This window comes from Euleptes europaea, chromosome 11 (genome assembly GCF_029931775.1).
Source record: "Euleptes europaea isolate rEulEur1 chromosome 11, rEulEur1.hap1, whole genome shotgun sequence".
Lineage (NCBI taxonomy): Eukaryota > Metazoa > Chordata > Lepidosauria > Squamata > Sphaerodactylidae > Euleptes > Euleptes europaea.
The window spans coordinates 75,463,497-75,606,317 of record NC_079322.1 but is presented as its reverse complement, the minus strand read 5'-3'; the positions used below and the strand labels follow the sequence as shown (position 1 = coordinate 75,606,317).

Genomic DNA, 142,821 nt, shown 5'->3' with positions numbered 1-142,821 from the left:
GGCATACAGAAGATCCCTGGTTCAATCCCTGGCATTTCCAGTTAAAAGGATCAGGCAGTAGGTGATGCGAAATATATCTGCCTGAGAGCCTGGAGAGCTGCTGCCAGTCTGAGTAAACAATACCGACTTTGATGGACCAAGGGCCTGATTCAGTAGAACGCAGCTTCATGGGTTCTGGGGTGGAGCTGTGGCTCAGTGGTAGAGCCTCTGCTTGGCATGCAGAAGGTCCCAGGTTCAATCACCAGCCTCTCCTGTTAAAGGGACTAGGGAAGTAGGTGATGTGAAAGACCTCTGCCTGAGACCCTGGAGAGCCACTGCCAGTCTGAGCAGACAATATTGACCTTGATGAACCACGGGTCTGATTCAGAAGAAGGCAGCTTCATGTGTTCAGTATATGAGAGCCAGTGTGGTATAGTGGTTAAGAGCAGTGGTTTGGAGAGGTGGAGTCTGATCTGGAGAACCGGGTTTGATTCCCCACTCCTCCACATGAGCGGCGGAGGCTAATCTGGTGAACTGGATTCGTTTCCGCACTCCTACACACAAAGCCAGCTGGGTGACCTTGGGCAAGTCATGCTCTCTCAGCCCCCACCTACTTCACAGGGTGTCTGTTGTGGGGAGGGGAAGGGAAGGCAATTGTAAGCCGGTTTGAGACTCCCTTAAGTGGTAGAGAAAGTCGGCGTACAAAAACCAACTCTTCTTCTTCTTCATTGTCGATATCATTCCAGGCCTGGGTTTGGGGGCTCATCCTTTGGACAAAGGCTTGAACTCCTTCTGCCCCCATATTTCTAACAAGAATTAGAATACTTTCTACTGAATCAAAGAATCTGATCCATCGTTGATTCCTGGGTCGTTTTGCTCCCTGTACCACACTCTGGATTGTCCCTAACAACAGCAACTGTATCCGAGCTCCGTTCCTTCACAATACACCCTATTGTGCTTTTTTGGCTGTGGAAGAATCAGATCAGCCGGTAACTTGGGTGACAGCGCTGTTCCTAGGGCTCCTTTCTGATTTTCTCATGCCCTGCTTCAATGTCCCTTTCCATTAGCATCCCATTAAGATGCATACCTGCAGCAACCATCCCATCCTCCCAAATTTAGGACCAGGGAGGTGGTGTGTTAACTCTTGGGGTGCTGGAGAGCTCACCAGATGCATAGGAAGACATCCATCCCTACCACCTCCTCTGAAATTGGCTGCAGAGGGGAGCCAGGAGTGGCAGGACGGCTAAACAGCCCAGCGGAAACCGCAAGGCAGAGGAAACACAGTGCTTCATCAGAAAACATAACAGCAGTTTTGGAAACCAAGCAAGCATTTGGTGGCATTAGCAGAGTGGGAAGACGATGGATTGGACCACGCCAAGAGAGAGGACCTCTCTGGGAGATCTCAGGTACATTTTTAATGTGCAGAACTGTGCGCAACTTGTGGTCCGTCTATCATGTACTGAAGCCTACCCTGATGGCAAAAAAGAGAGTTTGATAGGTCGGTGCACCTTTCTTGTTCATTTATCTGAAATATTTCCCTCCTACACTTAGGCCATTTATGCAGGGTCAATGTTGATGCTCGCTCAACGCTGTTTTTTAAAAATGCGACCTTTAAAATGCTTGTTCACGGTCCCAACGTGAAAAACTCAAAAAAAGCTGCAGGGCACTTCAGCCTGGAACCTGCTGCTAATTATCAAGCATGAATGGCCTTAGTTTAAGCATCGTTCACCAGGCAGTGTCTAGATCATGATGGGTAGCCATAGCCATGTTAGTCGTCTGTCTGTAGCCATAGAAAAGAGCGACAGTCCAGTAGCGCCTTAAGGATTAACAAAACTTCTGGTAGGGTGTGAGCTTTTGTGAGGCACAGCTTGCTTCTTCAGATTGAAGAAACGAGCTGTGACTGACGAAAGCTCATATCCTGCCGGAAACTTTTTTGTTAGTCTTTAAGGTGCTACTGGACTCTCGCTCTTTTCTATGGCTACAGGGAGCGAATATCAGTAAAAGAATGAAACCACACGATTGAGATCTAAGAAGATAAGGAATCTGCCATTCCGGCTGCTGCTCAACAGAAGTGGCCTTATTCTCAGTCCCGCAGAGAGGCTGGCTGCTAGGGTTGCCAGCCTCCAGGTGGGACCTGGAGAAGTCTTGGAATTGTGACTGACTGATCTCTAGACTGCAGATAGCACATGGAGAAAATGTGAGCTTTAGAGGGTAGACTCTATAGCATTATACCCCGCAGAGGTCCTGCCCCTCCTCAAACCCCGCAGTCCGCAAGCTCCACTCCTAAGTCTCCAGGAATTCCCCAGCCCAGAGCTGGCAATCCTAGTCGATAGAGGTAAGGGAGCGCTTGGCCAAGCAGGCTGGCAGAAGGAGCCCGCTTCTCTCTCCCTCTCCTGCAGTTTGCAAGCTGCGAGTTGTCCCTCTGATCTGGCAGGGTTCCTGGTTTAATCTTTGAGCTGAGCACTTAATAGGCTGAGCGCTTTGGCAATTGGACTCTATGGCATTGAAGTCTGTCCCCTCCCCAAACCCCGCACTCCTCAGGCTCAAACCCAAAAACCTCCTGCTGGTGGAGAAGAGGGACCTGGCAACCCTATTTGTAGACAACAGAGATCAGTTGCCCTGGAGAATAGGGCTGCACGGGACGGTGGGTTCTATGGCATTATACCTGCTGAGGTCCCTCCCCTCCCCAAACCCCTCCCTCCCCAGGCCCCCAAATTTCCAGGAATTTCCCAACACGGATTTGGCAACACTAATTACTGTTGCAGGTTGTCAACTGAGACACCAGGCAACCAAGGAAGTCCTCCATATGGCATCTCCCTGATGAACTGCCTGGCACATCCTTGCTAAGTACTTTTCCTCTAAGTGCACAGTGAACGGTGCCCAGGATTGACTCAGCGTATTTCCACAGACAAGAGCAGAACCGAAGATCCGTTGGACGGAGGTGGGTGGGGGGAGCTTCTGAACTGTATGTGTCAGTTATCAGGACTATAAAAAGATGGTTTAGATCTGTTCAGGGTGGTTGTTGTTTTTAAGCTTGCAATGAGACTACATCATGCAAATTAAGCAAATTGATTTTCACAAATGCGCCCTAATTTATTCCAACTAGCCTTGCTGTTCTTTGGAGATTTTATGGGAAGGAACCAGGCTGATAGAAGAGAATGTGTACAATGAAACTCAACCAAGAGGGCAGGATAGGGATGCCAACTTCCAGGAGAGGCCTGGAGATCTCTTGGATTTACAGCTAGTCTCCAGTCATCAGAGGTAAGTTCCTGGAGTTATGCCGGAGACTTCCAGCTGCCACCTGGAGGTTGGCAACCCTACCTGAAGGTTCCCAACCCCCGCCCCCGAGTTCCCCTGGAGAAAATGGCTGCCCTGAAGGGTAGACCCTATGGCAAAATACTTGCTGAATTCCCTTCCCTCCCCCCATCCCACCCCAAAATCTTCGAGTTTTCCAACCTGGAGTTGGCAGCCCAGGCTAGGATAGCGCTGCCTACTGTGATCTGTGCAGTTAAGGTTGGCTTGTGGATAGGGTTGCCAACCTCCGGGTAATAGCTGGAGATCTCTTGTTATTACAACTGATCTCCAGCCCACAGAGATCAGTTCCCCTGGAGAAAATGGGCGCTTTGGCCATTGGACTCTATGGCATTGAAGTCCCTCCCCTCTCCAAACCCCACACTCCTCAGACCCCACCCCCAAAATCTCCAGGTATTTCCCAACCCTGAGCTGGCAACCCTAGCTTGGAGAGTGGGATGGGGGGAGAGGGAAGGGAACTCAGCAAGTCCCTCCCCTCCCCAAACCCCACCCTCCTCAGGCTCCACCCCAAAAACCTCCCGCTGGGGGCGAAGAGGGACCTGGCAACCCAACTTTCAGATCAGTGTACCTCACTTGATTTCTCTGGGTTTGATTACTTGTCACTTGACGAATATCGGTTGCAGGTGGTTCCAGTGGAAAGTGTTGAGTTTGAGCTGATGTGTGGCCTAGCCTATGAAAACTTCGGATGCACTGTATGTGTTATCTTGCAAAATGCCACAAGACTCTACTTCCTCAAACCAAGACAGAGATCGATGTGGGATTTTTGTCTCGTACGTGGATCTGGGCCAGTCCAACTTCCCCCACCTGCCCGCCCATTTATTTATTTATTTCACTCTGCCTTTTTCTGCATAGCCACCCCTTTACCGATCCACAGTGGCTTTAAACCAGTGGTTCCCAACCTTTTTTTGACCAGGGACCACTAGGACTTTTTTGTTCGGTGCAGGGACCCCAAGGTTCAAAATAAAAATTCTGAGAATTTGAAAATAAACTTTAATCATAACTGTTAGTTAAACATTAAACTTAGAATAATATTTGAATATATATTTTTATAATAGAGAACTTTTAATTGAAAATATTAATTTATTATGGGTTTATAACTTTGTTTCACAGACCTTAATTTAGTTCTCGCGGACCCCTGGGGGTCCATGGACCCCTGGTTGGGAACCAGTGCTTTAAACAGAGCGACGCCCGATTCCCAGCAATCGAATCTCCAAGGCAGGACGGCACACTTTCCCTTTAAAGGGACTCTTTTCAGCTCTTAGGCTCACGCCAGCACTGCGTTAGCGTCGGTTGGCAAGAGATGGGAACAACCCAGCCAGGAATGCGTCGCTCCCAAGAAATTGCCCCGCGATGGCTGCTTCTCTGCCCCCAATCCTCGGCTGCCCTGCAGAGCCGAAAACTCGAGACGTGGTTCGGAGGCAAAGGAAAGGCGTTGAATGTGGGATTTCCGGGACCTCAGACTGGGAGACGTTTCGAGTGAGACAAAATTCCAGGGTGAGTACGGATGCTCCAAACCGATATTCTTCTTCGGGGCTGATCTTTCCGTCCCTGATCTAGGTTGGCTGTTCCTAGATCAGGGACGGAAAGATCAGCCCCGAAGAAGAATATCGGTTTGGAGCATCCGTACTCACCCTGGAATTTTGTCTCACTCGAAACGTCTCCCAGAGGCCTGACGTACATAAATTTGCCAGGTGAAGCTTACCCCAACTTCTTATCGACCCACCAGGAAAAGATTGTCCTTCCTACAAGGTTTTTTTGGGGGGCGGGGGGAGGGCAGAGAGTGCCCTAGGGATAGGGTTGCCAGCCTCCAGGTGATGGAGGAAAAAAGACACCTCTGTACAAATATCCAGGGGATAAGAAAATCAGTACTGATTTTCTTAGCCTCCAGGTGATGGCTGGAGATCTCCCACTATTACAACTGATCTCTGGGTGACAGAGATCAGTTCCCCTGGGGAAAATGGCCACTTTGGAAGGTGGGCTCTATGGCATTGTACCCCACTGAAGTCCCTCCCCAAACCTCGCCCTCCTCAGTCTCCGCCCCCAAAATCTCCAGGTATTTCCCAACCCAGAACTGGCAACCCTATCAAGAGCCAATAAAAATGCAGCACAATGCCAAGGAAATGAATGTAGCCACTATAGCTTGGGAAAGGCCAGACTTTCCCTAAAAGATGGCAAGGGGACACATTGTATAAATGTAAGGCTGCCAACCTCCAGGTGGTGGCAGGAAGGTAAGTTGGTCACCCTAACGTGGGCCTTGCTGCACATGGCTGAGAGGTAGGGTTGCCAACCTCCAGGTACTAGCTGGAGATCTCCTGCTATTACAACTGATCTCCAGCCGATAGAGATCAGTTCACCTGGAGAAAATGGCCGCTTTGGCCATTGCACTCTATGGCATTAAGTCCCTCCCCTCTCCAAACCCCGCCCTCCTCAGGCTCTGCCCCCAAAACTTCCCGCCGGTGGCAAAGAGGGACCTGGCATCCCTACTGAGAGGACAGCCACATGTTGAGGCTCAAGAGGCAGAGCCTTGGAACTTAAGGGTGTGGTCTGATCCAGCAGGGCTTTAGTTATGTTCTTATGATGCATACCTATTCTCTCCAGGATCAGAGGAGCCTGCCTATTCTATGAGGTGCCATGGAACACAGGCAGGATGGTGCTTCTGCAGTCGTCTTGTCTGTGGGCTTCCTAGAGGCACCTGGTTGGCCACTGTGTGAACAGACTGCTGGACTTGATGGTCTGATCCAGCAGGGCTTGTCTTATGTTCTTAAGCTGCATCTCCCCGGATCCTCTCTTGGAAACAAGAATTAAAAGTCCAGGATCCCTGTCCTCTTTTGTATGTGGCTACTGCAAGGCAGCAAGAGGCTATCTATCTCCATGGCCTCCTGCCATGCGGTGCCCCTCCTGGCTGCTGATGGGCAATGCTACCGTCCTGTCCACTCAGCCGGTGGGGGACAAAAGGCCCAGTGGAGGATCTGTTTGGGGTTGCATCTGCCGCCTCCTCCTCTGGGGCCTCCTCGGAGCTTGAAGGGCCCAGGCACAATCTTTGGGTTCCTAGCATTTACTGCTTCCAAGCAAACCAGCCGCTGTGGAGCAATGCTACAGTCTTGAGGGAGGGGGTCCAAAGGATCACTGGAGATCTTTGCAGTTGCTTCCTCCTTCTCCTCTGGGGCCACCTCATAGCTTGAAGGGCCCTGGCACAATCTCCCGGTTCCTGTGGCATGCCTCGCGTGGATTTAATTTACTGCTTCCAAACAATCCAGCTGCTGTGGGGCTGTGCTACAGTCGTGGAGGGCCAAAGGATCAGTGGAGGATCTTGATGGGTTTGCTGCTGTCTCCTCCTCCTCTGGGGCCACCTCGTAGCTTGAAGGGCCCAGGCACAATCTCCCGGTTCCTGCGGCACGCCTCGTGTGGACGTGATTTATTGCTTCCAAGCAATCCTCCCATCCTGAGAGACAGGCAGCTCCGGCACACGTGTTGTCTCAGGGTGCAATTTAACACCACTGACCCAGAAGCCGGAGCTGTGTCCAGATAGGGAGCAAACTGATCCCCAGAGCGCACAGTGCCAGTCGGACGCCCCGGGGCAGCTGGCTTCCACTGTTCCTCTGACATCGTCCAGGATTAACTTTGGCTGCCGGTGTTGCCTCTGCTGCTCCGGATCGTCTTCAGCAGCCGTTTTGACAGGCAGCTCCTGGACCGGCCCCCCTCTCTGCAGTACGGCTCCAAAATAAAAATATCTGCAGTCTTCTGCTCTCTGCTAAACTCACACCAGGGACCTGCCCGGGACACCCGTTGGCCAATGCCTTCTGAGAGCCTCTGGACCAGACGCCTCGTCTTCATGTCTTTATAAAGTTTGGACTGCCCCGGTTCCCGAAGAGAGAGCCCCCCCAGGACCCCCCCTCAACCCCGCTCCCCCTTAATCCCGAGATCGGCCCTGGTGGTGAACTCTGCCATCTCTGTCTCAAGGTCAGTGAGAGGGAAGAGCATGCTACCGAGGGTGGGTGAGCATCTTGCCTTGGGGGGTGACTTCAGTTGCTCTCCCCCCCCCATATCTCTTTACAACTTGGCTGCGCCGCTGCTTTGGAGTGGGACGTGCAGGTTGCGTGGCTGGCCAGCATTGCCTCTGCATCGAGCTGGCACAAGAAGGCACATTTCTTCTAGAAGAGCCCGAGGATTTCAACTTGGAGCCCCCCCACACACACACACACAAATGCATTAATCCTCAGGGCGAGCGTCTACCAGTAGCGCAACTCTGAAGTGTCTCTGGTGCATCATGTGCAGGTGTACCGCAGCAAACTAGAGGAAAGGCAGGAGACTTTCATCTCTGCCACGACTCACGTCTATGCCTCCTTGCATGTTTGGGGCAACTCGGAAGGGTCCTGCCCCAGAGAAAAGGAGCCCCCTGTGCTATCATGTTGCCCGGGGCCGCAGATAGAGCACTGGCTAAGCTAAAATTGGAAAGGACGTCTGCTTTGCAGCTGATTTGGCCATCCACCCCTTCCTTGCCTGCCTGCCTCCCTCCAGCTTCAGCAGCACTGCCTCCTGCTATTTAAGTGCTATGCACCGTTAACTGTCTCCGTTCCTCGGGAACAACAGCTCGGCTTCCTTGAAAAAGGCTCAATCGAAGAAGCAAAGTTTAGCCGAGAGCGTTTTCTTTAAAAGGCACGCTGGGGAGGGAGAGAAAAAGAGGTCAGTTGTAGGGGTGCCTAGAAAATGCAGGGCGGGTGGGACAATCCTGCCAGAAGGGACGCACCATGAAATGGCAGCATTGATTTCCATGGGGGAGAATTGAGCGGTCTTGGCCGTGTCCCACTGTACTCTCACCCGCTGTGCTTGGCTCTCTTCTATCGAAATCCACGGGAGGTTGGTTTCACAGGGGTGAAGCTGTTGTTCCAGACCCATAAGCCGGGACCAGTGGACTCGCTGGCAGCCCCAGAACTAATTATTTGAGGGTGGACTCAGTAGTCTTATACACTGCTGAGGTCCCCAAATTCTACCCTCCCCAGGCTCCACCCCCAAAATCTCCAGGCATTGCCTTATCTGGAGTTGGCAACCATAATAGAGGCCTACTTAAGTGTATTGCTGTGCTGGCAAGACATAAGGACTCACCTGTGGACTTTTCTCTTGCAGGGGTCTCCTTTAAACTTGGCTGATACACTAAGGTTGCCAACCGCCAGGTACTAGCTGGAGATCTCTTGCTATTACAACTGATCTCCAGCCGGTAGAGATCACCTGGAAAACATGGCCGCTTTGGCAATTAGTTTGTATAGCATTGAAGTCCCTCCCCACTCCAAACTTTGTCCTCCTCAGGCTCCGCCCCAAGATCTCCAATAATTTCCCAACCCGGAGCTGGCAACCCTATCGGGGGCACTGGAGCAGAGCTAACACCTTATTTATTTATTTACTTTAATTATATCCCACCTTTCTCCCCAATGGAGACTCAAAGCAGCTACATCGTTCTCCTCTGCTCTGTTTTATCCTCACAACAACCCTGTGAGGTTGGTTGGGCTAAGAGTGTGTGACTGGCCCAAGGTCACCCAACGAGCTTCCATGGCAGAGTGGGGATTCGAACCTGGGTCTCCCAGCGCCTAGTCTGACACTTTAGCCACTACACCACACTGGCTCTTACCTAAAGTTCTCACCTTAAGTCCTCAACCCGCTAAGCGGAAAATGCTGGATTCCCGTGATTCCTGCCCCTTTCCTTGGAGATCCTGAGAAAGGTGCTGAAGCCCTGAAACCAGATCATGCTTTGAGGCATGGCGCCTGCAATTTCCCACCCTTCCAGCAACAGGCCTGTTCCCTTTAAAATCCCCTCTGGCTAATGTTGCAGAGAGCATGTTAACTCGACATAGGCAGGATTAGAAACCGCCTCATTGCTGCCGATCCATATTTAATCACATCTCAGTGTGACGCTTTGCAAGAGAGAGCTCCCGGCTCCATGTTCTCATCTTAAGAAGGTTTAAGGATCATTGGGAGGGAAGAGGTTAACGTCTCATGGGATGCCACTCTCATGGGATGCCTCTTCTGAAATGCTGTGATGTCAGAGTATTCTGTCATAACCAGGGCATCCGGTGCTGTGCGACCTTCAACTCCACTGCCATTTAGATCTGCCCACTACGGTGGGCACGCGTTCTCAGGTGTGCATTTTGACAGCATTTGGCAACTGCACAACTGGGATGGGGGGCAGGCAGGGGGGTGGATTCGGTTCTGAAAAACCCACCCCAGTCTGTCACCTGATTTGTCCTTGTGCCCCACTAAAGTTTTAAAAGTTTATACAGGGAATGGCTGCACACATGAACATGCCTTATACTGAGGGTGCTTTCCCACATGCCGAATAATGCACTTTCAATCCACTTTCAATGCACTTTGAAGCTGGATTATACTGTGGCCGTTTATGCAGGGTCAATTTTGATGCTCGCTCAAAGCTGTTTTTTAAACTGCGACCTTTAAAATGTCTATCCATGGTCCCCATGCAAAAGGAGAAATTCCACCCCCCCTCCACTTGCCTGCTCCTTCATTCCTGTTTGCATAGCCATTAGCGTATGTGCTAGTGGGGAATTGTGCTAGTGGGGAATTGTGGTAAGTGGTGGGGGGTTTCCCCACTATAGTGGGAAATAGGGTTGCGAGCTCCAGGTTGGGAAATACCTGGAGATTTGGGGGTGCAGCCTGAGTAGGGCGGGGTTCGGAGAGGGGAGGGACTTCAATGCCATAGAGTCCAATTGCCAAAGCGGCCCTTTCCTCCAGGGGAACTGATCTCTGTCACCTGGAGATCAGTTGTAATAGCAGGAGATCTCCAGCTAGTACCTGGTGGTTGCAAACCCTACCAACAACCTGAAGGGGGGAAAAAAAATCCTGTCCAGAGGCTTAAGATGTGGGAATGGGCAGGTGAAGCATTTTGTAGGGAAGTAGATAACACCACCTGGTAAATAATGTCCTGTTTAGCCCCTGTTAAAGGGGCAGGACATTTTTCTCTCTCTCCAGGATGTTGGCAACCCAAACCCTGTGGCAAATGTGTCCAAAGGGAAGATAACAAGCAAGCCCGGGTGTGGTGGTGTAAAGCTGTGGATTAAGAACCCAGAGCAGATAAGAGGGGTTATTTTTGCAGGAAGAATGCAGTTATGGGTTACAAGATATCAGCAAGAGCCAGCAATGAGCTGTACTGGGTGTGTGGCACTTACCTGTTATTGCAGGTAAAATGCTCTCTCTGGCTCTCTGTCATTAGCACCATATCCATAGGTTGCCAGCTCTTTTTTTCTGGCCCTGCTCCTGTGCCTTTAACAGCAGCCTAACCGCTAGAAATCAAACTGGTGAAAATGAGCATTTGTCCTTCAGCCAAGGAAAAGTCTCACTTGCCAAATTTTTACATGTTAAAACCGCTGATTTAAAAAAAAAAACCGAGGCTAGAAAAAAAGGTTGGCAACCCTATGTAGCACTTCAAGGGGCAGTTTCAGGAGGATAGCCGTGCTGGTCTGCACTAGAACAGCCAGATTTGAGCCCAGTTAGGGTTGCCAGCTGTGGGTGGGGAAACACCTGGAGATTTTGGGAGGGGGGGTAAAGCCTAGGGAGGGCGGGGTTTGGGGAAGGGAGGGACTTCAGCAGGGTACAGTGCAATGAAGTCCACCCTCCAAAGCAGCCATTTTCTCCAGGTGAACTGGTCTCTATTGCCTGGAGATCAACTGTAATAGCAGGAGATCTCCAGACCCCACGTGGAGGTTAACATCTCTAAATCCGGTAGCACCTTAGAGCTTTTTCAGGGTACGAATTTTCGAGTCTCAAATGTCCCTTTGTCAGATACATCCAATGAATAGGGTTGTTCAAAAAAAAATATTCGGTAAATTTCGGGTTTGGTTTTATTGGGGTCCCCCTTTTTTGTTTTTGTAAAGCCATACCAGAAAATATTGGTATTCGGCTTATTTCTGGGTTTATCAAAAAATTCAGATTCATTATTAGTCTATCGGGATTATTTTCAAAGCTCCTGTGGGAGCATTTTTGGAGGTAGAGTCACCAAATTTGCAGCGTGGCTGCAAGGGACTCTCCTTAGATGGTCATCAAAGTTTGGTGAACTTTGGGACAGGGGTGCAATTTTATGGGACTGCAAAGGGGTCTGAACTGACCCTAGAAGCTAAAATGACTAAACTGAGGCTATTGTATTTTGGTCACGTCATGAGATGACAAGAGTCACTGGAAAAGACAGTCATGCTAGGAAAAGTTGAGGGCAGCAGGAAAAGAGGAAGACCCAACAAGAGGTGGATTGACTCAATAAAGGAAGCCACAGCCTTCAATTTGCAAGATCTGAGCAAGGCTGTCAAAGTTAGGACATTTTGAAGGACTTTCATTCATAGGGTCGCCATGAGTCGGAAGCGACTTGACGGCACTTAACACACACACACAAAGGGGTCACCCCCATCCTCCAGGCACTTGTGAGCCGAGCTGTCCATCAGTTTTCAGGTTCAGAAGTTCAGCACTACTGAGGACTGGCAGAATGAGACTATTGACAGGCTGGCGCCTCAAAATCTGGGGGCTCCCTTCGCATCTGGGGTGCATAGCATGAAGTCCATGCAAATTAGCTTCCAAACTGAGGGAAATGACTTAAACTGGTGACAAATGACATCCTGTGAACAGTCCTTTATTATGGCCATCATAAAACTGATTTCAAGAGATGGTCACAGTGCCCCATCATAGGGAAACGAAGCCTCTACTTGGGGAGACCTTTAGTTTGACAGCAGGTTTTCGGGGAGGGAGTGATATCGGAGCCAGCCGAAGTCATGACCAAGGCAGCTCTTGTGAAGCAGATTGCTCATCCGCATGGGTTTTCAGTCTTCTTCAAAAGCCCAATGAGCCGCTGAAGAAGTTGGCGTTTTTTAGTTGGAGAGTATATCCCTCCGGACGGGACTGGGTGAGCCCCATCTTTTAAAATGACCCTTCCAGACTAGTATGGTCAGACCAAGTTGGCTCCGATTACATGACCCCAACCACCAAAGGACAACCAGTTTTAAAAAAGGATAGCAACCCTAGTCATTCCAGTTTTTGGATGTCCGGTTAAGGGATACTCAACCCGTATTCTGTATCATGCATTTATTAAGGGCACAAAGATGATGCCCATGACATGGGTTCGGAGCACAACATAATTCAAGTGATTCCCATTATTATAACCTACAGCCAAGGCTCTGACATATTTCTTCCTCCTCTCTCCCTTTGCAGAGCTTGATCCCGTGGAGGCGGTTCCTGCGGTGGTAACCCTGCAAAATGGGCATTAAAACTACTCTGCCTGCTTATGAACTGGGCCTGTATGCTCTTGTGGTGTTGTGTGCCATCGTTTATAGCGGCCATGACATCTTTGAAACCTCTCGAGGTAACTAAATTAGAAGGGAGTGGGGCTTTGAGTGGGTCAGGACCAGGATCGAGACAGAGATCTCCCCCCCCCCTCAAAAAAAGCATAGTCTTACCAATGTAGTCTTCTGCAGAGAAAGCTCTCTAGATTTTACAGTGTTTTAAATAAGCAACAGTTTGGGCTGATTCTTTCAGAAAGTAGTGTTGTTGTGGAACGTCTGCTTTCAAGATATTCCCTTGTATTAGTCTAGTGTGTTAATCTGAAGTCTTTCCCTGAAGTCACATGTTCAAGTAGGCATTCCAGTTAGTTGAGAGTGCTTGCACAAACCTGCTGGAGTTGCTCCTTAGATTAGGGCGGTTTGAACTGGTCCTCATTCTTTTGGTCTCTGTTTTGGAATCCAGAAACATTACAAGTAGCCATTTTGCTTTGCAGTAGAACAGCTAGATTTGAGCCCAGTAGCACCCTAGAGTCCAACAAGATTTGGGGGGCGGGCGGTCTGAGCTTTCAAGAGTCAACGCTCCCTTCAAATCTGACTCTTAGCTGCTACTGGACTCGAATCGAGTTTGAGCTGAGTCCACCAGATGTCCACATCCCCCCTAGGGTTGCCAACCTCTAGGTACTAGCGTGAGATCTCCTGCTATTACAACTGATCTCCAGCTGACACAGGTCCATTCCCCTGGTGAAAATGGCCGCTTTGGCAGTTTGGACTCTATGGCATTGAAGTCCCTCCCCTCCCCAAACCCCACCCTCCTCAGGCTCTGCCCCCCAAAATCTCCCGCCAGTGGTGAAGAGGGACCTGGCAACCCTAGTCCCCCCAGGGATGATTTAGGGCTGCCACACTAATGTGGACGTTTCTTCCCTTGCTGGGCTCTGAGTTCAGGTTCTATTTGTTCCTGGGCTGAAACGAAGATTCCTTGGACTCTGATGATCATTTCAGGAGGGTAGCCGTTTTTGTCTGCAGTAGAAGAGCTAGAAGAGAGTTTTGAGTGTAGAAAAAGTATACCTGAAAATCTTGTTGATCTCTAAAGTGCTACTGGGCTCACATCTAGCTCTTGGACTCTCCTGGGTTCTGGGTCCCATCCATAGGCTTTCAGGCTGCTTAACAGTGTAGCCAGATTCTCTTAGCAATGTTTGTTTTAACCTCTCTTTTTTTTCTTTCAACCACCTGGCTCTCAGGCTCACCTAACACAGACTTGGATCCTGCATTAAATATCCGCTGATGGAAGGGATTCTCAGCAGGTGGACAGGATTCCCTCACTTCCTTTTTCCTGTTGCAGCCCAAAATGTTGCCTGGGGGGGGGGGGGGTTAGGAGGAGCCAGAAGTTTGTAGCAGGCAATGGTATCAATGAAAAGTCCCCCTTCCATTAATCAAAACTTCTGCAGGATCCAACCCAAATTCTGCCTTCTGTCAGTTTACTCACCCTGATGCTACTTCTTATGTGAACTCATAGGTAGATGACTCTTACATCTTTTCCCTGCTAACCATCTATGTTGTTTCCATGTTGTTGCCGAAGCTTCCTGAACGCGACACGCCTTCTTCTTTTTCAGAGAGCATGAACCGAAAGACCTTCCGAGAGAACGTAAGACCAGGATGGCATTACTTTGGCAGGAAGATGGTGAGTAAGACGAAGGCCCGCCACTCTTTTGGCAGATCATTTTAAGGGCACAGATAATGCTAAAACTTAGAAATATACACTGCTTCACTTATTCAGACTTGATGACATCTTTATGACTGGGATACCTTGATCAGTGCAACATAGTAGGTAAGATAGGTGGAGTATACTATATATATATCTATATATAGAGAGAGATTTATATATAGATATAGCATATTTTAATTCTTGATTTTTATATATACTCTTATATGATGATTTTATCTTAAATATTTTTTACATATATACTTTTTAGGCAAGAAATTGAACATCTCCCCATTCAAGAGGGGTTTTATAAAAGAAATTAAAATTTTACATTTATTGAAGCCTAAATTTGAAAAGGAACACAGATAGAGCTAGCCATGAAACGAATATTTGCAAAATTTCAACTTTTGCGAATATTTCTTCTTGCCTGCTGAGTTTTCAGGAGGGAGGCAAACCCAGGAGGTGAGGATTTGGGCAACTGCAATTCTCAGGTCATGTCGAATGCTAGGGACGCTCCATCAAATGCAAGCGGATACAGATGCATGCCATTAATTCCACTGCAAATTAGAGGTGCCACGAATTTTGTAGCAAATGTGTTCGTGGGGGAAATCCTGTATTCGACAGCCTCGAATACAGGATCTTTCCCCTTCATTTACATTGGGATTGAGCAGCTGACCAGCGGCCCAGTAGCTGTGGAGGTGGAATCTGCCCTTCTGCCTTGCGGCGTTTTTTTCATCTGCAAAACAAGTGAAATCCGCTCCTGCCCAGGGTCATGGATGATCAGGTCTGTTAATTAAATGAAAGAGGGGCCATGACTCCCAACAGTTTGGGCAGAAATCTGCAGGCCCGAACTGTCGATGATGTGAACTTAGCACCAAATGGTTAAAAAAGAAACTTCAGAAACACAGGGTTTATTTATTATCGCTGGCTGACTGGTTTGTTCATTCAATATTTAAATGATTAGCTGAATGCAATGAAAGCAGCCATTTTCTCCAGGGTCACCGTCCTCCGGGTGAGGGCTAGAGATCTCCCGGAATGACAACTGATCTCCAGACTACATAGATCGCTTGTTTATTTGTTTGTTTAAAACATTTATTCCTCTTCCCCTAAAGAAAATGCTTTAAGAGGGGAGTGGACATATTCATGGAGGAAAGGGGTATTCATGGCTATTAGTTAGAATGGATACTAGTCAGGCTGCATACCTATTCTCTCTAGTATCAGAGGAGCATGCCTATTATCTTAGGTGCCGTGGAACATAGGCAGGATGGTGCTGCTGCAGTCGTCTTGTTTGTGGCTTCCTAGAGACACCTGGTTGGCCACTGTGTGAACAGACTGCTGGACTTGATGGGCCTTGGTCCGATCCAGCAGGGCCTTTCTTATGTTCTTAAAATGGCTGCTGTGGAAGGTGGGCTGCATGGGAATGGGGGTCCTTCCTACTGGGGTCCTTCCCTTCCCTAAACCCTATCCTCTCAGGCTCTCCCCGCCCCAATCTCCAGGTATTTCTGAACCTGGACGTGGCAACCCCATCTCTATAGTCTGGAGATCTGTTGTAATTCTGGGAAATCTCCAGGCTTCACCCAGAGTTTAGCAACCCTAGTCTGAAGCCATCTTCTGGACCAAAGAGATTTTTATATGTTTGCTCATATTGTGGTGAGCAATAAATCAAACCTTCCATAAGACGTGGTTCTTTTCTGACAGGACACAGCTGATTTCGAATGGGCCATGTGGTTCACTTCATTCAGGAACTTCATCATATTCGCCCTGTCGGGTCACGTCCTCTTTGCCAAGATCTGCTCCATGACAGCTCCTCAGGTAAGCCGCTTCACCTTAGTGGCAGACGGGCCTCAACCAGAAGCACTGAGCAGGTGCACAGCACCCCCTGCTGACTGATTTAAAAAATATAAAGAGTTATATCTCAAAATGTTGCATAATAGCTACATATGAAGTATACATGAATCATACCATTTATGACATCGAAACAGCAGGATTAAAAAAAATATATGAGAGGACATGGGAAGAAGATGATAAAAGTGCAAACTGAGGGCCTAAATATATATTACATTTTCTCTAGTCCTCCCTGGGTCTGTATGCAATTAAATGTTGGATTGAGATCATGGTTTATGAGGAGAGGGGGCCTTAAGAAGAAGTCCGCTGCCCCCTTTCAGCTGGCCTGCTTCCACCCCGCCAACCATCTGAGCCAGCGTGGTGTAGTAGTTAAGAGCAGTGGACTCTAATGTGGGGAACCGGGTTGGTTTCCCCACCCCTACACATGAAGCCAGCTGGGTGACCTTGGGATAGTCACCGAACTTTCTCAGCCCCACCTACCTTGCAAAGTGCCTGCTGTGGGGATGGGAAGGCAAGGCAATTGTAAGCTGGTTTGATTCTTCCTTAAGCGGTAGCGGAAGTCGGCATATAAAAACCAACTCTTCTTCTCTTCTTCTTAATTGGTGGGCAATTTCAAGCCATTACCAGGTATCTGGCAACCCTACTTCCAACTCTTAAATAAATAAATCTCTGCCCACTCTCTCCACCCCTGGCATAATTTTACAAACCCCGATCGTGTCCCGTCCCCCTACAAAGTGGTCTTCTCTCTAAACTAGAAATGAAGCTTTTCTTCTTTAATTAGTCCTCTTGTCAAAGAATGGAATGCCTCGTGGGTTTATTGGTAGAGGCGTGCGGATTAATAAAATGTCCCTTTGTGTCCTCACAGCACCGGTCCGTGGTTTACATGGCGTATGGAGTACTGGCTGTGTTGGGCACGATGGGAGGCACCTACCTGATGATCGTCCTTTCTCACTGTCTGGTGCTGTACACCGTTGCCCTGGCTAAACAGAAGTGGTTGTGCTTCGTCGCAGGGCTCTGTAGCCTGGCCTCCTTCAAGGTGGAGCCGTTCAGCACTTGGCAGGTATGCGTATAGCAGCCTGTACATCCCGAGCCAGCGTGGTGTAGTGGTTAAGAGCGGTGGTTTGGAGCGGTGGACTTTAATCTGGAGAACCGGGTTTGATTCCCCACTTCTCCACATGAGCGGTGGACACTATAATCTGGTGAGCCGGGTTGGTTTCCCCACTCCTCCACATGAAGCCTGCTGGGTGACCTTGGGCTAGTCACAGCTCTCTTAGAGCTCTCTCAGCCCCACCTACCTCACAGGATGTCTGTTGCGGGGAGAGGAAGGGAAGGTGATTGTAAGCCGGTTTGATTCTCCCTTAAGTGGTAGAGAAAGTCGGCATATAAAAAACAACTCCTCCTCCTCCTCCTTCTCTACCTCCTCCTCTGTACAGGGCTAAACCAGGTGTTTATTTTCTTTTATTTACTTCATATATACCAGGGGTGTCAAACATAAGGCCCACAGGCCGGATCCAATCCCTTGAGAGCTCTTATACGGCTTGCGAGCCAGCCGAGCCAGCCCCCCCCCCCCACTCTCGATGTGGGCTAGCGAGGCATGGGACTGCCCGACCAAGTGACATTTATGTCATATCCAGCCCTCGTAACAATTGAGTTTGAAACCCCTGATTTATACCCTGGGAGGTAGGTTAGACTGCGAATGTGTGACTGGCCCGAGCTCACCACAGCAAGCTTCCACAGCAGATAAGAGATGCTCTAGAACGGCCAAGCTGCAGGTAAAAATTCATCAGGTTGAGTCTTCCTAAACATGCATCCTTTCTACCCATCGTCCAAGGAGCACAGAGAGCAAAGTTGGTTGTTGGGTGCCAAATGATCAGGTTTTATTCTGGGTTGGGATGGTATTTTATGAATTGTAATTTAATGTTTTGTAAGTATTTTTATCTCTATTTATAGGTGGTTTTATTGAATGTTGTGAGCTGCCCTGAGCCCTGTGACCTAGGGGAGGGGCGGGTACCAGTCTAAAATAAATAAAATAAAAAATAAAGTTGTCCACTCCATCTAGCAGACTTCAGACACAGCTGAGGTCGGATCCAGAAGAGTGGGAACGCGTAGTAAAAAATCAGGCATTTGCAAGGTAAATGGCGCAGGAGGAGGATCCATGTTTAAACAGTAAAGTTTAAATCAGGAATATTTGAAGGAAACCCTCTCCAGGGCAGCTGAAGAGGTGTCCTTAGCCGCAGACAAGGATCTGAAACAAACTCTTTTCCTCAGTATACGTGGTAACTATTCTCTTTTGTCTAGAATGGGTTTGTAACAGGAACTTTTGATCTTCAAGATGTCCTCTTTTACGGAGGAACCGGCTTCAGCATTATGCGCTGCATGAGCTTTGCGCTGGAGAACTGTGACAGGAAAGAAGGGAACTTCTCCATCTTTGCCCTGCTGAAATACAATTTCTACCTCCCCTTCTTCTTCTTCGGACCTGTCATGACCTTTGACCGATTCCATGACCAGGTGGGTGCATGCCTCTGTTGACAAGCATGGGAAGTGATAGAAATGTATTATCTTTGGTGTTTGAACACATGAAGCTGCCTTCTACTGAATCAGACCCTTGGTCCCTCAAAGTCAGGGACTTTGTCTACTCAAACCAGTAGCGGCTCTCCAGGGTTTCAGGCAGAGGTCTTTCACATCACCTACTTGCCTGGTCCCTTTAACTGGAGAGGCTGGAGATTGAACCTGGGACCTTCTGCATGCCAAGCAGAGGCTCTACCACTGAGCCACAGCCCCTCTCCATGGCTCTCCAGGGTCTCAGGCAGAGGTCTTTCACATCACCTACCTGCCTGGTCCCTTTTACTGGAGATGCCCGGGATTGAACCTGGGACCTTCTGCAAGCCAAGCAGGTGCTCTACTAACTGAGCCACAGCCCCTCCCCTAAGTTCTCCAGGGTCTCAGGCAAAGGTCTTTCACATCACCTACTTGCCTAACTGGAGGTGCCGGGGATTGAACCTGGGACCTTCTACATGCCAAACATGCTCTGCCATTGAGCCACAGCCCCTCCCAGTTGGGGCAGGGAATCCCCTGCCTCCAGCTTCCACTGCTGCTGCCACTCCAAGTAGTGGCAAAAGAAGGGGGCAAGGCAGTGTCGCTTGCACCTGTACATCATTTCTGTGGAAAACCCGGAAGCGACAGAGGGTAGCTCTAGGAATCACCGGACACTCTATGGTTTTACCATAGACTTTCCTGCAATTCCTAGAGCTACCCCATGTCACTTCTGGGTTTTCACAGGAAGTGACATAGTGGTGCATGCGATGTTGCAGGCCCCGTATGTCCCCGCCCTCAAACCACTCACTGGCTGCCAGGCACAGCCTATTGCATTTCTGCCTGGCATGCTGCAGTTAAAGGTACAGGTACGATTGCCAACCTCTACATGGTGGCTGGAGATCTGCTATTACAACTGATCTCCAGGTGACAGAAATCAGTCACCCCTGGAGAAAATGACCTCTTGACAACTGACTGTATGACATTGAAGTCCCTCCCCACTCTAAACCCCGCCCTCCTCAGGCTCCACCCCAGAAATCTCCAGGTATTTCCCAATCCAGAGCTGGCAACCCTAGGTACAGGGGCTCCCCTACCAGATTTTTTTTAAGTTGGCATTTTTAATTAGTATTCCCTTTAGAGTTCACAGTTGTTAAACAGATTTTTTTCTAAGATGAACTTGTAGACTAATTCAGATTATCTAGTTTGTATAATGTTTAGAACACCACAAATAAGATATTAGAAATGAGTGAAAATCAAAGTATTTAGAAATGATTAACATAATGGGCTGAAAAGAATTAAATATAGAAACGACAGGAGAAATATAGAGGATTATATATTTAACGTACTGTCTCTTCAAAAAATATAAAATGTAAAGTTGTAACCTGGATTTTTCAAAGATCGCGCAGAGGATGGTAGTAGGGTTGCCAGGTCCCTCTTCGCCACCAGCAGAAGGTTTTTGGGGGAGAGCCTGAGGAGGACGGGGCTTGGGGAGGGGAGGGACTTCAATGCCATAGAGTCCAAAGCGGCCATTCTAGGTGAACTGATCTCTGTTGGCTGGAGATCAGTTGTAATAGCAGGAGATCTCCAGCTAGTACCTGGAGGTTGGCAACCCTATAAACAGCCCCCCCATTCTTCAATGACTCAGCTCTGCCATTATAGTATTTGGCAGAACGGCCGTGTTTTGCACGCAGCATTTCAACGACAACACCCTATAGGTGAGGCCCTGTTTCCAGGGGGACAAAAAATAAACTTGAAGAGCTTGCCAAACACAGAAGCCTTCTAGTCCAAATGGGATTTTAATCCAGCTAGGCTCAGCTGTTCCCTTTTGCTAGTGCTGGGCCATTGACTTTCTGGCTGGCTGCCGTACCCCATTTACCCCAGAGAAATCCTCTTCAGAACCACTCAGCAATAAACCATGCTATGGATGGTGGTCTTTGCTTAGGAAGTAACACAGATTCTGAGAGGTGGGGAAATCTAGGGGACAGCTTGGTGTGGGGAGAGAGAGGCTTAACCGCATCTCTGTTTCCAAAGCTCTCCATAAGCAGTATTACAGAGGACGCCTCACCCTACTCTGGGTGGTAAGCGTCAGTCGTGCCCTTCTCACCGCAATTCAAGGTGTTGTTTTGACATGTAAAGCCTTGGGGTTGCTAACTGGTGGGGTTGCCAACCTCCAGGTATTAGCTGGAGATCTCCTGAGCCTGAGGAGGGCGGGGTTTGGGGAGGGGAAGAGAGGGGAGGGACTTCAATTGGGGAGGGGAGAGTCCAATTGCCAAAGTGGCCATTTTCTCCAGGGGAACTGATCTCTATTGCCTGGAGATCAGCTGTAATAGCAGGAGATCTCCAGCTAGTACCTGGAGGTTGGCAACCTTACCATGCCTCTTCCCCATCCTTTTCTTGGCAACAGGTACACATCAGCGACCTGCAGCGTAAACAGAATGAGATGTGGTACATCCGACTCCATGCGCTCGTCCACCTTGCGGCCATCGCGGCTGTGGACGTCTTTTTCCATTATTTCTATATCCTGACCATTCCTTCGGACATGAAGTTTGTGAACCGCCTCTCAGACTGGGCGTTGGGTAAGCAATTTTCTCTGGACACGGGCATGCTTGATTTGTTTCCTGGGGGGCCTCTCCCGGAGGTTTTATTTACTCTGAGATTGCTTTCATAAGAGAAGCTTGCGCACAGTTCAAGCCATTCACTCTGGAGAACGACTTGCAGTCCTATATATCTGAACAATGGGCAGTGTTTGGTGGAGAGGCTAGGGCTGCCAACTTCCAGGTGGTGGCTGGAGATCTCCTGCTATGACAACTGCTCTCCAGGTGACAGAGATCAGTTCCTGTTACCTCTCAGTAGGACAGAAGAACCTATGGGTCTGGAACCCTTTGGGGTGGGATTTGAAACTGTGTTGGAAGAACTGAGGAAGAATTGGGCTGTGTGCCTTGAAACGATCGTTTTCTCCTTCAATTAACCAACTGCTGCAAAGAAAAGAAGTACATCTTTAAGGACATTTCAATTGACTTTATTTCAATTCTTACCTTACATAGGAATTGTTGTGAATTTGGTTTTTGGGCAAACTTTATATGAAAAAGAAATAAATACATATGCTTTTGGGGAATATATATTGTTGGTGGGTATATTACCACGTACTGTAAATATATAGCCAGAATATTTTGGCATTGCTCACAGCTATTCCTATACTGAATTTCTCATCTTATGATAAATGTATAGAGGTGTCTGATTTGTTTTCCAACTTCTAGGTGGTGGCTGGAGATCTCCTGCTATGACAACTGCTCTCCAGGTGACAGAGATCAGTTCCCCTGGAGAAAATGGCTGCTGGGGCAATTGGAATCTATGGCATTGAAATCCCGCCCCTCTCCAAACCCCACCCTTCTCAGGCTCCACCCCCAGAATATCCAGGTGTTTCCCAACCCAGAGCTGGCAACCCTATGAGAGGCCCATAGGAGTGCTAATCCTGGCATGGGAAATTCCTACAGATTTGAGGTCTATTCCTGTGGAGGGGGGAACTTGGGGGGGGGATTTCACCTAGAATCCATAGTATTCCATAGAATTTGCTCCTCTGAAGCTGCCATTTTCTCTAGAGGAACTGATCTCAGTCATCTAGAGATCAATTATAATTCTGGGAGATCTCACGTGAAGCTGCCTTATACTGAATCAGGTGATGGGTCCATCCAAGTCAGTACTGTCTACTCAGACTGGCAGTTGCTGTCCAGGGTCTCAGGCAGAGGTCTTTCACATCACCTACTTGCCCAGTCCCTTTAACTGGAGATGCCAAGGACTGAACCTGGGACCTTCTGCATGCCAAGCAGATGCTCTACCACTGAGCCACAGCCCTTCACATCAAGCTGCCTCCTATTCAATCAGACCCTCAGTCCATCAATGTCAGTATTTTCTACTCAGACTGGCAGCGGCTCTCCAGGATCTCAAGGAGAGGTCTTTCACATCACCTCCTGCCTGGTCCTTTTTAACTGGAGAGGCTGGGGATTGAACGTCTGTAGTCTGGAGAACAGTTGTGATTCTGGGAGATCTCCAGCCCCCACGTGAAGATTGGCAACCCTTGTTCCATCATGGCTGCTACCAGAAGAGATGGAAATGTTAGAAAGCAGTTAATGCCAAGCTTTCCTTCAAGCCAGTAAAGGACAGGTGTCCCTCAAAGGCTGGTGCCTCAGGCAATTGCGTAGGTATGCCTAAAGGTGGAGCCGAACCTGCTTGCCCCTGTCTCTTAGGAACCTAACCTGGATTGACATTATAAATAAGATATTACGAATAAGAGACAGTTAAATAATATAGAAATTTGATGTGGAAACGATGAATTGGTGAGATTTTTTTCTAAGATGAACTTGTAGACTAATTCAGATTATCTAGTTTGTATAATGTTTAGAACACCACAAATAAGATATTAGAAATGAGTGAAAGTCAAAGTATTTAGAAATGATTAACATAATGGGCTGAAAAGAATTAAATATAGAAACGACAGGAGAAATATAGAGGATTATATATTTAACGTACTGTCTCTTCAAAAAATATAAAATGTAAAGTTGTAACCTGGATTTTTCAAAGATCGCGCAGAGGGTGGTAGTAGGGTTGCCAGGTCCCTCTTCGCCACTGGCAGGAGGTTTTTGGGGCGGATGCTGAGGAAGGCGGGGTTTGGGGAAGGGAGGGACTTCAATGCCATAGGGTCCAATTGCCAAAGCGGCCATTTTCTCCTGGTGAACTGATCTCTATCAGCTGGAGATGTTGTAATAGCAGGAGATCTCAGCTAGTACCTGGGGGTTCAACCCAAATCACACAGAAACTCAATTATATAATAAACCAATTCTGTAATCCAAAATACAATTCTTCCACATAGTCAACATACATTCACTGGAAAATACATTCATGTCCTAGAGTATCACACAAAAATATGTTTACGAAGGTGAGTATACATAGAGGTAAGTCCATATACGGTCAACCCAACTTTCTAATAATACAATCTTGTCTTATTACAGGAACGAAATTCCTTGATTAATCAACAGATGTCAGGTTGAATGTATGTTGACTATATGGAAGAATTGTATTTTGGATTATAGAATTGACTTATTTATATAATTGTGTTTCTGTGTGATTTGGGTTGAACTGTTAGGTACACAGAAGTATCTATTTTGATAGCACCTGGGGGTTGGCAACCCTAGGTGGCAGTTAGATATTTAGTCAAGCATGTGAGTGTAATTGTATGCCTAGTAGCAATCTTAGCATGCTAGATTAATTTTATGTCCGGTAGCAACCTCAGTTTGGCTTAGTATATCTATTTGTCTTTCCAATTTTTGTACTCTTTTTGTATTTTGCTTGTAATTTTGTATGTTCTGAATTATAATATATTTTCCGTATAGTTTTTAAATATTTATTACTATGTATTAAAATAAACATATAAAACCAAACAAAAAAAAGCAAACCCCTGGATTGACACATCTCCTAAAACAAAGCCTTTGCTTTCCTGCCCGCCTCCCTCCTTTCCCATCCGACAGCCGGCCTGGCCTACTCCAACCTGGTGTACGACTGGGTGAAAGCGGCCGTGATGTTCGGGGTGGTCAACACCATCGCTCGGCTGGATCACCTGGACCCCCCTCAGCCTCCCAAATGCATCACCATGCTCTACGTCTTTGCGGAAACGTGAGTGCCCGCCCCAAACGCTGACGGGCTGCAAGTAGGGTTGCCAACCTCCAGGTAGTACATATATATAAAGAGAAAAAATATCGCTAAACACCTGAATTTAATGAATTATATAATTTTCCAAAAAGGTGATTTATAATTTTAAATATCAATTTATTCGATACCGACTAATGAAAAAAAAACTTACGATAATAGTTTTTAGTTAATGTTCATCTTTGTCTTGCAGGCATTTTGACAGAGGAATTAACGACTGGCTATGCAAGTAAGGATGCCCTTCAATCATAGAATCACAGAGTTGGAAGGGACCACCAGGGTCATCTAGTCCAACCCCCTGCACAATGCAGGCAATTTACAACTACCCTCCCCCACAACCCCAGTGACCCCCACTACATGCCCAGAAGATGGCCAAGATGCCCTCCCTCTCATGAGCTGCCTAAGGTCAAAGAATCAGCATTGCTGTCAGATGGCCATCTAACCTCTTCTTAAAAACCTCCAGGGAAGGAGAGCTCACCGCCTCCCAAGGAATGTTGCTTCCATTTTCTTGGAGTCTCTGGGAGATGTCTAGGTCTTGGAACAAAGCACTGCTTGTGAGAAGGGAAACGTTATACGTTATTGGGCCTGGACAGTGTCTTATAGTGCCAGGCCACGCCAGTGGGAGACCAGGTAGGGCAAGGAATATGGAGCGGGGTTGCTGTTATTGATGTTGTGACATCACTTCCAGAAAAACACAGAAGTGGCATCATGCCTTTCTAGGAATTGCCAGAAACTCTATGGGAAAAACCACTGAGTTCCCAGCAATTCCCAGAATGTCATGATGTCACCAATGGCCATTTTTTTAAATGGCCACTGGAGTGACTCCATTCTTGGAGTCCACTATAGTGTGGTGACTCCACTGTTTTTTACAACTGTGGGAAAACATCCCCATGCTTCACCCAAAAATGTATTTTGTGAGCATCATTATAGAACACATGAAAATCTTCATTTTGTGAGTGTTCAGTGGGATGCTTGCAAAACTCAAGTGCATGGAAGTGTATATGCACAACCACATATATACAAACACAAGTCCTTTCCCCACCTCTCCCCCACCCCAAGCCACAAATGGAACCTTTCTGAAGAGCTGTTGTGGGGATAGTTCTTGTCAACGCCACTTTCTTCTCTTAGGATCTCTGAGAGATTTCCAGCTGAGGCTGGCCTTTCCTGTAAATTACTTGTTCCTATCATGATTTCTTGCCATGTTTGATGGGAATCGTAGTTTTCATGGCCTGCTGATTTGAATCAGGAGTCCTGGATAACTACGATTACCATCAACCCAAGAGAACCAATAAATTCTGAGCATGCATCAACAGGGGTCATCTGCCTCCAAATGATGATAAATGACACCAATGGCACAGATGCAAATACGATCAAAATATTTCTTGTCTGAAATTAAGAACGAGTCAGCAGTTTGAAAACATGGGGTGCTCAATTCAAGAGAAAACAGGAACAACGAATGGGATCAGTTTGATTTTTGAGCATCTTGCTTGCGAGGATCGCAGCCTCTCTGCTTTCCTTTGCTTTTGTGTGGCTCCCAGGTATGTCTATGATTACATTGGCGGGAACCACGACAACATCCCGAAGGAGCTGCTAGCGACCATCTCCACCTTTGCCGTCACCACCCTGTGGCTGGGTCCCTGTGAGATTGTTTACATCTGGTCCGTCTGCAACTGCTTTGGCCTCAATTTCGAGCTCTGGGTACAGAAGTTCTTTCAGCGGGAGACGTTTGCTGAGATAGAGGTGAGATGTGGGTCCACGATACACTTTCACCCTTACGGGATCTTCCCGGCTTCACCAATGGTTCCATTCAGCAACAACTCTCACCGGGTGTAGCGTGGTTCAGAGCGGTGGTTTAGGGCGGTGGACTCTGATCTGGAGAACCAGGTTCGATTCCCCACTCCTCCACATGAGCGGCGGAGGATAATCTGGTGGACCGGGTTGGCTTCCCCGCTCCTCCACATGAAGCCAGCTGGGTGACCTTGGGCTAGTCACAGCTCTCTTGGCCCACCTACCTCAAAGGGTGTCTGTTGTGGGGGGGGGGAGGGAAGGTGATTGTAAGCCGGTTTGATTCTTCCTTAAGTGGTAGAGAAAGTCGGCATATAACAACCAACTCTTCTTCTTCTACATAACATGATGCTGGATCAGTAGGGTTGCCAACCTCCAGGTACTGGCAAAGATCCAAACAGCACTCACAAAGTACTAGAAATAAGATATTAATTTATAAAGGTGCAAATAAGTGCAAAAAGTGAGCATATATACAAAATGAAATACAATAAGATACACATACAAAATTTCAATATCAATCCAGCATAATATAAAATTCAGTAGAAAATATGGATGTCCTGTAAGTCAGGTAAGTCAATATGTACTGTCCGTAATAGACTTTTTTTGTGTGCTTATTGGCAGCTGGAAGGCTGCCAATACGTTTTGGAGACCTATGTAGAAGTCCTTCTGGTCCCGTTTGAAATTATATTTATTCCAAGAACTTCTTTGGATACATGTAGCTGATGAAGCCATATGCGAAACGTGATCTTGATCTAGACGACACGTCCCTGACATCTTCCTATTGTGGCTTTTGCCTCAGACATCTGCCTTCCAGCTGCCAATAAGCACCAAAAAAAAAGTCTATTACGGACAGTACATATTGACTTACCTGACTTACAGGACATCCATATTTTCTACCGAATTTTATATTATGCTGGATTGATATTGAAATTTTGTATGTGTATCTTATTGTATTTCATTTTGTATATGTGCTCACTTTTTGCACTTATTTGCACCTTTATAAATTAATATCTTATTTCTAGCACTTTGTGAGTGCTGTTTGGATCTTTGCCATTATCCGTACAGCACTGAGCCTTTATTTTCCCCAACCTCCAGGTACTAGCTGGAGATCTCCTGCTATTACAACTGATCTCCAGCCGATAGAGATCAGTTCCCCTGGAGAGAATGGCCGCTTGGGCAATTGGACTCTATGGCATTGAAGTCCCTCCCCTCCCCAAACTCCTCCCTCCTCAGGCTCCGCCCCTAAAACCTCCCACCAGTGGTGAAGCGGGACCTGGCAACCCTATGGATCCGGCAATCTCTCTCAGAACCCTATGAAGAATTAAACCCCCCCCCCCCCGCTCTCCCCACATGCCATGACAGTTGGCAAGTTACCCTGGCAACTGGCGGGGGCAGAGGAGACTTACTGGGGGCAGAGAAGGCCCACGCCAGCCTCTCAGCGTGATTGTTGGCTGGCGATGTGGGTACACGCTGGTATTTGGGCAAAAACTATACGGTAGAAGCCATTTTTAAAAAATATATATTTTTTTTTATTTTCATCATTTAATATATCAACATAGGAACAGCATCCAATACTAAATAATAATAATAAAAATTTAAAAAAACTAATATCACTAATTTAACAGTAAAATGACTTCCCCCTCTCCCTCTTCCACCTAAAAATAAATTGTATAAATATTGTCGAAGGCTTTTGTCGCGGTTCGGGCCGTTAAGTGCCTACACTCTTAGAATGTACCATTTACTGAGAAATGGAGTTATCTTATTCAGCGAGACACCACTAGACCGGAATCAACGGTTCCTAGAAACTTGTTATTGCTTCTAGGACATCTCTTGAACACGCCAATAAATTTATAATAATGGACAAGAGTAGAAGTATATATAAAAAACACATTTATTTACATTATACAATATATGCTTTTTGGTTGCAAAGCCTTAAAATATCATATAAGGATAGACATCATTAGTCTTAAACATGTTTATGTAGCAAGTAATCATTCACATTCTCTATGCCTCCATAAAGGAGTATCTTAGTCAGAATATACTCATAAAGTATCCTTAGTGCAATGCACCTTCATTCAGAATATAAGGTTACAGAAATCCTGCCAAAATATGGTTAATTCTTTAGAGAAAGATTTGGTTAGAAACATCCTAACTTAAATCATTCAAAACATCATAACATTTCTGTACAGAAGACACACTATACCTTGCTGTGTCATCTGTGTATGTGCATTGTGCATATCTCACAGAGTACAGAGAGTCTCCTTTCCTTTCTCTGGTCTCTTGCTCTGAGGAGGTTCAGAAGTCCCTCTGTTAAGTAGAGGACGTTCTGACACAATCTCAGAGGTCTAGCTATTATCCCTGTATTCAGGATGCTTCTTAGCATTGGTAAGCCAAATAGGCTTAGTTTGTAAGAATCCATAAATACAATGGACTCTCAGTGTTCCATTACATGGAAAGATCACTGCACTTAGATTCCTATTCAAAGAATAGGAATTCTAAGGGTCTCTATCCTCTTCTAGGAATAGAGCAGTCTCACAAGAAGACTGTAAGTAAGATATGTTGAAATATCCAGATCTTGATATTTCAAGATATCTGAGAACTTCTGTCCACGCAAGGATCAGAGTCTCAATGTTTTACATCTCAAGCCTTTTGAGATGGAGGTGCTATGCCAGACAGCTGCAGTCTGCCAGCCATAGAACTCTAAAATGCAAGCTGTACTGTGGCTCTATTTATACTGTTTCTAGACCCATTAAGAGTGAAGATTGTTCCTTTCCCCTCAGGAACTTTTCTTCCTTAGCCCTTGAAAGGATAATTTTATTTCCCTTTCGTATCCAAAATCAGGAGCTTTAGTGGTTTCTTTTCCTGTCTTCTGATATCTTATTGCCCAAATATGGACATCCTTTCCTTTCAGTCCTCTGTGCCTAAAGTATAAATCCTTATTTCTGAGTTACATGATCAAGTTACATATTTAATTTCTATACCATCCTCTTCGTTAGGACTATACGCATTAAATGAAACTACTTAGAAACCTGTAGCACAACGTTTAACTATATAACTCATGAAACACAATTATAGCTGACATTGTCACTTTACAAACTGTTTTGTTTACATTAGTTTAGCAGGTTTGCATTCTGCTGCATTCTCTGCTGCATTTACAGTAGAGCAAGGAAGCATATTATTCTTATGTTGAGAGAACTACTTTTTAAGCACACTGCCAACTATTAATGCACTCTTAGTAGATTAAGATTCTGACATCTGGCAGCTAAGTCAGAAAGATGATTTTTACGCTGCCCCTTCAAGGGCAAGCCAGAGTAACTTTAGTAGTTAGCTTTGATTAGAGCTAACCTTGAGTTGCCTGTCAGCATGACACAGAGTTGCCTGTCAGCATGACACAGACTTTCATTATACATTACACAAACCTCTGTATGTGTATGATGTGTTTAAGCCCTATATGGAATTAATTCTGCACATGTTCATAAGATACCATGATCATGTCAGAGACTGCTACACTTTCACGGTCAGAGTTCATTTTAGTTCTTGTGGGTTATCTGGGCTGTGTGACCGGGGTCTTGGTATTTTCTTTCCTGACGTTTCGCCCGCAGCTGTGGCGGGCATCTTCAGAGGAGTAACACTGAAGGACAGTGTCTCTCAGTGTCAAGTGTGTAGGAAGAGTAATATATAGTCAGAAAGGGGTTGGGTTTGAGCTGAATCATTGTCCTGCAAAAAGTATCAAAGGTAATTATTGTCCTGTAAGTATCAAGATAATGTGCTAATGAGGGTGTGGTATGTTAATATGGAACCATTGTATCCTGAAGTGATCTGTTAATGTGTGAATCCAAAGCTAATCTGCATGGCTATTGTGGACTATAGTCATTAGCACATTATCTTGATACTTACAGGACAATGATTGCCTTTGATACTTTTTGCAGGACAATGATTCAGCTCAAACCCAACCCCTTTCTGACTATATATTACTCTTCCTACACACTTGACACTGAGAGACACTGTCCTTCAGTGTTACTCCTCTGAAGATGCCTGCCACAGCTGCTGGCGAAACGTCAGGAAAGAAAATACCAAGACCACGGTCACACAGCCCGGACAACCTACAAGAACCAAATTGTATAAACCTTTGCTAATGGAGCTAATCCCGATATTATTTTAACCTGTTCTTATCCTATCCAACATTATTAAATCAATACCTAATATAAAATTTATACAAAGTGTAGATAAGGGATTAGATCAAAGAATATCCTTTAAATGATCCCATTGAAAATTGATTTTCAAGGTAAGTTCTCCAAGCCTCCCATTCTCCCCAAAATTGTACATTATCATTCTGGTTTATCAAAGCTGTAAGCTTCACCATCTCGGTCAATTCCAGCATCTAGAAGCCATTTTTTTACCATATGCCCAAATACTAGATGTCACCAGCAACATGATGATGTGCCGGACGTTACATCAGCACGTTGCCTGCGACAACGCTGAGACACTGGTGTGGGCCACCCCCACTGCCGGTAAGTCCCTCTGCTGGCCAGCTGACCGACAGTGGGCGTGGGGCGTGGGTTGGGAGATCCCCCCCCCACCACACTCCCAGCAGGGAGATAGAAACCCTATGTGCCACTGTTCCAGTCTAAATCTCCCACGTGACTTTCAGACGGTAACCATGTCGGTCTGCAGTAGAAGAGCTAGATTTGAATCCAGGAACACCTTAGAGACCAACAAGATTTGGGGTGGGGAGGGTAGAAGCTTTCGAGAGACCATGTTTCCTTCTTCGGGTTCTGACAAAGGGAGCGCTGAGTCTTGAAAGCTTACGCCGCTATTCTAACTCGTAGCCATGGATAGCCCTCTCCTCCATGAACATGTCCACTCCCCTCTTAAAGCCTTCCAAGTTGGTAGCCATCACCACATAAGAACATAACAAAAGCCCTACTGGATCAGACCCAGGCCCATCAAGTCCAGCAGTCTGTTCACAAAGAGGCCAACCAGGTGCCTCTAGGAAGCCCCCAAACAAGACGACTGCAGCAGCACCATCCTGCCTGTGCTCCTCTGATCCTGGAGAGAATAGGCATGCATCATGACCAGTATCCATAAGAAAATCCCTACTGGATCATACCAAGGACCATCAAGTCCAGCAGTCTGTTCACATAGTGGCCAACCAGGTGCCTCTAAGGAAGCCCACAAACAAGACCACTGCAGCAGCACCATCCTGCCTGTGTCCCACAGTGTAATGCCTTATTAACTTCATTTATGGGGAAAACATATATTCTTTCACATGTATGCATATTCACAAGCTAACATAAGATGCCATGCTCATATATAAGAGCTTAGGCATCAGACACATATATTCTGATACATATGTAAAGACACTATGCATGATGGGTAAAGTAGAAATCTTTGGTCAAGAGATTCACTAGTGTGAGGCCTGGGTCAGGCTGACCCAGCACCACTTCTAGTCAAGTGCTGGTGAGATCTTTCTCTATCTCTCTCCTGGTACAGCCAGGCTCCCTAACAAGACTTAAACCTTGATGTAAGAGATCAGAACTGTCAGCCAAGAATGTTAGTTTTCGGTTCCGCCTGAGGATCAGATGGCCAAGCTAAGTCAACGCCTTCAGGCCACTCCATAGGATATGTTAATTGTTCTGTATACGAATCTAGTTTGCATTGGCTCTAATATTCTACGTAATAGTAGTGCTGTCTGTCTTAATGACTATAAAACCTAATGTCTCCCTTTGTTTGGTGTGGAAGATCTCTGACATTTTAAGAGAGCTTCCTCCGCGTGCGCTCTGCTCTTTTATTGGCCAATAAAAGACTTGTTTGATTGTTAACCTCTCCTTGAATTACTTAACTGAGTGCTAAAAGTAATTAGGGCTTTACAACAGCACCTCATAGAATAGGAATGCTCCTCTGATGCTGGAGAGAACAGGTATGCATCATGACCTGTATCCATAAGAACGTGAGAAAAGCCCTGCTGGATCAGACCAAGTCCTATCAAGCCCAGCAGTCTGCTCACTCAGTGGCCGACCAGGTACCTCCAGGAAGCCCACAAGCAAGGAGACTGCAGCCGCATTATCCACAGCACCTAATATAATGGGCTGCTCCTCTGATCCCGGAGAGGATAGTTATGCATCATGACTAGTATCCATTTTGACTAGTAGCCATGGATAGACCTCTCCTCCATGAACATGTCCACTTACCTCTTAAAGCCTTCCAAAGTGGCAGCCATCGCCACATCCTGAGGCAGGGAGTTCCACAATTTTGTTCATCTCTAAAGTGTTACCGGACTCGAGTCTAGCTGTCCCCATGTCACTTGTTGCCCAACAGAACGAGGCTGGGGCTATCGAAAAGTTTTGAGACTTAGAACGGTTGGAGAAGAAACCTTCCCCTTGCCCTCCCTCGAGCTCCTGTCTGGTGCTTCTTTCCTGTGCAGGCCAAGATGCCGGAGGCGATGTCCCGACGGATCAGAGGCTTCTTTGGAGCAGCCAATTTTTGGGCCATCGTTCTCTACAACATTCTCGCCCTCAACAGCTTGGACTTTGCCCTCGTTGTCACTCAGAGGATTCTCCTAACAGGTAAACTTCCTCACAAGGCTCTTCATTCCTCCGGCCCCTCGGCATGGCTGTGGAGTGTTTCTCCTATAACCATACCCAGCTGGCAGAGAGCCAGTGTGGCGTAGCGGTTAGAGCGCCGGGCTAGAATCTGGGAGACCCGGGTTCGAATCCCCACGTGCCATGGAAATTTGCCGGGCGATCTTGGGCTAGTCGCCCTCTCTCAACCAAACCTACCTCACAGGGTTGTTGCGAGGACAGAATGGAGGAGAGGAGAATGATGCAGGCCTCCTTGGGTCCCCACTGGGGAGAAAAGCAGGGTATAAATTGTATTAAAATTGTTTAAATAAATTGCATTTAAATAAATTAAATTGTAAATTGCATTTTAAAAGGTTTTATTGTTTTTATTATATTTTGGATCATGTAACCCGCTCTGAGCCGGGCCTTCGGGTTGGGGAGGGCGGGGTAAAAATGCAATGCAACAAAATAAAGAAATATAAATGAAGCAAATAAATAAATAATAAATGGAACAAATACGCAAATATTAAATCCACTGAAAAGCTGCGGCTAAATCCTGGACTTGTCACTTGGGATTCGCGTTGCCAACCTCCAGGTAATAGCTGGAGATCTGCTATTACAATTGATCTCCAGCCGACAGAGATCAGTTCCCCTTGAGAAAGTGGCCGCTATGGCCATTGGACTCCATGGCATTGAAGCCCCTCCCCTCTCCAAACTCCGCCCTCCTCAGGCTCCGCCCCAAAAACCTCCCGCCAGTGGCCAAGAGGGACCTGGCAACCCTACGAAACAGCCATGCATAAATGGCCTTACCGTTGACTGTCTCTCCTTCTTTCTCGAACTCAGGTTTCCCCCTCAGCACTTTATCCATCTGGTTGATCACTTACTGCGGCGTGCAGCTGATCAAGGAGCGGGAACGACTGCTGGCCATCCTGGAGGAGAAGGAAGGCAAGGAAAAGGGCGAGTGACGGAGAGAGGGAAGCCAGCCTCCAAAGTGGCAGCTGTCACTCAATGTCCTAACAGGCTGGGCAATGCTAAAGCCCCCGAGTACTCCGTCCCCTGCCACGAAACTGTACTTCAGCCATGTACAAACTCACCTGTTGAATAATACCTGTTTTCCCATTTAAATAAAAATATTTTCTACAACATGTCAGCGCAACCAGTACCAAAGTTTTCACTGCAAAACTCTGTCATGCGCGTCTGTATTTCTGTTTCACACTGCATGTGGCGAAGGGTTGCCAACCTCCAGGTGGGCCCTGGAGATCTCCTGGAATTACAACTGATCGCCAGACTACCAGGGAATTAGGGTCGCCAACCTACAGGTACTTGCTGGAGATCTCCTGCCATTACAGCTGATCTCCAGCCAATAGAGATCAGTTCCTCTGGAGAAAATGGCTGCTTTGGCAATTGGACTCTATGCATTGAAGTCCCTCCCCTCCCCAAACCCCACCCTCCTCAGGCTCCGCCCCAAAACCTCCTGCCAGTGGCGAAGAGGGACCTGGTAACCCTACGGGGAATTGATCTCTGTAGTCTGGAGATCAGTTGTCTATCTATCCACCTTGTCTATCTAGCAGTCAAACTGGAAGCCAATTAGGGTTGATGAAAATCTAAAGCAGGGGTGTCAAACATAAGGTCCGTGGGCTGGATCCGGTCCCTTGAAAGCTTTTATCTCAACCGCGAGCCAGCTGAGGCAGCCACCCCCCCCTTAGGGTTGCCATGTCCCTCTTCGCCACCGGCAGGAGGTTTTTGGGGTGGAGCCTGAGGAGGGCGGGGTTTGGGGGAGGGGCTTCAACAACATAGAGTCCAATTGCCAAAGCGGCCATTTTTTCCAGGAGAACTGATCTCTTACCGGCTGCAGATCAGTTGTAATAGCAGGAGATCTCCCGCTAGTACCTGGAGGTTGGCAACCATACATTTATGTCCTATCCAGCCCTCCTAACAAATGAGTTTGACACCCCTGACCTAAAGGGTTCTTGAAAGCAGGAGATGTAGTTGTGGTAGACTGATTGATAAAACCTTATCTGTTTCCAATGGAAGGAGTGTTCCTGGCCCTAAGGAGACCAAATCCTGCTGATTGCTCACCTGGAGCAGCTAAGAACAACCTGGAAGCTTCACCCAAGCGCATTGTATAACCCATCTTCTTCGCAATGACAGTCATACTGAAGATGTCAACAGTCACTCATTTGCCAGACCTTCTGCGTGACTTGGGTTATGGGTCATTCCCATAAGGACAAATGGGTGATTCGCTACCTACTTGACGGCCCGGTCGGTACAGTTCCATGATGCATGAATGAGAAGCCCTTGACGGCTGAATTCCACCCCTTGTTCCAGGAGAACTGACGCACTCGATACACTCACAAAGAGTCTAAATTTAAAGAGGCAGCTGGGCTTGCTGGAATTTTGCAGAAGGGTCTAAACTTAGATGCCAACGGAGCAAGTGATCCACTGAAGAGGCTAAACAGGAGAGCAGACAAGCGACCTTTCTGTTTCATATGGTTCAGGACTCTCCTTAGGGTTGCCAACCTCCAGGTTCCAAACAAATTGGAGCGTGCTGAAGTAGAAATTATGCAAAAAACCCTAAGGAAAAATTATCAGTACGCAGCCACTGGAATGCTAATTAATTTTACTACTCTTGAGGTACTTTCTTACTTATACAAAACTATATGCCAACATACAAATCAATGATACAGTGAGCTATTTTTCATACGATTACACAGTATATAACAAATGGGTATTAATTGTAAACAATACGGACAGAGTCCCCTGAAATCAATGAGATCCTATGCCGTTCTAGTCCCGTGCCGTTTGCAGATCAAAATCGTAACTCTATTGTAATCCACTATATAGTAATTCGGTTCGCCAGGGATTTTTAAACATTAAATTCAACGCGGCTGCGTGGATCCATTGCGCCGCGAATGCCAAAGAGATGCACTTGCTCCTGTAGTCAGTTGATCATTGCTGGCCAATCGGGCAAGGTTACGCAAATATAAAATCCACTGAAAAGCTGCGCTAAATCCTGGACTGGTTACTTGGGATCCGCGTTGCCAACCTCCAGGTACCAACCCAAAATCAAAGCACTTCCGTGCCAATACCGCAAGGTTTGGAAAACAGCACAGGAACAGTATAGTACAAAATGACAACAATTATATTGTGTTTAAACATGCAAAAACAAGCAAGTGGGAATACACACAAGTAGCACTTATAACAAATATATACAAAATATACAATCAATGTTCGATGCAGTCTCGACATTGATTGTATATTTTGTATATATTTGTTATAAGTGCTACTTGTGTGTATTCCCACTTGCTTGTTTTTGCATGTTTAAACACAATATAATTGTTGTCATTTTGTACTATACTGTTCCTGTGCTGTTTTCCTTAAAAAAAATTTTTTATTGCTTTTATAATTAAACACAAAAATAAACAAAAAAGAAAAAAAAGATTTGTTAACAAAAAAAATACAAAATAAAACATAAAACATACAAAAACATATATAGAGCACTGTTACATCTATTATTAATACATTGTTTACTATCTTTAAAAAGTATATAGTGCCCAAACCTCTACCACCCACCTCTGTGCCCTCCACCTTGGACTTCCGGAGGGGTGTTATGACAGTATATAAAAACGTTTTATTATAATCATTGTTTAAAAAACACATAAATCTATAATTCATTAACTATACCTTTAAAATCCGTTTTTGCCAATTTATCCCAATATGCGGCGGCCTTTGACCATATTTGTTTAAATTCATCCATATCTTTACCATGTAAAGAATCTGTAATTTTGGCCATCCGCATATACATCCAAAGCTTTTCTCTCCACTCTTTGATTGAAGGTTTATTTATTTGCTTCAATTTCTTAGCAATTATAATCCTAGCCGCTGCAAAACTGTATTGGCATATATCAGCGTAATCTATATTCTTATCGGGAATACCCAATAAGCAAAAGGCAGGATATTTTTTTATATAAAAAAAAGATCCTGTGCTGTTTTCCAAACCTCCAGGTACCAGCTGGAGATCTCCTGTTGTTACAACTGATCTCCAGCCGATAGAGATCAGTTCGCCTGGAGAAGGTGGCCGCTTTGGCCACTGGACTCCATGGCATTGAAGCCCCTCCCCTCTCCAAACCCCACCCTCCTCAGGCTCCGTCCCAAACACCTCCCACCAGTGGCGAAGAGGAACCTTGTAACCCTAAACTGGGAGAGCATTGGATCTGTTCAGTTGATCTCTTGTGGAGAAGAAACGTGAAAAAGATGTAATGTACAAATGACTGAAATGCGAGGTGGGGACAAATAGCCTTTTGTATAGCTCAGCAAATCCAGGTCTGGCCGGAGTCTGGATGGTAGAAATCCTGGCCACCTGGAGTTGCCAACCTCCAGGTTTATGCCACCGCTAGCCAACCCCCAACCCAGCATCACAAGTAGGGTTGCCAACCTGCAGGTACTAGCTGGAGATCTCCTGGGATTACAAATGATCTCCAGCCGATAGAGATCCGTTCCCCTGGAGAAAATGCCTGTTTTTTATTCACTGCCGAAGATACATAAAAGGTTTACCCCACCCCCACCCCACTTGGCTGCCCCATCGTAACCGGGAATCAATCTGTCATAAAACCTCCAGGTGGTGGCGGGAGATCTCCCGCTATTACAACTGATCTCCAGGCGACAGAGCTCAGTTCCCCTGGGGGAAATGGCCGCTTTGGCAATTGGACTCTATGGCATCGAAGTCCCTCCCCTCTCCAAACCCCGCCCTCCTCAAGGTCCACCCACAAAATCTCCAGGTAATTCCAACCTGGAGGTGACAACCCTGCTTCCCTTCCTTCTGTATCAGAACACCAGTGGAGTATTTCCGGTCCCATAGGGCATCTGTGACGGCTGCATATGGGATCCTTACACGTTCAACGGCCATCACAACATCACGAAGGACCGGCCCTTCTGAAAGATTAAAGAGTCAGTCAAAATGTTAAGTCCCCTTGGAAAGGGGCAAATTAATACAGATGGGAAAATATAATCCACAGAAGCAGAGAGGATTAAGAGCACAGCTTGGAGGAGCTTCACTAACCCTTTATTCGCAGGAAAAGGCATGCCAAGTACTGATCGGATTATACGAATTGCAGCCGCCTCTCCCCTGCCGTTACACCTGAAAATGGAAATACCTAGAATCAATCCGCTCTGAAAAAAATCCTACTTCTGGGATTGGAACACGACTATATAAATCAAAGGAGGGGGGAATTGCGCATGGTTACATACTTTGCAAAATGCACGCCCTTTCCATGGTCCAGGTTTTCAAATCGCTGTAGAAAGTAACTTCTTGCTTTTGACAGATTCAATCTGTAGGCCATACCTTTGAGAGCCAGCGTGGTGTCGTGATTAAGAGCAGTGGTTTGGAGCGGTGGACTCTGATCTGGAGAACTGGGTTTGATTCCCCACTCCTCCACATGACTGGTTGAGGCTAATCTGGTGAACTGGATTTGTTTCCCCACTCCTCCACATGAAGCCAGCTGGGTGACCTTGGGCTAGTCACACTCTCTCAGACCCACCTACCTCACAGGGTGTCTGTTGTGGGGAGGGGAAGGAAAGGTGATTGTAAGTAGGTTTGATTCTGCCTTCAGTGGTAGAGAAAGTCGGCATATAAAAACCAACTCTTCTTCTTCTTTCTTCTTCTTCTTCTTCTTCCTGTCAATCTTGAATCAGCAGCCACAACATGGCTGTATTTGAACCAATCCACTAAATTGTTCTAGAATTAAACGTAAGTATGCAAAGTGACTGTCAGATGAGCGAGAATGCTCAAACATATCCTAAGGAGAACCAGATTTGGGTTAAGGGCTCACAGTATGAGAGTATGGTTGCCAACCTCCAGGTGGGGCTGGAAGATCTCTTGTAATTACAACTGCCATAAGGGTCATGGCTCCCTTTATTGAGTCAATCCATCTCTTGTTGAGCCTTCCTCTTTTCCTGCTGCCTTCAAGTTTTCCTAGCATTATTGTCTTTTCCAGTGACTCTTGTCTTCTCATAATGTGACCAAAGTCCAACAGCCTGCGCTTAGTTATTTTAGAAGAAAAAGAAGAGTTGGTTTTTATACCCTGCTTTACCAAAAAGAGTTTCAATGCGGCTTACAATCGCCTTCCCTTCTTCTCCCCACAACAGGCACCTTGGGAGGTAGGTGGGGCTGAGGGAGTTCAGAGAGAACTAGCCCAAGGTCACCCAGTAGGCTTTGTGTGTAGGAGTGGAAAAACCAACCCTGTTCTCCAGATCAGAGTTTCCTGCTCATGTGGAGGAGTGGGGAATCAAACCCTGTTCTCCAGATTAGAGTCTGCAGTTCATGTGGAGGAGTGGGGAATCAAACCCGGTTCTTCAGAGTAGAGTCCGCTGCTCTTTACCACTACACCACGCTGACACACCCCACCAAAGTGCTCACAAAACAGTATGTGCCTGGAAGAATAAAAATCACAGAGACTCCATCTCGGCCATGCAAGGATCAGGGGCCTTGGGAACGCAGACTGATTTCCTTCTGTTGCAAGGAACCTCCGATCTGTTTCTTCATTATTCATTCAGCTCCGACTTTGCAATATATTTTTAGCATGTTAAGCCTCGCTCTGGATTTAGAAGGGTACAAAGACGCGTGTTGCCAACAAGCTCCCGCGGTGCTCGAGGCTGATCCAAGGGACAACTTTGTCTGTTTGATTCACACCCAAACAGAAATCTGTTTTCCGCCGGTGCGGTTCCTAAGGCACCCAGTCACAAGTCTTTTTCGGGAAGGGCCCCTCCAGGAAAAGACCGCTTGGTAGTGAATCGGGAAAGCTTCGGCCGAGGAGGATCTAGAATTACCCTTACAGCTGTTACCGAGCTTCCTTGTGTCATTTCCCCCCCACCGTCCCTCCCCGATGGGCCAGTGTGTCATATTAAAAAAGCGATCAGCTTACACACATGCTCCAGAATGGATTCCCTAAGCTTTGTAACCCTGAAGCTATATATAAAAACCCCTCTTGCAGTCGAAAGCGAACCAGAGCCATCTGCGTCCCCAGCCGGAGCTAGATCTTATTCCTGCTCCTTCTGAAAGCGAGAGAATCTTGCACGGGCTCCCGCCAAAGAAGAGCAAGAAGGGACCGGGCGATGTCCACCATGGCTTTGCCTTTCGACCAAGCCGAAGAGTTGCGTCTCTACCAGCAAACCCTCCTCCAGGATGGGATCAAAGATTTGCTCGATCACGGCAAGTTCCTCGACTGCGTCTTGAAAGTCAAGGGGAAGGAATTCCCGTGTCACCGGCTGGTGCTGGCGGCATGCAGCCCTTATTTCAGGGCCTTGTTTCTCTCGGACACGGAAGAAAGCAAGAAGAAGGAAGTCAGCTTGGAGGACATCGACCCCGAAGTCATGGGCAAGATCCTCCACTACATCTACACTTCGGAGCTGGAGCTCACTGAGCAGAACGTCCAGGACATTTTCTCCGTGGCCAACATGTTTCAGATCCCATCCATTTTTACCGTCTGCGTCTCCTTCCTTCAGAAGAGACTTTGCCTCAGCAATTGTCTGGCCATTTTCCGGCTCGGGCTGATGCTGGATTGTGCCCGCCTGGCGGTGTCCGCCAGGGATTTCATCTGCCACCGCTTTGCCTTGCTCTCCCGAGACGAAGAGTTCTACCAGTTCTCCGCGGATGAGCTCATCGCAATCATCTCCAGCGATTCCCTTAATATCGAAAAAGAGGAGTCCGTCTTCGAGGTGGTGATGAAGTGGGCCGAAGCCAACGATCGTGAGAACCGGGTGAAGGCCCTTCCGGTGGTCTTTGAGAGCATCCGCTTCCGTCTCATGGACAAGGATTACCTCAAGAATAAGGTGGAGAAGCACGCCTTAGTCAAGGCTAGCCCTGAACTTCTCAAGAAGATCCAGATGGTGAAGGATGCTCACGAGGGGAAATTCACGGTGGTGAGAAAGACAACTGGGAAGAAAAAGGCGGAGAAAAAAACAGGGGACGTCGTAAATGGAGGTGTGGAGGAAGGGGAGGACAAAGAGGAAGAAGAGGCCCTTCCGGGGATCTTAAATGATACGATGCGTTTCGGGATGTTCCTTCAAGACCTCATTTTCATGATCAGTGACTCAGGGGCGGTGGCCTATGACCCGGTGGGAAATGAGTGCTACTTTGCTTCCATCTCTGCACAGATTCCGAAGAATCACGTCAGTTTGGTCACCCGTGAGAACCAGGTTTTCATAGCAGGTGGACTTTACTACAACGAGGACAATAAAGAGGATCCCATGAACTCCTATTTCTTGCAGGTATTGGGTGAATGTTCTGACCGTGAGCCGGAAACGACATACAGCTTTTGGCTTCTGGGCAGAGAGATAAACAAGCTTCTGCTTGGATCAGAGAGGCAGCCTAATTTTATTTAGGATTGGCTTGGGTATCGGTTATAATGATAATAATAAACTTGTATTTATATATCCCGCCTTCCCCCAGCAATGCCAAATTCAGGTCATTTCTAATTCAAACTGGCTTGATTCCATTTCAGGTTTGTGTGTTGGCTAGGGGTTCCATACCTAGGGTTGCCAACCTCTAGGTACTAGCTGGAGATCTCCTGCTATTACAACTGATCTCCAGTTGATAGAGATCAGTTCCCCTGGAGAAAATGGCCGCTTTGGCCATTGGACTCTATGGCATTGAAGTTCCTCCCCAAATCCTGCCCTCCCCAGGCTCTGTCCCCAAAACCTCCCGCCGGTGGCAAAGAGGGACCTGGCAACCATAGGCTGCCAACTCCAGGTTGGGAAATACCTGGAGATCTTGGACGTGGACCCTGAGGATTGGCTTTGGTGAGGGGAGGGACTTCAGCGGGGCAGAATGCCATAGAGTCCACCTTCCAAAGCAGCCATTTTCTTCAGATGAACTTATCTCTTTCACATGGAGATTAATTGTAATAGCAGATCTCCAGCAACCAACTGGAGGTTGGCCAACCCTGTTGGAAGGCCTACTTGACAACCCAAATATAACCTGCGAGGGTTTCTTTCTCTCTTTTTTGTACACTTCCTTGGTGATAGGGGTTGTGCAGTGAGCTCTTTTTGTTTCTCCGAAGTACGACCACCTGGATTCGGACTGGCTGGGCATGCCTCCTCTGCCGTCCCCACGCTGTCTCTTTGGCCTCGGCGAGGCCGAGAACTCCATCTTCGTGGTAGGAGGGAAAGAGCTGAGAGAGGGAGAGCAGACGTTGGACTCCGTCATGTGCTACGATCGACTGTGAGTGCAAATCAGCCCAGGGTCCCATGGGTAGGGTTGCCAGGTTGTCTTCGCCACCAGCGGGATGTTTTTGGGGTAGAGCCTGAGGAGGGCGGGGTGTGGGGAGGGGAGGGACTTCAAGGCCATAAGGTCCAATGGCTATGGTGGCCATTTTCTCCAGGTGAACTGATCTCTATCAACTGGAAAGCAGTTGTAATAGCAGGAGATCTCCAGCTAGTACCTGGAAGTTGGCAATCCTAGTTGCCAAGTCCATCTTTGCCACAAGCAAGAGATTTTTGGGGCGGAGTCTGAGGAGGGCGGGGTGTGGGGAGGGGAGGGACTTCAAGGCCATAGAGTCCAATTGGCAAAGCAGCCATTTTCTCCAGGGGAAGTGATCTCCGTCGGCTGGAGATCAGTTATAATAGCAGATCTCCAGCTAGTACCTGGAGGTTGGATAAATATAGGTTAGCCTGCTATGTAGTTAGTTAGCAAATCTCAAGATAGCAGAAAACTTACGCATTCAATAATATGCAGTTAAATATCTTCAGTTAGACATGTGTATTTCCAATAATATGCTTGTGATTTAATATGCTTCTGGTTTAAGAGCATACATAAGAATTTGTTGTAATCAGAGAATATTTGGATTAATAATGAATAATAATTATTGGAAATACATATGTCTAACTGAAGATATTTAACTGCATATTATTGAATGCATAAGTTTTCTGCTATCTTGAGATTTGCTAAGTACCTGGAGGTTGGCAGCCCTAATAATGTTACAATGGAATCCAGTGCATAAGGTTGCCAACTCCGGGTCCAGAAATACCTGGAACTTTGAGAGTGGAGCCTCAGCCTGGGGGGGGGGGGTTAAGAAGGGGAGGCACCTCAGGAAGGTATAATGCCATACAATCTACCTTCCAAAGCAGCCACTCTCTCCAAGAGAAGTGGAATAAATGTTTTAAATAAGTAAATAAGCAATCTGTGCAGTCTACATATCAGCTGTAATTCCAGGAGATCTCCAGGCTGCACCTGGAGGTTGGCAACCTTATTTGGGACTGGAACACTGCCCAGTTACTACAAAGGAAAGCAGAAAGGAGATGAGGGCCAGGAAGAAAACTCTCACAAGGTCTATGGATGGGGAAATACCCACTGTTGAATATATGCCTATTGCGTAGGATGCAAAAGATATTTGGGTGGGGGGGAATGGAACCTTCTGGGGGGGAGGTCATGAAAGCCAAGGAAACTGTGGCCTTGCTGTCTCCCAGGCAAAGTAGTGTGTGTGTGTTTGTGTGTGGCTTACGTGTGTTGAGAGTGCCATTCCCGGAGGTTTTTAAGAAGAGGTTAGATGGCCATCTGTCAGCAATGCTGATTCTATAACCTTAAGCAGATGATGAGAGGGAGGGCATCTTGGCCATCTTCTGGGCATGGAGTGGGGGTCACTGGGGGTGTTGGGGGGGAGGTAGTTGTGGATTTCCGGCATTGTGCAGGGGGTTAGACTAGATGACCCTGATGGTCCCTTCCAACTCTATGATTCTATGATTCTGGGAGCCAGTGTGATGTACTGGTTAAGAGTGATGGATTCTAATCTGGAGAACCGGGTTTGATTTCCCATTCCTACACATAAGTGGTGGAATCTAATCTGGTGAGCCGGGTGGGTTTCCCCACTCCTCCACATGAAGCCTGCTGCGTGACCTTGGGCTAGTCACAGTTCTCTCTGGGCCAGCATGGTGTAATGGTTAAGAGCGGTGGTTTGGAGTGGTGGACTCTGATCTGGAGAACCGGGTTTGATTCCCCGCTCCTCCACATGAGCAGCAGACACTAATCGGGTGAGCCGGGTTGGTTTCCCCACTCCTCCACATGAAGCCAGCTGGGTGACCTTGGGCTAGTCACAGTTCTCTTAAGAACTCTCTCAGCCCCACCTACCTCACAGGGTGTCTGTTGTGAGGAGGGGAAGGGAAGGTGATTGTAAGCCAGTTTGATTCTCCGTAAAAGGTAGAGAAAGTCAGCATATAAAAACCAACTTTTCTTCTTCTCCTTCTCCTCCTCTGAATTCTTTCAGCCCCACCTACCCCACAAGGTTCCTGTTGTGGGAGGGGAAGGGAAGGAAATTGTAAGTCACTTTGAGACTCCTTAAAGGTTTAGAAAAGCAGGGTATAAAAACCAACTCTTCTTCCTCCTCCTCTCTGTCCGACAGATCCTTCAAATGGGGCGAAGCAGATTCCCTTCCCTACGCAGTCTATGGCCACAGCGTGGTATCGCACAACAACCTCATCTACGTCATCGGAGGCAAAGGAAATGATAAGTAAGAGAGGCCGCCGGAGCAGCTTGCAATGATTTATTTTTATTCCCCCGCGGGGAACATGCTAAGCGCAGCCCTTCTTTCCCCACCTTCACAAAGATCTTCCCTAAACCCTGAGGAAGGGAGACCAAACTGGCCAGACAGGAAGGCCAACATGGTGGTTACCCATAACCGCCCACCCCTGGCAACCATCTGGGGCACCCAAATCCCAAAATGTACCTGCATTCGCTGTGCATCTATCTCACAGAGGCAGCTGCTGCCTGCACAAGAACGTAAAAGTAACCCTGCCGGATCAGGGCAATAGTCCATCCAGGTCAACAGTCCATCTAGTCCAGCATCCTCTTTCCAACAGTGGATAGTCATACAACTAAGGTTGCCAACCTCCAGGTACTAAAAAGAACACAAGACCTATGCTGTCAGGAACTAAGTAAATGAGAACAACAGCACGTGGCTCAGTCCCAATAAATGCAGCTTCAAACATATATGGTGCAAAAACCTTTGTTCATATTCATGTAATAATCAAAATAAATAAACATCCAACCAAATACAACAAAGCAATATTTCAAAAGGAATTCAAGTACATTCCCAGTTCATAGGAGAGTCCAATTTTCAAATCAAAAAGAGTCAAACCTGACTTCCATGAAGAGTTCAATATGTTTGCAGGGTGGTTTGCCAGTGCCTTCCCCAAATACTGGAAGGAAAATAACACCTATGCTATAACAAAATGGTAGTCGGAAACAATATTGTTATTTTTTCCAACAACCTCCAGGTACTAACTGGAGATCTCCTATTACAAGTGGTTTCCAGCGGATAGAGATCAGTTCCCCTGGAGCAAATGGCCGCTTTGGCAATTGGACTCTATGGCATTGAAGTCCCTCCCCTCCCCAAACCCCGCCCTCCTCAGGCTCCGCCCCCCCCAAATCTCCTGCCAGTGGCAAAGAGGGGCCTGGCAACCCTAGCAGGTTGGCAGAGAATCCCATAAGTAGCTACTTGTTGTGTAACATGGTCCCTCCTTTTGTCTGCACTTGTGGAAGATTGCAAGAAGTGGGGTAGGGTTGCCAACTTTTAAATGGGGCCTGGAAATCTCCTGGAATTACAACTGATCTTCCTGGAGCAAATGGCTGCTTTGGAGGGCGGGCTCTATGGCATTATGTCCCACTGGGGTCCCTCCCTCTCCTAACCTTACCCTCCCCAGGCTCCACCCCTCCCCCAAATCTCCAGGAATTTCCCAGACCAGAGTTGGCAATTGATATTTCTTTATCTGCACCATTTCTATCTCACCTTCCTCCCAAAAGAGTGTTCCAAAGCAGAAAGCAATGAATCTAAGACCTTTTATGCATGCCTGTTTCCCTCACGGTACCCTCTATGACGACTTCAGGTCTTTTTTTTTTATTATGCATGCCCTTTCCGACTGTCAGGGGTCACTTCGCTCTCCACGTGCCGTTTCCACATGTTTTGCCCGCATTTTCAAATTCATGATAAAACAGGTCCCTGAAAACACGGGTAAAATGCGGGGAAATGCAGGGGGAAAGGGGGGCGGCCTCTGATGGTTAGAAACGGCATGCATAATCAACCCAAAGGCCCGAAGTCGTTGGAGGGGACACCGTGAGGGAAACAGCCATGCATAAAAGACCTAAGACAAACTAATGAGCATTGCCTAAAAAATGCACTGAATCGCATAAATCCCGAATGGCAGACAGGAGATCCCCCCCCCCCAGATTTGAATTCTCCCCCACCTCCAACTCTGTTGCAGAAAATGCCTCAACACTTTGAGCGTCTACAACTTCAACAAGTTTGAATGGAAGGAGTTGGCCCCGATGAAGAACGCCCGTTCCCTCTTTGGGGCCACCGTGCACAAGGGCAAAATTTACGTGGCGGCAGGGGTGACCGACTCCGGTTTGACCAACTCGGTGGAAGTTTACGACATCGCAGCCAATCGGTAAGTGTCCCTTTAGGATTCAGTAGAAGGGTCTTTATTGTTCTAGAGGGCATTGTGAGATCTAATGGATCAGATTGGAGGAGGGCGCGTTTTGGTTGAACATTAGGAGAAACTTCCTAATGTTAATAGCATTTGGACAGTGGAGCAACTTACCTGGGGGGAGGGCCGGCCCCTTACTAGGACAGAGCCTGGACAGTCATCTGGGATGTTCTAACTTTGAATTTCATGCACTGAGCAGAAGGCTGGTCTAGATGACCTCAAGGGTCATTCCAAACTCTCAGACTCTGAAATATCTCTTGAGTCCATTCGTCCAGTTAGGCCAGAATACCATGTTAGAAAAGAAGAAGAGTTGGTTTTTATACCCTATTTTTCTCTACGTTAAGGAGTCTCAAAGCAGCTTACAATCACAATCCCTTCCTCTCCCCACAACAGGCACCTTGTGAGGTAGGTGGGGCTGAGAGAGTTCAGAGAGAACTGTGACTGGCTCAAGGTCACCCAGCAGGTTTCATGTAGAGGAATGGGGAATCGAACCCGGTCCTCCAGATTTGAGTTCGCTGCTCTTAACCACTACACCAGTGTTGGATAGTTTTTGAAATATGGATTGGACCACTAGGCTATGCTCTGACGTTACCCTTGGCCTAGAATCATAGAGTTGGAAGGGACCACCAGGGTCATCTAGTCCAACCCCCTGCACAATGCAGGAAATTCCCAACTACCTCCCCCCCTACACCCCCAGTGACCCCTACTCCATGTCCAGAAGATGGCCAAGTTTTAGTGCCTGTTGATACACAGATGCAGACAATGTGTGCTACTCTAATATAGTGGTAGTGATCATACCACTGGCCCACCTGTTGTTCCCATCCTCCAGCTGGGGCCTGGAGATCTCCCGGAATTGCAACTGGTCTACAGAGTCCAGTTCCAGCTTTGGAGGTTGGAATCTATGACATTATACCCAGCTGAGGTCCCTCCCCTTCCCAAACCCTGCCCTCCCCAGACTCCAACCCCAAACTCTCCAGGAATTTCCCAACACAGAGTTAGGGTTGCCAACCTCCAGGTAGTAGCAGGAGATCTCCTACTATTACAACGGATCTCCAGCCGATAGAGATCAGTTCACCTGGAGAAAATGGCTGCTTGGGCAATTGGACTCTATGACATTGAAGTCCCTCCCTTCCCCAAACCCCGCTCTTTTCAGGCTCTGCCCCCAAACCTCCTGCCGGTGACGAAGAGGGACCTGGCAACCCTACACAGAGTTGGTAACCCTAGCACTGGCCAAATGAGAACGCAAGGCCCGCTTCCTTTTAATACCCCAAACGATGTACTTTTACAGTGTGTGAGATTAGAAATTGTTCTCTGCCCCTTCCTGGAGGTGACTTGTTATTTCTGAATGAGTCACTGGTCTGGAAAAGCCTCCTGGTTGGAAAGAGGCAAGCGCAGAGTTCACGCAGAGGTGTAACAGGGGGTCTGTTTCAAAGACAGGTCATTCTTTGGCATCTCTGAGTCAAAAATACTTGAATGATCCAACCCCACCAAGGGAAGAATTGCTCAAATCAGAGGCAGATGATGCAGGCAGTAATTCATGCCAACAGATCGGTCATGTTTGTTGAGTGCAGGCAAAGGAAAGGAAAAGCCCTGTAGCTTCTCAAAGACAACCTGTTTTAGCCTAGCATAAGATTTCCCAAACTGGAGATGACAACTCTACCTGGTGGCTACTGTGCAATTTGGTGCACAGAAATTTCTTCTCTCCTAACACGCCTTGTCTTTTCTGCTGTGGCAGATGGGAATCCTTCACCGAATTCCCCCAGGAACGCAGCTCCGTCAGTCTGGTCAGCCTGAACGGCACCCTCTATCTCATCGGGGGGTTTGCCACCGTCGAGGCGGAGTCGGGAGAACTGGTTCCCACTGAGCTCAATGACGTCTGGAGGTGAGGCACCGTTGACGCTGTGATTCAGCCTCGCTGGCATTTGTGAGATGAAGACAACCGCTGCAAGCATGCAGGGGTTTTCATTTATCCAAAGGGTGCCTATTAGCTGTGGTGGCTGTTGAGAAGACCCAACGGTTCAGCAATGAGCCAGCAATGAGCCTAGTGGTTCAGCAAAATCCCATAGAAAACCAGTGTTACCAGACCCTATTGGGGACCCTGACCTAAAAGGTTCAAAAAGCATGCAAGAAGAAGCCGGTGAATTCCAAGGAAGATAGCAGGAGTGGCCTACTCATTCCTAACCCAGATATTTGATGGTCCTCTTTTTTCCCCCAGGTATGATGAAGAAGGGAAGAAATGGGAAGGCATTCTCCGGGAAATCCAGTATGCCTCCGGGGCCACATTTCTGCCCGTGAAGCTCAACATTATGCGACTAACCAAGATGTGAAATTGCTGAAGCGTCGCTTTGGCTTTTTTCTTACCTTCTCCCCTCCCCTCCTCATTCTTTTTTTTTTTTTTTTTAATCTTCATGTAAGGATTCGATGCTGCTGTGTCACTTTTGGTAAAATAAAACATCAAATACCTGCCGTTTCCCTATTTTCCATACAAAAGGAAACCTACACATGAACACATGAAGCTGCCTTATACTGAATCAGACTCTTGGTCCATCAAAGTCAGCATTGTCTACTCTGACAGGCAGCGGCTCTCCAGGGTCTTTCACTTCACCTGCTTGCCTGGTCCCTTTAACTGTAGATGCCGGGGATTGAACCGGGGACCTTGTGCACGCCAAGCAGATGCTCTACCACTAAGCCACAGCCCCTCCCCAACATGGATGGGCTGCAATTTGTGCAGGAACTGGATATGGCCAAAATGGTTGAACTTTATGTTCCTATCCAGAGATCTACCAACCCTTGTTTCAGTTCTGGTCAGTATAATTTGGAAGATTCAGAACAGTCAGAAAAGTCTGACAGGGTCGCCAACCTCCAGGTACTAGCTGGAGATCTCCTGCTAGTACAACTGATCTCCAGCCGATAGAGATCAATTCCCCTGGAGAAAATGGCTGCTTTGGCCATTGGACTCTATGGCATTGAAGTCTCTCCCCTCCCCTCCCCACACCCCAAAAATCTCCAGTTATTTCCCAACATGGAGCTGGCCACTCTAGTAGGTCTGGAGGCTGAAGACTCATAGAGAATTCTCTGGGACAGACACACGGAGAGCAAAACCGAGAAAGTTCAGTTTTATTTAGGTGTGCGGTTGAAACAGTTCTCCCATTCCTTTAAAAAGAAACAAAAGACCTTTCCAAGAGTACATTAGGGTACCTGTCAAATGAGGGGGGTCTTTCTTCCCCTTCGAGTGTTTCATATTAACTGGAAGAAGCACGACCCATATTTAAAAACAATAGTATTTGGAATGTTTGTGATTAGCAGTGGGAGAGAGATCCTTAGCAATATGGGATGGTTTAAAATCCCCTTTTCTCAGTAATAAAACAAGGGAATACCTACTGTTTATGGATTTCAGAGGGCAGCTGTGTTGGTCTGCAGTAGAACTGTTAGATTCGAGTCCAGGAGCATCAAAGAGAGCAATAAGATTTCCTTTTGAGAGCTTTTGAGAGTCAGATAGGGACCTCCATTTAGTGTTGCCAACCTCCAGTTGGTGGCTGGAGATCCCCTGCTATTACAACTGATCTTCAGCTCATAGAGATCAGTTCTCCTGGAGAAAAGGGCCGCTTTGGTAGTTGGACTCTGTAGCATTGAAGTCCCTCCCCTCCCCAATCCCTGCCCTCCTCAGGCTCCGACCCCAAAATCTCCAGGTATTTCCCAACCCAAAGCTGGCATTCTTACTTATATCTGGCAAAAGGAGCATTGACTGTCAAAAGCATATATCCCGAAAATCTTGTCGGTCTCTAAGGCTACTGGACTCGGATCTAGCTGTTTTACTGTTTATGGGGAAACCCTAAAGAAGTTAAGTAGCCTGTAAGTTCCAGGACCGCCCCGCTCATGGAGATGATCCTGCCATTTCCACCAAATATTGCTTTTCCAAGGGGAGCATAGTGTACGCCACCAAATCAGAGCTCCAGTGGATAACCAGAAGCCCTGCTTGGCAAAAGCCCTACCTGGCCCCACCCAATTCCTAAAAACACTGTTTACCAGAAAGATGTCGGTGAGTGCTACGGTGTCCAATGGTCACCATGTTGGAGACCGGTGGTATATGCAGGAAATGCTTGCTCAGAAGTCACCATTGGTATGCCTCCCGGAAGCATTTTCCACATAGTTGCACTGATGCTCTCCTTCTCTGCAACACTGCCAAGGAGACGGGGTCGGCCTGCTGTGGAAATGCAGACGTCCAGCTGCAGCTGTAGGAAGGGAAGCGATTCTTCGGAAACCTCCGATGATTTCTGAGGCCCCACCTTCATTAACCGGCACAGCCCAGCGGCAAAGAGGAAAGGCCTATTCTTCAAACCCATCTCGGCGCGAACCATCGGGAGGGCCAGCTACGCAAGCCACCCCCTCTCAGCCTCGGCTCCCCCATCTTTAAAGTGAAAACACTGGCTCAACCTCACAGGGCTGTCGTTGCAAGGATCACTGAGATAGAACATGAGAAGCACTCCCCCACCCAATAATCTCATCCTTTTATTACACGAATATTCATACAGCCCTTTTGGATTTTAAGTGCTTACATGTATGCCTGCCAAGCAGGGCTGCCAGCTCTAGGTTGGGAAATACATGGAGATTTTGGGGGTGGGATCTGAGGAGGGCGGGGCTTGGAGGGACTTCAATGCCATAGAGTCCAATTGCCAAAGCGGCCATTTTCTCCAGGGGAACTGATCTCTGTCGCCTGGAGATCAGTTGTAATAGCAGGAGCTCTCCAGCCACCACCTGGAGGTTGTGCAACCCTAAGGAAATAATCTCAGTACACTACACCTGGAGGTTGGCAACCCTATTCCCAGTCCAGGGCCATAGTAGTTGGGCCTAGGATAATGCTGCTAATTCAGGTTCTAGAAATGAGATGGGAGGATGCCTAGCCCATCCCTCTTAAATAAGGTTTCCAGGTCCCTCTTCGCCGTCTGCGGGAGGTTTTTGGGGCAGAGCCTGAGGAGGGTGGGGTTTGGGGGAGAGTCAGTTCGTGCGTTCGATCCTGGCTGAATCCTGGCTGGAAACAGGGAAGAAAGGAGGCTAAAGCGACCGTGTGTTTTTGCCCTTACTGGCAACAAACTTAGGCTGAAGTCTCTGGCATGAGCAACGCGGTGATGTACTTTTCGGCACGCACCAGATGTGATGTCATCCCGCCGCTGCCGACGGCAGGGGGACACATTGGTATTCAGGCAAAATTCTATGGTCGAAGCCGTTTTTACCATACAGTTTTGCCCAAATACCAGGGTGTCCCTGCAGTCATCAGCCATGTGATGACATCACTTCCAGCGCCTGCCAAAAATGACACCACCACGTTGCAGACATCAGAGTAGAGTTGCCAACCTCCAGATGGTGGCTAGAGATCTCCCGCTGTTACAACTGAACGCCAGGGATCGATTCGCCTGGAGACAATGGCTGCTTTGGAAGGAGGAGTCTATGGCATTGTACCCCATTGAAGACCCTCCCCTCCCCAAACCCCACCCTCCTCAGGCTCCACCCCCAAAATCTCCAGGTATTTCCCAACCCAGAGCTGGCAACCCTACATCAGAACCCTACTTATTTCTGTCTCAGGCAGGCCAAGGAAAATTCAGAACGGGAAAGGGGGTAGAATCAGTGAAGGAGAAACAAGAAAGCCTGCAAATTCTCACTTGAACTCATTCCCCTCTCCCTCATATTAGCATTACACAGCAAAAATAAGTTGGGAGTCCCATCTTAAGCCCTGGAATAAGTAGTGCCACTCTCAGAGGAAGAGGGGAAAATAGGCATGCCCTGCTGAAAGAAATGCAGCTGCAAAGATGAAGGTGAACGCTTCCTCTGGATTTGAAGATGTACCAAAGAAATACAACGTCTGCCTCAGTTATTTATGATGTAGTTCTGTTTCCTGCAGGCACCAGGAATAAAACATATACGGATTATACATGATGGTTAAAACGAAAGTCGTAATATATTTCCTAGGATAATTTCTGAAGAGGCTGCTGAAAGAACATGGGTAAGGACAACGGTCCACCTTCCTACTTCTGCCCCAACCACCCCCAGCCCATACAGAATAAAGTGCTTCATTGCAATTTTTGTTCACGCTGAAAGAAAGTCACCGATACTTGCTTTCCATTGCCTTCTTGGTACAGGTGGCCAACGGATGCCAAACGCCAGAGAAGTAATACACGGCCCCTCTGTTGGGCATTAAGAAAATTCATTTGAGGCATGTGAAGGGCTGTGTTTCCCCCCCCTTCTCCTGTTTTCTTCCAAACCATTACATGCTACTGAAATGAGGGGGCAAGAAAAGTGCCACTCTCTTCCCCAATTTTAACAACTTCAGTGTCGTCCCTTGAAGAGTTTGTCGGGTAGGGTCTTAATTGAGAAGGCTCTGATCCAGAGAGACCAAACATCTCAACGCTTCCTCCCAAAGAGTTCGTATTGTGGCTTGTCTCAACATTCCCACCTCGATCCAGAGAGAGACCAAACATCTCAACACTTCCTCCCAGAGTTCGTATTGTGGCTTGTCTCAACTTTCCCACCTCTTCGCGATTATTGCACCATCCTGATTCCCCACCCCCTGGGCCACAACGTCCTCCTTGCACCTTTCGTGTCCATTCACATGTTATGGCTGTTGTTCCAGGGGCCAGCCCTGCTTTAGTACAGATACACAAAAACATACACAGAGAGGCAATGTGGTCTGGATATCCTAGCTGAAAAGGTTTCTCCAGGTTTGGGACACGGGGAGGGCAGGGACAAGGAAACCCCCCCCCCCAATAAGACATCCAGCACAACTTGGACGTTGACCGTGGACTTCTTTGTGCAAACAGGTTCAGGGGCAAAGCCGTCAGTGCTCTGCCGGGACAGAAGCTTCATCCATTTCAAGGGGGTTAAGAGCAGGCGACCCATGCGGGGGTCTTCACCATGAATGGAGCTTGCTTGGCCGCAGCGCACTGAAGGGTTGACGTCACCCCTGGGGAAATTTCGTTAACCAGCAACAGAGTATAGAATAACTTGCAATTATCCTATCGAGGAAGAGTTATTATGATGGGTTAATAAAGTGCAAAAAAAGTTAAAATAATAAATTCTTGCCGTTACAAAAAGGCCAGGTTTTCTTCCCGCGCTCCATAGCTTTCGACAGAGGGGAGCTTAAGCGAGTTCATTTGTGGATGAGTTTGCGTTGTCGGGCAGGAACCCACTGAAGAACAAGGTCTCCGTGCTAGGACCCGAGAAGGATGTAGACCAAGCATAGGACAGGGACCACGCTCGAGGCTCTGGAGGCCCACCCAGAAAGCCTGAGTGACTAAAGGAGGGCTGGAATCGCCACAGAACTGGGGGGATGAGACTTGGGTTTGTGGCTTCTATATACATGTGTATGAAAAGGGAAGAAGGGGACAAAGAGGAGGCCAGAAGTGCTTCGCTGGTGCCATTTCCTAGATCACACATTCAAAACCTCACCTCTACCTATATGCAAGAAGGAAGAGGCCACCCGTAAGGGGAGGGGGCTGTGGCCCAGTGGTAGAGCATCTGCTTGGCATGCAAAAGGTCCTAGGTTCAACCCCCGGCATCTCCAGTTAAAGGGATTAGGCAAGTAGGTGATGTGGAAGACCTCTGCCTGAGACCCTGGAGAGCCATGGAGAGTGGGTAGAGCCTCTGCTTGGCCTGCAGAAGGTCCCAGGTTCAATCCCCCGGAGTCTCCAATTAAAGGGACTAGGCAGGCAGGTAATGTGAAAGACCTCTGCCTGAGACCCTGGAGAGCCGCTGCCGGTCTGAGTAGACAATACTGACTTTGATGGACAGAGGATCTGATTCAGTATAAGGCAGCTTCATGTGTGTTCATATGTTCATAATGCAAGGAGAGAGAAGTCGGAAGTCCCACCGAGTGACTGATGATATTGAGATGAGGACAGGGAGGGGATGAGAAACTCTAGTGGAGAACCCACACATTTGACACCCCACCAATCACGGCTTCACCATCCCTTGATATTGTCACATGAACACATGAAGTTGCCTTATACTGAATTAGACTCTTGGTCCATCAAAGTCAGTACTGTCTCCTGAGATCGGCAGCAGCTATCCAGGGTCTCAGGCAGAGGTCTTTCACATCACCTACTTGCCCAGTCCCTTTAACTGGAGGTGGCGGGGATTGAACCTGGGACCTTCTGCATGCCAAGCAGATGCCCCACCACTAAGCCACAGCCCAGTGTGGTGTAGTGGTTAAGAGCAGCGGACTCTAATCTGGAGAACTGGGTTTGATTCCCCACCCGTCCACATGAGCAGCGGACTCTAATCTAAAGAACCGGTTTGATTCCCCACCTCTACACATGAAGCCGGCTGGGTGATCTTGGGCTAGTCACAGTTCTCTCTGAACTCTCTCAGACCCATCTACCTCACAAGGTGTCTGTTGTGGAGAGGGGAAGGTGATTGTAAGCTGCTTTAAGAGTCCTTAAAGGTAGAGAAAAGTGGGGTATAAAAACCAACTCTTCTTCTTCTTCTCCTTAATGGGAATAGACTGTGTCTCAACCCATTTCCACCCAAGGAAGAAAACAAGGGGCCAGGTGTGGTGCTTCCTAGCTGTGGCCCAGATTCCAAATGAGACACATGCACCCATTCCCCACTATACCACAGGTGAGGAAGTGGTAGAAGAAAGGAGAGATTCTTGTTTGCATCATGACCATCAGCAAAATCTGCCCTAGTGCACCCCTAGATCTCCACAATGAGGGGCCTTTGGTCTACACCCTTCCACGTGCAAACAAAAGAGAAGGTTTCCTTCAGATTATACGCAAAGTGGGAAGCAAGGATGGCTTGCCGACTCTGGCCGAGAAATACAACCCCTTCAGTTTTGCGGACCAAAGGCAGAGCCCAACAACCACCGAAACCCAACTCAATCTTCTCCCCATCCCTCAACAACATTCGTGATGGAGACACCTTCTGGCCATTTCCTGAATTGCAGAACAGTCAATGAGCAAGACCAGCAGAGAGACCTAGTGGTTCAAGTTCACTCTGCTTGCCGGGAAGAGGGGCGGCGGGGGTGGTAAATGAGGCGGAGGGGGGAGGCTTTGAGCATGCATGAGCGGCAAAGGGAGTGCGTGGGAGTGCGGTGTCGCATGGAGCGGGCCGCCGGCGCCCAGATGAGCCGGGTTGGCGCTCTGGGCAGCAGGGAAGCCGACGGAGTTCGGGTCGCTGTTGCTGATCGGATCGCTGTTGCTGACCCGAAAGCATTTCTCCTTGTGGGCCTTGAGCATGTTGGAGAACCGGAAGCGCTGGCCGCAAACGTCGCAAGGGTAGGGCTTCTCTCCCGTGTGCGTCCGACGGTGCCGCTTCATGTTCGGGCGGCTGGTGAAGCTCTTCCCGCAGATCTCGCAGATGTAGGGCTTTTCACCTGGCGGGGGAAAGTGGCAAGGTGGGTCAGAGGTAGGGTTGCCAACCTCCAGGCGGGGGCTGGAGATCTCCCACTATTACAACTGTTCTCCAGGCGACAGAGATCAGTTCCCCTGGAGAAAGTGGCTGCTTTGGAAATTGAATCACAGAATCATAGAGTTGGAAGGGGCCATACAGGCCATCTAGTCCAACCCCCTGCTTAATGCAGCTAGAGCGGTTCCTCAGTGGAACAGGCTTCCTTGGGAGGTGGGGAGCTCTCCTTCCCTGGAGGTTTTTAAAAAGAAGCTAGATGACCATCTGTCAGCAGTGCTGATTCTATAACCTTAGGCAGCTCATGAGTGGGAGGGCATCTTGGCCATCTTCTGGGCATGAAGTATAGGTCACTGGGGGTATGGGGGGGAGGTAGTTCAGATTTTCCTGCATTGTGCAGGGGGTTGGACTAGATGACCCTGGTGGTCCCTTCCAACTCTATGATTCTATGGATCAGCCTAGAGCATCCCTGAAAAGGGTCGGCTAGCCTCTGCTTAAAGACTGCCAGTGAGGGGGAGCTCACCACCACCCTAGGTAGCTGATTCCACCGTCAAACAACTCCTACTGTATAAAAAAAATTCCCCTAATAACCAGCCGGTACCTTTTCTCCCGCAATTTATACCCATTATTGGGAGTCCTATCCTCTGCTGCCAACAGGAACAGGAAAGAGAGCAATCCTGTCCCCCCATCAACCTCCGCTTCTCCGGACTGAACATTCCCAAGTCTCCAGCCTTTCCTCATAGGGCTCGGCCTCCAGGCCCCTGATCATCCTCATCTCTCTCCTCTGCACCCGCTCCATCCTGTCCACATTCTTTCTGAAGTGAGGCCTCCAGATCTGCACACAATACTCCAGGTGTGGCCTGACCAATGCAGTGTACAGAGCAATGGACTGTATGGCGTTGAAGCCCCTCCCCTCTCCAAACCCCGCCTTACTCAGGCTCCACCCCCAAAACCTCCAGGTATTTTTCATCCTGGGGCTGGCAACCTTTAGGGGGACGGAGGCAGCACACGGGGTGCTGTTTCCAAGGGTGCACCGACTCTGCAGTAAATGACAACTATTTATATCGTAGATATAATTATACATGAAGGCTGAATCCTGCAGAGTACTGCAACATTAGAACACGAGAGCCTGCGTTTTTTCACCCGTGGAAGGATGTGCTTCTTCCCATCTTCAATATATAAAAGGAATATAATAATGACAATTAAACGCTGTCCAGTCTCAACCGACTTATGGCGACCCCGTAGGGTTTTCAAGGCAAGACATGAACAGAGGTGGTTCACCATTGCCTGCCTCTGCGTAGCATCCCTGGACTTCCTCGGTGATCTCCCATCCAAGGACTAACCAGGGCTGATCCTGCTTAGCTTCCGAGCTCTGACCAGCTTGGATTAGTCTGGTCTTGTAATTCCACTGCTGTGTTGGACGAGTACATGGGAGACCTGGATTCGAATTCTCAGGAAGAGGAGGAGAACATAAGAAAAGCCCTGCTGGATCAGACCAAGGCCCATCAACTCCAGCAGTCTGTTCACACAGTGGCCAACCAGGTGCCTCCAGGAAGCCCACAAACAAGACGACTGCAGCAGCATCATCCTGACTGTGTTCTACGGCACCTAATATAACAGGCCTGCTCCTCTGATCCTGGAGAGAATAGGTCTGCATCATGACTAGTATTCATTTTGACTAGTAGCCATGGATAGCCCTCTCCTCCATGAACATGTCCACTCCCCTCTTCAAGCCTTCCCAGTTGGCAGCCATCACCAAATCATGGGGCAGAGAGTTCCACAATTTAACTATGCGTTGTGTGAAGAAATACTTAAGAACATAAGACCAAGGCCCATCAAGTCCAGCAGTCTGTTCACATAGCGGCCAACCAGGTGCCTCCAGGAAGCCCACAAGCAAGATGAGTGCAGCAGCAGCATCCTGCCTGTGTTCCACAGCACCGAATATAATAGGCCTGCTCCTCTGATCCTGGAGAGAATAGGGATGCATTAAGACCAGCATCCATTTTACTAATAGCCATGGATAGCCCTCTCCTCCATGAACATGTCCACTCCCCTTTTTAAGCCTTCCAAGTTGGCAGCCATCACCACATCCTGGGGCAGGGAGTTCCACAACTTAACTATGCTGGGTGACCAAGACCACGGTTACACAGCCCGGATAACCTACAAGAACCAATGAACTCTGACCGTGAAAGCCTTCGACAATATTATGCTGGGTGACCTTGGGCCAGTCATACTCTCCCAGCCTAACCTACCTCACAGGGTTATTGTGAGGATAAAATGTCAGAGAGGAGAATGCCATAGGCTGCTTTGGGTCCCCCGCTGAGGAGAGAGGCCGGGTACAAATGAGGTAAATAAGTAAATAATAAATAGATAAGTTAATGAGGCTGTTTTATGGTTAGGAGGGGAAGGCAGAGTCTTCCAGAGGGCCCTTACCTGTATGGGTTTTCATGTGCTCATCGAAGTACTGCTTCATGTTGAAGTCCTTCCCGCACCACTGGCACATGAATTGCTTGTGGCCGATGTGGATGCTCATGTGGGACCGGAGCTGATACTTGTACTGGAACCGTTCGTTGCAGTTCTGGGGAGACAGGAGAGGAAGGGGCCGAGCCCCAACGCCATCGTCAGACGCAAAAACTGGGTCGGCCCCAGGTGCATCTCGACGGACGTTCTGTGGCCAACAGCCACACCTGGCTGAGAGCTAACAGGGCCGCCCCTCTGGACCAGAATAGAAGAAGAAGAAGAAGAGTTGCTTTTTTATATGCCGACTTTCTCCACCTCTTAAGGGAGACTCAAACCGGCTTACAATCACCTTCCCTTCCCCTCCCCAAGACAGACACCCTGTGAGGTAGGTGGGGCTGAGAGAGCTCTAACAGAGCTGTGACTAGCCCAAGGTCACCCAGCTGGCTTCATGTGTAGGAGCGGGGAATCAAACCCGGTTCCCCAGATCAGACTCCACCGCTCTTAACCACTACACCACGCTGGCTCTCACCAGGAAGCACTGGCGAACACCACAGAGCCCACCGGGAACCCTTGACTACAGACTTGCTAGAACTGGGAATTCAGAGGACCTAGTAGGACAACGGTGGATGTTCAGTGGAACGCAAAGGAGATGGCCGGACGTCCGTTCCCACCTCGCACTTGAAGGGCTTCTCTCCCGAGTGCTGCAGGGAGTGGACCTTCAGGGACATGCTGCGCTTGAACGACTTCCCACAGGTTTCACAGGTGAAGGGCATGTCCTTGGTGTGAGCTAGAAACAGGAGAAGAAACGGGGTGTTACCGGGCAAAGTTCCACCTCGGGGAAGGGTGCCGAGGGAAACGGTTGACGCGGCCTGCTTCCAGCATCCCTGGCCGGGCTGGAACGGTTCTGGTCACCGTCGAGGGCAAGCGCACTTGTGAAAGCGCCCCTGTGCATGCGCAGAGAGAACCAGAAAGAAGGCAGTGCTAGGGGGGGGGGGAAAGCACACCTGGAGGAGAGTTCTATGCTGGGGGGAGGGTGGCCAGCTCTGGGTAGGGGATACCTGGAGATTTTGGGGGCAGAGCCTGAGGAGGGCAGGGGTTGGCGGAGGAGAGGGACTTCAATGCTATAACGCCACAGAGTCCACCTTCTAATGCAGCCATTTTCTCCAGGTGAACTGATCTGTATCGGCTGGAGATCAGTTGTAAAAGCGGGAGATTTCCAGTTACCACCTGTGGCACAGCTAGGGTTGCCAACCTCCAGGCGAGGGCTGGAGATCTCCCGCTATTGCAACAGATCTCCGGGTGACGTCGATCCGTTCACCTGGAGAAAATGGCTGCATTAGAAGGTGGACTCTATGGCGTTATACTCTGTTGAGGCTCCTTCTTCCCCCAAATCCCGCCCTCCTCAAGCTCCGCCTCCAAAATCTCCAGGTATTTCCCAAACCAGAGGTGGTAACCCTAGGCACAGGGTTGTTGTAAGGACAAAATGAAAGAGAGGAGAGTGATATAAGCCACTTTGGATCGCCATTGGGGATAAAGGTTGTGTACAACTGAAGAAGAAATAAATTAAATCCGTTACAAAGCTGAGAGTGAAGGGAACAGATGGCCACACATTTCAGAAGGATGTACTGGCCAACCAAAATTCACAAGTGCCCCCAAGGGTGCTGGAGAGAGCATTGGGTCTCATCTCCGACATCCTGCTGAGCTTTGGGGGCACACCTGCAGCCGCTGGCTCCCGCCCTCCCCAAAGCCACACTCACCAACCATGTGCTTGCGCACATGCGCCATCGTGTAGAATTTCTTCTCGCAGATCTCGCAGGAGAACTTCTTCTCTGCGTAGCCGTGGACGATTTTGTTGTGCTCATGAAGCGACCAGAGCTTCTTGAACGCTTTCCCGCACGTGCAGCACTAGCAACAAGGGAGGAGAGTCAGGAAAACGGATCCCAAGGTGGGAAACTGGATTCATCTGAATTGTACTGAGTTGCACATGAAGACACGAAGCTGCCTTATACTGAATTAGACCCTTTGAGCCATAGAGCCGGAAGGGGCCAGAGAGGCCATCTAGTCCAACCCCCTGCTCAATGCAGGGTCAGCCTAGAGCAGGGGTGTCAAACATAAAGCCCGGGATCCAACCCCTTGAGAGTTCTTATCCAGCCCGTAAGTCAGCCGAGGCAGCCACCCACCCCCCAGTCCCAAGGTGTCAATGATCAGAGACTGTTAAATAAAAGGAAATACTGTAAGAGCGTTATTGTTTTAAGCATGTTTGTATTTTAAGTAAAAAAATAATAATATCATTAATTGTCTTTGCTTGTGTCTTCTATAAAGTTTGTCAACTCCAGTACCCGGCGTTAAATTTTACGGTATGCATGGCTCGGCCCAACCAAGTGACATTTATGTCATATCCGGCCCTTGTAACAAATGAGCTCCACACCCCTGGCCTAGAGCATCCCTGACAAGTGTTTGTCCAGCCGCTGCGTGAAGACTGCCAGTGATGGGGAGCTCACCGCCTCCCTGGGTAGCCGATTCCACTGCTGAGCCGCTCTCACTGTAAATAGTTTTTTTCTTCATATCCAGCCGGTACCTTTCCGCTCGTAATTTATACCCATTATTGAGAGTCCTGTCCTCTGCCGCCAAGAGGAAGAGCTCCCTGCCCTCCTCTAAGCGACAGCCCTTCAAATACATAAAGAGAGCAATCCTGTCCCCCCCACCCTCAACCTCCTCTTCTCCAGACTGAACGTATGTCCTGGGTGGAGATGCCTGTAGTGATAGCAGGTGGCCAGCAAGGGCGGGGGGTGTCTCGGTGCTGCAGCATCTCTCCCTCCTGCCCATGAGAAACCAAAACACAGATTTTGGGGGATGAAAAAAAGATATTAATGTATGCAACTCTGCACCATAGATGACAGCAAGGTATAGGCATGTGTTATATCACTAAACAGGAGCTTTGGCTTCCCAGTCACAACCATCTAGCAACCAGAGCAGTTTCTCCCACTTCTCAACTCCTGCCGTCCCTTACTCGTCTCTGGATAGGGCTACCAACCTCCAGGTGGGAGCTGGAGTAGGGTTGCCAGGTCCCTCTTCGCCACCGGTGGGAGGTTTTGGGGGCAGAGCCTGAGGAGAGCGGGGTTTGGGGAGGGGAGGGACTTCAATGCCATAGAGGCCAAGTGCCAAAGCGGCCATTTTCTCCAGGTGAACTGATCTCTATTGGCTGGAGAGCAGTTGTAATAGCAGGAGATCTCCAGCTAGTACCTGGAGGCTCGCAACCCTAACCTGGAGACCTCCTGGAATTACAACTGATCTCCAGACAAGAGAGATTAGTGATTTCCCAACTCCTGATTGAGTGTTTTTGGAATGGCAACGCCGTAATAAAAATATTTCGATTCGATTTCCCAACTCCAAGGTGGCAACTCTACTCCTGGATAAGATACACAGAGGCTGACTGCGTCCCCATATGAGCTACCGGTAAGCCAATCTGACCCAGTTTCTCGCTGCATGATAATTAGTCAAGGGCTCATTACCTCTCTATATGTGTGAACTTAACTATAAAAGGGAATTGTTTTAGATTTATGTTTCTGGGCACAACGGGATTGAGCAGGGTGGTGGTATATATAGGGTTGCCAACCGCCAGGTAGTAGCAGGAGATCGCCAGCTAATTCAGCTAATCTCCAGCCGACTGAGATCAGATCACCTGGAGAAAAATGGCCGCGTTGGCAATTGAACTCTATGGCAAAAGCCACACCACCACCTCTGGGGAGGGCTCACCTGGATGTTCTTCTCGCAGTCCGTCTGGTGGTGCAGCAGGAGCTCACTCTCCAGCAGGAACCTCTTGCCGCACTTGTCGCAGATCTGCATGCGGCTGTGCGTGACGTTCATGTGCTTCTCCAGGTACCAGCGGTTGTTGAAGACCCGGGGGCACTTCTTGCACGGGTAGTGCTGCTTCTCCTCCAGCTTGACCTTCTGGCTGAGCCCGTCCTGGTCCTTCTTTCTCTTCCTCCCTCGCTGGTCCTCGTCATCCTCCTCCCCGTCTTCTTCCTCCTCTTCCTCCCCCTCCTCCTCTTCCATGGCCACCGCAACCTTGGCCGTCTGTTGGGACCTGGTCGACATGGCCGGCTTCGTCACCTTGGAAGGCCTGCTGGGCCTGTGGGGTGGCCCCGACTTCTCCCTCTTTATGTCGGCCACCTCTTCCCCATCCTCCTCCTCCTCTTCCTCCTCCTCAGTGGTCTCCTCCAGGTCCTCCTCTTCGCTGTGCTCATCCTCTTCCTCCTCCCCAACTTCAGCAATCTCATCTTCTTCTTCCCCTTCCCCGTTTTCTGCCTCCTCGTGCTCCTCCGCGGGACGCCCGTCCCCTTGGGGCCTTCCAATCACGGCGGCAATGGCAACCGCTTGGTTGACCGTGGAAGGCTTCCCTTCCGTCCCCTTGGAGACGTTGAGGGTTTGGTTGTTGAGGTTGACTTCCACAATGATCTGCTCGCCATGGTTGTAAGAACCCTGGTTGCCCAGCCCTGCCTGGGACTCCTCACCCTCCATCTTACAGACCGGCAGGCTGCCCTCTTTCTCCTCCTTGTAATACTTCTTGGCGGCCACTGCCGGGAGATGCTGGTTAGCTTCCCGCGCGGCTCCATCCTCCACGCGTAAGGAATAAGGGCCGTTCCCCTCCCGAGCGTAGATTTTTGGGCGCGGGGAGTCCATCTCTTGCTTGATGTCACAGTAGTACTGAGAAGGGATGCCTTTGCCACAGTTGTTGGGAGGGGGCAACGCCATGTTGCCGGCCACAGCGGAGCTGAGGGATCTGGTGCTGATGAGCTCCTGGCAAGAGGAGGCGATGTTGTTCATCTGCAGGACGGTGGCGGCACTCAGGACCTCCCGCACGTTGCAAGAGTTGACCAGCAGCTTGGAGGTGTAGATGAAGTTGAGGATCTGCTGGAGGCCCTGGGAGGTCAGGGCCTCCAGGGACAGCTCCACCCGTTGGAGCTGCTTGTTCTGGGTGAAGAGGGAGTGGAAGAACTGGCTGTAGGCGGCGAGGACCCCCTTGTGGGCTGGGAAGACGCTCCTCTGCGGCACCAGGACGACGTCCACGTCGCACAGGTCTGGCTGAAACAGACGCTGCTCGTTCAGCCTGTCCATCAAACACGTGAAGTGGAGGGCGACATCCTCCACCAGAGAGTATTCGGCGGTAGGGAAGTCAGTCGTCTTTTCAACTATCAGCTGTCAGGGGGAAAGAAAGAGAAAGAGGTGAAGGGATGCCATAAGAAAAGACAACTCCTTGGCTCAGTGGAAGAGCCTCTGCTGGGCATGCAGAAGGTCCCAGGTTCAACCCCCTGCATCTCCAGTTTAAAAGGACCAGGTAGCAGATGATGTAGGGTTGCCAACCTCCAGGTACTAGCTGGAGATCTCCTGCTTTTACAAGTGGTCTCCAGCCGACAGAGATCCGCTCATGGGGAGAAAATGGCCGCTTTAGCAATTGGTCTCTATGGCACTGAAGCCCCTCCCCTCCACAAACCCCGCCCTCCTCAGGCTCTGCCTCAACAACCTCCCGCCAGTGGCGAAGAGGGACCTGGTATCCCTAAGGCGATGTGAAAGACCTCTGCCTGAGACCCAAGACAACCACTTCCTGAGTAGATAATACTGACCTTGATGGACCGATGGTCTTATTCAGTATAAGGCAGCTTCACGGGCCCCTTGAACTACTTATCCCTAGCAGGCCAGCTGAAGGGGGGAGTAATCCGTGTGCACATGGCATTACCCTGGAAGGGCCAGCATTGCAACGGGGATGCTCTAGCACTCCCCACACACAAAGCTCTATGGGTTCCATAGAGGTTCCATAGAGGTTTTGAAAGATTGTACTAGAGCGTCCTGTGTGATGCCGGCGCTTCTGGGGTAAACCCAGAAGTGACACCACCGCGCTGCGCATGGGCAGAACACCCCGCCCCACAAAGCTCCTGCCAGTGGCAAGGCGGGGGGAGACCTGGCAACCCCAGCTGAACTCCTTTCACTTGCCGGGCTCTGCCCCCAAATTCTTCTTGGGTTGAGATTTTGTGAGTCACTCCATAACCATAAGACTTCTATTCAACTACAACCATAAGACTTCTATTCACTTTCATTTTACCCTTCCTCCAAGGGAGCCTCCACATCCAGACACAGTCAACCTCTGAATACCAGAGCCAGGACTCAGGAGGTGAAATCAGGGGAAGGCTCTGTGCCCTGCTGTCGGCCATCCAGAAGAACTGGATGTCCAAGGTCACCCAGCAGGCTTCAAGTGTAGGAGTGGGGAATTGAACTCTGTTCACCCGCTCATGTGGAAGAGTGGGGAATCAAACCCAGTTCTCCAGATTAGAATCCACCGCTCTTAACCACTATACCATGCTGGCAGTGGCAATCGTCTCCCATTACACTGGGGCCCACATATGAACTCATGAAGCTGGCCTATACTTAATCAGACCCTTGGTCCATCAGGATCAATATTGTCTGCTCAGACTGTCAGCAGCTCTCCAGGGTTTCAGGCAAAGATCTTCCACATTACCTGTTACTTGACCTGGATAGCCCCTGGCTTGCCTGATCTCCTCAGATCTCAGAAGCTAAGCAGGGGCAGCCCTGGTTAGACTTTGGAGGAGCGACCTCCAAGTATTACCAGGATCGTGATGCGGAGGGAGGCAGCGGCAAACCACCTTTGACCGTCTCTTCCCTTGAAAACCCTGCGGGGTTGCCGTAAGTCATCTGTGACTTGACAGCACACACACATCACTTGATTTGTAACTGGAGATGCCAGGGACTGAACCTGGGACCCTCTGCCTGCCAAGCAGAGGCTCTACCACTGAATCACAGCCCCCCCCCCAATGGGACCGTCATGTCAGAAAGCAGCCGAGAAAGTCTCTGACCTTCACACAAGAACTCCAGCAGCCATCACTCAGGAGACCCTCGCACACCTTCCCCAAGGTAATTACAGCCCATTAAAAACGGTGACTTGCTCGCTTCGTTAAGAGAGCTCATTAGGATGAATTAAGGCACACACTCGAGGCGGGTTTTTTCCTTCTCAAATGTCCACGGGCAAAGACATCGTCTCCAAAGCTTTGAGTCACACTGAAGAAGATTTTTGGCAACAGCTTGTGATGGCAAGAACAAATGAAGAACCTCAAAGTTGAGCTGAAAATTATAACAAAATACTGATATTATGTATTATGTGGTGTACACTAAATTAAAAACACTGGGCCTTAAATGTACAGGCTGATCAATTAAAAGAATATGTAAAATAGTGGTAAATATATGCAAATGTGTATATGACCACTGAAGAAGGCCACATAGGCTGAAACGCATTTGAGTTATTTATTGGTCATTTACATTGATTTTTTTTATCATGTCGGAAAATTAGCAACTATTTTACATATTCTTTTAATTGATCAACTTATAGGTTCCTCGCCTAGTTAAGGTTGAGCTTTTTTGTTTTTCCCTTTCTGGCAGGGTATGAGTTTCGTCAAAGATAGGACATTTTGGAGGACTTTCATTCATAGGGTCGCCATGAGTCGGAAGCGACTTGACGGCACTTAACTCACACACATGAGTTTCGTGAGCCACAGCTCACTTCTTTAGATACAGCTAGAAGGAGACAGGCGAGTCTCCCTGGGGAGAGAGTTCCAGAGCTTGGGTGCCATGACTGAGAAGGTCCTCTCCCAGGTTGCCACCTGCCTAATCTCAGAAGGAGGGAACACCTGAAGCATGGCCTTCAAAGAGGACCACAGTAGTCAGGTAGGTTCGTAAGGGCCTGGGCGCTCCTTCAGGCCACGCACTGATTGCCTCCCCCTGCACTCTACCCCAAATGCTCAACCCCCTCTTCTGGCTCCAAAGAGTCCAGAGCGCATTGCTTGCATTTCACCAGTCTTCAGAACGAGAAACACATGCATGCACTTGTGTTCCACCAAAGCAATCATGGGAAGAAGACGAACAACAAGAAGACGACGAACAAGAAGAAGACAAACAAGAAGAAGACAAAGAAGAAGATGATCAAGAAGACGAAGACAAAGAAGAAGAGTTGGTTTTTATATGCCGACTTTCTCTACCACATAAGGAAGAATTAAACCAGCTTACAATCACCTTCCCCTCCCACAACAGACACCCTGTGAGGTAGGTGACACTGAGAGAGCTCTAAGAGGAAGAAAAGGAAAGAAGAGCAAGAAGGAGGAAAAAGAGGAAGAAGAGGAAGAAGGTTTTTATATGCCAATTTTCTCTACCTTTTTAAAAGGAGAATCAAACCGGCTTACAATCGTCTTCCCTTCCCCTCCCCACAACAGACACCTTGTGAGGTAGGCGAGGCTGAGAGAGTTTGGAGAGGACTGTGACTGGCCCAAGGTCACCCAGCAGGCTTCATGTGGAGGAGCAGGGAATCGAACCCGGTTCTCCAAAGTCCACTGTTCTTAACCACTACGCCACGCTGGCTCGGTATGCTCTGAGATGGACAGAGATCAGAAATGCAACACAGGGGCAGGATGTCCGACCAAATGACCCAGAGAGGCCGGGGAGGAAAGGTGGCTGAATCACCCTGTTATTCTCGGCTCTTTCGGCAAGGGGCGGCTGTCTCTCGATAACAGCTCCATGATAACAATGCTGGAAATGATAAACCTCCGAATCTCCGTGACAGAGCTAAAGCCCAGAGCTCCCGCCTCCCGGCATCCAAGCCAAGAAGAACGAGCTTGTTCGGCTGGCTTTTGGCAGCCTAACTCAGCAGCTGCTGCCCTGAAAACCCATTGCATAACCCCAGATTGGAGAGCCCTCACCGCCAGCTCCAGCAAACCAAGGGCTTTCCCTCCCCTGTTCTCCTCCCTGTCTCGATTCTGCAGTTGACATTCCTCCTCTTACCCATGTTGGCACAGGTCTTAGGGCCTCTTTAACAACGCAGCCCGAGCTGCGGGTAACCAGATTACTCTTTAAAGGCTTCCAGCCGGAGAATGATCTGATAAATCAGATCGGGGAGGGAAGGAGGCAGTTATTAAAGCCATCTGTCGAAAGGGCAGGTGGCTGCCAGGACGTCTTATGAAACAGGCCGCACGAATAGCAAAGGAGGCCGCCGCAACCTGCGCGTGAATGCAGAAAAAGTGGACGGCGGCCAGGCTGAAATCGAAAACCTCCGCCCCTGCCGAGCAGATCAACGCTGGACACGGGCAAGCTGGGGGGCCGGTCAGCCAGCTGACCGGTCAGCAGTGGACAATCCCAAGGAGAACGATGCTGGCGGTTTGCCCTGATCTAGAGGGCCAACTTAAGAAGAAGAAGAAGAAATTGGTTTTATATGCTGACTTTCTCTACCACTTAAGGAAGAATCAAACCGGCTTACCATCACCTTCTCCTCCTCACAGCAGACACTCTGTGAGGTAGGTGGGGCTGAGAGAGCTGTAAGAGAACTGCAACTAGCCCAAGGTCACCCAGCTGGCTTCGTGTGTAGGAGCGGGGAAACAAATCCAGTTCACCAGATTAGCCTCCACTGCTCATGTGGAGAAGTGGGGAATCAAACCCAGTCCTCCAGATCAGACTCCACCGCTCCAAACCACTGCTCTTAACCACTACACCACGCTGGCCTTAAGTGTAAGGATGTGTCACTGGCAACCAAAATCAGGTTGATTCATGCCATCATGTTCCCTGTTACCATGTATGGGTGTGAGAGCTGGACAATGACGAAAGCTGATAAGAAGAAAGCAGAGTTCTTTGAAATGTGGGATAAGAACAAAGTAGAGTCCTTTGAAATGTGGTATTGGAGGAGAGTGTTACAGATACTGTGGACCACCAGAAAAAAAAAAACAAATCAGTGGGTTCTAGATCAAATCAAGCCTGAACTGACCCTAGAAGCTCAAATGACTAAACTGAGGCTGTCGTACTTTGGACACATTTTGAGAAGACAAGAGTCACTGGAAAAGACAATCATGCTAGGAAAAGTGGAAGGCAACAGGAAAAGCAGAAGACCCAACAAGAGATGGATTGACTCCATAAAGGAAGCCATGGCCTTCAATTCGCAAGATCTGAACAAGGATGTTAAGGATAGGATGTTTTGGAGGACATTGATTCATAGGGTCACCATGAGTTGGCAGCGACTTGACGGCACTTAACACACACACACACACACACACTGAGGCCCAACCCTCCTTGAACATATGAAGCTGCCTTATCCTGAATCAGACCATTGGTCCATAAAGATCAGTACTGTCTACTCAGACCGGCAGCGGCTCTCCAGCGTCTCAGGCAGAGGTCTTTCACATCATCTGCTTGCCTAGTCCCTTTTAACTGGAGATGCTGGGGATTGAACCTGGGACCTTCTGCAGGCCAAGCAGATGCTCTGTCACTGAGCCACACCCTTTTAAGAACTGCCATTACAGGCCCTGAACAAGAAAGGTCCGTTGAGCCCAGCATTCAACAAGATGTCTCTGGGGAATCCACAAGTAACCCTCTAGCTAGCCTTTCGATTGGCTCCAGTTTCTGGTTCTTAGAGGGACACTGCTCCTGAACACAGAGGTTCCCACGAGACCTTGTGTTGACCACTAGCTCAGATCCCGGCTATACAGGACACATCCCAAGGATTGCTCTGTTGAGTGGATGTGCATGGGGGTTTCTGGTTGAAACCCAGATTCTCAGGAGCATGGGCGGCTCTTTCTTATTGGGACAGTGGCGCAAAGTTAAATGGTGCTTAAGTCTTCGCCCTGCATCATTTTTTCAACTTGTCACATTCCACTTCCCACTTCCCAGGCACCGCTTATTTCAAGCTGCATTAATTCTGGCTGATAGAAGTGCTGCCTTCCATCCCTTCGGGACCTGAGCACATCAGCTGCGAAGCAGCTATGGTTGCCAACCTCCTGGTATGGCCCTGGAGACCTCCTGGAATTACAACTGATTCACTGAAGGCAATGGCTAGGGTTGCCAGGTTCCTCTTTGCCACCAGTGGGAGGTTTTAGAGGCGGAGCCTGATACAGGGTTTAGGAGAGGAGGGACTTCAATGCCATAGAGTCCAATTGCCAAAGCAGCCATTTTCACCAAGAGAACTGACCTCTATCGGCTGGAGATCAGTTGTAATAGCAAGAAATCTCCAGCCAGTACCTGGAGGTTGGCAACCCTAGCAATGGCTGCTTTGGAGGGTGCGTGGACTCAATGGCATTATACCCCGCTGACTAGGGTTGCCAACCTCCAGGTACTAGCTGGAGATCTCCCGCTATTACAACTGATCATCAACAGCCGATAGAGTTCAGTTCCCCTGGCCCGCTCTGGGAGTCGTTCAAGGTCACGTCAGTTCCCTCCTTCCCAGGGAAGGCCATTGTCACAGCTGAACAGCTGCCCAGATTGACAGAAGGCCGAATGCCACCAATTGAGACCGGGGCTGTAGCTTGGGAGGCAAAATGACCTCCCAATCTGCCCTCCCACTCTCCAATGCAGCTGTCGCTGGAAGGAGCGGTTCTCGCTAAGGAGAAGAAGCAGAAGAGGTGGTTTTTTATCTCCCGATTTTCTCTTCCTTTAAGGAGTCTCCAAGTGGCTTACAATTGCCTTCCCTTCCCCTCCCCATAACAGACACTTCGCGAAGTCAGTGTCTAGGGTTGCCAGGTCCCTCTTCACCACCGGCGGGAGGCTTTGGGGGTGGAGCCTGAGGAATGCAGGGTTTGGGGAGGGGAGGAATTTCAACGCCATAGAGTCCAATTGCCAAAGCGGTTATTCTCTCCAGGTGAACTGACCTCTATCGGCTGGAGATCCGTTGAAATAGCAGGGGATCTCCAGCTAGTTCCTGGAGGTTGGCAACCCTATCAGTGGGGCTGAGAGAGTTCGGAGAGAACTGTGTCTGGCCTGAGGTCACCCAGCAGTAGGGTTGCCAACTTCCAGGTAAGTCCCCTGTGCAAGCACCAGGTCATTCCTGACCCATGGGGTGACGTCACATCCTGACATTTCCAAGGCAGACTTTGTTTGCAGGGTGGCTTGCCAGTGCCTTCCCCAAATACTGGAAGGAAAATAACACCTATGCTATAACAAAATGGTAGTCGGAAACAATATTGTTATTTTTTCCAACAACCTCCAGGTGCTAGAGGGAGATCTCCTGCTATTACAACTGATCTCCAGCCAATAGAGATCAGTTCCCCTGGAGAAAATGGCCACTTTGGCCATTGGACTCTATGGCATTGAAGTCCCTCCCCTCCCCAAACCCCACCCTCCTCAGGCTCTGCCCCCAAAACGTCCCGCCGGTGGTGAAGAGGGGCCTGGCAACCCTACCCAGCAGGCTTCATGTGGAGGAGTAGGGGATTGAACCTGGTCCTCCAGATTAGAGTCCACCACTCTTGACCACACCATGTTGGCACAAGGAAGAATATTCAAAACCTTTCCGAAATTTTGGCAGACGCACCCAAAACCAACATGGCAGGTTTGGGACACTATGCATCATGAGCATCTGCTTTGGCAGATCAACGGTAAGATTTTTCTGAAGGGTGATTTTGCGCACACACAATCCCCTGGGCACAGGGCTACAGTCTAGGGTTCCCAACCTCCAGGTGGTGGCTGGAGATATCTCGGAATTACATCTGGTCTCCAGTGACAGAGATCAGTTCCCCAATGGCTACTTTGGAAGGTAGACTTGATGGCATTATACCCCACTGAGGTAGGGTTGCCAGGTCCCACCGGTGGGAGGTTTTTGGGGTGGGGTTTGGGGAGGGACTTCAATGCCATAGAGTCCAATTGCCAAAGCGACCATTTTCTCCAGGGGAAATGATCTCTATTGGCTGGAGATCAGTTGTAATAATGGGAGATCTCCAGCTAGTACCTGGAGGTTGGCAACCTGAGGTCCCTCCCTGGGCTCCACTCCACCCCCAAATCTCCAGGAATTTCCCAACCCAGAGCTGGCAACCCTACATTAAGCCTGCCTTAACTGAGCAAAGCTCACCATTCAAGCCTAGCTGAACTGGGTGTCCTCCCCGGTCTGGAAGCTAAGGGGTAGCTTCGAAATAATTTCCTCTTATTAAAATCTTGTTTTTAAAAGCCTGTTTAAATAACGTCCCATTCAACCTCTGTTAAAGGCACAGAACATTTCCCCTACCATTTTTACACCAGGTTAGATAATTTTTTAAGTTATAAGCACCGGAGGTTGGGGGGTGGGGAGAAATGGGAGGGACAAGGTAACCCAAATTCTGCAGCAAGGAAAGCTGACATTCTTTTTATGCATTATGCAAACTGAGCACCTTTACTTAAAATTGATTAATGCCATGCATGTCTGCTAGATATAGCGAGAAGGGGGGGGGAATCCAGGGCACTAGGAGATCAGATGAGCTTCAAAGTCGGCCTTAGCCTACAGCTACTTCTCCCCCCACCCCATCCCCTGTGGTTTTGAGATTGCACCAAACACTAGGAGCATTCATTACCTTTTTGCTTTGATTTGCTAGATTCTTTCAAGATGTGTTTTATTCTAGCCTTTGTTTCCATTGTTAGGGAATCAGCAGTGCCTCTCTATGCCCCTAAAAGCAATCCCAGCAGGTGTCAGCCCTTGGCCCACAGAACCAGAAATCACCACAAAGTCATATAGAGTCCAAACAGATGGCTTTTACTGATCAAATAGGCATACAGTGCAAACGAATAAAATGACAGCTATGAGAGGCTCACTAGCTGGGAGATATTATAAGGCAGGAAAGGCGGGAGATTACACGCATGAATACAGTTTCCCAGGAGCTGAGTTCCCAGGCCTAGGTATGCGACCTTGGGGGGCAGACAATACAGCACAGAGACAGAGGCAATAACGAAACCGAGATAGCAGCCTGACAGCAGGACAATAATTAGCAAAAACCCGGTGCACGTTAACCTAGAAGCACAATCCTCTCTGGTGTTGACACTGACATATTCTGCTGGTTGGTTAACGTACCTGTCACTTCCACAGGCCAGCTGACTCACTCTTTTTCTTCCCACCCTCATCAAAGTGAAACAGCATCAGTGAGACCTAGGCTTGCCAGCTCCAGGTTAGGCAATACCTGAAGATTTTGGGGGTGGAGCCTGAGGAGTATGGGGTTTGGGGAAGGGAGGGACTTCAATGCCATAGAGCCCAATTGCCAAAGCAGCCGTTTTCTCCAGGGGAACTGATCTTGGTCACCTGAAGATCAGTTGTAATAGCGGGAGATCTCCAGCCACCACCTGGAGGTTTCCTAAAATAAAAAAGGTGGAACTATAGTTGCACAAATTGTTACTGTAATGAAGAAAACTGAGCAACTTAGGCTAACCAATGGCACATGAGGAACTATATTGCAAGCATTACAAAAATCAGCAGTTACAACATTTTGTAATGTCTGAGAGTTATTTTCATTTATGACCTTGTTCCACATAGTTGGATTTTTTGATGTGTAATGACCATAAGTCGGCTGCAACATGACGGCACTTTACACACACACACAACGAATTATTGAGGTGACTATGTAACTGCTGATTTTTGTAATGTTTGCAATATAGTTCCTCATGTGATATTGGTTAGCCTAAGTTGCTCGGTTTTCTTCATTACACCATCTGGAGGTTGGCATTGGCAGCCCTAATGAGACCCCAGAATCCTAAGGCTTGGCAATCATAGAGTTGGAAGGGACCACCAGGGTCATCTGGTCCAACCCCCTGCACAATGCAGGAAATTTACAACTACCTCCTCCCCACACACACACACACCCAGTGGCCCCCACCTCCATGCCCAGAAGATCTTTTCCAATAGCTTTCAAATATAATTAATTTCCCAATTAGGGTTAGTTGCAATAATTAAATTAAGCAATTAAGTGGTTTTGGTTTCAGTTGGTACTATCCATGCACATTTCTACCTTAAAGCCTAGGATTAAAAATATGAAAGCTAAAATTTTCACAGTTCTGAATTCTCCACCCAAGATCGGTTTCTGCATGTATACATGGCAACCACAGAATATGTAGCTCCGATTATATATCACATCTATCGATTTGCTCCTTAAATTTCCAGAGAGGTAGAAAATTCTGGGCAGACTTTAGAAAAGTTGTGCAGATGCAGCGGTTTTGAAGGAAAGTGGTAAAGCCACTGAACGGGGTGCCCAGAATTTCAGCTGCCTGAAAAGTCCAGATTCGAGCAATAAAACAAAGTGCCTAATTCTCCTAGACGCTTCAAGGAACTACAGGAGCAGTTCTGCAAATTAAGCTCCCTCACATAGAAAAACACAGCTTTAAAATCTTCTTTTTCTGGTATAGTTTCTGTCAAAAATTCAGAAAAAAATTCTAGGGATCATGCTATATCTCGTTTGGTAAAAATTCACTGCGTATCAACAAAGTACCCTGACCTGGATGGCCCAGGCGAGCCCGATCTCGTCAGAGCTCGGAAGCTAAGCAGGGTCAGCCCTGGTTAGAATTTGGATGGGAGACCACCAAGGAACACCAGGGTTGCTATGCAGAGGAAAGCACTGGCAAACCACCTCTGTTAGTCTCTTGCCATGAAAACCCCCAAAAGAGGTCACCATAATTCGGCTGCAACTTGACTGCACTTTACACACACATCCAAACTACAGAGATCAGCTCCCCTGGAGAAAACAGAAGCTTTGGAGGGTGAACTCAACAGCATTGTACGCCACTGAGGTCCCTGTCCTCCCCAGGCTCCACCCCCAAATCTCCAGGAGTTTCCCAACCTGGAGCTGACAACCCTACCCCCCAACCCCACCAGTAGCCAGGGGGACCTGGCAATCCTAGTGGAGATCCATGCAGATGGAGGCTACATGATCAAAGAGGTTTATTTAGGATAGAGAAAAGTTAGTTTAGAAGGTACAGGGGAGTATTTATTCTCTTGAAGAATCCCTCAACAAACCCCTCAACATTCCTTCCAAAACAACTTTATGTTCCCAACAGCCCTTTTTGTGTGTGAAACGCAGCATGAAAAGGTAGTGATGGATGCTTAAGTTCTTATGCTTACCTCAAGGAGGAAGATGCTGAACAGGGAAACGAATGGGCAGCCGTGTGTACACATGCACACTATTTAAATGCAAAGAAGGTGAAAGTTGGAAGGCTCAGGCAGAAGCCGCCGTGCCTGCTTCCCTGGTTTCATGTTAAGCAAGCTTGGCTCAGCTAGCTGGTGAGTTTCCAAGCATACGCAGGGATGGTTCCGCAGAAGCCAACTGAACCAAATGTTAGCGACTGCAGCTTGAGCCGCAACTGGAGTGCTGGATTAGAAGCGAGGTGAGAGAAGTCCAAAAAATATGGTGCCGACCTCCAGGTTGCACTTGGAGATCTCCTGCTATTCAATTGATCTCCAGATGACCAAAATCAGTTCCCCTGGAGAAAATGCCTACTGTGGAGGGTGGACTCTGCAGCATTAGACTCCACTAAGGTCCCTCCCCTCCCCAAACCCCACCCTCTCCAGTCTCCATCCCCCAAATCTCCAGGTATTTCCTAACCCAGTGCTGGTAACCCTAGGATGGAAAACAGAGAGGGCGAGAGGTGATAGGGTTGTGTGTCTGAGTGAGCGAGTGAGAAAGAGAAAGATAAGCAAGAAAGAGAAAGTAAGCATAGTTAAATGGTGGAATTCTTTGCCCCAGGATGTGGTGATGGCTGCCAACTTGGAAGGCTTGAAGAGGGGAGTGGACATGTTCATGGAGGGCTATTCATGGCTACTAGTCAGAAGGAATACTAGTCACGATGCATACCTATTCTCTCCAGGGTCAAAGGAGCATGCCTATTCTATGAGGTGATGTGGAACACAGGAAGGACAATGCTGCTGCAGTCACCTTGTATGTGGGCTTTCCAGAGGTAGATAGTTGGCCACTTGATGGACCTTGGTCTGATGGCTTTTCTTATGTTCTTATGGAGGAGAGGGCTATCCATGGCTACTAGTCAGAAGGAATACTAGTCACGATGCATACCTATTCTCTCCAGGATCACAGGAGCATGCCTATTCTATGAGGTGATGTGGAACACAGGAAGGACAATGCTGCTGCAGTCACCTTGTATGTGGGCTTCCCAGAGTTTCCCAGACTGTGTGAACAGACTACTGGACTTGATGGGCCTTGGACTGATGGCGTTTCTTATGTTCTTATGGAGGAGAGGGCTATCCATGGCTACTAGTCCAACAAGGGCTCCCGCCTCCTCGTCAGGAACTGGCTTGTTCTCAGAACCATGACACTGCACTGGTTTCCTCCCATACTCCTTCTAGCAATGTAAGAACTGGCCCCTGGAACGGAAAGCAATCTCTCCCGGGGGTGGGGAATGTAGGACCTCCAGAGTTGCCCCATAAGATTTCCCCTTCCCCATAACTCTACAGTAAGCCATCTCTGAAGGAAGATACCCAGCCAGACCCAGGCAGAAAACTGCTGTTGGCCCTCCACCAAGGCCCGGAGGCCTTGGTGGGGGCTAGAAGAGAAGAGCCAGAATCACTGATCCCCGTTCGGCTCTCCTCCAGCTTCTCTGACAAGGCCAAGCAAAGATCGGCGTGATGAGAATCTGGAGGCAGGCAGACCGGCCCTGGCTCTCTTCATCCAAACAAAGAGGATTTTACGAGAATGGGATGGATTAGAGGTTACAGTGCTCTTAACATTTTTAAAGAGAAAGAACTTTTTTTTGCCATCAAGTCGTAACTGGCTTATGGATAGGGTTGCCAACCTCCAGGTAGTAGCTGGAGATCTCCTGCTTTGGCAATTGGTCTCCAGCCAATAGAGATCAGTTCACCTGGATAAAATGGCTGCTTTAGCAACTGGACTCTGTGACATTGAAGTCCCTCCCCTCCCCGAACCCTGCCCTCCTCAGGCTCCACCCCAAAAACCTCCCGCTAGTGATGAAGAGGGACCTGGCAACCCTACTTATGGTGACTTTGTAGGGTTTTGAAGACAAGAGATGTACAGAGGTGAGTTTGCCATTGCCTGCTTCTGCCTGGACTTCCTTGGTGGTCTCCCATCTAAGTCCCAACCAGGATACGGTTGCCAGCTACGGGTTGGGAAATACCTGGAGATTTTGGGGGAGGAACCTGAGGAGGGTGGGGTATGGTGAGAGGAGGGACTTCAACGGGGTATAATGCTATAGAGTCCATCTTTCAAAGTGGCTGTTTTCTCCAGGTGAACTGATCTCTGCTGCCTGGAAATCAGTGGTAATAGCAGGAGATCTCCAGCCACCACCTGGAGGTTGGCGACCCTATAACCAGGGCTGACTCTGCTTATCTTCTGAGATCGAATGAGATTGGGCTAGCAGCCCCATGTTCTGAAGCAAAACATTGACATGGGGTTGCCATTTCCAGAGGCAGCCCCATGTGCTGAAGGAAGACACTGACATGGGAATACCATTTCCAGCGGCAGCCATGTGTTCTCAAGGAAGATATTGACATGGGAATGCCATTTCCAGCGGCAGCCATGTGTTCTCAAGGAAGACATTGACATGGGGTTCTCTCTTCCTCGCATCATACTGAAAACAACCCTGTGAGGTAGGGTTAGGCTGAAAGAGAGTGACTTGCCCAAGGCCACTTGGAGAGCTTCCACAGCAGGGGATTCAAACCAGGGTCTCCCAGACCCTAGTTCAACACATCAACCACTGCATCAGGCTTGTTCAGTTCTCAGTTGCGCAGTTGTTCACGGGCTCAGCATATGGCGGTTTCTTCAAAGGGTGACTTGACACATTATTTGGAAAACTGGGGCATGGCTGCTTCAATGAAACAAACTCAGTTCTGGCCCAATTTCGAATCCTCAAAGAGCCCCGGGAGGAAGAAACGCTAGCAGGTGACCTCCACGGCCACCCCTGGCTGAGACCTTTGCAGCTCCACTCATACAAGCTTCAGTCTCACCCCAAGCTCTTTGCGAGGACTCTGCCAACTACTGCAGACTGGAACACCCTTTCAACTTCTGATGGACTCCCTCGTTCTTTTCAAAACTCTCCTCTCCCAAGAAGCCTAACAGCCTCTGGTCTACGCCAACAGTCGTAGCCTGCGACATGACGCCATTACAAATTTTACTTGCAGTTTCAGACTTTTTATCTGTAATTCAAGAGGGGAAGGAGGAGGAGGAGGAGGAGGAGTTGGTTTTTATATGTCGACTTTCTCTGCCACTTAATGGAGAATCAAACCGGCTTACAGTCACCTTCCCTCCCCCCACCCACAACAGACACCCTGGGAGGTAGGTGGGGCTGAGAGAGCTGTGACTAGCCCAAGGTCACCCAACTGCTTAGTGTGTAGGAGTGGGGAAACAAATCCAGTTCACCAGATTAGCCTCCACCGCTCATGTGGAGGAGCGCCGGGGAATCAAACCCGGTTCTCCAGATCAGACTCCACCTATCAGAGGCTGCCTGACAACAGATTCAGAATCTGACGAAGACCAGATCCAGGGGCAGAGTCCTCCTTCCCCACCCACACTGACAGAGAAAACAGCTGATGATGATGTATTGCCAAGACAAACCTTAAAGTCGTCACCGGCTAAAGAGCAGCCTAAGGAAAACCAGACGCCGGCCAACCCGGGAACATCAAGGAAGCTGCCAAGGGAGCCGGGAGACCATGAGGAACAGTTGTCTCCTGGGACTCGTCGGAGGAAAATGGGCCGGGTCCTGGCAGAACAATGCCGGCGTTCGGCCAGGCTGGAGCAACAAAGGAGGAACCGGGACAGCAATGGAGATAGTGATTGAGTCTTTACAGAAGCTGCCTCCCCCAGACAGCTGCAAGTATTTAGGAGGGCTGAGGCAGCAGAAGCTGTGGAAGCAACGCATTGCAAACCTGCGACACTCCACTCCGGCTGACTGTGTATGACTTGGACTGTTTCTCAACCTTGAATGCTTCTGGACTCCCTGCCTGACCTTGGACGGGCTCGACCTCGCCTCTGCCTCTTTCTCTGATGGATTGCCTTTCACCCTGACTGAACTTTGGACTGTTACTGGACGTTGCCCACTACACCCATTCCCAATTAGTACAGCCGCCAGCTGTAGAAGCCTCGGCTTCAGAAACCCCAGCTTGTTGCCCCGCCCGCTGCAGGCCTCTTCATAGCACCGCCCTGCTACAGCAGCACCCCACCCTGGTGGGCCAGCACACCACCGCTCCAAACCACCGCTCTTAACCACTATGCCAATTGCTTAGGGTTGCCAGGTCTCCCCTTGCCACCAGCAGGAGCTTCGCGGAGGGGTGATTTGCACATGCAAAAAACATCCCTTATCCTGGAAGCGCTGGTTTACCCGGAAGTGATGTAGATGCTCTGGCACACTCTCCAAAAACTCTATGGAAACCATAGCGTTTCAGAGGCGATTGCTAGAGCGTCGGTGTCACTACTGGTTCTCATTGTCCCAGCCCCAGAAAGTTCCCACCAGTTGCCGGGGGGAGGGGAGAGGACGGACCTGGCAACCCTAGCCATCAATGGTGTATGATATGACTAGCTTCCCCTCCTGGGTCTATGCCACCGCTAACCAACCCCCAACCCAGCATCACAAGTAGAGTTCCCAACCTTCAGGTGGTTGTATGAAACTATCCCCAAAGGGAAAACGTACAGCAACGCGACCACTAACAATTATTATATAAGATTCCACAGTCAAGCATACATATTGGCTTTTATGCATAAATTATTCAATCACATACAGCATGTAAATATAGTATAGTACAGTTGACAATCAGTGCAGCTGCATGTCCTCCGAAGAAGAAAAGAAATGGGTCACAATACTAAATAAATGCTCACTAGATCTTATGATTTTGATAGTTGAGCAAGCTAATGAGGAAATTAAAACTCTCAGAAATGATATTAAGAAACAGGTTGAGAAAATTAAACCAGTTTCCTGAAACTCCCTTGCACACTCTGGCCCCTGATCCGTCAGACCTTCGATTTGGCTGCCTCCGGCACACACATACCCCTGCCGACTCCAATAATCTCGCCTGCACCAGCTCAGCGCCGCCTTAGTTCTAGCAGGCGATTAGTGCATTTGCCGCCCTCCCTCCAAACCTGGCACTTACTTCCCTGCCATTTTTCTGAAAAGCGCTCAAATTACTAGCTGCGTTATTGCTGGCACAGTGCCATGGCTCTGGCAATCACATAATGGCCCCGTTTTTAATAGAAGGGACTTCTATTAAGGCAAGAAGGCAAGGGCAGAGACTGGAATGGGGTGGAGGAAAGGCAAGGGCCGAGACTGGAATGGGGTGGGCGTGGGGCAGTGGTGGTGGGGGGACAGAAAGACAGTTGCATCATTATTTGATCTGCAGAACGGGGCTCCCTTTTCGGAGAAGGTTTCCCGGACAATTTACGTACTGCTTTTTGCATTTTTCTCTTTACATAACAGGAGCCTGCTTGCTGCCCCGTCAGAATCAAAGACGAGAATCTGCATCCTAGAAGAGCTTCTAATCCCACTGCGTGCCCAAGAAGTGCTTGTACCTCACGGGGCCCTGTGGGTTGCCAACTGCAGGTTGGGAAATTTCTGGAGGTTTGGGGGGTGTTGCTTGGGGAGGGACTTCAGCAAAAGATACCCTCCAAACCAGCCATTCCCTCCAGGGGAACTGATCTTGGTTGTCTGGAGACTGGTTGCGTGATTCCAGTCCTCCAGACCCCACCTGGAGGTTGGCAACCCTATTCAGGGCCCAAGTTTTTTTGTTTTTTTTAAATCACAGAGACCAATCCCCAGCTCCATCCCTGCCAAGCCACCTCTCCAGGCTCCGTCCCTGATCTCTGTCACCCGGAGGTCAGTTGTAATAGCAGATCTCCAGCCACCACCTGGAGGTTGGCATCCATACCCTGAGGATACAAAGAGCCCTTTTCATTTGTAAAAAAAAAAAATGCTGCCTCATCCTCAGTGGAACAAGCCTCCTCGGGAGGTGATGGGCTCTCCTTCCCTGGAGGGTTTGAAGCAGAGTCTAGACGGCTATCTGCAAGCAATGCTGATTCTATGACCTTAAGCAGATGATAAGAGGGAGGGCATCTTGGCCATATTCTGGGCATGGAGTAGGGGTCACTGGGAGTATGTGGGGGGAGGCAGTTGTGAATTTCCTGCGTCATGCAGGGGGTTGGACTAGATGGTGGTCCCTTCCAACTCTTTGATTCTGTCTGCCTGGGCAAGTGCTTGGATGCTTCAGTCTCACAGGCATTTTAGGCTTAGAAGCAGCTGGAAACAAAACAAAGGTGATGCAGTGGGGGGGAAATTGGGGCTCTGCTGTGGACCATCTGGCTTGCCTTCCCCATCAGCGGCAATCCCATAAAACCAGAAAATAAAACACCATCTTATGTGGGCCAATGCTCTATTACAACATTTGCTGGAAGACATCCAGGCACCGATTTTTGCAAATCCTCCCATAGCAGAACAGCGTTGGCAATGCTCGTTTTGGATTGGCGGTGGTGGCTGGGGAAATCCTCACTGAAGCAGACAAAGTTACAACTCCAGGTTGTCAAATTCCTGTAGATTTGGGGGTGGGGCCTCAGATGGGTACAATGCCATAGAGCCCACCGTGCAAAGCAGCCCTTTTTCTCCAGGAGAACTGATGTCTGTTACTGGGAGATCAGCTATGATTCCAGGAGATCTTCACACTCTCCCTGGAAACTGGCAACCCTAAAAGCAGAGGTAAGGAGATGAGGCTCTGGCTCAGTGGTAGAGCCTCTGCTTGGCCTGCAGAAGGTCCCAGGTTCAATCCCCTGCATCTCCAGTTAAAGGGACTAGGCAAGTAGGTGATGTGAAAGACCTCTGCCTGAGACCCTTAACAGCATTATGGGCCCCTGGGCAAACCAGTGTGCTGGGGCCCCTACGACAACCACTCACAGGAATAAAAAGTTTAGTATAGTCTAGACTACTGTGTAGTAGTATTTATTTATGGCAAGTCACACAGATTAGCATAGGGCCCCTATGCTCGTTGGGCCCCCGGGCAAGTGCCCATCGGGCCCATGCGTTAAAATGGCCCTGTGACCCTGATCAGTTCCCCTGGAGGAAACGGCTGCTTTGGAGGATGGACTCTATGGAATTAGACCCTACTGAGGTCCCATCCTCCCCTCCCCAGGCTCTCCCCCAAAATCTGGAGGTATTTCCCAACCCAGAGCTGGCAACCCTACTCTGGAAGTCAAAGAGTCGGCCTCCATTGCAAAAATAGAGTTCATTTCCCAAGATTTTAACTTTTTTTGCCATAATGGAAGTTAGATTGATAGATCTGAGCAATCAGAGAGAGTCTGGATTAGTTTCAGGGGTTAGGAAGGCTATCCCTTATAGAGGAAGGGATGTGGCTCAGTAAGAGCGCCTCTGCTTTGCATGCAGAAGTTTCCAGGTTCAATCCCCGACACCTCTACTTAAAATGATCAGGGAGGAGGTAATGTGAAAGATCTCTGTCTGAGACCCTGGAGAGCCACTGCCCATCTGAGTAGATTTGTAATCCTACTCCTACTGAATTGCTTATTACATCTCTCAAGGTCTTATTACATTGTTTTACATTGCGTGATCTGCCTTGGGGAGGGAAGGCAGCATGGTTATGGCCCAATCACGCCAGATATGGGAAGCTAAGCAGGGTCAGTACTTGGAAGGGAGACCACCAAGGAAGGCTCTGCAGAGGAAGGCAATGGCAAACCACCTCTGCTTCTCCCTTGCTGGGGTTGCCATAAATTGGTTGCAGCTTGACGGCATAAATGGACAGAATCTGCCTCTCTGCCCTGTTGTTGGCCCTCCAGAGGAATTGGTTGGCCACTGTATGAGACGGGATGCTGGACTAGATGGACCCGCACTTGTCTGATCCAGCAGGACTCTTCATATGTTCTAATGACGGCCTTGGCCTCTATACCCTAGAATCATAGAGTTGGAAGGGGCCATACAGGCCATCTAGTCCAACCCCCTGCTTAATGCAGGATCGGCCTACAGCATCCCTGGCAAGTGCTTGTCCAGCCTCGCTTAAAGACTGCCAGTGAGGGGGGAGCTCACCACCTCCCTAGGTAGCTGATTCCACTGTCGAACAACACTTACTGTAAAAACATTTTTCTTAATATCCAGCCGGTACCATTCCGCCCACAATTTAAACCCATTATTGCGAGTTCTGTTCTCTGCTGCCAACAGGAACAGCTCCCTGCCCTCCTCTCACAGCCCTTCAAATACTTCAAGAGAGCAATCATGTCCCCCCTCAACCTCCTCTTCTCCAGACTGAACATTTCCAACTCCCTTAGCCTTTCTTCATGGGGCATGGTCTCCAGACCCCTGATCATCCTCATCACTCTCCTCTGCACCCACACGCTTCTGTCCACATCCTTTATGAAGGGAGGCCTCCAGACCTCCACACAATACTCCAGTTGCAACCTGGTGTTGGCCCTCCGGGGGAACTGGTTAGCCACTGTGTGAGATAGGATGCTGGACTAGATGGACCCCCACTGGTCTGACCCAGCAGGGCTCTTGTGATGTTCTTATCAGGAGAAGGCCTCGGCCTCTGTGCCCTGTTGCTGGACCTCCAGAGGAACCGGTTGGCCACTGTGTGAGATGGGATGCTGGACTAGATGGACCACTAGTCTGATCCAGCTGAGCTCTTACATTCTTATGGGCCTTAGTGAGGAAAGAGGACAATAATACAGTAAGAAATCTCCCTGGTCCTCACGCAACGTTCTAACCGCTACACTGCTCTGAAAACCATCCGTTCTGGAGGCTGTCTCACACGTTACAATGCACTAACAGCTTGCGCTTGTCCCTGGATAATGCCACTGCTAATGTTATTTTAACGTTTTATAGATGGTTTTCGTAATCCGATTTTATAACTATGGTGTGATAAATGCCTAATAAAGGTGATGATGATGCACAAATACACGTTGCCTACTAGAGGGATGTTCAGCTGGAGCCCCAACCTATCTCTGCACCACGTGAGCACATGCTTGTTCGCAACTGGTGCGCGTGTGAGTAAAGCGCTGTCAAGTCGCAGCTGACCTATGGTGACCCTGTGGGGTTTTCATGGCAAGAGACTTTTAGAGGTGGTTTGCCATTGCCTGCCTCTGCATAGTGACCCTGGATTTCCTTGGTGGCCTCCTATCCAAATATTGACCAGCGCTGACCACGCTCAGCTTCCAAGATCTGATGGGATTAGGCTAGTCTGGGCTAGCCAGGTCATGGTGCTCACCTCAAAATGTAATGAGTGAAGCAACGGAAGGAAGGTGGATCTTAAGAATCTAAGAAAGGCCCTGCTGGATCTATCTAGGATGGATGGATCCATCCATCCAGCAAGGGCCATCGAGTCCAATGTCCAGTTTTTCACAGTTGCACAGTGGCCAACCACACAAAGTCAAGGAAGTCCAGAAACAGCACTGAAACTAAAGCCTTTTCACTGATGGCCCTCTCAACAACTAGCATCGATGGCATACTGTCTTGGGAAATGGAGGTTCTATTTAGTTGCCATAGCTAATAGCCAGCAATACCCCCAATTTCCAATAAATTAGAATCAGAGAAACAGAGTTGGAAGGAACCACCAGTCCAACCTCCAGCACAAATGCAGGAAACCCCCAGTGACCCCTACTCCATGCCCAGAAGATGGCCAAAAAAATCTTCCAGGATCCCTGACCAATCTGGCCTGGAGGAAAATTGCTTCCTGACCCCAAAGTGGTGATCAGCATTACCCTGGGCATGTAAGAAAGGGCCCCGAGAGCCAAACACTGACTCAACCCTTCCTGTCCTCCCTCTCATGAACTGCCTAAGTTCACAGAGTCAGCCTTGCTGCCAGATGGCCCTCTAGCCTCTACTTGAAAACCTCCAGGGAAGGAGAGCTCCCCACCTCCTGAGGAAGCCTGTTCTGCTGAGAAACTAATCTAACTCTCAGGAAGTTCTTTTGGTTCCTTGGTTTCCTTCTCATATCATCCAAGTTAATGAACAAGATCGCTCCTTTTCTTGGAGAACTCAAACCCTCTGCAGGCCAGAAACCAAGTGAGCATTTAATGCCACTCAGCTAACAAACAGAGCTAGGGCTGCCATAGAGAAGAAGCCCTGGAGAGCGTCTAGTCCCTGAGCACAAGGAACAGGATCCACCCAGCAAGGCCCATCTGGTCCAACATCCAGTTTTTCCACAGTGGCCAACCACACATCTCCAGGAAGTCCAGAGCACCAAAGCCAAAGCCTTTTAACTGATGACTGTCTCGGTGACATGCTGCCTCGGAACATGGAGGTTCTTATTAATACAACCCACAGCGCCCCTTTTTTGGTTGCATCTCACAGCTGAAACTCTCCCAGTTTATTGTCCGCTGTAACCCCTAAATACAGTCACACTCCACAGACCGTAACCCTGCTCAGATTTCCCCCTTTAATAAATGGGGAGGGGCTGTGGCTCAGTGGTAGAGCCTCTGCTTGGCATGCAGAAGGTCCAAGGTTCAATCCCTGGCACCTCCTGTTAAAGGGACTAGGCAAGTAGGTGATGTGAAAGACCTCTGCCTGAGACCCTGGGGAGCCGCTGCCGGTCTGAGTAGACAATACTGACTTTGATGGACCAAAGGTCTGATTCAGTATAAGGCAGCTTCATGTGTTCATGTGACTCTGGGCTTCACACTACACTTGTTGCCAGCAGGACTATTAAATGCCACAGCCTTTACCAGTTCTCAGGCGGGTATCAAACGCACCTGACTAGGTTAGGTATGACATTGCGTACATCTGACAGGCACCAACCTTAAGAAATGCCATTGTGCTGTTTTAACAGTTTTTAAATAATTGCAATTCTTATATAGTGCTTCTAATAAATTATATAGTTTCATTATTTGTATATTTTTTCATCCCACCCAATCTTGGGTACCCAACTTCTGTTTTCCAGGTTGGGGTCTATTCCCCTCTTTTTTCTTCTACTAGGTTAGATATGACCTCAGTGCCCATCCTTAGTACTCTTACAGGTTCTATTGACCAGGCGCACAAGTGGTTCAGGAACGGGGTCAGGGTCTAATCCCCAAGGGTGATTCAGGGGACCACCTAATCCAATTTTATTCCAGACTTCCTCCAAGAAGCTCCGCATACAGGGTTCACTTCCCCATTTGATCCTTCCAACAGCCCTTCAAGGAAGGTTCAGCTAAGAGGGCTACCAGAAAAGAAGCATAGAAATATCTTTAAAGCAATCAGTAAAGCAGAGAGAGTGACTGGCACAAGGTAACCCGGGGAGTTTCATGACCAAGTGGGGATCTGAACGCAGATTTCCCCAGTCCTAGTATGAGGCTCTAACCACTAGGCATCACCATGCAACACTAGCCCTTCTAGAACATACATCACAACAGAAAGTCCATAGGGACTTTACCCTATGGATTAGGGGCGTCCCATCATGGCAGGAGTCCGCAGTTCCAGATTCTTTCTCCAAAGCTCTCTGCACCCACCAGATTTCACTAAAGAACACATGAACACATGAAGCTGCCTTATACTGAATCAGACCCTTGGTCCATCCAAGTCAGTATTGTCTACTCAGACTGGCAGCAGCTCTCCAGGGTCTCAGGCTGAGGTCTTTCCCATCACCTATTTGCCCGGTCCCTTTAACTGGAGACGCTGGGGATTGAACCTGGGACCTTCTGCATGCCAAGCAGATGCTCTGCCACTGAGCCACAGCCTCTCCCCTGAGGTTGAGAGAGCCAGAGAGAGAACCCAGTTTTAAATCTGGCTTTTCTTTGAACTCCAGAGTAACCAGGCCTGCCTGACCCACAGGACTTCCTGATACGATTCCTACCCTACCTTCTCTGCAAAACTCCTTCCTAAGGGGTGGGGGGAGGGAAACATCAAAGGGTCAAATGCCCTCAGAGTCAAGGTGGGTCGAGAAAACGTGGGACAAACCAAGGGGGTCCCAGAGCATCTCTGGACCATTTAATCCTTCCAGTGCCTCAATGCCCGTCTCATGCTGCCGATCCTCTTTCTGCCCTTGAGCCTTGTGCAAGTAGAGGTTTCCTTTAAGCAGGTATTGCATCTGCATTATTAGCCTCCCACATCTGGGCTTACACGCACACACACACAATGCACCAGCTCTCTTCTGCAAAAGGAGAAAATGGGCAAGGGGGGGTAACCACCCCCCAACCGAGGCAAACTTCCAGGGACTTCCTTCCTCTAAGACATGGAAGAAAATAAGACTGGGCACCCATGCGATCTTTTATAGACCTCTGGGGGGTCCTGCGACCACCCCCTCCTGGAAAACCCTCTCCGGATACGCTTACAAGGAAAGGCCTTTAGATGCATGTGCCCTAGAGATGCCGCCCCCACCCCAAAAGCAAAAAGGAGTCAGAACACCAGACCTGTCAACTTGTAATGATTTGCATTTGGTGAGCTAATCCATTGCAACAGGATCAGCCGGCCAGGAAGGAATTTTAACTCTTCGCCTGCAACAAGGTTGCTATTGTTGCCCCGATTCTCTCCCCTCCCAACTCTCCACCCCCCAAGAAAACCAGTAATATGTGTGCATATACATATATGATTCATTCTGCATACAAAGAAAGCAGCCGGCCTCCTTCCCTCCCCGCATTTTGCCCCCCACCCCATCTGCCTTCTCATATATCCCCCCAACATGCAAACAGAGAATCCAGCTTCGGCGTGCAAATTGAGATCAGAGAATCTGAACACAAGGACCAGCGGCGGAGGTGAGTCGGGCAGGCAGAAAACCAAAAGGGAAAGCGGGGGGGGGGGTTGACGCGAAGGAAAGGAGGGGGGCGGCAAGCAGACGGAGGGGGGGGTGCGCTACCATTTTGATGCCGGGGTCTCCGGTCCGACGAGCCCCGCTGCGCTTCTCCTTGCAGGGGGGTTGTGATCTCCATGAAAAGGTCGGGACGCGCCGGGTTTCGCTCTCTTCTCCCCCCCCTTATTTTTGCATGCCCCCCCTTATTTTTGCATGCCCCCCCCCGACCCCCTCTCCCCTTGCACCGGGTTCGGCTGCAAGCGGGCCTTGCAGGGCCTTCCTCCGCCCCCCCCTTCGCCGGGTGCCCCCCCTCGCCCCGCGAAGCCCCCCCCCTTTTGCAAGCGGGAGGGCGAGAGGCGGCCGGCAGCACCCAGGCCCAGCTGAGCGGAGCCTCTGCTGCGCCTGCGTCGGGGGCCGTTAAAGAGACAGGGCGCCTCTGGCGTGTCGGTCCCCCCCCCACCGCCGCCCCCACAGCTGCAACCGGGGCAGAGGGGCTTGCCCGACCCGGGAGCGGTGCAGTTTGGCCGGCTGGGGAGGGAGGGCGCTGGAGAGAGGGCGCGGGGTGGAACCTCCCTGGCCAGGGGCAGTGTATCTGCTTTGCGCCTGCAGGCGCCTAAAGAAAGCTTTTGCTGTGGGGTCCGATTGGGTCTTGTAAGGACAGTGCCGCTGGACTCCAGACGTAGGGATGCCAACCTCCAGGTACTGGGGGAGAAATGGACACCGCTGTGCTAATATCGGGAGGATGAGGAACTCCGTACAGGAGCGAAGTGTATACAAAGTGCAAAAAAACTTTGTAAGCTACCCAAATGACATGACAATAAAGCTACACACACTATGTACACTACTAAGCTGAAACACACAAGCTAAGACAAACAACGTGACTGTACAAGGTGGAAACAAGTGTCAAAATGACGCTTTGCGCGGCAGGGCGTCTATAGAAAGCTTTTGCTGTGGGGTCCGATTGGGTCTTTTAAGGACAGGGCCACTGCACTCGAGACGTAGGGTTGCCAACCTCCAGGTACCAGCTGGAGGTCTCCTGCTATTACAACTGATCCCCAGCCGATAGAGAAAAAGAAGAAGAGTTGGTTTTTATATGCCGGCTTTCTCTACTGCTTAAGGGAGAATCGAACCGGCTTACAATCACCTTCCCTTCCCCTCCCCACAACAGACACCTGGTGAGGTAGGTGCGGCTGAGAGAGCTCTAAGAGAGCTGTGACTAGCCCAAGGTCACCCAGATGACTTCATGTGGAGGAGTGGGGAAACCGACCCGGTTCACCACATCCGAGTCCGCTGCTCATGTGGAGGAGTAGGGAATCAAACCCAGTTCTCCAGATCAGAGTCCACCGCTCCAAACCACCGCTCTTAACCACTGCACCTGCAGGCGTCTAAAGAAAGCTTTTGCTGGGGTCCGACTGGGTCTTACAAGGAAAGTGCCACTGCACTCCAGACATAGGGATGCCAACCTCCAGGTACTAGCTGGAGATCTCCATCCTGAAGTCCATCCCCTCCTCAAACCCCGCCCTCCTTAGGCTCCACCCCAAAAACCTCCTGCCAGTGGTGAAGAGGGACCTGGCAACCCCATCCTTACGTGAAGCTGCCTTATACTGAATCTGATCCTTGGTCAGTATTGACTTCTCTGGCTGGCAGGGGCTCTCCAGGGTCTCAGGCTGAGGCCTTGCATATCACCTAGAAGCTGTCCCTTTCAGCTGGAAATGCCGGGGACTGAAACTGGGACGGCCTGCATGCCAAGGAGATGCTCTACCACTGAGCCCTGGCCCCTCCCCAACATGCACATGACGCTGCCTCATACTGAGTCAGGCCCTTGGTCCATTAAGGCCAGCATTAGCGACTCAGACTGGCAGCAGCTCTCCAGGGTCTCAGGCAGAAGTCTTTCAAATTGCTTCCTACTTGATCCTTTTAACAGGAGATGCTGGAGATTGAACCTGGGACCTCATGGGCTATAAGGGTCGGTACTTGGGGAGGGGCTGTGGCTCAGTGGTAGAGCCTCTGCTTGGCATGCAGAAGGTCCCAGGTTCACTCCCCGGCACCTTCAGTTAAAGGGACTAGACAAGTAGGTGATGTGAAAGACCTCTGCCTGAGATCCTGGAGAGCTGCTGCCGGTCAGAGTAGACAATACTGACTTTGATGGACCAAGGGTCTGATTCGGTAGAAGGCAGCTTCATGTGTACTTGGAATGGAGACCACCTAGGAAGACTCTGCAGAGAAAGGCAATGGCCAACCACCTCTGCTTCTCACTGGCCTTGAAGGCCGCCTTGCTGGGGTCACCATAAATCTTGGATGGGAGACCACCAAGGAAGGCTCTGCAGTGGAAGGCAATGGCAAACCACCTCTGCTTCTCACTGGCCTTGGAAGCTCCTTTCTGGGATCGCCGTAAATCAGCTGCAACTCGACAGCGCTTTACACACACAGAAATGACCTTCAAAACGTCCTGTCCTTAACAGCCTTGCTCAGGTCTTGCAAACGGAGGGCCGTGGCTTCCTTGATGGAGTCAATCCATCTCATGTAGGGTCTTCCTACCACTTCCAACTTTTCCTTGCATTACTGGGAAAAAACAATGAGTCTGGTCTTCTCATTTTACCATTTCTCTTTCCATTCTATTTGTGCTACTACTGGATGCAAAATACATTGTGCGTCCCCCCCCCCAAAAAAAAATAAAGAAACCTTTTTGAAGGCGGGGGCACGGCCTGTCTTGCCCTGTATTCCACCAGCTATAGCCTGAAGCTCTAGGCAGGAAGGAGTTAAGAACGTACACCCATTTTTTGATCAAGTTTCATAACTCACCCCCCTGGGAAACAGAATACATGAAGCATTCGCTTCGGGCCTGCCCTAGGAACAGAGCGGAGTCCCAGATCTCACTAAATGCGGATGAGATTGTCATGCGGCTCAGCGATTAACATTAACAACATAACACGGCTTCTTCAATCCACGCTTTGAATATATCATTTGCTTGTGGCGGTTTAGGGACTCGCTTTGAGGACAAATCAAGAATACCAAGAAGCACTCTTTGGTTCCCAGCGCGGCACTATGGCAGTCGGCAAGAACAAGCGAGCGCCTCACGAAAGGAAGCAAGAAAGGCGCTAAGAGAAAAAGTGGTCGACCCCTTTTCAAAGAAGGACTGGTATGATGCCCAGGCACCAGCAATGTTCAATATTCGAAACATTGGCAAGACACTGGTCACCAGGACACAGAGATCAAAAATTGCCTCTGATGGACTTAAGGGCCGTGTATTTGGTCAAAGCGGCGATAGATATAATCAGGAATAGAAAATCTTATTTAAATTGTACCTATTGTAGTTTATGGGTATAATTTTGTAAAGAATACATAGATATAGTCAATAGTTAAGGATCACAGTAGATTAGTTAAGAAAAGAAATTAGTCATCAAGCATGAATAGCTTTTTTTATGGAATAATAGTCAAATTCTGAATTATTGTAGATTGTGGGGTCAAGTTAGATGATCGACTTAGCTTGGTCCCGGGCAAAGTATAAACGTATATTTTTTCCCTTTTGTTTTCCCCCCCTTTCTTTCTTCTGTATCCCCTATTAAAATGAATAAACGTTTATTTTAAAAAAAGAATACTGAGAAGCTTGCCATATGTGTGAAGTACGCTCTAGCGCACTGATTTTAGGCACCTCATCATCTGATCCACCAGGCTGCGTTTAAATGGGTATAATGAGTTATTTATTGGTGGTGGAAAATGCCACCCAGTCGCAGCTGACTTATGGCAACCTCGTAAGGTTGGGTACCCAAAGGTTGGGTGGGAAAAGACTCAATTATGTGTAGAAATATATTTATTTTAAGGCACTGAGATCTATATTAAAACATTAAAATTAGATTAAAAGTGCAAATGGCAACTAATACAGGTTGATAAACTAAAACACAATCTAAATGTGTTTCGGCCCCCTGGCCTTAATCAGTGGCCTAATAACATCACTTATAATGCACACCAATAGATAATACAACATGTATAACAGTATTATAGCAGAATAATAACCACTCAGGTATGTATGTAGGGATATATTCCAATTTGATTCTGGGCCCAGTATATTCTATACAATTTATAAGATTAAAGTTCCCATTGTCGTGGGATACTTTCTGCTTTTTCTTTTCTGGGCTGTGTTAGCCTTCCATACAAGGTGTGCATACCAGTATCAACCAGATATACCGTCACAGCTGACTTATGGCAACCCCGTAAGGTTTTCAAAGCAAAGAGACGTTCAGAGGGGGTTTGACAGTGCCTGCTTTTGCGTAGCAACCCTGGACTTCCTTGGAGGTCTCCCATCCAAGTACTAACCAGGGCTGACCCTGCTTAGCTTCTGAGGTCTGAGATTGGGCTAGCCATGGCCTGGACTTCCTTGGTCAGGGGTCCCCAACCTTTTTGAGACTGCAGGCACATCTAGAATTCTGGCATGGCACGGCGGGCACAGCAACAAAACGGCTGCTACAGGAGGTGGAGCCAGCCACAAAATGATTGCCACAGCTTCACTTTAGTAGCACACTGCAGATTCTTGTGCCGTGGTGGCAAGCTGCTGCCAAACCAACCTGAAAAAACCCTGCATAGCCAATGAAAGTTCCAATAGTCATTCAGAAGTAGAGTTGCCAGGTCCCTCTTTGCCGCCAGCGGGAGGTTTTTGGGACAGAGCCTGAGGAGGGTGGGCTGTGGGTAGGGGAGGGACTTCAATGCCATAGAGTCCAATTGCCAAAGCGGCCCTTTTCTCCAGGTGAACTGATCTCTGTCAGCTGGAGATCAGTTGTAATAGTAGATCTCCAGCTAGTACCAGGAGGTTAAGCAAAGCAAGAGTAGGCACTTATGGCACCAAAAGCACTACAAAAGAATGCTGAACAACATGTTTGTAATGACAAATTAAACAAACAATACAACCAAGAACAGAAGGAAATTCCTGTTACATGTGTAGAAAAGTCACCACGTTCCTGCAGTGTAGACAGGTAAGTGAAGTGACTAAATATCAAAGTTCTGGAATGCCATGAGTAGAGAGAAAATAGGCTTCCGGTAATGAGTCCTGTTTCGCTGGTGCTTTGTCAATTCAGGCAATCCTGTGACGTTCCGTCAAGGTTCCACGGAACATATGTTCCGGACAAGAAGGCCTATAGCCTGACAGTACTAACGGATGGCGAATCTGCGTCATCTGATTCGCCATCCGTTAGTACTGTCAGGCTATAGGCCTTCTTGTCCGGAACATATGTTCCGTGGAACCTTGACGGAACGTCACAGGATTGCCTGAATTGAGAAAGCACCAGCGAAACAGGACTCATTACCGGAAGCCTATTTTCTCTCTACTCATGGCATTCCAGGACTTTGATATTTAGTCACTTCACTTACCTGTCTACACTGCAGGAACGTGGTGACTTTTCTACACGTGTAACAGGAATTTCCTTCTGTTCTTGGTTGTATTGTTTGTTTAATTTGTCATTACAAACATGTTGTTCAGCATTCTTTTGTAGTGCTTTTGGTGCCATAAGTGCCTACTCTTGCTTTGCTTAAGTACCAGGAGGTGGCAACCCTAATCAGAAGCCTTCTGGGCAAAAGTTGAACCTGGCCCCTCCCACTTCCTAAAACACTTGGTGGGCGCCGTGGTGCCCGGTTGGTGACAGCTGTTCTTGGTGGTCTCCCATCTAAATACTAACCAGGGCTGACCCTGCTTAGCTTCCAGGATGAGAAGACATAGAGCAAGCCATTGCCTGCCTCTGCATAGTAACTCTGGTATTCCTTGGTGGTCTCCCATCCAAGTACTAACCAGGGCTGACCCTGCTTACCTTCCAAGATCTGATGAGATCCATCTAAGCCTGGGCCATCCAGCACGATGTAGTTGTTTGGAGAGGTGGACTCTGACCTGGAGAACAGGGTTTGATTCCCCACTCCTCCACATGAGCGGTGGAGGCTAATCTGGTGAACTGGATTGGTTTCCTCACTCCTCCACATGAAGCCAGCTGGGTGACCTTGGGCTAGTCACAGCTCTCTTTGAGCTCTCTCAGCCACACCTACCTCACAGGGTGTCTGTTGTGGGGAGGGGGAGGGAAGGGGATTGTAAGCCGGTTTGATTCTTCCTTAAGTGGTAGAGAAAGTCAGCATATAAAAAACCAACTCTTCTTCTTCTGACAGTGTGCTGAGTGCAGCCACAAAATGGCTGCTGCAGGAGGCGGAGCCAGCCACAAAATGGCTGCTGCAACTAACCTTCAGTCACACAGCGAAGATCCTCACTCTGTGGTGGCAGCTGCCAAAGCAACATTTTAAAAAATCTGCACAGATTTTTTAATCTCCAATGGCCAATCAGAAACCTGGCTCACAAAGCCCCCACCTGGCCCCACCCACTTTCTAAAAACACTTGGTGGACACCATGTTGGAGACACCTGTGCTAGTCTATAAAAGACTTGTTTTTAAAAATGCATGAGCACTAGGGTTGCCAGGTCCCTCTTCGCCACTGGTGGGAGGTTTTTGGGGCGGGGTCTGAGGAGGGACTTCAATGCCATAGAGTCCAATTGCCAAAGCGGCCATTTCCTCCAGGTGAACTGATCTTATCGGCTGGAGATCAGTTGTAATAGCGGGAGATCTCCAGTTAGTACCTGGGAGGCTGACAAGCCTAATTATATTGCATAATATAGTATTATATCATATCTTATATTGTAAGCCGCCTTGAGTTCCTCAAGGGGAAAAGTTGTAATAGCCTCACCCAATCACCTCAAAAACAGTACTAAATTTTCTTACAGCTGCAGACAAAGGGCACAAGCTGCTTTTCCTGTAAAAGACAACACTTGATATTTGAAAATGATTTGGGTCCTATTTCAGGAATTAAAAAATGGGCAACGCTACTGCATTTCAAGGAATTCTAGGCCAACTACTGTGGAGTCACGAAATGGGCCCCGTTCCAAATCAGGACAGTAAATTATTTTTGTATCTGTCCACACTCATTAAAAGGAAATCGCTTACTTCCAAGTGCAGATTTGCAAAGATGCAAATATTCTTCTGCAGACCTCATCTTCCTGAGCAAGGTTTGTTCATGTCACAGTGATTCTCCCCCAGGCCGCGGCTGGGATCCAAAGAGCTGTAGGGTCGCTCTGTTGAGGCAAGAGACCTTCTGAACCCTGGGCTTCCAAAAGAAAACCCTTACACTATCACAGAGCCACCCCACAACACAGAAGAACATAAGAACATAGGAAAAGCCATGCTGGATCAGACCAAGGTCCATCAAGTCCAGCAGTCTGTTCACACAGTTGCCAACCAGGTGCCTCGAGGAAGCCCCCAAACAAGACAACTGCAGCAGCATTGTCCTACCTGTGTTCCACAGCACCTGATATAATAGGCATGCTTCTCTGATCCTGGAGAGAATAGGTGTGCATCATGACTAGTACCCATTTTGACTAGTAACCATGAATACCCCTCTCCTCCATGAACATGTCCACTCCCCTCTTCAAGCCTTCCAAGTTGGCAGCCATCACCCCATCCTGGGGCAGGGAGTTCCAACCATTCAACTCTGCGTTGTGTGAAGAAATACTTCATCAGTTTTGAATCTCTCACCTTCCAGCTTCAGCAGATGACCCCACGGTTCTGGTATTATGAGAGAGGGAGAGAAGCAAACAGCTAGCGAATAGCTCCATCAAGTCCTTGACAAAATTGTGTGTGCTGGCACGCACAGCACTCACAAATCAGATTTAGGGGCTTTATTCTCAATAATCCTAGTAATGGCATCGTCTCACATACACGGTCTTGCAAAAAAACCAAAATGATTTTCCTGTTCTAGTTGAGACTCTAGTTAAAAGCACCTATTCAAATCCCCAGCCTTGCCTGTGTGCGTTCAACTTTTTACTAGCTGAAGAAACACCATTATATTAAAGAGGCAGAATCTCACGGGAATTCCTACCGGTCTCACGGGAATTCCTACCGACGCAAGACGTGCAATAAATTGAACACAGACAAGAATTTATGGCAGTTTAAACATACTCATTGCTTACGAAGTAATGCTTCCCCCCCACCCCAAGGCTGAATTGCCCTTGAAAGAGGTTCTGCTGAAACTTAGGATAAAGTGCCCAATGGAGCCTGTCTACGGCCACTAGTCACAGTCTTCGATTACTCCAGTTGTCAGGCCAAAACTCCAAGCATGATAGACTTAAACCTCATGCATGAGGAATAAACAGAGGAGCAAAGATGTCTTCGTTTTAGTCCCCTTAGGTGTTTTTTTTTTTTAAGTTAACACCTCATGACCAATATCCAGTACTTAAATGATTTGTATTTTAATTGTAATAAGGGGGGGGAGAGATCACATTTTTTAAAATGTACAACTTTTGGTGTTTCACAAAGTATCAGTTAACACCTTAGAAATGTGTACAGCATCTCAAAATCATAGAAAGTTAACAAACGCAGGATAGCCGCTACAGTTACAACTGGCATGTCTCCAGCTACCAAATGCAGGCTATAAGAGAACGACGGCTGCTCAAAAAACAAAAAAACAAAACAAAACCCTTCTCCCCAATTAATCAGTACGAAAAGTCTGTATTTCCTGAAATTATGAATTAGAGCACTGGGGGGGGGGATTCAGTGCCCCCAACTTGAAAATGAGTTTTCTAAACCAATTTACAGACAGTCTGCTACGAGGGCAGACTCTCTTTTTGGTACAGAATACTGAGAACGAACTCCCCTGTCTTCTTTCAAAGCTACTGTATATAATCTGACAATACTAGCCCATTTCTATCAGACAGCAACCTTAAACCAGAGGATGGTAGGAGAAACCCAACGGCAACCCTCCTGTTCAAGTTGCGCTCATTTTAGTGAGTTTCGCGTATAAGGCCCCTGCTGAAACGATACCCCATAACGTCGACGCCGGTGGGAGCCGACCATGAGACCAACCTGGTCAAAGTCTTTGTTTTTCTAAACAAAGGTAGACGGTTACAACTATGTTACCCCTCTACTGATACCGAACTGAAACGGAACAGTTTGGTATCGCTTTTGGAGTATTAATAAGCAGTGAAGTCTCAGCACGTATACGTTTTAATTTGTTCAAGTAACAGTCGCGAGCCGAGCCCCTGAACTGAAGAGGGCATTTTGCATCGTATGAGAAAGCTCGCCCTGCCATTGCGTTTGCAGTGAAAAGGTCCAGTAGGAAGAAGATGGGCGGGGCCAACACAGAGAGCCCGCCTTAATTCACAGGAGAAAGCCGGGGATCGGCTTATGCCGTGGATGTCCAGGACACTGCAGGACTGAGGCGTCGACCCTCGAGAGAGGCTTTTTAAATTAACTACACAGAAAGTAGCATTGAATAACAATAATATTATTCACAGTTCTGTAGTTGCCGGCATGTTTCTGAGAACAGGCTGCACACCACCCGGCCTCTCAAATCACAATACCAGCTGATCCACGCACAATGCGGCCTCCTGGCCCGGAAGTCCAACTCCAGGAAGAGAATGCAGCATAAGAAAGGAAACTGTGCTCGAAGTTAAGGCCGGACGTCACCAGGCATCCTTCGTTTCTACTCAGAGCATGGAGTGGGGAAGTTCTTTCCACAATAGTGATGTAAAAAAAAAAAAAAACTCAATACAATCCACATGTTTTTTTTTAAGAGTCCACCTTCAGCTGTATCGGCTGCTTTCACTGGGGCTTCGGTAGTTAGAGTAGCTGCGATCACTTTCGCTGTCAGAACCGTAAGACCTACAAGAAAAAAAGAAGCCAAGATAAATATAAAAATGTACGTTGCTTGGGTCTTGTTTTTGCCTCTCAGGCACAGAATGTGCATCAAGCCCCATTTGTTGTGAAAGAGCACAGAGAAGCACATAAAATCTCTTTTGCGATACCTGATATAAAATTATTCAGACAAACGTTTTGCGACAAGTACTAGTGCTTGCAGAAATGTAGCATTTTAAACCCCGGGACTGCCGAAAGCTCAACAGAATCAAAGAGCCAGGTCAGGGCTGTTTTCCCACTGATTCACACCTTTTGCAGTGTTTAAACCTGCCAATCGGACTTGCTGGGAGACCGACTGCGCCTCAATCCATGGGTCTTAAAAGAGCTCGCAATGGAAACAGAAAGGGGACTGGGGGGGGGGGGACGGGACGGAAAAGGGTACTGATTTAAAACAAGAGATCAGTTTTCCAAAATACACAATAAGCAGAATAATCAGCTCCTGCTTATCCAGCAAGGTGGGGAAGTTGGAATCCGGGCATCATCAGGTGATCTGACACAAAGGAGACCACGCACACAGCCCTGCCCTTCAAACCACAAGTTTGTCCCAAAGCTTATCACATGAACACACGAAGCTGCCCTACACTGAATCAGACCCTTGGTCCATCAAAGTCAGTATTGTCTACTCAGACTGGCAACAGCTCTCCAGGGTCTCAGGTAGAGGTCTTTCACATCACCTACTTTCCTGGTCCCTTTAACTGGAGATGCCAGGGATTGAACCTGGGACAGTCTGCATGCCAAGCAGGTGCTCTACCACTGAGCCACAGCCCCTCGCAGGGTTGTTGTGCAGATAAAAAGTGGGGAGGACCCCCAAAGCTGCCCTGAGCTCCTTGAGCACCCATTGAGCTTTAAAGAAAGTGGGCGGAGCCACTGTTAGGCAGGGCTTGTTTCTGGCTGCCCTCATTCAAACGAAAGGGTTTGCAGCCGCAGCTACAGGACGAGTAAGAGGCCTGTTAAGCACCCAGGTTTTCCTTAGTCAGGGTTTGGTTCCTTTTCCCCTTCAGGGCTGACCAAACATTGCCGTTTCATTTGCAAATTAGAGAATTTCTAGTCTTAGAGCCCGGGGGGGGGGGGACAACACTGAGCTGTTGCATGATGGGAGATGAGCATTCAGGAGTAGAAGCCCACCCCCTACTTCTCTAAGCATGCTATCCTTCTAGTGGCTGGACCAGGCTTCCACCCAAAGTACAGACGATACTAACCTTGACAGAAACTTGGCCAGCCTTCGAGTAAGGCAGCTTCATGAACGCACGTGAAGCTGCCTTATACTGAATCAGACCATCAAGGTCCATCAAAGTCAATATTGTCCACTCAGACCAGCAGCGGCTCTCCAGGGTCTCAGGCAGGGGTCTTCCACATCACCTGCTTGCCTAGTCCCTTTAATTGGAGACGCCGGGGACTGAACCTGAGATCTTCATCTGGGTCAACAGTAAGACCTCTAAAATGTGGCAGCAGATCTAATGATGCCCTTCAAGGCTGACTGTCATGAGGAACATACCTGGACCGTCTATCATAGCTGCGAGATCGGTGATAACTGTTGCTCCTCTTGCTTCTACTTCGACTCCGACTCCTGCTGTAGTAACTGTCATAGGTGTAAGACCTGCTTCTATGGGTAAAAATAAATAAATGGAAGAGCGGATTATTTGGTTTAACAATGAATTCTTCCTCTTAAACAAACTCTTACAGCTAAAAAACATTTAATTGAAAAGTCAGCATTTTGGGAGTCATAAATCTATTAAGCGATCCCTTTCTTTGAGGCCACAAAATGTTACAGACACAGTTTAAGTCACGAGCTTGATATTTCATTAGCCATTAATACAGATGATGAGGGAAAATTTGCTTACTTCTTAAATGTGTGTTGCAATATGGATGTTTTATGATTAAGGATAAGGGGAAACATGATAGAGGTGTATAAAATTATGCATGGTATGGAGAGAGTGGGCAGAGAGAAGCTTTTCTCCTTCTCTCACAATACCAGAAAGCGGGGTCATCTGCTGAAACTGGAGGGTGACAGATTCAAAACAGATAAAAGGAAGCATTTCTTCACACAACACATAGTTAAACTGTGGAACTCCCTGCCCCAGGATGTGGTGATGGCTGCCAACTTTAAGAGGGGAGTGGACATGTTCATGGAGGAGAGGGCTATCCATGGCTACTAGTCAAAATGAATACTAGTCATGATGCATACCTATTCTCTCCAGGATCAGAGGAGCATGCCTATTCTATTAGGTGCTGTGGAACACAGGCAGGATAAGGCTGCTGAAGTCGTCTTGTTTGTGGGCTTCCTAGAGGCACCTGGTGGGCCACTGTGTGAACAGACTGCTGGACGTGATGGACCTCAGTCTGATCCAGCATGGCTTTTCTTATGATTTTTTTTTTTGCAATGCTTTACTAGTGAGCAGGTCTCTGGACAGATGGGTTAGACATGTTCTATCCAAATAAACATTTGACAGCCGGATAGTATTCTGGCACAGCTACTGTTGCTAGGGGAGTGAAGAGGTTTGTTCCAGCCACCCCTTCGGACACAGCTGCAATATTTTGTCACTACTTCTTGGTTCTGTGTTTGCTGAAGTCAATATTTGGTTGGGAGGATGGAACAAGCCCCTACTGTGTTTATTTTAAAGTATTCACACACATTCCCTACTGCATGTTCTTTGAGTAGATCTTGCTTGCTTGAAGGAGAAAACTGAGGAAATAATCCCAAAAGGATTGAAATATTTATGTATTAACTTCCAATAAGCATTTCAGTCTTTCTAAGATTTTTCATGAGACCGTAGGACAAAAAAGGAAGAAGGACAAAGTATTCTTAGAAACGAGTGGAGCCACACACCTCCACTGCTCTAAGGAATTCCTTCCCGGCTCAACATCAACAGCCACACGTACGAATTAAGATAACCATCTAACCACATGGGAAATGCAGGGAAACCTCACCACTTGGGCACAGGCCCTGGATTCTCCGTGCAGGGGACACCCCCCCCCCACTACATATAGTAATTTAGACAACCAAGCAGCCACATGTAGAAAACCTTGCCACACAGTGAGCTGGTCATCCGTTTTTACCTAAGCTTCGCTAAGAAACACATTTTGATTAATATGATATGTGTGCGTTAAGTGCCGTCAAGTTGCTTCCGACTCATGGTGACCCTATGAATCAATGTCCTCCAAAACTTCCTATCCTAAACAGCCTTGCTTCAGGTCTTGCAAACTGAGGGCTGTGGCTTCCTTTATAGAGTCAATCTATCTCTTGTTGGGTCTTCCACTTTTCCTAGTATGATTGTCTTTTCCAGTGACTCTTGTCTTCTCATAATGTGACCAAAGTACGACAGCCTCAGTTTAGTCATTTGAGCTTCTAGGGTCAGTTCGGGCTTGATTTGATCTAGAACCCACTGATTTGGTTTTTTGGGCAGTCCAGGGTATCCGTAACACTCTCCTCCAACACCACATTTCAAAGGAATCTACTTTCTTTCTATCAGCTTTCTTCATTGTCCAGCTTTCACACCCAAACATAGTAATAGGGAATACGATGGCATGAATTAACTTGATCTTGGTTGCCAGTGACACATCCTTGCACTTAAGAATCTTTTCTAGCTCCTTCATGGCTGCCCTTCCCAGTCTCAATCTCCTTCTGATTTTTTGGCTAATTTGATTATACTTCCAAAACTCTTCCACCTCCCGCTGCTTGGTGAAGATGTAAACCAATTCTGCTTAATTCCATGGTGTTTTCGGCCAGCTACAAGGATATAGGAACGATGTGCCACTTACAGGTTGAAAAGAGCAAGAATCCAGCAGCACCTTAAAGACTAACAAAATTTCTGGCAGGGTCTGAGCTTTCGTGAGACACAGCTCACTTTCTCAGATACAGCTAGAATGTGAGGCCATCTATCCTTAAGTAGAGAAGAGTGAATTCAGCCACCCAATGGCAATAGCATGTAAATGTCAATAGCACTTACAAATTAGTAACAAATACTTCATTAAAAACATTTTCTCATTAGTAACAATCAACTCCATCTTTGCATACCTGGATCGACTATGATGATCGTAAGAACTGCTTCGGGACCGACTTCTGCTATAGGTACGGCTATGAAAACAAGAGTGACATATTAATTCCTACAACTACGCTGAGTAAAAGTTTTCATTTTTAAATCTGCAGAAGCCATTCTTCGTCTTCTTGACTCTAGTCAGCTGCTACAATTATTCCCTCGTTTATTATTTTGCAAGTGACAAGTTACTTTATTAAAATAACCAGTTTCTTAATGGTAAATGGTCAACAACGCTTCTCAGATAGGAAATCAACCAAGATCTTCATGCAGGCCCCAAAGATATATTAGTGGGGAAAGGGTTGTGGCTCAGCGGTAAGAGTATCCCTTTGTAAACAGGAGGTCCCAGCTTCAAACTCACATCTCAAGTTTAAAAGGATCAAGAAAGAGATATAAAAGACCTTGACCTAAGGGTGTGAAGGGCTGCTACCAGTCAGAGCTTGACAGATCGATGGCCAACTCAGCAGAAGGCAGCTTCATGTTTATTATTTATTTATTTAAACTTGAATCCTGCTCTCTGTCCCAGCCAAGGCCAGGCTCAGAGTGGCTAACATCAATCAGATATAATACAATACAATGTAACCCAACCACAAGTATATAAATAAATCAACTTAACATTTAAAACCAGATTCCTGTTAACCACTTCATGACCATTTATCGACCACAAGTCCACGCCGGGCCTGGAAAAGCAATCGGGATCCCCAATTTGAATTCAGATGAGAAGGGGCAGGGAGGCCAGCTCTGATGGAAAACCGTTGCTGCCCTCAACCATAGGCCTGGCGGAACATCTCGTTCTTACAGGCCCTGCAGAACCGAGCTAAATCCCGCAGGGCCCTGGTCTCACTAGAGAGAGAGAGTTCCACCAGGCCAGGACCAGGGCTGAAAAAGCCCTAGCCCTAGTTGAGGGCAGCTGGACAATTCTTGGGCTGGGGGCCACCAGTAGGCTGTTATTAGTAGCATAGAACTCTCTGGGTGGGGGGGGTCTACCAGGAGAGACGGTTCCACAGATACAATAGTCCCAGACCGTTCAGAGATTTGAAGATTAAAACCAGCACCTTGAACCTGATCCAGTGTTCATATTCCTTAAATTTAATTTCAAAAGGGTTCTCTAATCTCCAGTAAACAAGAAAAAGACAGATACTACCTGTGGCTCCGGTAACTGTCATAGGAACTGCTTCGACTTTTTGACCGGCCTCTGCTGTACCACCCTCTGCTCCGGCTTCGGGTGTAGCTCCTCGACCTATGCAATTAAAAAGGCATGTATTAAAATGCTAGGCGAAAGAAGCAATCGCATTCATAGAAGTCTGTGTGTTTAACCAAAAACGAGCAAGATTTTCAAAGCAAAAGAGCGACTCAAATGGCTAGCATACATTTTAAGAGACATCTACAAGAAACGTTTTCTGGTTTGGTGCTTTTCTGAAACAGCTCCAGCCCTCAGCTACAGTAGAAATACAAACAAACAAACAAATAATTCTACCCACCTGTAAGAGTCAGTGGAACTCCTCGATCGACTTCTTGAGTGACTGTAGGAAAGGGATCTTGTTCTGTGCCGGGATTTCGGGTCCGATTTGCTCCGCGACCGGCTGCGGCTCCTCGACTGGCTGTCCTCTCGTGTGGGGGAATCCTCTTCGCTGGAGCTCTCGCGGTTCCGCGGCCTCCGGTTGAGCCGTGCCGTCTTCCTGACTTCGTCGAACAGGGAGCCTGGCCTGATTTTATTTTTGCTTTTAATCTCTATCCTCAAACCTTGGGGCTTCGACTCCGATGAGGAGGCCGCATTTTTGGCTTCTGCCTGATTGGCCACGGCGGCGGCTGCTGCCTGTAGGTTCCCTACGCCCTGCAGGGGCTTCCATTTATTATCCACCACGCTGCTCTGTGCGTTCTCTGCCACTTCTGTTTTCAGCCCGCTTTCCGCGGCAGCCGTTGCAGCTGTGGGGCTGAGGCTCTGCTTCTCTTCCTTTCTGTGTCTCTCTTCTTTGACACTGACCGCTTCCCTAGCATTGTGTCCTTCCGTTGCACTCTCTGCTTCAGGGTTATTTGGTACATCTGGGTTCTTACTAACTTTAACAGCCGGGAGGTTGACCTTCAGACTTACTGGCAAAGGATCTAGGTCCAACTTCACGGGTGAATAATGGTCTGGGGTACAGATCTCCATGTCATCCATCTGAGTAACATCCGCCTCGTTTTCATTGTTCGCTTTGGGACTTCCCGAAACATTCACATTTTTAACTGGAACTCGAGTAGGAGCAGAAGTCGACTGTTCCCTGTTATCTTTGCTATGTTTGTTAAGAGATGGTGATTGGCTACCCCTAGCTTCATCAGAGGGTGTTTTCTCTTCACGGAGCTTTTCATCGTCTCGGGGTTGTTCTTTCACCACTTTGCTGTTTTCAGAAGCTCGGTCTTGGTTTTTCTCCTCCTTAGCTTCAGCAGTGGCTTTCTCATCCTTGGAAGCTGGTTTTACTGTGATGTCCTCGTCCTCTTCCTCCTCCCCGAACTCCAATGGAGGCTGCCAATGAAAAGTTTCCTTACGCTTTTGAGCCTTATGCTTCTTCTCCTTTTTACCCTTGGATTTCTCTTTCGCTTTCTTGGAATGTGCCTTTTTGAGGTTCTTCTTGGACCCGTGCTTTTGCTTTTTCGATTTTCCCCGAGTGCCTGAATTGGCACAGGAGTTTTCCGAGTCAGAAGGGGACAACTGCTGCTTACTTGTCTTCAGCGCCCCCAAGGAGGTATCTACTTTCATCTTAACGTTGGCAAGGATGGGTTCTGAGTCTGAGTCCGATGTAGCTTCACCTTCCTCCTTACTAGATAATCGTGAACCTTCTTTATCATTCTTGTTCTCACCTCTTTCTGAATTTGACCCAGAGTCCCACTTACTGCCTGCGTGTGTTTTCCTTTTTGCCTTCCGACCAGTTTTTGGAGACTCAGATTTATCCTTCAGTGCTTTCTGTTTTGAACCGTTGCTGCCCCACTCAGACCGAGACCTCTCCTCTTGCCAGTCACCAACTGAACCACTTTTATTTTGCTTCCGATTAGCTTTTTTGGGCTGCGGCTGGCCTTTTTCTTGGACCAGCTGTGGCTTAGCTGGTTGCTCATTGTCTGTGGAGAAGTCCAAAGAGGACCTACTTGCACTTTCTCTGTGCTTTTGAGAAGTCGCCTCTTTCACATATGAAAGAGTGCTTTCAGAACTACTTTGCCTTTTCTTTGACAAGGGTACACTTCTCTCTCTGGATTCGGATTTCCGTTTGCTTTTCTGTCGGTCATTGTCACTTAGGGAAAAATAAGATGATGATCCACTGTAGCACGACTGGTCACTGGGAAACTTATTCACTGAACGGGATCTACCTGTTGATCGAGACCTTGACCTAGAGCTGGACAGGCTCCTTGAGCGCGAATAAGACCTGGAGTAGGATCTGCTTCGAGACGTCCTGCTCCTTGACCTTCGCCGGCTTTCAGAACTTCTGTCGCTCCGATTTTTTGAATAACTGCTCTGATCGCTATCCGAGGTATCTCGCCGCTTGCGGTACGAAGAGGATGAACTAGCCTGTTTGGTGTTTGCTAAGCTGTAAGTCGTTGGAGTCGGTATTAAGTGGGTGGCTTTTGCTTTCATTTCCTGAATTCGCTCGTAGGATGGTTTCCAGGGCTTCTGCCCGGGCTTCCATCTAGAAGGAGGTGGACTGTCGCTGAGGGGTATCACTGGAATGCTTTCGGCAACAACGGGCTGGATCACAACTTTGTCAGTCTGCGGTAACGTTGCTCTTGCAGGTTCAGCCTTGATGGCCTTGTGTTCATTTATCCGTGCTGTAACATTTTTGGGAGAACTGGACACGGTCCTTGGACGCCTGGAGCTGGAGCTAGACCGTGACATGCTCCTGGAGTGAGAAGATTTCAAAGCAACTCTGGACCTAGAGCTTCTTCTGGAATAAGATCTCGACCTGGATCTTGACCTGGACCGGTAGTATGAGTGTGAGTCTCTGGTCGACATAGACAGTGAGCTCTGGTTGCCTCTTTCTGATTTAGACCAGTCCTTTCTAGAAGAGGAGTCCCTCGAGGAGAGCGAGGAAGAGCGAGACACCCTCCCATGAACACTAGGCGATTTTGTCCTTCTGGTAGAAGAAGGAGAAGAATTGACCTCTGTGGAAGGAGATACTCTCTTTTTCTTAATTTGCTTGTGCTTCTTTAAATGCTTTTGCTTTTTGGCCTTTTTTTTATGCTTTGCCTTTTTGTCTTTCCGGTGTTTTTTGTGGTGGCCAATGGATTTGGTACTTAGACCTGAAAAGCCATTATGGGACCAAGACCTCGAGCGCTGCGAGAGACTTCTTTCATCCCACTTTCCTGGGTCACTCAACCTACAAAGAAAGCAAATAAAATTGGGCAGGGAATTCCCTTCCATGTGCTTCTTTGATTTTCTTCCCTTCCCAAACAAGGAACTCAGAGTTTTGGGAACCACGGAGCTCGATTCTGAGTAACAGGGGAATGGGCAGTGATCTGGAAGGTGCCTGGAAATACTGGGTTGGTACAGACATTTGCCTAACGAGCATGTGAAACAGGTAGTGACCAGTAAGGGCAGATGGACTCAAACTGGCTTCTCCATTCTGTAATAAGGAAGGACAGAACAGAATGGATAAATACTACCTTACACAGGCCATTTGCATGCCCTTACAAGGACTTTCAACCAGTTTCGATACAGCACTCTGCATCCACAGGTGGCCAGTCGATACACACGGACTCAAAACCTCACCAGAATGGAACTCAAAACCTCACCAGAATGGGTCAGCCAAACAAACTGTTCCAAGGTGAGTTCTACGATCTGGCACAATACTCAAGATCTTATTATTAGAGCAATTTATATCAATGACCCTTTGAATGACAGGTTGCTTTCACACACACTGAACAATGCATTTTCAATCCACTTTCAATGCACTTCAATGATCGTTTGCAAGTGCATTATGCTGTCTCATACAGTAAAATCCAGCTGCAAAGTACATTGAAAGCGGAATTGAAAGTGCTTTATTCGGCATGAGTGAACGTGCCCACGGTTTCAGAGGACAGACGTGTTGGTCTGCAGTAGAGCAGCTAGATTCAGGTACCAACAAGATTTTTGGGATGTAAGCTTTTGAGAGTCAAAGCTCCCTTCATCAGATAAGGAAACGTTGACTTGCGAAAGCTTACACCCCAAAAGTCTTGTTGGTCTCTAAAGTGCTACTGGACTTGACTCTAGCATTCGAGTTATGTTTTGAATGAATACATCCCTACAGAAATCATTCCCTAAGCCACCTTATGTCCTGTCATGATTCCATCACTTTGGAATTCCCTCACCAGAAAGCCTTGCCTGGTGTAGAACTTAATTTTTGGTTAGGTGCCAGGCGATGACTTGTTTCATTTTCTCCCAAGCTCTTAATTAGCTCACATTCTCTTTGATGGTTTGCAGTTTGAGTCCCACTGTATCCAAGCTGGTTATATTTGGGTTATGTGTTCTATTTTTAGCACACTTCATTGTTTTGGAGGCTGTTTTAAATTGTGTTATTGTAAAGCAGTCTTAGGCACTTTGGTGCAGAATGTGGGATACACGAGTACTCAAAAGATGTTTCAGAAACCAGTACTCACTATTTTGTCTACCATCATTTATTTCTTAGGTGTTGAGATTAGATTTTTGTAGCTTGTTGTTGTATTAGTTCCTGCTCTGCTTTGTAGTTAGATATTGCCATTAGACTTTTTTAGAGTTGGGTGTAATCAGATAGCTCATTTCTTGCTGTATTTATTAGCATATAGTCCCCTTTATTTAGATTACGTATTTGCTTGCCCCAAATAGTTTTCCAGTTAACCATTTGTAGTCCTTTTTTCGGTTTAATAAATACTGTTAATAATAATAACAATTAAAAATAAGACGTTTCAGAAACCACATTTCCATTCCCTTTCAGAATCCGGGGCAGGCACGTATGAATTCACAGTTGATGAACTTTAGAATTCAAGTGTTTTACTACAGAGGAAGTTTCTGCACAAAAGTTTAATAAAAATTTACACTTAAGAAAAACACACTGCGCTGTTACCCAGGATCTTGCTTCCCCAGTTCAAGAAGAAAACTACATGCAAAACAAGCAGACAGGTATATCCCATGTATTCACCCCCAATTTCTGATTTGTACCATTAGAACTTTTCAGCTACAACAAAATTAGTAGCTACAGGTCATCTGTAGTCTGAAATCTTTTCTGTGCCTTTTAAAGAATGCAGACTTCACCCCAGATGAGTCACTTAAGAGGGTTTTATGTTTTCAGAAGAATCTTACTTGTCCCCTTTACTCCATTTCTCTCCACTCGGCGGCCTGTACGCTCTTAATCTCTGCATTTCTTCTTTCCAGTGGGGGGGAGTTTCGCTGCTTTCCTCGTTATCAGATTCAGAACATGAGCGAGAATGAGGCGGCGTGTGGTATCGCTAGAGGGGCGCAAACAGCACAAGTATAAAGAGGGTATCTCAGAATCCCTAACACCAGAGCCGGCCTTTGAACGACCAAGCACACACAGACACACAGAGTCAGCTAAGAAGTCTCGTGTATAGTCAAAAGACACTGCTGGAGGTGGACTGCCTGTAGAATTGTCAAGGCAATGAACACTACCCTTAAATGTCCTTTCTTTTATCCCTTAGAAGCTCCTTGATCCATTGATCTTGAGCAGCGCAGTTTTAAATCTAATGTTTGAGGGTATAAGGACTGAGATGAATCTTGCCACTGCCAATGTAGCCTTGGGATCCCTATCACTTAATAAAAAGGCATTATATCAGACACAGAGGCATTGGATTTATGTATTAAAAGAGGAGAAATATAGCGTGATCAAAGATCTTTGTAGAAACGACATTCCAAGAGCACATGAGCTAGTGAGTCGATACAGCCAGAAGCACAGGGACAAGTCATTTCTGAATATGGTAAATTCAAAATTTTGCCTTGAATTATCATAGAAGGGTTAGCGTTTGATCTGGCTAGAAAGAAGGCTTCAGAGAGATGAGGGACTGTCAAGTAATAAGCAAATAAACAGTATGCAATGCCAAATTTCTGGGGCGGATCCGGCCCCTTGAGAGCTCTTATCTGGCTCGCGAGTCAACTATGGCAGCCACCCACTCCCCAGTCTCGATCTGGGCTGGGGAGGAATGGCCCGGCCAAGTGACATTTATGTCATATCCGGCCCTTGTAACAAATGAGTTTGACACTCCTGCCCTAAAGTCTTATCACAATCACATGATTATCTCTTCACTGGGGTGTCTGCAGCTCTCCTCTCACCATCCAAGAACAAACGGGAATTTGACAGGCTTTCCCACTAAATAAAACTACTGTTTTGGACACACACACACACGCGCACACACACACAACTAAATTGCTCAGGCAAGCAAGACATCTTTTTTTTCAACTGCAGCCAAAAATAAAACCATCATAAAGGGGGGAAATGCATTACGAAAAACATACTATCGTGCCTCTTCCTCTGATTTTCCTTCCAGATTTGGACACTGAGGGCTTCTGGTCGGCCAAAGCTGGTGCTGCTGCATCAACGGGCTTCCTTAAATGTTAAGAACAATGGATCAAGCGTGAGGACAGATAAACCAGAAATGTATTTCCCTGCAATCCAAATGCTGAACGGGGACTTTACTATTGGAGTCCCTCGCTCAGTTAAGAACATAAGAAAGGCCCTGCTGGATCAGACCAAGGCCCATCAAGTCCAGCAGTCTGTTCACACAGTGGCCCACCAGGTGCCTCTAGGAAGCCCACAAACAAGATGACTGCAGCAGCACCATCCTACCTGTGTTCCATAGCACCTAAGATAATAGGCATGCTCCTCTGATCCTGGAGAGATCAGTCAACAAACAGCTGCTTATCTGCGCTACTGCTCAACTAGTTCACGGCACAGACTGCAGTATAGAAACTTCTAGAGGTTTAAAAATGGGCATTCCTTTTCCTTGCTTCAGCTACAACACGTTTCACCCACAGCATTCACTGTAGGGAAAACAGCCATTGTGCAGTATTGCACAGAGAAGACCCATTGTTCCATACGCTAAGATGGACTTATTACAGTGGACATCTAAAGTTTTGCTGGTGTGCCCGGAAGAAAGAATCCTCTTTAAGAGGTGTGACTGAGCGCCAACCAGTTCCTTAAGGAACTCCCTAAAGATGCTGGCTGTTCCCCTGATGGGGTGCCTGAATAATCGCAGCTGGTTTTACATTGGGCAGTGCTTCCCAAGGATCAACACTGTGCCATTTAAAGTGCATTTAAAATCCAGGACTTCCAATGAACTGAAAAAGGAGCTTTGAGGAACAGATGCAGAGCAATATTGAGATAGTCCCTAATGTAAGGTGAAGATTGTTTGTGGCAGAAAAACTTTGGAACTCTCTCCCCGGGGAGATTAATCTGTCCCTCTCTATCGGTCTTCTGCCAGTGAGTAAAGCTTTTTTGGTTTCATTTGGCATGCACCCAGTAACAGCTTTTGGCCTTCTCCCTGGTTCTAGTGCTGTATGTTTATGTGCTTTTATTGTTTATGTGCTGTTACTATTATATGAGGTGCTGAGGAACACAGGCAGGATAATGCTGCTGCAGTCGTCTTGCTTGTGGGCTTCCTAGAGGCACCTGGTCGGCCACTGTGTGAACAGACTGCTGGACTTGATGGACCTTGGTCTGAGCCAGCATGGCTTTTCTTATGTTACTGAATTATTTTATAATCTTAAAAGTTATTTTCAATTGTTCTGCCTTTTATGCTGGTAGCATCCCTAAAGCCAACAGATATTCAGAGCAAACAGGGAACACCGAGTATACTGCTTCATAACTATGCAGTGCTCATGTACGCTTTTTAAAAAAATAGCATCTGGAACACACTACTGGAGTCAGACTACCTGGCAAGGTATAAAATTCCTTCCATTACCAGAGAGTAGTAATTAGACTTTAGCTTCTACACGTAATACACATTTTTTGGCCATAGGATCATTTCAGCAAGCATCACCATGGCTATATAATTATATGAACAGTCATTTAGGTACTGAAAGTCATGAGGATACAGGGCTAACCCCATAACTAGAAACATACACACTGGCTCAAGTATTACAGGCAGCAGGTAAGGAAAGAGCCCAGCAAAGAAGGAATGAACACAAAAAGAAAGCTTTAGCCATACTGCTCAGGCTCTGTGATTGCCACCGGTGCATCTCTCCTCAGCAAAAATCGATTTTCAGGCACTGGAGGAATTTCTTCGGGGCGGACAACCGGCTTGTCCCTTTTTGCATTCGAGTCCACCGATTTTTCGCTCGCTTCATTTTTCTCAGAACGGCTGGATGGAAAGAGGGCAATTTTTAGAGCACGCACCAGACAAAGTGACAGAAGAACGTCTACTGGGGCTACTTCGCATCTTTTCAAATAATAATAAGAGTTGCTTTTTATCTGCCGACTTTCTCTACCACTTAAGGGAGAATCAAACCGGCTTACAATCACCTTCCCTTCCCCTCCCCACAACAGACACCCTGTGAGGAAGGTGAGGCTAAGAGAGCTCTAAGAGAGCTGTGTCTAGCCCAAGGTCACCCAGCTGGCCTTATGTGGCTCTTAACCACTACACCATGCTGGCTCTCTGCAAAGAGCTGCAGAACAATCCAGAGCCTATATTTTAACTCACTCAACAAAGCTTTCCTTAGAAACATAACAAGTTTCCCCCCACATTTAAGGGCCATCCCCAGACACTTTGGTACATCAAAACCTTTTTTATAATATGCAAAGCCAGCTCTCGCCTTTTCCAAATAACCTAATAATTTACCCAATTACCTCCTTTGGCCTGAGGTCCGTTTGCTCTTGGGCTCTTCTTTCTTTTTCTCTTCCCTCCTTTGTTTCTTCGGTTGCTTTGTTTTGGTCCTCCTCTTGCGCTTCCTCTTCCTGGGTCTCTCATCATCAGAGTCGCTGTCGGACAAAGAGTCCGACGAAGTAGATGAGCTGCTGCTGGAAGTGTCCAAAGCTTCAGAGTGGGGAGAAGCCTTCCTTTTCTTTTCTAACACTTTGGATGATGAAGAAGAAGGGTTGGATTTTATATGCCGACTTAAGGGAGAATCAAACCGGCTTACAATCACCTTCCCTTCCTCTCCCCACAACAGACACCGTGAGTAGGTGGGACTGAGAGAGCCCTAAGAGAACTGTGACTAGCCCAAGGTCGCTCAGCTGGCTTCATGTGTAGGAGTGGGGAAACAAATCCAGTTCACCAGATTAGTGTCCGCCGCTCATGTGGAAGAGCGGGGAATCAAACCCGGTTCTCCAGATCAGAGTCCACCGCTCCAAACCACCGCTCTTAACCTCTACACCACGCTGGATCACACAAGATTACACATCTCTGTGATTCCCCTCTAGTAAAACATTTCAGATTAGCATTCAACATGGATGAGGTCACAAATATAACTGAAGTCTACTCTGCAAAGATACATTTTAGCAACCATTTTAAATGGTGTGGCAGGTTGACTTTGCTTTGCTGATGGCTCTGCTCCCACTGCTGAACCTGCGTTTATTCGAAAGGGTGTGTGTTTGTAAACCCCAGTGTTTGGCATGAAAATCATTGCTTGACAATCCAGCCATTTCCTAGTCCAGATGAAAGCCACAAGCTTTACGATGTGGGCTGATTCAGTGATTGGAAGCTTTGCCAATAATGTACACGTGTGGTCCAGATTAAGGCCAATTTTTTTCATCGAGTTGCAAAACCAATGTTGTAATCTTAATTAAAATGGATATTAGTATTGTTTTAATTTCTTCACACAATGTGTAGTTAAATTGTGGAACTCCCTGCCCCAGGAGGTGGTGATGGCTGCCACCTTGGAAGGCTTGAAGAGGGGAGTGGAAACGTTCATGGAGGAGAGGGGTATCCATAGCTATTAGCCAAAATGGATACTAGTCATGATGCATACCTATTATCTCCAAGATCAGAGGAGCATGCCTATTACATATGAGGTGCTGTGGAACACAGGCAGGATGGCGCTGCTGCAGCCATCTTGTTTGTGGGCTTCCTAGAGGCACCTGGTTGGCCCCTGTGTGAACAGACTGCTGGACTTGATGGGCCTTGGTCTGATCCAGCATGGCCTTTCTTATGTTCTAATACTTGTTCATAAAGCCCTTGGAATGCCAACTGGTGAAGGGTGCATATCTTTGCATGCTATATCAAACACAGGACAGGATGCACTCCCACGCTGGCGCAACTTCACTTGCAGGAGGGATCGATCTTGAGCTCAAAGACTTCTCTGTTCCCCTAGTTCGACTGCGGCCATGCATGTACCCATTGGGCCACTGCTTGTACTGGGGAGATACCACATGCTTCCCCTCTCCTTCCAAGGGCCCCCATGTCCAAGGGGTGGCTGGAAGACCCCACTGAGCGATAAGTCCTAGAGCGGGCAAAGCTGGGCCTTCACACAGACACATCATGCCCTTCTATCATTTTCGAGCAAAACCGAAGCTCAGTTTTTCCTTGAAGCATTAGAATGGCATGTGGTATTACCGGGTGCATTAACTAGTAAAGTTAGCAAATTCTTGGCAGAGAGATTTGAGTCATGAAAATGAGTTATCACTATGACAGTTTGGGCTCATGGAAATGAATTGTCATCCACTGGTTCATTTTATCATTTAAACATCTCAAAATAATTTAATAAGCAAGAACGTTTGCACTGGCATCCAAAGCTTACAAAGAAGCCGCATGTACCACATTTTATTTTGTTCAATAGGTAAAGGTCCCCTGTGCAAGCACCGGGTCATTCCTGACCCATGGGGTGACGTCACATCCTGAAGTTTCCTAGACAGACTGTGTTTACGGGGTGGTTTGCCAGTGCCTTCCCCAGTCATCTTCCCTTTACCCCCAGCAAGCTGGGTACTCATTTTACCAACCTCGGAAGGATGGAAGGCCTAGTAAACCTTGAGCCGGCTACCTGAAACCAACTTCCGTTGGGATCGAACTCAGGTCATGAGCAGAGCTTAGACTGCAGTACTGAAGCTTACCACTCTGGGCCACAGGGCTCCTATTTTGTTCAATAACAAACATCAAACTCAGTCCCCTAAATACAGCAACAGAATAACTAATCCAGCTTAGCTTTATGCCGCAAAACGGCATCAGCCACAAATGCAGATTTGTCAGAAAGGGGTTCAGGGGTTCTAATCCAAATCATATCCTGCCGGGCCTCTAGAACTAGCACAAAATTTCCCCACTGCATGTTCTAGACATTTTCAAGCTGGACTATCGTGGCTTACCATTCTTGGACGATTTTGTAACCAGCACCCCACAGTTAATAACCCGTACATCTGCGTACGGCCTGCTGGCAGCGTCGGTTTTCAGGTTTTCGATTTGCTCTATGACTTCAAAACCAGAAATAACCAGTCCAAAGACAACGTGTACGCTGCAGAAACAGAAGGTGCAAAAAGTATGCTGTTTATACACACATGCCACACGCACACAAGGAAGCTGCCGCTTTGAGTCTTCACACAACTGATGTCATTCTTACCCATGATTACTGGTCAGACCTATACAGAACCAGCCATTAAGCGATCTTAATTATAAACCCAGCCGATGATTAGGAGGAAGGAAACTCGTGAAGGTTTAGGGATAGCCACAAAAATGTTACGCGCTTGACAAGAGAAGGGCAAAGTACCCTCGGGGCAACTTTTCAGTTCAGAAGGGAACGGCCTCTACTAGAACAGGCTGTTCACGAGGAAAGTACAGTATCTGCACAGGGGCTGAAAAAGCACGGCCTTCTGAAGAGAAATGTTTGTGTAGGGATAATGTTTGTTTCAGAAATGCTGACACCATCTTGATGTCCAAGATGTTTCAGAGTTTTTCAGGGTCCCTACTCTCTTTCTTACAGGTCGGCCTGCTACACTCACGGAAGGCTGTCATCACTAGCAACCACTGGAGCCCTGCGAAATGAGCAGGAGATAATGCAGGAAAACAGCTCATTCACTTTTTTGTCTATCACGTTTTTATCCTCGTTTTCCTACAGGCACTGCAGAGCAGCGAACCAGCTCTGGTCTTCAGGCTGCCACCTCTTGGCTGATCCCCCACTCAGGGTGGCCTGCTGGGTACCAGTCAGGGCCTTTTCCATCGTTACCCCTACTCTGGGAAATGGGCTCCCTGAAGAGGCGAGCGGAGCTCCTCTCTGGAGGTCTTCCGAAAGCGCTGCAAGGCTTGCTTGTTTGCCACGTGGGTGGGAGAAGAGGTTGCTCGTCATGCTGCATACCTATTCTCTCTAGTATAAGAGGGGCATGCCTCTTGTTTGTGGCTTCCTAAAGGCACCTGGTTGGCCACTGTGTGAACAGACTGCTGGACTTGATTGGCCTTGGTCTGATCCAGCAGGGCCTTTCTTATGTTCTTAAGGGGTTACCTGGGGTTTCAAGTTTTGTTTGGTTTTAACATGTAATGTTTTAATTACTGTGTGAGCTCCCTTGAGCTAAGAGGAAAGGCAGGGTATAAATTTAAAAAACCTGTAGTACATGGTCAACCCATTCTTTTTACCCCATCTCCACATTTTATCCTCAGAACAACCCTGCGAGGTAGCTTAGGCCATGATACAGTCACCGACTAGGGGAATAGCGCAATCCTTAGCAAAGTGACATTCTTCTAAGCCCATTGATTTCAATAGGCTTAGAAGGCCTGTAAAGCTGTTCAGGACTGCACTGCAAATTCACACCGTGAATTAATTTTTTTATTTGGTTTTAACATCTAATGTTTTGATTACTGTTTGTAAGCTCCCTTGAGCTAAGAGGAAAGGCAGGGTATAAAATTATAAATCCATAGTACATGGTCAACCCATTCTTTTTACCCCACCTCCCCATTTTATCCTCAGAAAGACCCTGTGAGGTAGCTTATGCCGTGATACAGTCACCAGCTCTAGGAGGAATAGCACAATCCTTGGCAGAGCGACACCCTTCTAAGCCCATTGATTTCAACAGACTTAGAGGGCTGTAACGCTGTTCAGGACTGCGCTGCAAATTCACTTCATGGCCCTAACGGGAACGCAAAGGGGCATGATGAAGAGAGGGGGGCTCTAGTCCATGGGGCACATGCAGGACTTTAGCCATTTAAAAAAAGAGTCTTACTTGTCAAGATGAGGAGCGGGCTTTGTAGTTCTGCTTAACACCAACATGCATGAGATGATTTTTTGGAGGAAGGAAAGAAAATCATGTGTTCAGATGAGGAGGTAAAAAAAGGCAGAATGGCACATAAAACAAAAAAAAGTAAAGGGAGAAAAAAACAGAATATAGTTAATAGTTTCATACACAAACACTTGATTCATATTAAATACAGGGATTATATCAGTTTAGTTGTGATTAACATTACAATATAGAGACACATAGTTTTTCGGTATTCGATTACATGCATACAGTGTGCATAAATAGTTAAATAAATACAGCAACATCTCGGCTTCACCGTGGCTGCAACTGAGCAAACAACTGCAAAAAGACCTACATTGCTCCACCGTGCGGGAGTGTGTCCTATTGGCTGGACCCAGGCTACCTCAAGCGAGTTCACAGAAGGACCCTTTGCAGGCATCTTCTTTCTGCAGGTCTCTGTAACCCCCACCCCCCCACCAAATCCTACTAGTGAGCATCAGGGGACTCTTGCGTACGGCCTGAGATTTGCACATGAATGGGGAAAACAGGCAGAAGATACCTCCTCCTTGCACAAGCCCCTGTTCCATTAACAGAACAGTTCTTGCCAGTGGCAGAAAAGCTACCAATTCCCCCTTGACCACAGTCTTTACAGGCCACCCCTGAATCTTAGGAGCAGCTTTGCGTGGGGTGTGGGAGCTGCAGGACGACGGGGAAGGCAGCAGAGCTCCTGCAAGCTCAGCTCATGGAAATCTGTATCGACTGCTACATTTCTTGGCAGGGACGCTATCAATGTAGGTGCTGCTTCTATGGCTGTCACCTAGCACTAAGCAACTTTTAACAGTTGACCCTTATACACAAAGGAGGATATATTTTAAAAAATCACCATATCAGCAAAATTGCTTATCTACTGCTATTTTTCCAAGTCCATTAGGGAGGGGCTGTGGCTCAGTGGTAGAGCATCTGCTTGGCATGCAGCAGGTCACAGGTTCAATCCCCAGCATCTCCTGTTAAAGGGACTAGGCAGGTAGGTGATGTGAAACACCTCTACCTGAGACCCCGGAGAGCAGCTGCTGGTCAGAGTAGACAATACTGACTCTGATGGACTGAGGGTCTGATTCAGTATAAGGCAGCTTCATGTTTTCATGTGCATTCGACCCAGATCTTTTTGTTAGAGGCTGCAAATTCTAACTGCAAACACTGCTATAGAGAAAATCTGGAGTTACAGTTTATGGACTAATTGTTAAGCGACAGCGTAGACCAACAGGGGATTCTTAAGAAGACTTCTGCAGTTATGTCCACTGAAGGGAATGGCCTTAGAAGGGGGGGAAGCCTGTTTAGGATTGCACTGTCAGTGATTTCCATTAACTGGCTCTATAATGCGACCTCTGAAATTTTGGATTATCTTTCTGTATCTATTTAAAGGCTGTTCATTTATCCATTTCCTTTTAAAAAAACAACAACCCCAAACCTTAACACCTGGACAAACTAACATGGCCTTGAAAGTGTTACAATCTTTTGAAGGGGTGGGGGAGGGAAGAAGATGCTTTAGAAATTTTAGTATTGGAACTGTTTTCAAAACCAAATTGCAGGAAGACTGAATTAAAATCACAATAGAAACTTCACGAGTCGATTGACTGTATTCCATGCATTAAGAAGGATTTCAAATTATTCTTGCAGCTTCTAGCAAAGTTTGACTTCTGAGGGTTTTTTTTTTTTTTTTTGTAAAGAGTGCAAGCATTTAGAACTAAATGCAATCTCTGGAATTTTATTCATCCAAACACGGTACTCCAATCGCCACTTAACCCCTCCAGTACAAGAACCCACCAGCTACATACGTAGCTATTCTTTGACAGTTCCATTCTGTCAACGTAGTGGTGGGGGTGGAAAGTGCCGTCAAGTCACAGAGGACTTATAGCAACTCCATAGGATTTTCAAGGAAAGAGACGTTCGGAGGCGGTTTGCTCCACCTGCCTCCGCGCGGGCTGAAAGAGTTCCGAGAGAAATGTGACTGGCCCAAGGTCACCCAGCAGGCTTTGTATGGAGGAGCTAGGGAATCTAACCCGGTTCTCCAGATCAGAGCCTGCCGCTCCTAACCACTACACCACGCTGGCTCTCTCAATGTATTACAATGGCAGAACTCTACAAGAGCCACAAACCCTACAGGGGGAAAAAAATTACAACCCAAGTAGAATACAGGACTCTTCTTCGTGTCACAAAAAAGAGCATTTCCATAGCAAAAAGCCAGAAACTAATGCAGAAATGTAAAGGTCCTCCTCTAGAGTTTCCTTAACATATGCCACAATCTCAAAGTATTATTATATATTCCCGTAAATACAACATTTTCTATGCATCAGCAGATTTATTATACCCTCAGGGAAATAAGGACTGGAAGTTTTGTGTTCCACGAAGAACAGGGCACATATACGGTACGTCTTCATTACGTGTCCAGAAGGGTCTTAGGGTTGTGCTCTAAGACCCATGGAGGCGTGTACTTAACTTTCACAGAGATTTTAAAAAACCACTGCCGAGGACATTAAGCATATGCTCAAGTGTTTTGGGAGACTGAAGAGCATTCACCAACCTGACAGGGAAGAGAACTCACTGCCAAGCAAGCTAGACCTTGCTGGCAGCTGGTGCTTCATACGTTACCCTGCTGCGCTTAATAGCGTGGGTAACACAGAAGCTGCTTCGCACCAGGATATAAAGTACGAATTGGCCCAGAGTAAAACAGATAAGCCTTTCCCCGATGCTGCTCTTCATACAGCTGGTGAGCTACGTCAGTGAAAAGGCTGAGACCTGGCTCCAGAAACACATCTTGCTCCAGTGAGGGATATACCAGATGGCTTCTTAGCGCGCCCCTCTGTTTCATTTCCCCTATCTGTACAACAGGACAAATCCAGCAGAGGGGATACAAGAAAGATTGAGATAGACTGTAAAGCAATTTGCATGTTTGGAGAGCTACAACGGAAGTGATTAGAAAGAAAACAGAGATTTTCTGAAATTACCGGGAGGGAGAACAACAGAAGAAAGATTCAACCAATTCCAAACACTTCCAGTTGAAGAAGGATATTTAATAGTCTATTCTGGGTCTGAAGACCTCCCCACAAAAAAGCTCAGTTTATACCTTTAAGAAACTTTAATATTGCCTTTTATTTGCTCCCATACAAGTCTAAGCATTTTCAAAAAGCCAGTGAGGGAGACAAAACGAACTGTACCTTTCAAAAACTGGAACAACAATTACAATATTTTAAACTCCTGCTTCCCTTGTACTTACTGATGTTCCAGTGTCTGAAAACTCTGTATTTGCTTCAGGTTAAATAATGTAGGTGGGTGCTTACAGAAGCAACATATATTTAACCAGTAACTCTTCCACAGAAATTATGCAGCGCAATTGCAATCTGAGGATAAAGCTGGAGAAGTACCCATCCTGCATTTTCTTTTTCAAAGCTTTGAGTACAATTTCTTCCTAATGAAGAGTAGAGTTTCTTAGAAATGTTGGGTCTGCAGGCCCTTGACTGAGCCCTTTCCCCGCAGGAGGCTAACTTTCTAGATATAACTGACCGACGGATTGACAGGATGTCGGTCACGCAATGGCCCCACCGATTTCCCAAGTCGAGAGAATGAAGCGAGACAGTATTCATGGGTTAGGAAAATAAAAATACTGTCATAAAGACCAGCTGTCTCCCTCAAAGTTCACACTTGCCTTCTCCTCCCCACCCCCTCCCCAGAAGAACTTCAACAGCACAAGATTTAAAGCACATATGATTAGGAAAAGGACAAGAAAGACAGAAAGAGAAAGAACACAGCCTTAGAGGAATGAGACATTACCTTTGGAGCGCACGATGTAACACTGTTTCTGTAAATTTTACACAAAAATGGCAAGAAATAAATTGTAGTACAATTCCAAACAAGTTTGAGTCTATGTTTAATACAAATCTAAAATAATTTCCAAGTGTATGCAGTTTCCCAAAGTGTATGTATGTAAAACCAAGGATATATAAAAAAATAAATAAATACAGGGCTCTAAATTTTCTTTTATGTTTCTATTTGGAAATTTGTAGTCAGTTCTGGCCACACCAATAAAGAAGCATTCTGTGTACACACTAAGGTGCCACTCTGTAAAATGGATTCCTCTCAAATCTGTCTAGCAAAGCACTTATTCTTTCCTATAACTCTTTACAGGATACAGCTAACACATGTACAGAATTAAGTTTAAGTCATCTGAAGGTGTTTTTATACTGTATAGGACAGCATGCTCCTATACCCCATTAGATACCAGACTACTGAAAGGATGATTTGCTAGTAAAGAATGATAAAAATGCAGCTAAGACCCTGATTGTTTTTCGAGGAGGGGTCTAGGGTCTTTACAAACGACCAATCCTGAAAACGTTAGAGTCAGAAAGCGCCCACTTCCACAGATTTAGATCAAACATAAAAGAGATAGTCAAACAGAAACAGGAAGGATTACTCCTGAGCAACCATTCCTAATCTTGACATGCTGGATTGTTCTGGCCACTAAAATCGGTAATCAACAGCCTTAATCCTAAAAACCTTGCTAAGCCAACAGAGAAATTCCAATGCAAGGACATATGATACGACCGTTATGTTGATGTCACAGTTTCCAAAGTGCTGAAAAGTCACTGAAAAGATTTAGCATTGGAGTACTAATATTTCTTGTTATTTATCAGAGCTGATCAGTAACAAAATTACTTTAGGCCCCACCATCCCAATTTACGTTAAGATTTACATCATGCAAAAAAGAAAAGAAAATTACACGCTTATTTTTAGTTAAAGTTTAGGATTTCAGGATAATCCAACAGGATTATTCAGGATTAAATTTAAGACCACATGTAGACTTTGGAGTGTGGCATATTTTAAGCATTAAACAATAATTTACAATCTATGTTAGCAATATTAATAATTCATTAAAGATGTAGAGAAAGAAAGTCATGGAAAGAGCCACATGGGAAGATCGACTGTTTCAGTCTGCATCACTTAAACAAAATGGAAGAGGACTCAGAAACATCTTTCCTCCCAAGCATGCCAATATTACACGTGCTTAAGAGTTCCACCTTGCTAACGCTGAAATAGAATTCTTCCCCAAAGGATTAGCGTTTAGTAGGAAAGCGGCAAAGATTCGGGGGGGGGGGGGGATGCCAGCTGCCAGGGACCAGACGTTCTGGCTCCTAGAATTCAGGCCTGGTTTAGAAACATACAAGACTGTGCTAAACGTTCACAACTATTAAGGGAAAAAAAGCTTAAGGGGGCTCAACCATACGTCAGCAACGTGTTTCAACAAAGTCTTATTCTCCGTACTAATTATTTAACCGCGCCTGAAAAGCAGGAAGGGGGTTTAACTGCACAGCTCGCTAACTACGATTGCTACAAGCAATGCTGTCAAAAGCTCCCAACGTAAAACAGTAGACAATCATTTTGGGTCCATGCCATTTACTCGGTAGGTTACGTGGCAAGGATCCAAAGAGCTATTTTAGGCAATCCCAAGGATTTGTGGGCACCCGGTTGGGTGTTTTTCTTCTTCTCCACCGCCACATCCTCCCTTCCATACTATAATCTACACCAGCTCAATAACCTTTTACTTAGGCACGAAGAACTACTGTGATTTTTCAGATCCCGGCCAATATGTTTGAAAGCGGGATTTCCTACTATAACCAGGAAACATTGCAACTCGGTCCAGGACACCAAGACACCCCTGTGGGATAATTAACACATCCAAATATGGCATAAAACGTTGCCCATGATCCACCCGACTGTGCACAAGAGCAGAAAACGTAGCTGCTTTCAAAGACCGGGGGGGGGGGGGCTGATTTTTTATTCACCAATTGCAGCACTTTTCACCCCACTTGAGTTTTAGGAGCATCTGAAGTGAAAAGGAGGGGGTTGTAAAAGGATGCAGAAATCTCTATGTCAGGGGTGTCGAACTCATTTGTTACGAGGGCTGGATATGACATGTCACTTGGATGGGAGGGGCCATGCCTCACCAGCCCAAATCGGGTGGCGGCTAACTCGGCTCGCTCATGGGCTGGAGTAGAGCTCTCAAGGGGCCGGATCTGACACCCCTGCTCTATGTAGTTCTTTGGGTCTTCATCTAAGTTTGTTTTGGATTCTTTGGAGGTGGGAAGCCCTGACCCCACAATGGCTTGAACTTCTGCTTCAACTCTCTCTCAAACTTCTGGCATAAACAATAATTTTGGTATTAGCCTAAAGACCGACTTTAACCTGCATCTAGCTACCCTGCCCATTTTACACTGCACAGTGAAGCAATGGTATTCCTTTGTAACCTGCCCCATAGGTGACAAATAACAGCCTAATTTTGTTCCATAGAATAACAGTGCAGGTGAAAGTGAACAAATATTTATGCATTATTTCCACACACGTTTACCACGCATGATTTGCGGGACCTCAGGAACCAGAATACACAGGGTTAACTAATAATACCACCAATACAGTAATATACAGTTGGAGTGGGGTTGTGTGCGTGTTTAACAGCACAATCCTAAGGAGAGTGAATGAAATGAATGGGTTTAGACTGGAGTAACTCTCCTTAGGATTGCACTGTAAGTCCAGTTAATGGTCTTAGGAGCTATTTTTGTATTTTGAGGGTGTAGATTTTATTCAGCCCAAAGCCTCCCCCCCATGCAAACATGTACCATGCATGCAAGGCACAGTTAACTTCCAAATTTTTGTTGCACAGAATGCATGAATGTCTGATTATTCCATATTAAAATGTTTTTACAAGTATTTAAAGTTATCTTTGCCAGGGATTCTGCACGCCTCCCCCACGCATGCAACGCAGAATCTTGCAGTAGAAAAGAGCAAGAGCCCAGTAGCACTTTAAAGACAAACAAAATTTCTTGCAGGGTATGAGCTTTTGTGAATCACAGCTCACTTCCTCAGATACATTCTAGCTGCGTCTCAAGAAGTGAGAAAGCTCATGCCCTGCCAGAAATTTTGTTAGTTTGATCTTTTCTACTGCTAGAGACAGACTAGCAGAAACTTGTCTAGGCCACAAGGGCAGCTCAGCTCCTGGAAACCAACAGCTTGGCTGAACGGCATCAAGAGAACTGCAACAAGAGATGGGATGGTGGGTGGGGCTGGCCCACACCTTGCTTTGAGCACTCGGGAGCTTTTAAGATGAAAATCAGCATTTGCAAGGGTCTGACTACGTAAGATAACCCAGTGGATCCTCGCCTACTTTTCTCCTTAACTCAAGTATAAAACTAAATATGTATCCCCCCACCCCTCCGCGCCCTCTCAAATTGCTGCACCTATTCACTTTCTTCCAGATGAGGCAGGGTTCAATCAGGGAAGAACCTCTTCATGCTAGTCTACTGAGTATTTTAAGAATTGAGTCAAACAAAGTGATACATGGGTTACAACCAGAAAATATAAAAAAGGCACTCAGAATAATTCCTGCCCTACTACGGCACATGAACTCTGGCTCTCTGACTACATAAAACTACCCCCCTCTGAGCTCTTGGAATAAGCCACACTGTAAACCTAATTATAAAGAGCATTTTACATATTTTGCCAACAAATTAAACTCTTGGCATCATATTTTTAAGAAGGGGACTTATAAAACACTACAAGCTCCTTCCCCTGTCATCTTAATGCAATACTGACGTACATATTGCAACGTGAGGTGAAAGAAACTTTAGAGCCCTTCGGAAATTTCTCTATGAGCGTACCAGCAATTGTAGCTTTTTCAAGTTCAGATAAGCTTAAAAATGGAAAAAGTGTAAATAAAGGCATAAGGTAGTAAGAATAGTGAACGGTTTATTTCAATTCACTGGTGTTGCAAACAAAAGCCATCTTTCTGCTAAATGAAAGCACAAAACAGAAGTCACTACAAACCTAACCCACCTTTCCCCACCAAAACAGATACCAAATCCTTCTTGTGGTCATATCCGCTTTCCATTTTTGGGACATTCTTTAGGAAACAACCTAAATATGCCTCTTATCTGAACCTCTTTTGATCATGGGGAAAAAAATTGTTCAGGCAAGAGAGTTTAGTTCCTCTGTACAATGTGTTCCTTTAACAAGGCAATGAAGCGCCATTCACTCTTACTCCATTAAGAAAGATGGCAAAGTGTATAAAGATTTGATTATAGAAAATTGGATGGCGAGTCTATTAAAGTGCCTGATATACAGCAGGATGAAGAAAAAAAGAAAAGAAAAGAGGATAAAAATCCTCTTCTCCAAACTGGTCTAAGTGACTAAATATTGGGTGGGGGGAAGCCTTGGGTTTTTGTTTTGTAAATATTAATAACAGAAGATATTTGAAAGAAAAAGAGAACATTGAAGTAAATATTATGTCAAGAACTACACGGCAGCTAGTTTGATAACTTCAGTCTAACAAGGGTACGACTTACTTCAAAACATCTCTCTTCTGACTGTGTTGTTCAGTTGGTCAAATATTCATCATGTAATTATGAAACTGGAATAAGCTTTGTAAGAAAAACTGGAGCGCACTCTTTGGTCATTTGATGTACGATAGTTCAAATCTAACTCAAGGATTCACAATGTGTGCAGAAAAATCTACGGGCATGTATATATTGCATAGTGTGGTAAAAACATTACGAAGCGACCAAAGGCAAGCCCTCTCAAAAAGAAAGCCAGTCTTTGAAACACACTTTTATCTCTTGCTTGTAAATGGACTTTGGTCAAGATAATCAGGCATCAAGTATACAAAGTATATATCAGCACCTTTTTAAAGTATCGTGTTTATACACTAAAGGCATCAAGCAAACTAAGTAATCCAGAAGAGCATAGACATTCAAAAACAATGGGATTAAAAAAAATAATTTGTGAAAAGACGAGCAGAAAAAATATACCAAATGTCTATAGCTTCTTGTATGTTTGCTCAAAGACCAACAATACCATCTTTCTCATGAATAGCGCTTCTCCATTTAAGAAAAACTCAGCTCTCAAAGAACAAATACTTACATGAAAAACTGGGAACCATTTGTATGTTTCCCTCTGTTTGCCATTGACAAAAGGAAGGCTCTGTCATGTTTCAAAATAAAGTTTTCATCTGTTTTGAGAAAAAAAGAAGAGAGGTTAATCGGGTTCTCTGAGCCAATTTAACGATTTCAGAAAGGTCAACAATTATACAAGGAGGACTTCTCCAGCAGCCCATTCGGAAAAATCATAAAAAAGTAATCTTCACAAGATGATAAGATCGGAACACAATCACGTCAGCAATGTTCATTGAAGGACACAACACAAGAATTTTGATCCTTTTATTAGAAGAGTCACAACAGTTTTTTTAAATCAAACATACGGGGATGTTATGTCTTAAACCAGTTCAGGCCTCAGTCTGTCTCTTTCAGTTTCATTCCACCCTCCTCTATGCATAATTCTCCCCACTTCTATTTATCTTCACAACTGTCTTGTGAGGTAATTTAGGCTGAAACAGTGACTGGCCAAAGATCGCGGTGTGAACCTCATGGCTGCAGGGGAATTCGAACCCAGATCTCCCTGGCCCTAATCCAGTATTCTAACTAGGACACCAAACTTGCTCATCATTCAACAAATTTAGCTTTGTACTGTGTCTCTGAGGAGCAGAAGGGTTCAGGTGCCAGTTTTTCCTAACACCGATAGTCAGAATGCCCAGGTTGGAACTCAGGATCTTCTGCGTGCCAAGCATACACTTCCTTCCTTTATTCACCTCCAGACTGTTACAGGAGATGGGAGTAGAACGGAAGGTACCCAACAGAATCGCTTCTGCAACATCCAAATGTATTTGTGTTAGGGTTGCCAACTTCGGGCTGGGAAATTCCTGGAGATTTGGGGGTTGAACAGGGGGGAGGGTGGCGTCTGGGAGGGGGAGGACCCTGGCAAAGTATAACGCCAAAGAGTCCACCTTCCAAAAGCAGCCATTTTCTCCAAGGAAACAGTAACGTGGAGATCAGTCGTAATTCTGGGAGGTTTCCAGGCTCCACCTTTAGGATGGCAACCCTAGTCTGGGTAAACAAAACACATTCTCTGTTTTGAACCAAAATGGCATCTCTAACTGGCTCAACCCCAGGCCAAAAAAAGAAAAGCAAACCCGCCGCCTTGTAAGATTATGCAGATCAGGGCCCCCCAAGCTTTTTAAGCCTGTGGGCATCTTTGAAGTTTTGATAGCTGCACAGGAGGCAGAGCCCAACAAAATATCTCCCTCCTCATTTTGGGAAAGAATCCCATGGCAACCACACCGAACACAGGGGAGGGGCTATGGCTCAGTGGTAGAGCTTCTGCTTGATATGCAGAAGGTCCCAGGTTCAATCCCTGGCATCTCGTTAAAGGGACTAAGCCCCTGTCTGAGACCCTGGAGAGCCGCTGCCGGTCTGAGTAGACAATACTGACTTTGATGGACCAAGAGGCTGATTCAGTATAAGGCAGCTTCATGTGTGTTCATGAAGTTGCCTTACTCGAAGGCTGGCCATATTTCTGTCAAGGTTAGTATCGTCTGTACTTTGGGTAGAAGCCTGGTCCAGCCACTAGAAGGATAGCATGCCTAGAGAAGGAGGGGGTGGCCTTCTACTCCTGAATGCTCATCTCCCATCATGCAATAGTTCAGTCCCCTGGACTCTAAGACGAGAACAAAAACCCCTTCTCTTATTTACAAAGGAAGCTCACGGCAATGGTTGGTCAGCCCTGAAGGGGAAAAGGAACCACATACTGACTAAGGCAAACCTGGGCGCTTAACGGACCTCTTAATCATCCTGTAGCTGCAAAGCCTTTCATTTTAATGAGGGCAGCCAAAAACAAGCCCTGCCTAAAAATGGCTCCACCCACTTCCTTAAAAGCTCAACGGGTGCCACGTTGGGGATCCCTGACATAAAATCAAGCCTGCTCTGGGGGTACTGGTCAATTGCCAGTATCAGATGAAAAATGCCAGCTTGTTGTTTCCCAGTAATCTGTAGCCTGCTGATCGTCAGTTAACAAAAAGGCTGAATTGGATAAATGCAGTGGACTTGGGATCCTCCCCTTTACAAAGATGGTTTTGAACATTAAAATCTGCCAGACACAACCCTAATGACACACTCTCTTCTCTGCTTTGTTATGTCCCCCCAAAAAACTTACTTCTCTTTCGAATCCTGCCAGAGTTCACCAACACTGGATCATTCTACTTAGCTCAAATGCACCCTTTTTAACCAAATGCAGAAGCTAATGAAAACACTGCCCTGAGCAAAGGAGATGACCGCACATAACCCCTTTTCAGCTTCAGTCTCAACAGATTAAACGAAAATTATACATTCAAGTATTTGCTTGGTGATGTCTTGAGCAAACGCATTTAAGTAAAAAAAAAAAAAATAGTTTTCGCATGTAAGTCGTCAATATTTGTGGCTTAACAGCAAAACGACACACACATTACCCGACTAGTTGTACTTACCTACCATAACAACTTAGAGAAAAAGAGCCAAAACCCTTTTAGAATACGGATTTGTCAATAGACCACTATTCAAGGTTGATATCTTCTGCCATCTAACAGTATTATATTGCAACATAGCCTGTGGAAGCATGCACACCATAGGGGAAAAGAGGCACACAGAACACTATGCCATATCCAAACTCTTTCAGTACTGGTTTGCAGCTAATACGGCAAACGGCACTGAAACATCCCGCTCTTGAGACAACAAACAACTGGTCTGTCTTTGCTCTAAAAGCAACGATTGCTATTTAGGAGAACCGTCAAAGAGTTCATTCAGAGTCAACGACATACATGGATTTATTACTCCAAGGAAGAGCACATGCTAAATGTATTTTCAGAATTCAATAAACACACAAACCTCAGAAGGGCGGGGAGTGGGGGGGGGGGAGGGAAGAGAATCTGTTCCAAGACAGATATTTAGAATCCCAGTAGATCCTCGCCCAAAGAGAAGGCAACCTTAGAGCCTCTCAGACTAGCTTTAGACTTCTCTCTCCAAGCTACATTATTTTACCCAGCCACAAATTCATTGTTAGTGGTCCATATATTTACTAGGAAGGGTGCGGGGGAACAGAGTTTGAATTTGTGTTGCGCTTTCGTCTCTTACCTTTTCATTTTGCAAAAGACCACATTCTCTATAAACAAAAGAATATGTTGACAGTTTTAGGCAGGAAGACAGGAGATGTCATGAATCAAGTTGCCTAGCCTCCATGCTGAAGTCACGTTTTAACCAACTAAGTTAGCCGCAATTAATTCTGTCCATTAAAACGCTAATATTACAATAAACGCATTTTTAAAAGTCATGCACGTAAATAATCTCCATGCAACATTACTTTCATGCAAAGGTGTTCTAAGTCGACCTGCTCATTAAACATATCGGGAATCAAAACTCTCAAAACTGAAACAGAGAAATCGCCAAGAATTATTAGATCTTACCTTTAAAATATCCACCATAAATAGATTCGCCGCCTTTCCCATTACCTGGCAATTTTAAAAAGTAGACATGGAAATTTAGAATTTGTTGTTTCTTTTTGTCACTGCAAGTTAAATCTTTTAATATTGTTTGTATGGCTGTTACGATTATGTTTTATGCTCATTAGCTCCTTCAGCATATGAGGAGGCACAAAATTTAAATTATGGGGAGAATCTCATCTTAATATTCACTTTTAATAGGAACAGTACTAGGTAAAGGATAATTATGCAGCCTTTAAAAAAAAATCTCTCTCAAGCGTTACCTTCACTGAAGTCTCCACCTTGAATCATGAAGTTTTTAACCACACGGTGGAATGTAGAGCCTTCATAACAAAGTTTTTTTCTAGTAGTTTTCCCAATTCCTTTTTCACCTGCAAGGAAGAAATTAAATGTGAACTAACAGCTTAAATAGCCTACACCAATAGCCTTGATTTCCAATTCAACAGAAATACACAGCAAATGATTAAAATAAAGCAAAAAGCCAGGTCCTTAAAGAAGGGCTGTCATTTTTCTATCGTTATGTCCCAACATATTTGAGAATTTGCCAAGGCTAATTCTTCCTGTTGAGAGCCAGCGTGGCGTAGTGGTTAAGAGCAGCTGATTCTAATCTGGAGAACCGGATTCGATTCCACACTCCTCCACATGAAGCCTGCTGGGTGACCTTGGGCCAGTCACAGTTCTCGCCGAACACTCTCAGCTCACACGGAGGCAGGCAATGGCAAACCACCTCTGAACATCTTCTGCCTTGAAACCCCTTCAGGATCACCATACGTCAGCTGCGACTTGACAGCACTTTCCACCACCACACAATTCTTCCTTTTCCCTTTTCCCATTCCTGCTAGCTTGGAATTAAGGAGTGCAACTGCTATTTTTCTCATCACCTGGGGGGTGAGTGGGGTCTATGCAGATTTCCATCTGCTGCCATGAAGGCAGTCCCGAGAGAGATCAGAAAGGTTTAATCAGAATGTAGTCTCAAAGTATTTGCTTCATTTATACCCTGCCTTTCTCTCCCATGGGGAGACCCAAAGTGGCTCACATTGCTCTCCTCTCCTCCATTTTATCCTAATAACAACCCTGTGAGGTAGGTTAGGCTGAAAGTATGGGGCTGGCCCAACAACCCCTAGCAAGCTTCCATGCCAGAGTGGGAATTCGAACCTGGGTCTGCCAGATCCTAGTTTGACACTCTAACCGCACCAGCAACAGGAAAGAGCCCACGTTCAAATAACTATAGGAGCACCTTTCATTTCATGTTCACGATTTTGGAGAAAAGCCTGTGAATACTGCAGAACTGTCAAAAGTAATTACGTCACCACTAGCAAACATATCTTCAAATTTTGACAAATGCATTTGTGACACTTGCCTCACCCTGAAGAATAATTGGTTTTTATACCCCAATTTTCTCTGCCTTGCCTTCTCAAACCAGTTTATAATTGCCTTCCCTTCCTCTCCCCATAACAGACACCTTGTAAGGTAGGTGAGGCTGAGAGAGTTCAGAAAGAGCTGTGACTGGCCCAAGGTCACCCAGCAGGCTTCATGAGGAGTGGGGAATCAAACCTGGTTCTCCAGATTAGAGTCCGCCACTCTTAACCCCAACACCATGCTGGCTCAAAGTGGGAGATGGGTTCAGCCCGACCTTTAGCCCTCATACTTTAAAACCCAGCCAAAATGTACGAAACATTTGAATAGCAACTCTGAGCATTAAATAATGACTGGAAGAGCAATATACCTGTACACAGGCAGAGAAAGTTTTTGCAAGTCCTTGGACATACATCCGAGAAAAGTTGAAATATAATACGACCAACTGGAAGGAGAATTAAAAATAGAGTTACTTTGTAATTCCGTAATATCTAGGACAAAGCCGTTAACGTTCCTCAATGGTTTTACTCCATATGTTCTTGCTAAAAATAAACAAAAAGCAGCACCAGTTTAATCGCATTTTAAACATTTAAGTCCCTTTAAATGTTGGCCCATGGTTTTATCGGTGCACTCTCCCACACAGACAAACACTGCTGTGAACACAGGGGGTTGGCTGGACTCATATTACGTTGGTCAAGCTAATGAGGCAGCTGGGCAGCTGTGATCTAAATCATCCTCACTAGACCTGCTATTTGCCCTGGGAGTAAAAACATACGGTTTTTTATGCAGCGATCAAAGTCAAAATCCTACCATGAAGGAGGAAAGAGGGTTGCACCCCAAAGTGGGATGGAAGTAGCAGGGGGGAAGTATTTTGAGGATCTCAATACATACGGGGAAAGCTTGGAGAATATATGAAGTACACGCACACACAAAGAATATTATATGACTAGATTCAAACAGAAGCTCTTCTTCATCGCTTTATTTGAAACTATGTCCTTCGTCGTTTAGTTAAAGGCCTTTACATGCACTAAAACACAATCTGCTCCACTGTTTTAGAACAGATTCAGACCAGTAATCTCAATTATTCAAAAGCTCTTCTGGTTTTGCCAGAAGCCCCTGAATATAAGCTTGCAGAATTGCCCTAGGCCAGTGGTTCCCAACCTTTTTCGAGTCGCAACCCCCTTTTACAATTGCCAAGTAACCTGTGACCCCCACCACATTTGCATAATGTAACAGGGGGTTTTTCCCTTCAATGTAAACAAAAGTAACCAAATTGTAGTAAAAAGGTTTTCAATTACTAATGCGCTGCAAGCTAATATTATGTGTCTGAAAAAGGTGCCTAATCAGTCAGTTATGCCCCCTCCTTTTAAGCGCCACCGGACTCTCCCAGCCTTTGTCCTCTTCCCCAGAGCGACCTTTTGCTCACTTTTGCAGAGGGCTGGAAGGGCATTTTTGTTCCACCGCTCTGTCAAATGCAAAGCAGAAGCCCCAGAGAGGCTCTTCCCCCACCCAACCCCCGCAGCAGGCGCTGCATTTTCCCGCCGATCCACGGCAGCAACCGCCAGAGAAAAAGCTCGGGCTCGCAAGACCAACTGCTTTGATTGCCTCGCGAAGAAGGATCGCCGGGCTAGGCAAACGGACGCGGCGGCCATTCTTGGGGGGGTGGGGGGGAGAGAGATCTGTGCCCACAAAAGTGCCTTGAAATTGCCGCAGGTTTCCCACTGGCGTGGGCCGAGTTTGCACCCCTAGATTAGGAGCCCTTCGACAGCCCTCGTGCACATGCAACGGCTTAAAAAAAAAAAAATGTTTGCGCGCCCTTTTCAAGTACACGGGCACCCGACACCTTCCCCTCACGTTGAGATGAGTCCCGGCGCTTAGCTCTGTCCAACCAGCGGGGCCAAGGAAATGAGAACAAGGTCTCGCCTTCCTTGTCCCCTCACGCCGGTGCCAGCTGACGTGGAAGCGAGCCGTGTTGGTAAATATGCACAAACCTGGGCTTGTTTTCCTTCCATGTTTGCAGTAACGAAACTAGGGGAAAGGGGAGCTGCTGTCCGCTTGCAGAGTGGGGCGGAGAAACCAGGAAAGACGGGCGTCCTTCACACTCCTCGGCTGTAGAGCTAGCAGCCTCAAGGGGGACCGCCCTCTTCTCCTCCGAGACCTGAACGGACCGAGCCAGGGGACCTTCCATGGCCTCCCACACATCCCACCACGTCATCCGCCCGGAGCAGGCACGACCGCCTCTCAGCTGGGCGGCGGGGCTACAGCTGGTGTGAGGCGGCGCGCCGCAGCGTCTCTGCAGCCCAGCTCCTTCCGGCTGTCAGTCGGCCAGTTCCTCGCCTCTCTGCTTGGGGTCTTCCCTGCCCTCGCGGACGGATCAGGGTTACGGGGCGTCTGGGTTAGTCCTGGACAGCCCGGGATGGGGGCTATCCCAGGACAGTGGCGGCGACCCCCCAGAAAACACTTGGCGACCCCCTTGGGGGTCGCGACCCACAGGTTGGGAACAACTGCCCTAGGCAATCCTGAAACCCCAACATCCTTGTGTGCTCTGCCGCTTCCCCAGTCATAATGGTCACTTGTTAGAAGTCAAAAGGACTTAAGTTTTAGATGTAAACTTCCAGATTAAATATATATATCTACAATTTGAAATTGTAATCAATAATCATTAAAGTTATTTTAAACGCAAGCAAAAGCTAACATAGGCAACTCCAGCTGAAGATCGTTTCAGGAGGGTAGCCATGTTGGTCGGCAGAAGAACAGCAAGTCCAGTAGTAGCACCTTAGAGACCAGCAAGATTTTGGGGGTATAAACTTTCAAGAATCAAAGGACCCTACAGATCTAATTCCAGCTGAAGTTCCCCTTGCCCTGCTGATTAAAAGATTTCCAGTTGTGTTACCAAAGTTCTCTTCTCACTCCTAAACGCTTTTGTGCTTCATTTCCCGTTTAACCCTAATGCGGTGCATATGGAATCACTTAATAGAATTCTTTTTTTTTTAAGTTCAACTCAAGCTTCAAGGGAAAAAACCCCAAGAGACTACAGGGATGGCTTATGTTTTCCTTTTTATGCTGGAATCATCTTTCTAAAAGTGACTGAAATAACACATGGCATAAATTACCATTAGTCAAGATAAGATTAGCCACTGTAAAAATCCAAAAATGAAGATTAACACAGAACAGAGTGTTACCAAAGCTCCTGCCGGGCAAATGAATTTTAGTAATCTTTTAAAAAGTTCACAAGAATCTTACATTTCTGGCACCCATATGCCACATCATTAAAACTTCTTGCAGCAGGTGAGACATTTTGACTGCTGCGATTTCAGGTCACTTATTGAGCTCACCTTGAATCCAGGTAACCGAGCAAGCAGAACTCTCTAGAAACAGGAAGTCGATACACACATCCAGAACACCCTGTCCCCCACCCCGTGTCCCCACCACAGCTTCCCCACATACTCAGTGGGTGCAACAACCCAATAAACTCAAGATTGACTTAAGGTCTTCCAGCTCACATAACTTTAAGACCTGAGGTCCTAAGGTTTCTGATCTGGAACAGAAGGTTAAAGGAAACCAAGAATGATACTATCCTTCCCAGGAACTCTGTAAGGAAAAACGAAAACTACAACAACAAAGAAAAACTAGATGTTTTAAAAAGCACGCTGCCCTGTTAATAGCCTGTACTACGCTTGAAAGCAAAGCATAGTAGCAAATCTCTTTTCCGTATTATCTCTTTGTTAAATAACCAAATATGAAGAACTATATGCCTGAAGGCCTGCCAAAGAAGCAGTAAAATGCAAGGCAAGTCTTCCTGTGGAGACGCAGACAATTCCTAAGAGAGGATAAATGGCCTTTCTAACCTCTCATTGCATTTTTGTGAGTCTTGATTAGGCCCCCTTCCAGTGTGCAACTGCAAGAGGAAAAGTCTGAGAAAGTATGAATATTTTCCTTCCCACTTAGAAAAGCTCACAGTAATCAGATTTCAGATTCATTCCAGCCTCTGCCCCCCAGCCACCCATTGGGGCCTAAGAGCTATACCGAAACAGAGTTCTCTCCGTATCTTGATGTTTATGTTCCCTTGATTTATATGTTTAATAAATTTTCTCCCACCAAACTACTCAATTTAGCTTCTCATGGTGGCTTACAAGGGACTCCGTTTCGTCCTTGTGACCATCCTGTAAGGTAAGTTAGCCAGAAAGAGAACGTGTATTACTTTTCCATGGCTACCCATGCTGGCTCTGTTACACAGTGAAATACAGAATTTGACTTTATAGAGTCTTTGTCATAGTTTTGTCAACCTCAATCTGCATTAACAGTAACTACTTAGCCCTTGTGATTATGGAGAAGAGGGAGAGGTGAAAGATATACTAAAGATTCAGATGTCAGAATCAGTCAGTCAGTTGTTTATTGTGGTCCTAGATCAGCAGAAGTCAGAATGAATCTCTATGAGGACCTTCTCCCCAGAAACTCTAGTATTTTTTTCCACCTTTCCCTAACAATCACTTGTCAATACCTTATGTGGCTCCTCCTTCCTTTCTCGCCAATGGTGCCAACAGCCACACTTTATGAATCAGCATGCACTATGCAAATTACACGGATATCAGACAGGTTTAATTATTTCTTCCTGTTGCATCCAGACGATCAGGGGCGTCAGGGAGGTAAGCAGATCTTCCGCTTATCTAATTAAATGGGACTGGAGAAGTTCTCAGACAAAAATGTTAAAATACTATCTAACCAGATTCTGCTTGCCCAAATCTTTCCTCTCCCTACAATATGCTTTTACTATTTTCCCCCCTATTTATGTGCACGAAGTCACCTCTCAGGGACTACAGACAGATTTTTACTACAATAGCCCCCGCCCGCCAACTCTTTACTTTTCGGCAGTAAACAGAATATTGATAGATCATGAAATGCTGCACGACACTGCAAATGCAGATTGCGGTTATTCTGAAAGTGAAAGTCACTATACATGGCTAAACATTACAAAGTCTATTGCGGGGGGGGGGAAGGGGGGAGAATAATTCCACAACAGTATGAAATACGGCAGACAGATACTTAAAACGCCCATTCTAAGCAGTGTGGCAACTGCATGAGATGCACGGCTTGAATTTAACGTTAGCAGCAACTGAAACACCTTTCAGGTCAGTAAACGGTAGCCTTAACAGCTCTCCCAAGCTTACCTGACTCTCGATTGATTTCGATGTCGAAGAAGCACTGAGGCCGATCCTGTGCCCCCATGGCAGCAGGAAGACCAGGCGCCTCTCCTCCTCACCACCCTGAGGAAAACAGAACCAACTCAGAATTGGAAGAACTCCAAGCAGCCTGACGCGATCCGTGCCCTCTGGAGAAGCCGATTGCCATTTATTGAGGCTCAGCAGACTGTCTGAATTAGAGCTCCCTCCCACCGCAGAGTAAGGGTGGAGTGTCAATATTGCAAACCCACCCACCCACATCACAGAGTAGCCAATTACAGGCAGCAGTGTAGATTTCACACATGATCCAAGCTGAAATGGATTTATACCGAAACTCTCTCACTGGGGTGACGGTGGGGGGAGGAAGAAGGTCGAGAATAGAAAGTAAAGGCTATAAAACAAGCCCATTATAAAAATCAAAAGGTATGAGCAGACAGTGTTCATTGGCAGGGACAGCAACAACAGACATCCTGAACATGATGTTTGGGGATAAAGCATCAGACAAAGGAAGATATTACCCGTCTCAACTCCTCTTAGCCCTTGACTGGAACGGACTGACCTGGATGGCCCACGCTAGCCCGATCATGTCAGATCTCGGAAGCTAAGCAGAGTCAGCCTTGGCTAGTACTCGGATGGGAGACCGCCAAGGAAGTCAAGGGTCACTACACAGAGACAGGGAATGGCAAGCCACCTCTGAATGACTCTTGCCTTGAAAACCCTCCAGGGTCACCCTATGTCAGCTGTGACCTGATGCCACTTTCCATCACCTCGAACCCAAATGACTCATAGATTTTGAAAAGAACTGGAAGCATAGGTATGATTCTTGGCTGTTTTGGGAGGCTTAGTCCTTGTATTGGGCTTATTCAAAACAAGGTGGCTCTCTTGGGCTGAGCGTGTTAGTCCTTAGGGTGCCACAAGAACCCTCTTCACTTTACACACTATAGTTTTAGTTTTTTTCTTGTCAGTTATCATGTGGGCCATTTTAAGTAGAACAGTAGGATAAAAATCCTCTGAAAGAAACGAATACTACATGTCTTCATACTCTCCCTTTATTTGCTAGGGGAAAAGAGTGAACATGTTCACCACAAACATGAAACAGGTGGTGGATATTTATTTGCTTCATATGTAGTCAATCTTTCTTGTAACGATTCAAAGCAAAATCTTAAGAAAAAGAGTTTCATATTTCCTTATCAATCAAGGGTTGCTATTTAAAGAGGGTGGAAAAAATCCTGACCTAATCTCCAACTCTCTATTTACTGGGAATTTGTACAGGGGTAAGATACCTGCCTCACCCAGACATATTCTGCTACTGCTATTTATGGCATGGTCATAAGCACCATTACTGTCAAGGGGATTCAGCACCACTCACACGAGTTTGAGAGAAGTACATCCATAATCTTTATTTACTCCAAACAGTCAAGTTGCTTTGGGTACCAGGAAGTTTCATTATTTTAGATCACTGTACCTAACAGTGAACTAGCTGGCTCCTGTGTGGACGATAAAGGCCATGCAACAGGGACGCTAATAGATAAGACCGGAATCTCTACCTACTCAGGGGATACAACTTTTTTAATCAACCCAATGGAAAAAAACCCCTCAAACAGCCAGATAAGAACTGGGCATGCTCCAAGAATCACAGACTGTTTAAAGGGGGGGGGGGAGTTGCAGAAGAGGAGAGACAAGCATGCAGAAAGGGGAGATTTCAGAATGGCTCTGAAAGGCCTGTCGTTTGTATAATAGCAAGCAACTATTTCTTAGCCATTTCTCTGAATTTGTAAAGATGAGGATGACAGGGCACATTATAGCAAAGGACAAAATACTGTAAATCATTTCATTCCAGTTTGTTGCTGTGGCACCTTTAAAGGCTGACAAACAGATCGTGGCCAAAGTGCTGAAGCACCATGTCCCCACTTTCTCAGACGTAGCACCAAGTTTCCACCTCTGTGCATCTGTTAGTCTTTAAAGGTGCTAAGATCCTCAGAGGGTTGTTGTGATAAAACTGGGGGGGGGGCCACAGGAGGAGAACCACATGCACGCAACCTGCTCAACTCTTGACAGGATCAAAAAAGGGGAGGTAAAACTTTGGCCGAGCACTTCTGGAAACGTGGCTCTCTGTGCAGTCACGAACCTCCATCCAGTCCTGCGCAGAGTTCTGCTACGGCTAGGATAGGGCTGGATGTAAATCTAATAAATAATAATAACAACAACAACAACAACAGATTGTCATGTGCTTTAAGTTCTTTTGCTTTCTTGCTGGTATAGAGGCAGACTCTCAAATTGGTATTTAGCATTTGAAGTCTGCAGCTTTAAATTGCTGATATAAAAAAGGGCATGTATTTATAGCATTGCAATAGCTACCATTCGATTATCAACCAATTAAGCGCCCCCAATCTCTTTGCTCTTCAATATGTAACTTAGAAGAACCACAAATCAATAATCAATACTTGATTCTAACAGTATAAGTTTAAAGTTGATGATGGATGCATGTATTTATTTTTACATTGAAGCTTGGACTCAGGCATACTTTTTAAAACTTAATTCCCTTCCCCCCACCCTGCATTTTTTTTGCTTTAACCCAATATATAAAAATAAACATTATTTAAAACAATAATAATAGATCGCAAGGGGCCGGGGCTGCAACCCCTTGCAGAGAGTGGATTGCACGGGGGGAGGAAGGCCCATCGTGCCAGGCGCTGCACAAATCCCAGATGACCGGGGGGGCTCTGGCCCCGCCCCTTTTCCCACGGAGGGAATCAGTCGCTCGGGAGTGACCACGCCCCCCTCCTCCCCGTCCGGGCGGGTTCCTCACCTGGCGGTGGCGGCTCTTCCGTCTTTCGGTCCCTTGTTAGGCTTCCCCTTCTCCGCGAGGAGGAGGAGGAGAACAGCCCCAAGCGCCATTAACGGACTTCCACTGAGGGGGAAAAGGGGGGGGAGGGGACGCCGACGTCGCCGTCATTCACCCGCTCCTCATTGGACCGGCGGACGCAAGCCCCGCCCACCCTCGCTCCCCAGCTCGCGCGCGCGCTGTCCTTCAACCGCCCCGCTCGCTCATCGTTGGGCCGCTGGGGCTAGGCACCGCCCCCTCTCTTCCATCCATCCGTCTATAAGAGCGCTGGGACGGCGTCGTCAGGCCACGCCCCCTACGCCGTTCCCTCAGGATTTCGATGTTGGCAAGGCGAGGAGGGAGGGTTGGTGGGCAGGCGGAACAGCGAGTCTTCTCTTCCCGCCCCCCCCGCGCGGCGGCCTACGCAGGCGGGCAGCGCGCACGCGCAGGAAAGGGTCCGCCTCGTCTCTTTCCCGCTGAGGAGGAAAAAACGGGGGGAAGGAACGAAGACGTCCATAGGCCGTTCGCGTTGTGATCTCGCGAGATCTCTGGGTTAGGGCGTGTCTCGCGCCCTCCCGCTTTGTTTTTTGCTCTCGTGATGTGGCGTTTTAAAGAAAAGAAAAAAAGGGCGAGGGGTGTTTTTTGTTTGTTTATGAAATATATTTCATTCAGGGAGGTAGACAATATGTCTAGGAGACTGTTATCCTGTATCCACGCCCCCAAGAAACTGATGCCTGAGGCCGATGTCCTCTGAGCATGTGCAAAGTGCTTTTAAAAAAAAATCCTGCCCTTTTCCTCAAGGCAGCGTGCATGGTTCATCATCACCACGTTGCTACAATCATTGGCCAGTATTATTTCAAATCAAAGAATACATTTCCCATAGCATATAATGATTTCAGGCATTACACTCTGAGCATGTGCAAAGTGCTTTTCTATTTTGTTACTTTTTTAAAAAATCCTGCCCTTTTCCTCAAGGCAGCGTGCATGGTTCATCATCATCATCACCCCGTTACTACAATCATTGGCCAGTATTATTTCAAATCAAAGAATACATTTCTAATATATTTCCCATAGCATATAATGACTTCAGGCATTACACTCTGAGCATGTGCAAAGTGCTTTTCTATTTCCTCAAGGCAGCGTGCATGGTTCATCATCATCATCACCCCGTTACTACAATCATTGGCCAGTATTATTTCAAATCAAAGAATACATTTCCAATATATTTCCCATAGCATATAATGACTTCAGGCATTACACTCTGAGCATGTGCAAAGTGCTTTTCTATTTCCTCAAGGCAGCGTGCATGGTTCATCATCATCATCACCACGTTACTACAATCATTGGCCAGTATTACAGGGGGGGGGGGGGAAGGAAAACAGTTCAATCCAACAACAATGTAATTAGAGTCTTAAAACTTTAAAAATGCAGCCTTCAACCCATTAAGACCGTCTAAACTGTAATAGTTTTATTTTATTTTCCCCTGAATCCTGCTTATCAAAAAGCAGAACTTGGCTACTTGGCATGATATCTGATGGTTTTTGTCCAATAACAGAAAATCCACTTTAATTTCATCTGTTTCATCAGAAATCCTATCTAACAGAGGCTTTAATTTTTTAAAAATCTAACCTCATAAGGACATCTCAAGAACGTATGTTCTGTTGTTTCTACATGGTTAACCCTCCCTCCATTTTATCTCCGACATAACGCCAGAGAGTCCACCCTCCAAAGTGGCCATTTTCTCTGGGGGAACTGATCTCTATAGCCTGGAGATGAGTTCGAATTCTGGGAGTTCTCAAGGCCCCATCTGGAGGTTGGCAACCCTAGGCACATAGTTTAGGGACCAGCCTACGCCCATGCAACGGATATATTCTTCACACAGCCTTCTTCGTGTGGTGTCTGTCCTCTTTTAGGATTTAAGTGAACTATTTTTGCAGATTTGGCTGTGTGTTTTTAATATGTGCTAAACACTCCCTGCATTATTATTTTGTTAAAGGACTCTGGATTTTTTCAGTTATTGCATCTTGTTAGCCAGCTAGAGTCTAAGGATGGGAGGGGCTGTGGCACAGTGGTAGAGCATCTGCTTGGCATGCAGAAGGTCCCAGGTTCAATCCCCGGCATCTCCAGTTAAAAGGGACTAGGCAAGGAGGTGATGTGAAAGACCCCTGCCTGAGACCCTGGAGAGCCGCTGCCAGTCTGAGTAGACAATACTGACTTTGATGGACCGAGGGTCTGATTCAGTAGAAGGCAGCTTCATGTGTTCATAGTCATGGGACACTTTGTTAGGGGAGGGTCTGTGGCTCAGTAGTAGAGCATCTGCTTGGCATGCAGAAGGTTCCAGGTTCAATCCCCGGCATCTCCAGTTAAAGGGACTAGGCAAGTAGGAGATGTGAAAGACCCCTGCCTGAGACCCTGGAGAGCCGCTGCCGGTCTGAGTAGACAATAGTGACCTTGATGGACCCAGGGTCTGGTTCAGTATAAGGCAGCTTCATGTGTTCATGAGACCATGGAAAGCTGCCGCCAGTCTGAGTAGGCGATACTGACTTTGATGGACCGAGGGTCTGATTCAGTATAAGGCAGCTTCATGTGTTCATGTGAAAGAAGACAGGACATATATGTTTCAAATAAACAAATATCCCCTATGTGCCTCCCATCTCCTGCCAGTAGCTGGGGCAACCTGACAACTCTACCCACCCACTTTCCTCTTTAACTGGCTCCCAGCTGCTTTAATCTTGGTGCAAGCTGAGTTCTTCACTTGCTGTTCTTGGAGATTTCTGCCCCCATTGGCTCAGCTGAAAAAGTCATATCTTATACATCTGGAGATTCCCCTGAGTAGGTAGAGATCCCTGTCTTCTCTATTAGCGTCTCTGTTGCATGGCCTTTATTGTCCACACAGGAGCCAGCCAGTTCACTGTTAGGTACAGTGACCTATAATAATGAATGTTTCTGGCTCTCAAAGCAACTGACTGTTGGTAGTAAATAGAGATTACAGATGTAATTCTCTCGAACCCGTGTGAATGGTGCTGAATCCCCTTGACAGAAATGGTGCTTATGACCATGCCATAAACAGCAGTAGCACAATATGGCTGGATGGGGCAGATATCTTACACCTGTACAAAAGCCCTGCAGAGCCAGCGTGGTGTAGTGGATAAGAGGACTCTAATCTGGTGAACCGGGCTGGTTTCCCTACTCCTACACATGAAACCTGCTGGGTGACCTTGAGCTAGTCACAGCTCTCTCTGAACTCTCTCAGGCCCACCTATCTCACAAAGTGTCTGTAGTGGGGAGAGGAAAGGAAGCTGGTTTAAGACTCCTTTTGGTAGAGAAAAGCGGGGTATAAAAACCAGTATAAAAATACTGAAGATTCTGTATACTTTAGTGTGGCTATGTTTATAGTCATCATGATTTAGTTACTCCAAGTTGCATAAGTTGTACCTGTTTTTATTAAATGTTTGAGACCTTAGCTTTCTGAAGCAATTTCACAAGGGATGCTCTCATTTTATTGAATTTTGGAAAAAAAATCCCTCCAATAGGGAATTGTGTAACTAGGATTGTGCTGGGTTCTATGGAAAATACATAGGCCTTTGTTAATAAATAAGGCTCCCAGTTCAGATACACTACGTCCCAATGTGACTGCCATGAGAAAAATGGTCTTCATCCTAAAATACTTTAAGGAAACCTAATAGGCTCAAATGGAGGTTTTGCAAAGAGCATTGAGAATGACATGTAGACGCCAGGTTGGGAAGCTATGGATGATTGGTGGAGACAATTGACATATGCCTTTTAGAAAGTCCAGTACGTGCGGAGGCCTAGAAATGGGGATACCATCTACTGGAGCCAGCGTGGTATAGTGGTTAAGAGCGGTGGTTTGGAGCGGTGGACTCTGATCTGGAGAACCGGGTTTGATTCCCCACTCCTCCACATGAGCGGCGGAGGCTAATGTGGTGAACTGGATTGGTTTCCCCGCTCCTCCACGTGAAGCCAGCTGGGTGACCTTGGGCTAGTCACAGCTCTGATAGAGCTCTCTCAGCCCCTTCTACCTCACAGGGTGTCTGTTGTGGAGAGGGGAATGGAAGGGGATTATGAGCCAGTTTGATTCTGCCTTAAGTGGGAGAGAATGTCGGCATATAAAAACCAACTCTTCTTCTTCTGGAGGGAGAAATGTGGCGATGGCTGCCACCTGCTTACGCAAGGCAGAAGCCTTTAGATTTTGTATGCTTCTTCTTCAGTAGAGACTCATTGCAGAGATCCTTATTGTGAGAACACTGCACACACACAGAATGCATCTATGTTTTCAATCGGCAAAACTGATGATGAGGTGATTCTTCCAAAAAACATAATGGAGTATAATCCCAGGTTTGCAACTCTAATCTTCTTCAAGGGACCGGAGACAAATGGGGAGGGGGAAGAGAGATGGGGCGATGTCCAAGAGCCACAGTGGAACACGGAGACAAAGTTAACATTTGTCTTGCAGACAGGTCTTCCTCCCTCTCTTTAAACTGGGCGATCCAGAAAAGGCAAGGAAAATATACTCCTAGCAGCAATGGCGGTTTTGCAAAGGAGCCAAGCACTTTAATTATGAAGCATTTTACTGCTAAGCAAACAGACAGAAAGAGGAAATGGCCTCCAGGCAGTTCCTTATTAAATGTCTTGAGACGGTGATGAGGGCTTAAAAGTTCCTGGCCAGCTTTCGAGGAAGGGACACCGATGGCTTGAGGCACTCCTCATGAAAACGAGAGGCATTTACCTCCAGGGCTGACCTTGGTTCAGATCCAAACAGCTACTGTGTGGTTGACCTTCCCTTGATTAAAGTCATGGCGTAGGTAAGGCCTTTGCAAGATCACTGTCCTTTTTAAAAATGAGAGAACAAGACAAAGCATTCACATTGTGAGAATCCAAATGTCTTCCTTCAAACTAGCAGAGTCCCCCCCCAGGGTTACCAACCTCCAGGTAGTAGCAGATCTCCTGCTATTACAACTGATCTCCAGCCGATAGAGATCAGTTCGCCTGGAGAAAATGGCCGCTTTGGCAATTGGACTCTATGGCATTGAAGTCCCTCCCCAAACCCCACCTTCCTCAGGTTCCAACCAAAAAACCTCCCGCCAATACCGAAGAGACCAGGCAACCCTACCCCCCCAGTATCCAAATGACACCCCTTTTACCACACCACACAGCGTGGTGTAGTGGTTAAGAGTGGTGGTTTGGAGCGGTGGACTCTGATCTGGAGAACCGGGTTGGATTCCTCACTCTTCAACATGAGCGGCAGAGGCTGATCTGGTGAACTGGATTTGTTTCACCACTACACCACATGAAGCCAGCTGGGTGACCTTGGGCTAGTCACAGCTCTCTCAGAGCTATCTCACCCCACCTACCTCACAGGGTGTCTGTTGTGGGGAAGGGAAGGGAAGGTGATTATAAGCCAGTTTGAGTCTCCCTTAAGTGGTAGTGAAAGTCAGCATATAAAAACCAACTCTTCTTCTATGTGAAATGGCAAAATCCCCTCGCAAACTATCGCTAAAGCACATTGTTCAGCATGTGTGAAAGTGCCATCACAAGAAGGGGGCTAGCTTTCTCAAGGCTTTCCCCTCCTTGCCCTGGTCAGTCCTTGTCCTGTTCTTTACGCGTGTTGTTTGCACATGCAAAAGCTACAGAAGAGTTATGAGGAAGTGCCTGGCCGGCGCAGACTTCTTGGCGTGGGAGAACGGCAGCCCGTTTTACTGAGCAAAGCTTCAGTGCACGCTGCCACAGGCCAAGCCACTTGAGATAAGGCCTCGATGGGCTTCCTGCACTTCAGATAAGCGACTTCAAACACCAGCTCTTATTGCAGCTACTGTTCAGGTGGAGAAGGACAAATGTCACAGAGTATCACTAGGTAGAAGTCAAAAGCAATGATCCCCGAAAAGATAAAGATAAATGAATGCTTTCACCCATGTTACGTAGGGTTGCCAACTTCCAGGTACTCACAAAAATAAATGGGTGGAACTATAGTTGCACAACTCGCAATTGCAACCAAACACCAGGGCATCTGAGGCTGTGTTTAAACATGCATGAACTTATATTGCAAAAGTTACCAATTCTCCAAAGTTACTCACACAGTGTTTGCAACTAAGATTCACATGAAACAAACAACAACATTCCATGCAGTTACAAATATCCATTCATGGAAATAATTCTATCAAATGCATATAAGCAAGACAGATGCCACTGCAGGTGGTTTTAACACATCCTTGTTGAAGATAGTTCCATTTGTATTTTCCACCATAGGAGTTACAATTGTATATGCACATGAATGCCCAAAGAGAAAGTCCTCATCATATTGTGATTATTCTTTTACTCGTTCTCTTGTCCTTGATATCTTTTCTTTATTCTCTTAACAGGTTTCCGATACATATGTTCCTGTTTCAACTCTTTGTCTTCCTCAGAAGATAAACCTGGACATTCCAGAATGCATTTTATCAAAGTGTGACATCGTCCCTTCCTACTTTTGTCACGGCATCTTCTAAATGGGATACAAGTGGAGAATTGGTTTCTTTTGCAGTATAAGTTCATGTATGTTTAAACACAGCCTGAGTTGCCCTTTTGTTTGGTTGTAACTCCCAGGTACTAGCTGGAGATCTGCTGCTATTACAACTGATCTCCAGGTGACAGAGATCAGTTCCCCTGGAGAAAATGGCCGCTTTGGTAATTGGACTCTATGGCATTGAAGCCCCTCCCCAAACCCCACCCTGCTCAAGCTCTGCCCTCAAAATCTCCAGGTATTTCC

At 47.3% G+C, this 142,821-nt stretch overlaps 4 protein-coding genes across 6 annotated transcripts; 2 read left to right on the top strand and 2 right to left on the bottom strand.

Annotated features, from left to right (window-relative positions):
* Positions 1–12,514: 12,514 nt before the first annotated feature.
* Positions 12,515–33,644, top strand: HHATL (hedgehog acyltransferase like). The gene is made up of 11 exons (XM_056857210.1): positions 12,515–12,637; positions 14,165–14,232; positions 15,952–16,065; positions 16,964–17,158; positions 18,397–18,606; positions 21,035–21,206; positions 24,153–24,297; positions 24,524–24,559; positions 25,869–26,070; positions 32,540–32,681; positions 33,519–33,644. The coding sequence occupies exons 1-11, from the start codon at positions 12,532–12,534 to the stop codon at positions 33,638–33,640; spliced, it is 1,512 nt and encodes a 503-aa protein (XP_056713188.1). The 5' UTR covers positions 12,515–12,531; the 3' UTR covers positions 33,641–33,644.
* Positions 33,645–39,781: 6,137 nt separating this feature from the next.
* On the top strand, positions 39,782–48,489 carry KLHL40 (kelch like family member 40). The gene is made up of 6 exons (XM_056857209.1): positions 39,782–40,940; positions 41,732–41,892; positions 44,066–44,173; positions 45,924–46,109; positions 47,884–48,030; positions 48,364–48,489. The coding sequence occupies exons 1-6, from the start codon at positions 39,786–39,788 to the stop codon at positions 48,473–48,475; spliced, it is 1,869 nt and encodes a 622-aa protein (XP_056713187.1). The 5' UTR covers positions 39,782–39,785; the 3' UTR covers positions 48,476–48,489.
* A 6,625-nt stretch (positions 48,490–55,114) lies between these two features.
* ZBTB47 (zinc finger and BTB domain containing 47) lies at positions 55,115–86,632 on the bottom strand. The gene is made up of 6 exons (XM_056857208.1): positions 86,533–86,632; positions 61,758–63,200; positions 59,759–59,906; positions 58,673–58,788; positions 57,975–58,119; positions 55,115–55,512 (listed from the first exon to the last, which is right to left on the bottom strand). The coding sequence occupies exons 1-6, from the start codon at positions 86,533–86,535 to the stop codon at positions 55,115–55,117; spliced, it is 2,253 nt and encodes a 750-aa protein (XP_056713186.1). The 5' UTR covers positions 86,536–86,632.
* Positions 86,633–96,061: 9,429 nt separating this feature from the next.
* NKTR (natural killer cell triggering receptor) lies at positions 96,062–133,347 on the bottom strand. 3 transcript variants are annotated; one of them, XM_056857207.1, is made up of 16 exons: positions 133,223–133,347; positions 128,425–128,499; positions 126,962–127,069; positions 126,663–126,707; positions 126,334–126,361; positions 114,278–114,307; positions 112,436–112,581; positions 109,988–110,213; positions 109,350–109,502; positions 107,659–107,749; positions 106,492–106,637; positions 101,693–104,554; positions 101,356–101,451; positions 100,193–100,252; positions 97,672–97,777; positions 96,062–96,152 (listed from the first exon to the last, which is right to left on the bottom strand). In XM_056857207.1, the coding sequence occupies exons 1-16, from the start codon at positions 133,278–133,280 to the stop codon at positions 96,066–96,068; spliced, it is 4,317 nt and encodes a 1,438-aa protein (XP_056713185.1). In that variant the 5' UTR covers positions 133,281–133,347; the 3' UTR covers positions 96,062–96,065. The 3 variants fall into 3 exon arrangements, with proteins under 3 accessions (XP_056713185.1, XP_056713183.1, XP_056713184.1); XM_056857205.1 differs by lacking the exon at positions 126,334–126,361 and adding an exon at positions 123,257–123,344; XM_056857206.1 differs by lacking the exon at positions 126,334–126,361 and adding an exon at positions 123,257–123,344 and having other exon boundaries at positions 97,672–97,774.
* Positions 133,348–142,821: the final 9,474 nt, after the last annotated feature.

Excerpts from the sequence above, each read along its gene's own strand:
- KLHL40 (XM_056857209.1), top strand. The coding sequence starts at position 39,786 with ATGTCCACCATGGCTTTGCCTTTCGACCAAGCCGAAGAGTTGCGTCTC. Across the intron at positions 40,941-41,731 it reads TGAACTCCTATTTCTTGCAG|TACGACCACCTGGATTCGGA; the intron begins GTATTGGGTGAA and ends GTTTCTCCGAAG. Across the intron at positions 44,174-45,923 it reads GGAGGCAAAGGAAATGATAA|AAAATGCCTCAACACTTTGA; the intron begins GTAAGAGAGGCC and ends ACTCTGTTGCAG.
- NKTR (XM_056857205.1), bottom strand. The coding sequence starts at position 133,280 with ATGGGGGCACAGGATCGGCCTCAGTGCTTCTTCGACATCGAAATCAAT. Across the intron at positions 112,582-114,277 it reads CCCGCTCCTCATCTTGACAA|CGTACACGTTGTCTTTGGAC; the intron begins GTAAGACTCTTT and ends CTGTTTCTGCAG. Across the intron at positions 109,503-109,987 it reads CGGACCTCAGGCCAAAGGAG|CCGTTCTGAGAAAAATGAAG; the intron begins GTAATTGGGTAA and ends CTTTCCATCCAG.
- ZBTB47 (XM_056857208.1), bottom strand. Across the intron at positions 59,907-61,757 it reads ACTGCGAGAAGAACATCCAG|TGCTGCACGTGCGGGAAAGC; the intron begins GTGAGCCCTCCC and ends CCTTGTTGCTAG. Across the intron at positions 55,513-57,974 it reads GCACATGAAAACCCATACAG|GTGAAAAGCCCTACATCTGC; the intron begins GTAAGGGCCCTC and ends TTCCCCCGCCAG.
- HHATL (XM_056857210.1), top strand. The coding sequence starts at position 12,532 with ATGGGCATTAAAACTACTCTGCCTGCTTATGAACTGGGCCTGTATGCT. Across the intron at positions 12,638-14,164 it reads CATCTTTGAAACCTCTCGAG|AGAGCATGAACCGAAAGACC; the intron begins GTAACTAAATTA and ends CTTCTTTTTCAG. Across the intron at positions 17,159-18,396 it reads AGCCGTTCAGCACTTGGCAG|AATGGGTTTGTAACAGGAAC; the intron begins GTATGCGTATAG and ends TCTTTTGTCTAG.